Consider the following 141,641-nt stretch of genomic DNA (forward strand, 5'->3'; position numbering starts at 1 on the left):
TGGTACCTGACAATAGCTTCATTCTCTTCCTGGATTTTTATAAGGCTTTTGATACAATTGAACATCAATTTATCTTCCACTGTTTGGAAAAATTTGGCTTTGGCAAGTTTTTCTGTAAAGCTGTCAAAACCTTATACACAAATGGCAATAGTTCTATTAAAATGATTAACGGCTCCACCCCGAGATTTGACCTGAAACGTGCTATTCGCCAAGGATGTCCTATTTCACCATATTTATTTTTACTTTGCACACAAATTCTTGCAACTAATATTACTCTCCTTACATCTGGATAAGAAAATTAGTAAAGATATTGACCGTATGCTCTTTAATTTTATATGGAAAAACCGTACGCATTATATTAGAAAAACTGTTGTGATGAATAAGTACGAATCAGGTGGGCTTAACGTCTTAGACCTTTCTACTTTAAATAACACTTTCAAGATTAATTGGGCTAAACATTTTCTTAAAAACCCTACCTCTATCTGGAACTTTATACCATATTATATTTTCTCTCGTTTTGGTGGCTTTAATTTTGTTTTAAATTGTAATTACAATGTTGAGAAACTCCCTGTAAAGCTTTCATCCTTCCATAAGCAGGTCCTCTTAGCGTGGACCCTCATTTATAAACACAACTTCTCACCTCACAAATACCTTATCTGGAACAACAGAGATATTTTATAGAAAAATAAATCACTTTTCCTGGAAACTTGGGTCCAAAATGGGATCCTATTGGTGGCTCAGCTGGTTAGTAAAGAGGGACAACTACTTACTTACAACGACTTTATTGCACTATATAATTTTCCAATTAGTGTTCAGGAATTCTCAATGGTGCTTGGTGCCATACCCTCAGGGACTTTAATGTTATATAAAAACACTGACAGCTCGATCTCTACCTCAGTCACTCTCCCTGATCCAGCTGAGTCACCAATAGGAAAAATCTGCTTTTCACAGGAACTTGGTAACAGCAATAAGAGAATACGTAGTTTATTCCAAGAAGATAGTCTCTCTCCCATATATAATATCTTATTGGAACCGATTTGTTCCAGATATCAAGTGGAAGACAGTCTGGATGGTCCCCCATAAATATTTGATTGTAAATAAGGTAAAAGAAGTCTCATTTAAAATTCTACATAAATGTTATCCAGCCAGTCACTACATGGTCAAATTTAAAAGGGACATAAATACTAATTGTACTTTCTGTGGGGATCATCCAGAAACTGTGACACATCTTTTTTGGTACTGTTCTTTTACACAGAGATTCTGGAAGGAATTTAGCAGGTTTGTTATTGTCCATATTTTAAGGGAGTTTTCTTTACGATGGGAAAATGTTTTATTCTGTTTCTTTAAGTTCCCCAAGAAGTATGATAAATGTTTTTTATGATAAAGTTGTTAATACTTTTAGCTAAATTTTTTATCCATAAATGTAAGTTTACTAACAAAACACCATATTTCTGTCATTATTTTAAGGATGTGGAAATGTACATACAATCAATATCAGACTCCACCAACAAAAAGGCTTTCAAAACAATATATGTATGTGAATTTTTGTGTGTATTCTTATAATTGTTACCTTTTTCTTTTACTCTTGGCTTTTTGTGTTCATGTTCTGTTGTTTTGTATACTTCATCTGTTCTGTGGAGGTCACGTGCTTCCGGCTACTGTGGAGGTCACGTGTATCCGGTTACTGTGGAGCTCCACAGTGGCTGCAGCCAGATGCTCTTGACACTCCTTAAACCAGGTGTTTCTGTCTGGATTTGATAATAGTTGAGCCAATTATAATCTGCAAATAAATAACAAAGAATTTCAAAACATTACTAAGGCTATCCCTCAAAACATTCTATGTACAGCATATAATCTTTTTCAAAACCCTGACTATAGATCCCCTGACCTCTCTGAACTCTTGGTAAATGGGCATAACATTACAGCTAACAGTCTAAAAACCTCCCAAATTAGGGAATTATTTACTAATGTTTTTTTTCCCTTATAGATCCAATCCAAATTCCATCTCACATCTGTTCTCCGGTGATCAAAAGAAAGAGATCAGAAAAAATTACCTAAAACTTCCCATTCCTCCCAAAGCTAAGGAGGTCCAATACAAAATCCCTTCTGGTATTTACCCTTCCAAAGAATTTCTCAGATGTCGCTTTGCTATTGATAATAATTCTTGCTCTTTTTGTGATGGGGATATTGAATCAACAGAACATTTATTTTATAATTGTATTTTCTGTAAAGCCCTGTGGAACGATGTGCACTACTGGCTCTTTCCAAAGATTCCAAACTTACTTGAATTTTCTAAAAATGATATTATCTTTGGTTCTCTAAGAAAAGAAAAGAAGCTTGAAAATGTTCTAAATGTAATAATTATTATGGGAAAATTCTTCATTCACAAATGTCGTTTTCTGAAAATAAAGCCGTCCTTTTTTACTTTTCACAAAGAACTCTGCCTCTTCCTCTCATCTGTTAAATTTATGGACAACAAGCTCTGGTTCTGAATCATGTGATTATTGAACTAGATCTGCTAGAAATCCCCTAAGGTATAACGTTTTTTGTTTTTTTGTTTATTTGTTTTTTTTGTTTTTTTATTCTGTTTTTATTTATTTATTTATTTGTTGTTGTTTGTACTTCCTGTTCATTATCTATCTTCTATATGTTGGAATTCAGCCTGTTCTGATACTATTTCGTGTTGGGAAAATATAATCTTTGTAGAGATTGCCATAATTGTTGTACATTTCTGTGAAAATAAATAAATAAATTTGATAATAGTTGACCTTTGACCCATTTCAGGATAAACCGGTTTTCCAGACACCTAATTGTACGTAAGAGGTTACACAAACATGGCGATGTCCTATTAATAAAATAATTAATGCAATTAATTAACATTAAATATAGTGGCGTGGTTGTTTGTGTGTCTGAGAGGGGTTACTTGAACCGGAAGTAATAAAAGGACTCTAAAATATAAATAATATATAATAATATAATAATGCATTCATAATATAACATAAGCATATAGAGTTTATGTATGAGATTGTTAAACTTGGAATGAGATTAAATTTAAAATATATATTACGTAATTACGTATTCTGCGCGCTCTGCGCGAGTCCACCGGGCAAGCAGGTGCAACCGACACCTCCGGTGTTCCAGATCTACTGGCGTTTAGATCAACTGGCGTTGGTCGAACAGATGTGTGGCAGTCTTGCGTTTCAGTAGCTCCTACCGACAAACCAGCAAAAAAAACGCCAAATGTGTCATCTGTGACACTTGTGAGGTTGTCTCAAACACACTCCGTCAGTCTTGATGCTGTTGAACAACAAAATGTTTAAAAATGTGGCGAGTTTACCTGGTGATATCCTCGTGCGCGACGCGATCGCGAAAACAGCAAACAAGTAACACCACGCCGTTGTTGTTCACGGGACAGCAAGAGTAAACGATCGGGAGACTGTTGTCGTCGTTATCGTTCCCCTCGCACGGTTTATTTCTCCGAATTCAGCGTTTTTGCTTCACAACTACAGCGTGCAGTTTACTTTGTGCACTAACATGGACTCGAGTCAACCAGCGCCACCTCTGGCCAAGTGCCACAGCCTACAGCCAGATCAACCTGTGACACACATCTGCACCACGTTTGAATTCGTGTCATGCACATTTGTACCTTTCAATTGTGTCTGTTTGTGCGTCATGCAAATAAACCTTTGGAAAGAATGAAATGATATCATATATTCCTTATTGGCCTACATTTGTACAAAATTCCAAATTATATACACAAAGTCATAGAAATCACCACTCCAATTGGTCATCATGATTTTAATATTCTCTTTTTCCATAACAATGAAATACGCCTTGGACAAATATGACACATCAATATTTCATTAGTGTTGTCACATCACATCCTGTAAGCATCGTCTGTCTGTGTCTTTTCCCTGAAAATGAATATTTCCAGCCAATATAGGCAATCCATCAACATGGCTGGAGTTATATATAGTCTGTATAAGTGTGGTTAATCTAATGAAGATTTGTAAGGAGACGGCAGTTACTGTGAATTCACAGCAGTTACACAGTGATTAGTAATAAACAGCCAGTGAGAGTGAGTGGATATGACTGTTCCCACCACTAACACATGACCATAGGCCACTACTAGATTAACTTGTGACACATCTGCACCTGCTGCTATGATCACATTGAGTAGAGGCTGAGTGGCTGCACTTACCCCTGGTACATCCAAATCTACCCACAAACATGTTGAAAGATGCAATGCCAGCAATGTGGATTGTCAACACTGAAAACAATCAGTAAGCAAAGACAACAGGGATCAATTTTTTCTGTTTATTTAGCACCCACAACATTTGTAGTCGCCTTCTGCACAGGGGAAGTCCACACACACCGTGTGGTACCACTTTCCACAGAAGGTGCAATCTGCAAGATTGAATGAGATTGTCAGGGTCATTGTCTGACTGTTTATTACTAATCACTGTGTAACTGCTGTACATTCACAGTAACTGCCATCTCCTTATAAATGTTTATTAGATTGACCACACTTATGCAGACTGTATATCACAACCAACTCTAACATGTTTGTTTGCAGAGGGAAGACACAGGCAGACTATGCTAACGACATGTGATGTTACAACACTGGTGAAATATTAGTGTGTTCACGACATTTTTCGTATGGGCAAAAGTATTGATATCAGGATGGTGATTCTTATGTGTATGTCATTTGGCATTTTGTACAAATGTAGGCTGATAATAAATACATGATATCATTTCATTCTTTCCAAAGGTTTATTTGCATGACGCACAAACAGACACAATTGAAAGGTACAAATGTGCATGACACGAATTCAAACGTGGTGCAGATGTGTGTCACAAGTTGATCTGGCTGTAGGCTGTGGCACTTGGCCAGAGGTGGCGCTGGTTGACTCGAGTCCATGTTAGTGCACAAAGTAAACAGCACGCTGTAGTTGTGAAGCAAAAACGCTGAATTCGGAGAAATAAACCGTGCGAGGGGAACGATAACGACGACAACAGTCTCCCGATCGTTTACTCTTGCTGTCCTGTGAACAACAACGGCGTGGTGTTACTTGTTTGCTGTTTTCGCGATCGCGTCGCGCATGAGGATATCACCAGGTAAACTCGCCACATTTTTAAACATTTTGTTGTTCAACAGCATCAAGACTGACGGAGTGTGTTTGAGACAACCTCACAAGTGTCACAGGTGACACATTTGGCGTTTTTTTGCTGGTTTGTCGGTAGGAGCTACTGAAACGCAAGACTGCCACACATCTGTTCGACCAACGCCAGTTGATCTAAACGCCAGTAGATCTGGAACAGCGGCACACCAACATTGGTTGCAAGAAGCATAGAGGTTCCTCGTGCCCGTTTGGTCTCGAGCCACACGAAGTAAGATGGAGATGTCGGGAGCCGCTGGTTTCTTCCTGTATTTCGCCTTCGGAAGCAACTTATTGAAAGAAAGGCTACAGCTGGCTAACCCGTCGGCGACATTTTATAAGACCGGTCGCCTGAAGGTGTGTACAATAAAAACAGCTTTATTATTATTGTATTTAGTCTTTATTATTGCTTCTGTAAACCACCTATTGGCAATGATGTGCTATCGAGTTTGTGACATTTAGATATTATGAGAGATTCGGGGACCATGAAACGGCTTGTTTGGTTGCATTAAATATAAACATATTTTTAGCTTGGTTGTGCGGTGTGTTAAATTGTTAACGTATTAATCTCTGTCTTAACTGTTCTAGTGGTTAATACGAACACCTCCAAGTTCACAGTGTAGTGATTTTGACATCACCTTCGTTCCCTGGCAACGTGAACGCAGCTGGACCTCGGGTATTTTAGCCAGAGGTGTCGTCCAAAAAGTGATTTGTGCGTCTATAACCTGTCCAAAATGTTTCACGAATGATATCAAATCAGTATTAGGTAGAAGGTACAATCAGGTGTTTTTCCAGTGTGAGGTTAATATAGCCTCAATTTATCAATTTAATCTGTCTTTTTTACATTATTTTTTAAAGAGATATGGACACAAGGGAATCGGAAATTGCAATAATTGTAGTATATGTGTGTATAAAAAAAGAACTAGATTGATTATAATGTAGGACGCAGAGTAGGTACAATAATGCTGAGTCATAAGGGCATTTATCAACATAAGCAAAAATATTACATGTAATAAAGACAAAGAAACATTGGAAATCACTTTTTGGCTCAGCAATAATAAAAAGTAGAAAAAATTAATAAACTTAAGCTTAACTTGGAAAACTAACTAAATAATAATAAGTAATAATACAGAAAGCATAGTGGAAAATATCCCTAGTTTGAGTAGTTTGTAGTTTGGTAAAAATCTATATTCACACCTTGCCCGATGAGACTTCGGATGTCAACAAGACTGTGAGCCAACTGCTTTGAAAAAGTTGTTTTTATTCTGTTTATCCAGCACATGCCCTTCATATGCTGGAGGACTAAAACTGACACTGAAACTAATAAAAAATAATAATAATAAACTGAATAAAAATTCAAATGAATTAGAAAATTCAAAACTATAGGAAATTGATGAGCTCATAATAAAATCTAAAACTATATACACTAGCTGTAAACAGTAGCAGTCCTTCTTCCTTTTTGTTTATATGGAAAATTAAACAGTACAGTTATCGTAAATCATACCAAAATTTTAAATGTGGTTTATATAATTGATTTGACTGGTTGCCGATGAAGCTGAGTTCATCTGAGAGTTGCACCTCCCCTGTTTGTGTCAGATCATTAGCTAGCAAAAACAAATTTAAACATTAACCACGTTTGTACCAAGAGGGAGATATTTACTAGTTATTTTCAACCCTCCTTTGTCAACGAGTGGTTTAAATGACAATTTATTATTTCTCAAAAGTCTTGAAGGAATGAAGGATATGGAAAACAACTGAGTCAGCCCCCTCCTGCATTAGCATCTTAGATTGGCCAAATAAAGGTTGCTGCTCTACCTCCTCTGATGTGCCAGCTGTAATAACAGGACTCGGGTGTACTGCAGTTTGACTCTGGTATAACAGCAAAACAAGCTCACGGGGGGGGGCACTGCTGAAATCACAAACAACACCCTTCTTACATTATAACAGTAAAACAAAGAGACTTGGTTGAAATGCTGTTACTTTGTATCCAGCTGCAGATAATGTTAAAGGTAAGAAAAGTGTTTCCCACTCAGATGAAGAGCATTAGAAGTAGCAAATCTCCACATAATGACTGGCATTGTTCTGTGTGTGTGTGTGTGTGTGTGTGTATAGGACTACAAACTGAACTTTGGCCTGTGGAAAGAACACATAGACAATGCTTGGCACGGTGGCGTGGCAACCATTGAGTCGTATCCAGGCGCAGAAGTGTGGGGGGTCATCTGGACTTTGAACAACGAACACCTCTCAAGCCTTGATGAGTGAGAGCCACACATGAACACGCAGCTATTGGTCCATTTCTGAGTTAATTTGTGTACTTTTAACCAACTGTTTTGTTTTTTAAATTTTTGTTCTTCTTTAGCCAGGAAGCAGTGAAGGCTGGTGTATACTCTCCACTGGAGGTCTCAGTGGAGACTGATAACGGGACCGTGCTCTGCAGGACGTATCAGATGAACAACTTCCACGCCTGTCCTCCCTCGCCACAATACAAACAGGTGCAAGGAAAACACCCTGATTCTTAGAGTATGCAATGAAATAAGATACACTCACCCACCACTTTATTAGGTACACCTTACTAGCGCCAGGTTGGACCATCCTTTTTTTCTTCAGAGCTGCTTTAATTATTCATAGCACAGATTCAACAAGGTGCTGGAAACATTCATCAGAGATTTTACTCTATATTGACAGGACAGCATCACACAGTTGCTGCACATTTGTCAGCTGCACATCCAAAAGGTGCATTACTGGACTGAGATCTGGTGACTGTGGATGTCATTTGAGTGGACATGATTTGAGCTTTGTGACGTGGTGTCTTATCCTACTGGAAGCTGCCATCAGAAGATGGCTGCAGTGTGGTTATAAAGGCGACATACTCAGGCAGCAATATTCAGGTAGGCTGTAGCATTACACAATGCTCAGTAGAGGCCAAAGTGTGCAAAGAAAATAGCCCCCACTCCCTTAGTACCAGCGTGAACTGTTGAAACAAGGCTGGATGGATCCATGCTTTCATGTTGTTTACATTAATTTTTCATCCTACCATCTGAACACTGCAGCAGAACTCCAGACTGATCAGACCAAGCCACAGTTTTCCCAGCCTTCTGTTGTTCAACTCATTAAGTTTAATTTTCCTCATTCTCCTCTGACCTCTACAAGATATTTTCACACAGAGAGTCTCAATTTCTTCTTTTGCAGAATATGCTCTGTAAACTCTAGAGATGCTTGTGTGGGAAAATCGCAGATCAGCAGACCATCTGTCACCAACACGACACGTTCAGAGTCACTTAAATCACCTATATTTCCTGTTCTGATCTTCAACCATGTCTACATCTGTAAAAGCACAGAGTTGCTTCCATGAGATTGGTGGGCGATTAGAGATTGCACTAACTAGCAGCTGAACATGTGTACCTAATAAAGTGGCCAGGGAGTGTTACTGTACATTGCAACACAAATCTCTCTTTTTTTAAAACAAAAAACAAAACGTAATATTTAACATAATATCTGCTCATGTATGCATCACGCTGTGCCTCACGTAAGGTGGTGTGTCTGGGCGCGGAGCAGCACAGACTCCCCGTAGAGTACAAGAAGAGCCTGGAGGCCGTTCAAACCAACAACTACAGCGGCCCCTCGATCCTGGACCAAATCCCAACGATCACGAACCTGAGATTAAACAGTTCAAATTCAGGTTCCTGAACTTGGAAATGAAAGTGAGCAGAAATGCACCAGAATGAGATATAAAGCAGCTAATTGGTGGAGGAACTGTGGTGAGGAAGTTATCGCTTTTTTGTTTTCTTTTTTTGCAGATTATGGACCTTTTAACCTCAAACATGATTATAAATGATTACCATTATATAACAAGATTGAGACTGAGATATAATTAACAGGACAGGGAAAAATGTTTTTTGTTTCACAAATAACTCTCATGTTATGAAAGTGGCACCACTGTGTGGACAGAACTTAATAATGCATGCAATTTAATAACGAGACGTTTGGCTGAGCCCAGCACAAACCACGTCTTAATCACCGCTGAGCAAATAGATTGTGTTGAAAAATGTGTTTCATTTCAAAGACTAAAAATATGCAGCGCAGACACTTGTTACCACAGTGTTCCTCTGAGGTATATTAAACACTGATGACACACCCTTAAGACTCTAAACTTGTCTGCCTTTTATTACACATAATGCACTGCCTGTATTATGACTTTAAACCAGTTTGTTCACTTCTGTGAAAAAAGGAAAAGAAAGAGGGGCCTGCAGTTTGTAATTACACACAGGGGGGAAAAAAGGAAAATAAAAACATACCTTGGGATGCTTTAACACAGCTTAATTAAAAATTACATTTTTATTACAAAATGAAAATAAAAATGGACCATTCGTGTAAAAGGAAACCATGTTATTTTGTTTACACCACAGTGGCTTTGGACAGTGTATTTATTTTAACGCCTCCCAATATTTCAATATATTTATACTCTTGGACTTATAGAAAATACAAGTATATAGAAAACAAAACAGAAAACCGATGCGGGGAACACCCAATAACACGTTCTAGGTTCTGCTGAATCTCCCGAACAATTTCCTCAAATCTGAGGAAATGCGCAGACTTCACAATGGCACAAATTATAATCTAATCTGAAAGTAAAACAAAGGCTCATGCGGGGAACATGGCCAACAGCAAGTTCAGAACTCAAAACACTTATACATTCTTTAAAAGATTAACTTCCACACTGTGAGATGAGCATTCATCTCAGTAGGTCCACATGAGCTGGTGAGCTGGGCGAGAAAAAAAATTGAAAATAAAAAAGATAGTAATCTCCTTAAACTGTATAAATGTTGAGGGACAAGTGGAGTGAGTAATCTTAAAAGATCCAGTGGCAGAAATCAAAAGGCAAAGGTGAGAACCGGTTAAAACAAACAAGCAAACAAAAAAAAATGGAAAGGGAAAACTTGGTTTGATCAGCTTGTTTGTGTTGCGGTGTGCACCAAATACAAATGAACAAAAATAATGATTGCAAAAAGCAGCAAAAAGAGGCAGAAGCACTTAAGTCGAAACCATTGTGGAAAGAGATATCGTATCTAGCTAAATGCAATGTATCAGACAATACACTTGGACCTGCTTTCCCACAAGGCTTTGCATTTCTGTGGAAAAATATGGACCACTGACGAAGTACTGAAGTCAAACGAAGCACTAATAATGAAGGCTACATTAATAAACCACCCTCTGTTACAGGTAAGCTTCTATGTAAGATTATACATCATTCATTTACAATGCTTGATCAACCTCTCAGATGACTGTTAACACAAACGTGGTCATTATTAATGAGCTTATTTTCTTCTTTTAAATGCATTATTTTATTTTTATTTATTTTTTTGCACTTTTTCAGGTTCCACTTTCACGCACTTCTGAGCTCATTCCATCTGCTCCCCACCTGTGACTTTTTCATTTCCACTTTCGTCCATCGGTTCTGGTGCGTCTTCGCCGCTTTCCATCTCCTCTGTCGTGTCAGCTGCTGATTCGGCAGGCTGCTGCTCCGGGATGACCAGGTTGTGCTTGAGTTTGCTCAGTTCGGCCATGTTGAAGCCGAGGAGGATGCCTGCAGTGTTCCTCTTGAGACTCTTCATGCACTTGCTGCGTTTCTTGCTGAAGAGCGCCGCCAGCTCCGCCTTGGTAAGAGACAGCCTCTTGCACAGCTCTTCGGTCTCTGCTTTGGTCGCGTACGGGTTCACGTTGAAGTATTTGGATATGAAGTCTCTACGCTCCTCGCTGCAGCGGCGCTCCGTTGGGGTGGGCTCCAGCAGCAGCTTGACCGCCATGTCGCTCTGAACTTCGGGCTCTGGCGGAGGCAACAACTTCTCCTGCTCTCGCTTCTTGCGCATGGCTGCCCTGTGTTCTCGCTCTCGTTTGTTGGCCTCGAGGACCTCCCGCCACGCAGCTTCCAGTCTCCTCTTCGACTGCAGCTCTGCTTCGGTTTCCGGAGGCTCTGTGGGGCGCACGATAGGAATCAAGCGAGCTGGAGCAACCCGAGCTGGAGCCACACGAGCTGGAGTCACGCGAGCTGGAGTCAATGTCTGTTTCATAGTCAGCCCTTGTGGTACTTGAAGGAAGTAGAGACCGGAAGCCTGATTGACCTGCTGAGCTGGTTTTGGTGGCGGCTGGGGTGCTGCAGCAGGTGTGGGTGGTTGTTGTGGCTTGGGTGAACAACGACATCGCTGAATGTGGAGCATCACAGCCTGCTGGGTGACCTTTCCTGTGTACACGCCGTTGCAGTATATGCACTTGAAAGCCTCCGTCTTGAGAATAGCGTGGATAGTGGGTGCTACAAAGTGCTTCTGTTTCAGGTGCTGCAAGTAGTCTGACTCCTGCTGAAACTTTTCATCACAAAAGGGACAGTAGGAGCTGTTGACTTTGACGGGTACGGAGCAGATTTCCGGGTGGTTGCTGGGCTGCAACTTAAAGAAAATCAGATCTAGGGAACTTGTGACCAAGGCGAGCTTGACCTCTGCGTCACCAAGGATCTCTCTTGGCGCAGAGGTGTGAACGTCAAAATAAGGGAACAGGATCCCTCCAGCACCCTTTGAGTAGACTCTGTACTTCTGCCTCAGGAAATCACAGTATGCCTTGCTTGTAGGATTGTGCTGCTTTACATGTTCGATGAGCTGTTTGATTGAGAAGAACAAGGCTGAGCAGTACAAGCAATTCAAGCCATGCAGCAGGTGCTGGAAGACGCTCTTTTCTGATAGTAGAATTTTGCAGGTTAGACATTTCACAGTTTTGTCAGGCATTTTTTTCAGGAATGCAGCTCGCGCAGCTACACTTTCTGACTTGGACGAGGAAGATTTTGTCTGGTGGGCGACCTCGGTGTGCATGTCAAAGACATTGGAAGGGAAGAGTTCATTGCAGAGGGGACAGGTTATCCATTTCTTAGTTTGTGGCGTGGAATTTATTTGTTCAACTGACTTGAGGGCAGTACTTGTGCTGTGAGAGACTGGCACTGCTACTTGCAGGGGAGCAAAAGTGTACGTGGGCATTCCGTTCACCTTGTTGCCAGTCGGGATCAGGTGACTCAGCAGAGACTGTGAAGTCAACATAGTACCTTGTAGGCCGATTTGGTTTGTTGCTAAACTGTGTGTAACTGCAGCAGGCTTGGGTACAGTCCCAGGTCCAGCTGCTACGTTCGCCTGCAGTCCCGACTGAAGGAGGATCTGCTGCGCTTGTGGGGTCTGTTGTGCAGGAGCAGGAGCTGAAGGAGGCGCTGAAGCGGGAGTTAAGGTCACTGGCGCCTGTTTTAGAGCAAGATTCGAAACTGTGGGAAGGTGGACCATAGGCGGTCCTTGGGGCAAAGCACTTCGGAGGGCTATCGTGGCACCGGGCTGAAGCAAACCTTTAGCCTCAGCACTAGCTAGCTGCACTAGCGCTGAGGCCTGAGGTGGCAGGAAAGCTTGGTTTGTTCCAGGGCCACAGATCAGAGTGGTACTGTTTGCAGTCCCTTGTACTTGCTGTAATGTCACTACAGTCCCAGCAGGTTGGCCGTTACTTGGCAAGACCAAAGATTTACTATTGAGCATTTGAGGTTGCTGTGGTTTGGGAGCAATACTTGGGAATGTCACAAACACACCATTCCCATTAGGAGTCGGTTTAACAATGTAGTTCTTATTCTCATAAATCAGAACCTGCACTTGTGTGCTTACTGTATAATGTGATGGCTCGATGAGCATGTGATGCAACATTTGGTCTAGAGTTCCAGTGTTCACCTTGCACATCTTGCAGCAATACACTTTGACAGATGAATTCCCCTGAAGGTGCAACCTGTAACCGATGTACTGCTCTGCCAAACTCTCCATGTGCTTCAGAATAATGTGCTTCTTCATTGCAAAGATAGAAGATGTGGGAAACGCACATCTTCGACACTGATACCTCTCGTTTCCACGATGGGTGGGTAAAGATGTTTCCCTCTGCAGCGGTATCTGGGTGTTTGACACAGGGAGTTTGGCGTGGAAGAACAGCATGTGCTTCTTCACAACCTTGGGGTGGCCGATGAAGACGCACTGTGAGCAGGGTGTCAGCGCACAGAAGGACTGGACGTAACCGTGGCAGCGGGAGACATGGCTCCTGAAGTTGTAGATGTTTTGTGAAGAGTACTTGCACAGGCTGCAGCACAGAGATCGAGACCGATACGGCCACTGAGGACGGAGAAAAGACAATGAAAGCGTAAGAGGAGGCAAAAAAAAGTGCTTTTAAAGAATCCACAGCATGAGAAAATTTTTTTTTTTTTTTTTTTTAAATATCAGGTTTACCTTCTTTTGCATTCTGCTGTAGTATCCTTCCGCAAAATCCATCCACTCAGTTTCCTGAAAAGCATCATCTTCATCCGAGTTTTTCTCAGAGTTTTCATTTATTTCCTGCACAGAACACACATATTTCAAATAAAAGTAAAAACACTGTGTGAAACTCCAACTTATCAACTTCCATTTACAGCTGTGTTTAGCGAAGGTTAATTCAGTCTAATGCACTTATGCCAATTCATTATTACCCTGCTCACTTACCCAACACCACAGACATCTCTTGACAGTTATCAGGCCACATCACATCACATCACCCAACCCCACCTGTTGCCATGACAACAACAGAATAACCTAGATATGGTGTCCCCAACCACCAACCCTTCACTTCAGCCTGCATCTCATGTAAAACAAAGTAATACAGACTTTAAAGGAATTTAACTGTATTTATTTAAAAAATAAATAAATAAATAAATAAAAATAAAGCAGACAGAACACAGCTATGACAGATTGTAAGCCTCATGTTCTACACATCTTCCTCCCAGCAACAAAGACAATCTTTACAGTCACTCGAGGTTTTAAGGTGATAAAGATCATTGTCACAAACTGAGCATCTGAAGTGGGAAATGTAGGTTCAGGGCCTCTCACTGAGGGGGTTTTGGCCTTCCCTCCAGTGGAAAACCACAAGAACGGTCATATAAATATTTTTTCAACTGACTTTTTAAAATTTTTTAAAGCAGGCTTTTATTACTTAAATATTTTACTCATCAAATTGCTAAAAAAAAACAAACACCAAAATTAAATGATTTGGTTTTAAGGTTAAAACTCAAACTCTTTTTCCTCATCTACAAGCAGACCAATCATGCTCATTTGCATCCTCAAAGACCTTTTTTTTACAAAGTTTGTTCTCGAGTTCAAGCGAATCCTTTCAAGTCATTTTAGAGGCAGTTCCCTCAAGACATGTCTGAGGTATCGTGTTCACAAGAATAGGACCGATGGGCAGACGGAAACCTGAAAACATGACACCTCCAGCCAGGCCACTGCCACCAGCTGCAGCAGTTTCTGAGGCCTAAAAACTCTTTAAGAGCTTCTCTGTCCTAAAGCAGCTGTCATTACTTTTTAATAGTTAAAACCTAATTTATAGAATTACACCAGGAACCAAAAATTATATCAGAGTTTGTGTCAGAAAATTGGGTGGCCCTGAGGTGCCAAACACACTGCAACTTAAAACAAAAAACAAAAAAAACAAAAACCCAGCAAATAGAAAAAACGCTGCAAAAGAACACAAAACATAACAGAAGTGTTTCTGTGGAGCCAAAAAAAAAAAATAAAGATGGAAAAGCTGCAGACTTGGCAAGCTAACAGTAAACGGCTAATAGCTTCTTTTTCTTCCTCCTAGCATTATTCCCGCTCTGCGAGGTCCGCTTTTCTGCAAAGCCACCTCCATCTTCTTCACATAGTCTTTAATTCGGTCCATCCATCACCTTTTTGGTCTGCCCCTTGGTCGCTGAGTCTTAGTGCTGTTCTTGTCAACAAGTTTTTGTCACTTCTGACCACGCGTCCATACCATCGCACTCGTGCTACTTGCTCTTCTCCGTGATTGGTGCGATGCCCAGCCGCTTTCGGATGTTAATGTTCATGAGGTGGTCCCACCGTGTCACGCCCAGGCACCACCAGTAAACGGCTAATAGCAAACATGATTATATGAATCATCCAATTAAAACACACATTACCTGCACCTTTTCACTTCCGTAGATGCTCTGTCAAAGTAAAGCACTTCTTTTGTGTTTTTTGAGATTTTGTTTTATCTAATCCCGTTCTATTTTTTGTGCTTTTGCAGTTTTTTCCCCATTTGCTGTTTTTTTTATAAAGTTGCAGTGCATTGCATCGTCAGAGCAGAGACAAGCAGAGCTACTGAGCTACAAGTGATTCCTTGTGTCAAGGGAGCAGCTGAAGCTAGTTTTGTAAACTGTTACTGCAATAATGGATGCAATTAATAGTTAATACAGTATCTTGATTTTTAACTGTCTAGCCTAGTCAGTGAAAAATGCCCAACTTGTTTAGTATTTAACAAAGCATCATACAGTCTCCCTGTGAGTGCTACTCTTATGTAAATGTGAGATCATGATGATTGGATCCATTTGCACTTTACAGTAGAGCAGGGCGATATGGCCAAAAATATTTATCACGATATATATTTGAAAATTTGCGATAACGATATAATTGACGATATAATTGATGCGAGACAAAATACAACTCCACAACATTACTAGCGCAAAAAGACAACCTTCCATTTATTTTCACTTAAACAGGAAGCTGGTTTTTATGTACATTAAAGCTTTAGAAAAATGTAACAGTGCAAATGCAAATTCCTTGCTGAAAGTTTAACCAAAAGGCATTTCCAGTAGAAATGGGCTGACATATCATGAGCATAACCACGTATAATATGGTTATATGGTTAAAAAGAGGTGCTTTGCAACATTAAACTGCAGTGTGCAGTACGTATTTTTCGGACCATAAGGTGCACGGGATTATAAGGGACATTAAGCGAAACAAAGCAGTCAGATAAATCAAACTTTATTAAACTCATTCTTCTTGCTTCCTCCACTTCTGTACCATTGATTCATTAATGTTGAATTCTCTGGCAGCTGCTCTATTCCCATGTTGTTGCAGTATATTAATGACTAACCTCGTATTGTGGATGGATTATCTCAGTTGTTCTCCTGACTGAAGATTGGTCCTTTTACAGCATCCTGCCATGCGATTGCATTTGTCTCTAACTATCAGGAACTTTAACGTTAACTTTTATAAGTGGGAAAGTGTTAGTGTTCGTCCTCCAGCTTCACTGTTTATGTTATGCTAACATAGCTTTGTCGCTAGCGGTCACGTAGCACATCATTATATACCAGCTAGCCCAACTTCAGTAACCCTACAAACGTCACTGCTGTTTAGTTTCCTGTCTTCATTTATGTTGGAAGTGATAGCAGAGCTGTACGTTTGATTTTTTTCAGAAATCTCTCAGTCAGAACATGCAATATCATGCTTAGGTAACTAGCGAAACTAGCGAGCTAACTTCCGCTAGCTTCCTGCTAACTTCTAACTCCGTTAAATGTAATAACTTTTGTTTTCATGGATGCCTGGAAGTTAAACTTCATAGTTACACCTGGTAAAGCAGCAATGCTGATCGTTTTATTAAAGATGAAAGAATTTAGACAGTTTTTAACTCTCAGTGATGCTGCAGTGTTCGTTTGACCTGAAGCATACGGAGTTTAGGACCCAGATTACTCCCAGATTTAAGAGCATCTTAGTCCGACAAATACGACAATAACGACGGCCGCTTGCATGTTCTGTAAAAAAAATGTGCTTTGTCGTGTATCTGACGGACAAACACCAAACCAGTTCCACATCACTGAAGTTGCACCATTTTTACAAACCAATTCTGGTTCATCTGTTTCACTCAACAATCGGCCATGTGCGCATGAACACAAAGGCACTGCGCATGCGCGTTTTACTCATATTCTATCGCGATATTTCATTTTCCTATCGTTGCCTAACATTATACCGGTATTACCGTGAACGGTATAACATGGCCCAGCCCTACTTTACAGTGTAAAGCTGTAAAGCAGAATCAGTGATGAGTTTGTGTGGATGCAGCAGAATGGGATGAGTGTTTGGGATTAAAAACCCCATTTGCAAAATATTTTGAGAAGTTGGGACTAAACAACACCCTGTAAACATGTGAGAACTTAGGAGGCAAACAGCTTCATATTTTCCTCATTCTTGCTTGATGCAATATTACCACCTCTTTTTCAACGACGAGTACAAGATCTCTGCAGTGGGTGACATTTCTGGAGCGCAGGCAGGCCATTTTAGCTCCTGAACTCATACTGCAGAGTCATGCTGTTGGAATATATACCTAATGTAGGTTGGCATCATCTTAGTGAAATAAGCAAGAACTTCTCTGAAAAATGCTGTAACCCAAACCTTCTGTACTGTCTGCTGTTTGTTTTGGCTCTCTGATAAGCAACAAGGTCAGCCTAGTTGCGTGTTGACAGTACTTCCTTATGTGAAGAGGATATGAAACTATAGCTGTAACGTTTGACGTGTTTTCAGGCGAGAATGTAGCTGTGTAAACCTCAAATATCTGCTCAGTTTATCAAGACACCACATATTTTCAAAAGCGCTCCGACGTTCTCGGAGACGTCTGTTACCCACTAGCTCGATAGCGAGCCGGGGACAAGGATCACTAGAGCCAGTGAGAACACCGGACTCCCGGCAAATCGTTTTCAAACCCACCGCCATCTTTCGCTACTCAGGTTAAACATATATGAGTCACTTAGATAACTTAAAAATATTATTCTTTGGCTTTTTTCAGTATTTTATTTGTTCCTGAGTAAATCGGCTGAGTTTATTAAACTTCACCAAAACAATCTGCACAATTCATTAAAATTTAATAAACTACCATCTTATTTTTAGTTAGCACATACCTTAAACACTTAAAGCTGTAGGCTAATGATAGTTATATAAGAGCAGATGCATGCTGGTGCAATAAGCATCCGTTTTACGTCCAATGGATGCATGATCTGATTAGTCGACTAATCGCAAAAATAATCGGTGACTAGTCGACTATCAAAATAATCGTTTGTGGCAGCCCTAGTTCAGAGACATCAGGACAACATAAGACTGAGATTCAGACACATCGTAGATCTACTCGACTTTAACAGCTGTATTGTTTCAGAGACGTCAGTATATTATGTAAGTATTATCCATCACTGACAGAGAATGAAAATAAACAAAATATGTGAAAGCGGAATTTGACAGCTGTGTGCACCAATCTCTGTGCACAAACTACTGTTTATTATCAGTTTGTGTCCTGTGTGTGTGTCCTGTGTGTGTGTCATGTAATGAGCAACAACAGAGCCTGTCCCACCAACACTCCACCTTAACTTCCATTAAAATATCGACAACAGAAAAATGCAAGATTCAGCTCTCAACATTCAGAGGTGACCAGCTTCACACAGCAGAGGTGGGCAACCCTTACCATCAAAAGAAACATTTTTGACCCTCCCTAAATATAACAGCAATGCTACGTGCTTGTTTGTTTTATTTTTCTTTTTGCTAGTTTGTCATCCAGATCAAGCTCACCGAATCTGCTAATACAGTGTAAGACTCTCCACTTTCCTCTGATTGCACCGTATTTGAATTACTGTGCAGAGGTTTGGGGCAATACTTACAAATGTTCGCTATCATCAATCTTTATATTACAAAAAAGGGCCATAAGGATAATCCATAAAACTGGTTACAGAGATCATACAAATCCACTATTCTTAAAATCAAAAATTCTAAAATTCACAGATCTGGTTCATTTTCTCACAGCACAAATTATATATAAAGCAATAAATAACCTGCTTCCTGACAATATTCTAAAAATGTTTTCTAAAAGGGAACGGGGATACAATTTGAGGGGGGAATTAAATTTAAAACATCCTCGTATCCGTACAACATTAAAAAGTTTTTGCATCTCTGTGTGTGGAGTGAAGCTGTGGAACAGACTAAGTATAGATATGAAGCAATGTCCGAGCATGGCACAGTTTAAAAAGCGGTTTAAGGATATGGTTTTTACAGGGTACAGGTAGAGATTTGATAGGGTGTTCTTGTCTAATATTTTCATGTGTGTGCGCATGCACGGGTTTGTTGGTATGGGTAATATATATATATATATATATATATATATATATATATATATATATATATATATATATATATATATATAAAAATTGTAGGTTGTGTATCCTTGAGGTGTTAATGGGGTTATTGAAAATGTGTATATGTGCGTATGTGCGTATATACGTATGTATGGATAGATAGAAACATATATGTGTATATATTAAAAAAAAATTTTTTACACATAACATATAATGTAATTGCAAGGAGGTATTTCTGTAGTCTATTGATACTAGATAGTGGAAAAGGGGTGGGATTAAATAAGCTTATGCTTCTTCCTGCTCCTTTTTGAACATGGACGTTATTTGGAGTTGTGGTTGCTCGTTTTCCTTTTGTTTGCTTTGTTCATTTGTCTCTTTTAATTCTATTTTTTTATACTTTTTCAACATGTTCAAAATAAAGATTCAATCAATCAATCAATCAATCAATCAAATGTTTCCTCTTTTGGGTTGGAGTCCATAACAAACAGTGGGAAGGGACTTTGAACCCATTTATTTTTCTACATCCATGCCAGGTCCAGCAAAACGTAAGGTGGTGCAGGCTCTGATTTAACTGATTCATTTTTTTGTTTTTTAAAAGGCAGAACATTTTTACAACTGGAAAATGTAAAACATTACTCACAAATACAAGAACTAAAAATGAAAAATAACTACTCCATAATAAAGTCATTTTTTTCCTCCTCTCTCTTTCTTTTGTCTTAGCTGCAGGGAGAGGGAGCCACACGTTTGCCAACCTCGGCTCAAAGCCTAGGCAGGGCACTAACAGCTGTGAGCCAACCCCCTGTGTCTCTGGCATTTCTAATAAATCAATGAGTGAAGAAAATCCACTGAGCACTCCGTCCTCTCTGATCCCGGGCCTCCTTAGGGCAACTATCGCAGCCACAACCAGCGCAAAACCCTTAAGACGCCACATTTTTACGACAATGTAGATGATGAAACACCCAAATGCTGCGGTTTTTACACTGAGGGCCACTATTCTTTTTGAAGAGACTTCTTCTTATACCCAGCCATGTTGCTGAACGGTCACCAATTAAACTAATTAGGTATGTTATGCTTTTATGTTATTTTCAAACAAACATGGGCTAACGCATTTCTGAAAATCAGCATGTTCTGCTTTCTTTCTACTTGAGTTGCTGTTACTAGAGCACAACAGAGTAAACAACACTCAAGCCCAGAGATCTGTCAGATTATTCTCCACGACAGAAACCTACCTTCAGCAGGTTCTGACAGTCTTCCAGGCCGATCTCACTCAAGATGCTCTTCACTGCCTTCCTCGCTTTGCGGATCTTTTCGATATTTCCAACTGGGACCTGATACATGATTCCTCACAAGCCCTTATAAAGGAAAATAAGTTTTCAACTGGTTACAAAGCATTCGCGCTCTTCTATTAATTATAAAATAATTATCAAAATATGCTTTTATTGCATTTATAGTGCAAACATACATCATATTTCTCAGCCTACAAAATTACCATTGTTTTTTAATTGTAGCATCATTAAATTAGTAAAAATATTTTCTGTAGCCCCAAAACAAGTGAATAGTATGGTGAAAAGGTGAACATGGCACACACTGGGCAGAATAACAAAGGTTAGCTGAGGTCAGGTAATGTATGCAGTATTACATCAATAATTTATAACCCTATTATGCCAATAAATAAAACACATAAACAGTAAATGAAGATGGAATAACGGACGGGGTAATAATGATGTAGTTAAATAATCCACTGCAGCATAGTGACAACCTGCCTGTATTTAGTACTGATTGATGAGAATCACAGCATGGCTGAATATGGGTATAATGTCTGCACAGGCTCTGTGGTAACACAAATAAAAGCCGTAACAGTTAGTGTGCATCAGCTGATATCACTCTCAGCATCTGTGCAAAAACACCAGCCGTTCGCCAGTGAGCACTACAAAAAAAGTTATTTTCAGTCAGTTAAAAGTGCGAGATTTAGATCACCTGTAAACTAAAAGCCTGTCCCCCTCACACATGCCATCCATGCTAACACTACAATGTGTCTGCTGGCCGTACTGAAGTCCTAAAAAAGCCCGGGGAGGCACGCTGACAACAAGCCGGTGACTAAGACGGCGAGGGCGCATCCGCCTACACGAGGATGCCCACAGCCTCCTCGCACATATTTACCTCGTCCAATTTTCAGCGTAGATTAACGTTAGTTGTCGCTGTGCCACCACCGACAGAGCTAAGGGTTTTCCCACTTCCACCGGCCCGCAACTGTGTGTATCAGTGAGCTGCGTCTACTGGCGGTGCTGCGCGCAGACGCTCCCCCGAGCGGCATTCGCTGTCCGTGCACACCGCTCTACGAACACCCTGCTTAAATATGAAACGTGATGTTTGCGAAACCACTCCGGAGACAAGTTATCTTTTTTCTTTTTTGGTCCAGCTTTTGTCCCTTTCTTCCCCCCTATTGAGGAAAAAATGGCGCTTAAGTTCAGGATCTGACGTAGCTGCCTCATTTGCATACAGCACAAACTGACCAATGGGAGCGCTCGCCTGCTAAAACCCGAATAACTTTTTATTCTCTCACTGGAACCCTCAGCCCGGCTCCCGGTTGCCCAGGTGACGCACTCTGTGGTTCACTTTCTGAATTTCATGCCACATCTGACCTGGTGAGCCCACATTTACCATTCCCATCTAATAGCTAGGTAGGGGGCGTGGCTCCTGCGACCCCCCCCCCAACAGCAGCAAGTCACGTGATACATGCTCAAGCCCAACCAATGAGGTGTCGAGAAAATGAGCTAAATGGGTGGTCTTTGACGTGTGATGTCATATCATGCTACTTTCCGTACCCAATTACTTTGAGCCACCATTTTGATTGAGGGAGAAAGCGAAATGAGTAGGTTAGATGTCTTTAGGCTAGCAAAAGATTAAGTGTTAGGATTTTTTATTGTGTTTTACAGTTACAACTTGACAAAATGGCTAGTTACCATCATGTGGTAATTTATACCAACTGCGAAATCTTGTTACATATATTTTATAGATAGTTGTAGCTAACTGTAAAAGTTGATTAGAGCAATTTCCAGGTTAACAATTTTACCTTCAGCTTTTCCCGCCTACAGGTAATTCAAGCACAGCTTGAGCGCTGCGTTAACCACCTATCTGACTGTCGCCTGCATGCTAACCTTAACAACCAAGGTCAGTTTAGGCAAAAACTGGATGAAATATAAACATCAATAATCTCTTCAACATGTCTGTGAAGGTTCTCAGTCATCCAGGTCATCGTAGTCAAAGGAGCTTACAAAGAAAAGCATCTGGACTTCTTTAAGTTACTTGAAGACGTTTCACCTCTCATCCGAGAAGCTTCTTCAGTTCTAAGGTCAAATGGTGGAGAGTCCCAGATATAAACCTAGTGGCAGTAACCCCCCACAGAGGGACAAAAGGACTCCCTGATGATCCTCTAATCGCCTGAGCCAAGGTGTGAAACTGGGTGTGGGTCCCAATCAGCCAGAGTTTCGGGTGAGTTCATTGTGAAACCTGGCCCCACCTTATCATGCGAATTCCTGAGATCAGATGGCCCAGGATGTGAGTGGGCGTTAAGGCGTCTGGGAAGGGATCTCAAAACTGGATTATAGATGGCAGACAGTTGGTGTCTTAAACCACCGCCTCTGTTCAAAGATGGTCGCTCACAGTGGACATAGATGGCTTCTTTCACTCCTCTTTCAAACCATCTGTCCTCTCTTTCCAAAATGTGAACATTGGCATCCTCGAAAGAGTGTCCTTTATCCTTAAGATGCAGATGGACTGCTGAGTCTTGTCCTGTGGAGGTGGCTCTTCTGTGTTGTGCCATGCGCTTGTGAAGTGGCTGTTTGGTCTCTCCGATGTAGAGGTCTGGGCATTCCTCGCTGCACTGTACAGCCAAGAAAAGAAGTCCAGACGCTTTTCTTTGCAAGCTCCTTTGAATCTCTTCAACAGTCTCTTCTTTGTAATGGCCTGATAACCAACACTTGCATTGCCTGATTTAGGCTCACACCCAAGTCAGATACTGCAAACAGAATGGACACACGAAGTGCCATACTTACACATATAATGACTGTACTCCAATATGTATCTCTAAGGCTAACAGCTAAGTTAGATTAGCATTGTCTCCAACCCAAAGTTAGCGAAGACAAAGATTTCCATTCTTTTTCTTTGCGATTTCCTTTGCTCATACCAACAAAAGGGTGTTCACTTTAGACCAATTAGCAATGGTCCAATCAGAGTTGCTCTATTTGTGCAGTCAAAGAGTGGATGATGTGAATCGCTCAAGCATATAATTTCAGATCGATCGAGTCTGTGGTAACCTTGAATTTAAGCTATTTTCTCTGCATTGCTGTGTGTATTTTCCCCTTGCAGACCATTTAGGTGCAAGATTTTATTCATTTATTTTTTATTACAATCAGATCCACTGCTGTCAAGCACAATGCCCAATTCATCAATACACACTCCAAACACAATGGAAAGCACTGTGCATGATCCATCTGCTGATCTATTCATCTTTTAAACCAATTAAAATGCAAGCAACACTTCTCTAATGAACACTTGAGGCACATGAGACACTTGATAGGAGCTGTAATGATCCCCGTTAGACAAATACATCCCTCAGATTAACTCGATTCTGACGTGCAACATCGAGGAAATAATTCAGCATCTTTAATTCACTCTGAAGTGTATTTATTCTGAGGAAATAACTTTGCACAAAACACATCAATATTTCCTTCGTGCCCCAGTGCTTCTTATGGTCTGCACTTAAAACATCTTTCTTATAAATATGTAATTATCAAAATTACACCCTGTTTTGTATATTGTCATGGATCTTACTGGAAGCTTCAGAGAACACTAAGAGGTCCGAGCTGGGTGTCTCATTCACTGACAGGGCATGCAAGGTAATTTACAAACAGTGAGGGCAGGGGTTTATCCATTTTATCCAGTGTACTCTCAGCGCAGCTGTGGCCGCACTGGCATTCTGATCTGAAGGATCAGCTCTTAATTTGATCTAAGTGCTGAAAATGAACCACACTGCTTGAACACATACGCAAATGTTGCAATGTATGGTGGAAACACAACACTGTACAGGTTGAACTCAACTGTAATTTTTGTAATGTTTAGGATGAAATCCCGCAAGCGGGTCAGTTTTCATTATAACAGGACCCACAGCAGCAAGTGATTAAAAGCTCCTTTCTGTCTAAAGATGCAATGCAGTGTGATAAACTGCTGGAGTGCTTCTAGTGGACAGCCAGCAAATGGTTATTACCCTTCCCCTCAAATATATTTGCACTGTCAGTTTAGTGCTGAAAAGATAGCATTTCTCCAATGGGAAAGCTAGGATCCATAACTAACTTCAATAGACCTAAATTACTTTACCAGCATACTATTAGGATACGCAGACCACTAAAAAATATGAATAAAACTGTTAATTCTAGTTGGACAAAATCTAACTAGGCATGGTCCATGAGTATTAACAGCCAAAATTTTAGCTTTTTTCCTTTTTGAGAGCCTTTTAATTGATGCGGAGGTCCAATGACATCACCCCATTTTAATTTGGTAAATACTGCAAAACTAATGCCATTTTAACCTAAATTTTAATTAACAAGCAAACAAACTGAAGTAACACCAGGGAAAAAAAAAAACTAACCAAAAAAGTAATAAAGTATTTGATCAACATGAGCAAGGGAAGGCTTGGACTGAGACCCAGGTGACGACGTAGGAATATTTGCAACTTCCCACATCTTGCACTGGACAAATAGTCCACATATTATTTTAGCTTAAAAAAAAACAAAAAAAAAAAACCCACAAACTTTTTTTTTTTAAAAACACCAATAACTAAAAAAATAAATGTAAGAATAATACTGGTTGGTGCAGCACATTCTTGGCCGTTTAACACATCAACTTATTTCAGTTTTTAGTTCAAGTCTACTTTTGTTAACTAGCATTCAATTTTTGTTAACTTTATTAACCACAAGATTCGTGTTAGGTGTTTGTAGTTTTTACAGAGTAAAAATGAGGTGATGTCACTAGATCTGTGAATCACTTAAAGGCCGGGTTTCTCTATAACTAGGCTGTTGTAGTAGTTTTCTTCAGATTTAAAGAGTCTGTATATCCAAGTAAAGTTATTGTCTTCAAAATAACCCTAGCTGTGGGATGCAGCAAATTGCTAAAGCTCCAAATTATGCTGGCTTACAGGAACAATGTTGTATTTCCAGTCCCTCCACCCACCAATGCCAAAAACCACACAAACACCAGATGAAATGATTTCAGTCAGAAATGTATATTAAATTAATCACTTATTACTTTAACGAGCACAATGTACAGTCAAAGAACAGGCTATGGTCCATTAGTGCCTTAGACAAGCAAATTAATACATTAGTCACTCATGACACACAGGGGCGAGAGTTGATTTAAAAAAAACAAAACAAAAACAAAAAAAAAAACCAAAAAAACAAAACCTGATGCTTCAGGTCATCTTTAACATGAGTGAACATGTAGCTGTAGAGGAGACTGTGCAGGAAGTCCCTCGACTTCAGAGGCATGAAAGGTCTGTCCATGTTATTTATCATTTGCACTGCCCCAGAGAGGTCTGTGTACAACTAGCATCTCTCACTTTAAAGATACAGACATGTACATCCATATCTGACACATACAAATCATTTGTGTTTGAGCATGTGTCAAAAGAAGAAAAAAATAAAAAATAAAAATTGAGAGAGAGAGAAACCCCCCTCCTTCCTTTGTTGGTTTTCAGAGCCAGCAAAGGAGCTAGTGAACAAGGTCCAAATCCCCTCGACAAGTGTCACAGTATTTTTCCTTTAACCCACATAAGATTTTGTGCCTTTTAAACCAGATTAACCTCTGAGAGAAAGGAGTGCACTGAATACAGTGTCCCTGTATCCAAGCTACAGCTCAGCACAGAGGGAATCTCCTACAGTAATTCCATCAGGGCTTTCGAGTAAAAGGAAACCACTGAGGTCACAAATGGAAATCACAGCACACGTAATCCATGTATCATTTAGAAAACAAAAAAACAAACAAAAACCCAATAACTTATCACAAAAACACTTAAATGGGCCATTGCAATAATACCTGGGCAATAAACACACAAGGATGGAGCTTTAAATTTGCCCAAATTATATCTGAATCCAATAAATATTAAAAACAAAAACAAGATGCATTGAGTGAATTGCAATACAGAAAAATACATCATTGTCATTATTTCATTTAAGCAGCGCCAAGTGAGGAGTCCGAGGTGCAGAGTCCTCACGTGGCAGTGATTCTTTTAAACACTTCAAAAATTGCCTACAGACCAAATATACTGTTCTCAGACACAGGAGCTACACAACTATTGATAGGTAATCAATACAAAGCATGTGATTCAATGGATCTAAATCAATTGTACATTTTGTAAACTGAATTTTAATTAGGAAACAAAACCACCCCAAACATATGGGGGGGGAGGGGGTCCCATCTCCAAAGAGTCATCCATTTTGTTGCATAATGTCATAAAAGCTTGGGCAAGAGTTCTTTTAGCAAACAGATTAAAGTCGCAAAGAGTCAAAACTAGGGTCATCTTCCAGGAAAAAATTTGAACTGAGGTATCAAATAACCAACCGTGTGTCATTGCTGGAGGTACAAAAGTGAAATTCTGGAAGAAATTACAGGACACTGCTGTTTTCCAAAGCGGCTGGAATGTTGACCACATTTAACCCCTCATCCCAAACACCACACTGACCTCTCCTCTCACACAGTGAAAGCAGAGGTAAGGCAGATCTGTGCAATAAAATATGGGACAGAGGCCGAGGGTACTTAGGGACTGTACGGGAGAAACGAGAAGTTCTTCATGGCGCCACCCAGTGTCACGCCGGCCTCCTGCATTTCGTACCTGAGGACAACAGTGTGACGATCAATTCTCTTAATGTCTTGTTGCTACATTTTCATGAGTGGCAGACACCAACGCACTCACCAGTCAGAGGTGGAGACTGTGTAGTAGATTGGCAGTGGGGGGGCAGTGGAGAGGCAGCTTAGGTCCTCTAGGCCGCACACCCCCATGTTGGAGAACAGAAGCCAGTCTCCCACACTGAGCTCTGGTAGTAGGCAGCGCTCCACCACCTGGTCTAAGGGGTCCAGTGAGGGCCCCCAAAGGCTGCTGGCATACATTGCCTCCTCAGCACACAACACACGCTGGGGGGCAACAAAACCCATCAAAACAGGCAAAAAACAGACAACAGTAACCATGTGCGTGCTATCACATGATCTATTCAGTCATGAATTGAGTTTAGTCTCCTCTACTAACCTTGTGTACTGACGGGGCAGGGATGGAGTTTCCCAGCAGCTTGCGGCCAAATGGACCATAAACACCCTCATTCATGTAGTACAGGAACTCAGTATCCTCATTGTTCTCACCTGAGTGAATACATTAGATAACCATTTTAGAAATCTAAAACAAGAGTTACTTCAACTAGTTTGGTTCTGATTGTATGAAAAGTTAAATAATCACAACCTCAGAGAGTAAAGTAACTCACCTTGAGCTAGGCTGTCCCAGTGGCGAGTCACCACCTTCTTGCCCATAATGTTGACAGCCAGGCTGAAGGCGGAGGCCACGTAGAAGCTGCCCGGCTGGGCCAAGACCTGCACACCAGAAAGCTGGGGGAAGTAGGCATCCAGCAGTGGCCTGACTGCAGTTTCAACCTGCATACAGTGAACAGACAGATCAGATATTTTCAGATTAAAAAACAAAAAGACAAAAATAAAGGACTGGATCATAGGAATAAATGCTTTTGCTTATTAGCTAATAATAAGCTTCTTGCTAATAAAGCAGTTAAAAAGAAGATTGAAGCATTTCTAAATGAGTCACTTCAGTTCACTACTTGCCTGTTTCAGCTGAAACTCTGAGCCAGTAAATCCACCACCAATGTCAAGGATGTTCATGTTAAACCCCACTTCCACCTGAGTAGATACAGACAGTTGTCATATCAGATAAAGTCATTTCAAGACAGAATACTGGGGGGTGGGGAATCAAGTTAATATATGTCTACTACTAGAGTTATGATTTCATAATTAGGACAGCACTCACCCCCATGTCAAACACACAGCGGGCATCTGACAGTGCATGGGTGTAGGCCTGTTGCAGGTCCTGGCAGGAGCTGGGGATGTGGAAGGTTACCCCCACCACCTCGACTCCCAGCTCCTTGGCTGCTTCCAGCAGGTGCCGGCAGCTCTTGAGAGAGGAGCCGAAGGTCATGCTGGTCTCAGCCGCGTGGGCCTCTGTGGTCAACTGCAGCAGCAACCTGGAAGGGGTGGGAGGGGGGGTCAGATGCATTTTAAATTAGACCATGGATCTTCTTTTGGACTTTGCGTTTATTAAAAAAAAAAAAAAAGTTTGCTCATTTACTTTGCATTAGGATGCAGACGGGCAATCTTGGACAACTCTGCCTCATTTTCACACACAAGATGCTGGATGTTGTTCTTGGCAGCATACTTGATGTGTGCCAGTTGCTTGAACACACTTGAGAGGATGATGCTTTCCGGTGGTACACCATGATCCAGCACCAGGCTCATTTCAGCCTGCAGGTAATAGGATGCACAAAAATAATAAATAAAATAAATAATTAAATAATACCACACACTCATTAAAACAATCAAAAGCAGTACTAAATGCGTTGCATAAGTTGAAAGGATAACAGTCATCAGCTGACTACCAATCAATGATGCTTGTAATGTAATTTCCCTTAAAAAAAAAAAATGAAGTGCTTACATAAGAGGATGAAGCACTTTGCAGCTTAAAAATAATTACTGACTGAGTCAAAACTACATGAAAAAGCTTACCTTGTTGGCGCAAATGAAGCCCAGGCCCAAGGATGCCAGCAATTCAATGACTGCAGGGCTGCTGTTGCACTTGACTGGGTAGTAGGGCTGCACATGTGGCACCAGGCTCTGCCAGCACAAATGCTGTCGCATCAGTGCACCGAGATCACCCACCACAAAAGCACTTTTCTCCACCTGAGAAATCAGAAAGAAGGTAGGGTGCAGGTAAACAAATTTATCAAACATGTATAACTACAAATCCCATCAGATTAAGTAACTCACTGATGCAAAATAGAATTCAGGGATAGCCTCAAGAGAGTGTTATAGAAGCTGAACTGACCAGAGCCTGTTCACAGATGTGTGCATCAATGACATCTTCCAGAGTCACTCCTCCCTCCAGTAGTTCAATGATGTAGCTGGGTTGGTCAGTGAGTCCTTTCATCTCAACCGTATTCCGTTAATCCGACAATCATAAAGAGCAGATAAACAAGTCAGGGGGTCACGACTGAGCCAATGGGTCCTGCCGGTATGCAACAAACTGGAGAGAAGAGGGAAGAGACCAAAAAAAACCAAACAAACAAAAAAACAAAAAAAAAAACAAAAAAACCACACACACACAGAAGAAGAAAGGAATATATGACTATGGCCTTTAAAAAAACCCAAACAAAACAGCTTTGTGTGCAGAATTGAGTCCTTCTCCCACACACACCTTCACTATAAAAATGCATGCATCTTTGTGTATAAGACACACATAGCTACTCACATGGACAAGTCAGGAGATGGACCTGTCCCTTTATCAGCTAGGATCCCAAGGTGGCTCAGCGTTGAAGTTAAAGTGCTCCCGGTAAAGAGCCGCCCCTAGGCCCTCTGGGTAGCGTTCATACACCTGTGCAGAGACAGGGGAGCCCTGAAGTACAAGCACTCAGTATTAGATATAGATCCAGAGGAAAGACACTTTCAGGAAACATGTAGCACAGCGTTCTTAAGGAGGCTCAACAATCCTGATTGTTGCTTTTGATGTTTAGGTCTTATCTATTGAATATTTGTCATGGGTCAAAACCTGAATGACACAACACCCCTATCGGTTCAGTTACACCCGACTTAATGCCTGTAACTGAACTACTACCCCTGTCGTTAGTGTTTTTATGGCTGCTGGTACTCCTTACGCGATAGACGTCCAAATAAAACACGCGCATGCGCTGTAGTACTCACAACAGTGTCACAACTTGACAAATTGAGTATTATTTCAATGCGCAGACAAAGCATAACCCCTAACTAGAGCAAACTGATGTAATACGTTACATTTGACTAGTTAAAAGATATTTGTATTGCTCAAAGGAAACGCCATTGTGACAAAACACACTGCTGAAAGGTTCATGGAAACGACAGAACCGCTAACTGACGACGGAAGGAGCTTACGTTAGAGCTGGGTGTCCTTAAAATTTCAATAACAAGCCGCTAAATGACACAATAAACGAATAAAAGCTACATAGTGGTGCCGTGACTGCGTCACAATTTCTTAATACATTGAGTTGAACACGAAAACACCCGGAAAACACATATTTCAATATGTGGCTCGGTCATGTGCAGCAAGAAGGCAGAAAGACGAGCCCGCCATGTTACGTCCGCCCGCTGAACCCAAAGAACTCAATCGAAGTACTTCGCTGTACTTACGTGAGATAACGGCCAGAAGGTTTTGGAAAATCGTCTTCTCTTTTTCGGCGGAATTTTTAAAGAGTAGTGGGCACAATGATATAAGAAAGAAAGACGGCTGTTTTTGCCATATGTCTAGGCGAAGAACGCGCGTCGCTCGAGTAGTGTCTTCTCTGCCTGAGAGTGGGGTGGAGATAGACTGGAAAAGGAGGCTGGGGAAGAGGAAAAGGTAATCAACGGCTCGTGGGCGTGGCTTGAACGTTCAGTTTGACCAATTAACGCTCTGCATTCGTGAGCGCATACCAAATACGCATTTCCGAAAATTATACAGGCTGCAGTACATCTGTGATGTTTTTTCAGGTTGCATAACCATAAACTTTCCAAACAAGGCCACCCAGTAAATGAGCTCAAGAATACAACTGCTCCGTTTGTCAGGGAACAGCTCACACGCACTTTTGTGGTTGCTACAGAGCTATAGCTGCTATATTTTATATTTAGGAAAATATGTATAGGAAAATACTATGTATAGGGCATAAACGCTATGTAAAATAATAAACAGAATGTCAAAACAATATTTTCTAGAAAGCAGTAATTGTTTTTAAATGTCACATTTGTCAAAAGATATCAGCAATCAGCATCTGTCTAATTTCCAGAGATAAATAGTATTGCTCAGGCGTGGCTGAAACTTTGCACCTGCTTTGTGTTTAGTTCAGCAGTTCGCTGTGAATGAACAACGAACACAACAGATTAAAATAACATATTTTCTTGATTTCTGTTGAATGCAGTATTTAAACGCTCTGTGAGTGTGCCAGTAAGGGTCTGCTGTCTGCATCAAACTTGTGAGAAAAAGGAAGAAAATACCTGAACATTACCACAGCAAGTTTTTATCACATTAGTGGAAAAACACACAGACCAGATGAAAATAGCTATCTGTGCGGAGTGTATACTTTTATATCTATGGTTTTCATTTACTGATTATCTTCCAGTATTCTGTTTAGCCAAAGAGAAAACTTCTGGTCTTATTAGCATTACGACTAAACACAAATGCGCTGTAAAATGTAAGCAACCGTCTTTGCATATAAAAATCACATGGACAAGGCAGGAGATGTCCGACTATTAGTTATAGAATTCCAAAATGGAATTATTTCTAAACATATTAATGCAAATATAAATTATACTTATAGCCATGCTGGTCAATTTCCAAAGTACATTAAAAAACAATATGCAATAAATATGCCATCACTGTGGATTCTTTGCACCTGTTGGCAAATACCTTCAGATTATTTGCTATCTTTATGAAAGTCAATGGTGACAAAACAAAGCACATTAAATTTACAATAGTATAATAGTAAAATAGTGTGCTTTGGATTTCTGTTAATTGCAGCATTTCTGCCTGTAACCAATTTCAATTTGTTTGATCTTTTTCTTTGGTGTAGTGGTTTAAATACTTATCTGTAAAGAAAAGAAACTAACAGGCTGAATGGTGAACCACAGCTGAATAATATATTATCAAGTCCAAGTTATGTTTAGTCAGTTTTTTTCAGTATTTTGTATTATTTTGTATTAATTGTTGTCTGTTGTGGCTGTATTGACAGTGTGCATGTAAAGATCTATGCTGTTGCATGCTGGGGGAGCAGGCTGAGGGTCGCAGATGCCAACAGACTTAATAAACTGATCCGTAAGGCCAGCAATGTTGTGGGGATGGAGCTGGACTCCCTCAAGGTGGTGTCGGAGAGGCGGATGCTGTCCAAGATAAAGACAATGTTGGATAACACCTCCCACCCACTCCATGACATGTTGGTCAGTCACAGGAGCTCGTTCAGTGAGAGACTGAGATTACCGAAAAGCACCACTGAACGACACAGGAAATCATTCCTGCCTGTGGCCATCTCCCTGTACAACGCATCCACTTAACACACTGTTTGCTGCTACAACTACACATGTTTCTTTTCCAAATATTTATTTATAAGTGACTTATGTATGTATGTATGTATATATATGTATATATTGTACTATTCTTAGTTAGCGTATTGTCTGTCTTGTCTTAATGTTGGTTTAAAATGGAGCACTGTAACAAAAAATAATTTCCCCCAGGGATCAATAAAGTATTCTGATTCTGATTCTGATTCTGATTCTGAAGATGGATGCATCCCCACTTCAGAATAAATCTAACTATGGGTTACCTGAAGCTGAACGTGAACCTGAGGCCAAACATCAGAGAATGTATGCATGGGAATAAGGCCCGCACTTGTTAAACTTGATTAAAAGGGTATCTAATTAAGTCATACCCACTCAACCTGCCCTGTCTTTAGGTAGCCACCTGAGTCTTTTCCTAAAGCTTTGCTTGGTCACTCACACTTTTATGACACTGAGAACACAAAACATGCAAACAAAACACGCTCCCCGTTTCAGTTGTACACGTTTTGGTATTGGTGCTTTCGTCACGTGATGAAATAAGATGTGAGAGTTCTTCAGAATGTTCTGTTCTTTGATCCTCAAGATCTGTCACGGTCATCATAGCCTTATTTTAGCTGCGATAATTTCAGCTTAAAAGGGATGTAAAATTAATTTCAACAAACACACAGTTCAGTATGACGCTAAAGCACTGGAACACTGCAAAGATAAGTGCGGAAACACAGCCTGCAGGCACTTTAGTCGTATGACTTTCTGTTGCACCCAACCAACGTGTTGCACGTCTTCACCCGTGTGTTTGTAAACAGCGTAGAGGTCCTAGAGCGCTTATCTTTGCTTTATGACACTGCAGTAGACACAATGTTCACAAAACAGCATGACCCAGAAATGCTTAACCAAACAACATGGAAACTGTTTTGCACATATTGCAGAAACAGCTAAACAAATGACTGTACTTCTGAAAAATTACTCTAAAGCTTACTCTAAAACTTCAAAGTCTATTTGGGCAATTTGGACAAGAAAACCATCAACTGAAGTATAAAAGTATGTGCTTCAAGTTTCATATCGGGGCCCATGGGGTCAGGAGTAAATTAGATCTAGTCACTGTTTGTAGCAAATAAATTCAATTTGCCACCATAACTAACAAATATTTTCAAAGTTAACACACTTTCCATTGTGTGAAGACTGCAGTAAGAAATCTGCAGGGATGTTTCATGTGCTCACTGCAGTTTAAGTAGTGTTACTAGAAATATTAAGACAGAAATGGCAGTATCACATTTTAAAGGGCCCGATGACTAAAATGCACTCACTGGCCACTGTGTTAGGTACACTTGCTCAACTGCTCATTAAAACAAATATCTAATCAGCCAGTCACATGGCTGGAAATCAGTGCATTTAGGTCAAGATGACCCACCGAAGTTTAAATTGAGCATCACAATGGTGGGAAGAAAAGGTGATTTAAGTGACTTTGAACGTGGCATTGCTGCGGGTGTAAAATGGGCTGATCTGAGTATTTCAGAAACTCTACTGGGATTTTCCAATGCAACAATCTCTGTAAGTGCAGAACAAAAAAAGAAGCATCAAGCCTGAAAAACACACATTTAGAGCAGAGGAAAAGTATTGAGTCTTTACTGGACTGTGTGCAGAAAAAGAAAAAACAAATTTCAACCTGTTTACCTCGCTTACCTTTTTACGCGGTACCTTTTTATGCCTTAACCTGCATAATTTGTGTCCACTACATTAATGTATTTGTGATTCAAAAGTTCAGTTTCTTCCTTTCTGTACCGACCTCTTGTGGTAAGATGTAATCATGGAACTGCTGTGCTGTCTTACTTGTCAGTTACTGCCTTTAGGTGGCACTGAATGTCTATGAGACAGCAATCCTCAGGTATTGGTAATGTGTCAGCAACCTCTATCTCTATACAGTACACTGCATACTTAACCTTTTTGGACCTTTTTATGTTGCTAGGCATATAGGCAGGATAATGGCATCACATCGAATTTTAAGTGTTAAATATACACAGTGACTGATTTTTATGTAAACAAAAAAAAAATTGTTTATTTGTTTACATGAAAATCTAAATAACCTGCTACTAAATAACCCTTTTGAAGTAACTCTCAGCAGTTATTTGGACATGAAATAGTTGGTAGACATGTTATTAACCCTATGAGAAAACTGTTACTTTTATTCAGGTACAGTGCCATCATAAGGCTACAGGAAACACTTTTATTCAAACACAATTTCTTATCAAAATGGCTTTAAAAGAGATCTGTGGCAGTATGTCATAGCTCAGCTGTACAGACTAAAGATCAAGTGTACAGGTGTAAAGAATAAATAAGACATAGTTATGCTTGATTTAGAGAGACTAGAACAAAGCTGTTGTTTTGTTAGTATATCCCCGTGCAACAGCTTTGTTCTAGCAGACAGTTTCCTGCACAACGTTTATTTGTACAAGCACTTTATACAGCATTTCACTGCAGGCTTTCCAGCCCACTCTCTCGCTCTAGATCTGTGCTGGAATAATTTGCAAGTGCACGTTAGCGAGGCCCCTTCACTGTCCACTTTTAAATCGCGTCTTAAAACCCACTTTTATTCTTTGCCTTTTAACCTCAGCGAGACTTAGTTTCTCTTGTAATGAAATTAGTTATTTAATTAATTATTTTACTTTTTCTTTTATTTGGCTTTTATTTATATCTTATGCATTTTATTATATAGTTCCTATGTACAGCACTTTGTGTCAGCTGTGTTTTTTTAAAAGTACTTTATAAATAAAGGTGATGATGATGATGTGGTTCTTCGCTACATTAGCAGTTGTAGTGAGCAGAACTGGTACAAAGTTTGCAATGTTGTTGAGTAGAACTTTTAAAGGATTTTTCTTTTTGATTTCTGTCAGGATTGTCTGGACCATGTCATCTCTGATGCCACGGGAGAAGATGGCCTGGGTTTCTATTGATGTGATAGTTTTGGAGACTCGATCCAAAGGGATCAAGGAGGGGGAGGAGGGGGAGGAGGACGCTCCCAGAAGCCGTGCAGGATGCAGGGAACTACCCCTATTACCACTTCCTGTGCGGTGAGCAGTTTGGAGCAATGCTCCTGCTTCTTCCCTTTAAGGATTTCAATGTAATTTCTGACCATGTTGAGGAGTTTAGGTGTTCTGTAGAATAAGTTCAAGTTAAAAAGTTAAAAGAATGATCTTTTCAACATATTTAAAGCATCACAGAAATATTGAAACACTGTAGCTGGACCGTTAACAAACGTATGTCAGATGTAACTCACTGAAATTTAGGAGGTATGGCCTCTGGAAATTTAAGGAGCATCCAGGCTTGAAACTCTATGTCCCTCATTTTATTAATAATGCTCACTACCCTGAAACAGGAAACACATTAACAGTGCAGTTTTGTTTAGATATTATGTGAACATAATGAAAAAAACAAATCTCCAAATTACTACAAGTCTTGTGAGTTTTCTCTCACCAGTTTCAGTAGAGTTTTGGCTTCTTTTTAGTCAAAACCCTCAAGTTCAAACTCCCAAAGCCTTAAAAAGAAAACAAAACAGAGGTTTTCTCTCTGCATTTACACTTTAACACAAACAGACTGTCAGGTGTGACGGGGATGGTCTGTAGGTATCAGTGTAACTCACTGCTCTCTGCTCTGCTCTCTTTGCTCTTCTCCACCAACAGATCTCTCAGATTTTCAATAGTGATGTGTGATGGGATTTGATTCCCCTGCTGAAGTCTAAGGAACACCATCATCGTTGGAATCTAAAAATAAAAGGAGCCATTTCATCAACACCACTCTCAGGTCCTCAGATATTACCTGATATTTTATGTCAACTGTGGGTCTTACCTGAGCCCTGTAGTGTGGAAGATGCCAGCAGATCTTCACAGCCATGTTGTAAATGGGTGTATTGAACAACACCTGTCAAAGAAATAAGAAGTTCCTTATTGCTACTTAAGTCGATTCTCAGTTTGTCAGCTTAAAAACCACATCAAATTCTTCAATTTGTTGAAATGCAGTACAAGCAAAAACTGTCAAATACCCTGATGGGTTTGTAGATTCTTCTACTTGCTTCCATTGAAATGTTGTTGTTGTATCACAGTCGGGAATAAAAACTGTCAAATACACTCCAAAAATTGTGTAATGTAAAATGTCTCCGGACTGGTTGTTTGCTGCTCTTTGAGTTCAGCAGGAGGAGGTGAACCCACAGCTGGGAGTGGTTCCATGGTGTCTTGGAGGATCTTACTTCAGGTTCATGATCATAATTATATTCTTTCTGGTCTAAACCTCAGACAAGAGCTGGTCAGATGAATTGAGTCAGCTTTCTGAAGTTCTGCTACAGAAAGGAAACAAGGACAGCAACACCTCCACCTTTATCTGACAACACATCTTTGACGATTTGTCTTCTCAGTATCATAATAATTATATTGTCAGAATATTTTGGGTTGCTAAAAACAACTAAAAGCATAAAATTCCGTTTTCAAAATTCAGTACTGATGTCCCACATTATGAAAAGTTAGCCCAAACGGTGTACAATGGGTTTCTTTTCTGTTGACCAACATAAAAACTTTTCCAAAAAGCAATTAAAGAGATTAAACAAAGATATTTTGAAGGCATTTTGGAATTACCTGATTTAGCAGAGCTACTTACCCACTGTAGCTCAGTTCATGGACTTGAATTAGGAGGGACAAGAAAAGTGAATTCAACTGACTCCAATTTACTGACATCTAATGGTGAGATTTTACATACTGTAACTTTAATGATAGTTGAAAATAGCCCAGGCGCACGGCTGCTAGGTGAGTACACAGTTTGTGTAATATGTGAATAAAAATAAATATAAGCTTTACCCTCTTTTCCAACCAAAAGTTCCCAGTAGAGTTTTTGACCTTCAGCTGTTTTCTTTCCGTTTTTGTTTTTAATATCTTACACACACACACACACACACACGCACACACACACACACACACACACACACACACACACACACACACACACACACACACACACACACACACACACACGAAAAACATTTATGACTCGCACTCTCACCTCTTATTATTTTAAGTAGCTTAGTATAATGTATCTGTTACTTTAGCAATTTTCTCCCACTTCCCCATTAGGTTGATCTCTTTTACTATTTATTTATTACCATCAACTATTTGCTCAGTGTTAGTTTGATAAGTATTTTTTAAATATAAGGTAAATTTTACTTTTAATGAATTATACTTTATGCTTAAGTCTCCTTGTTCCTAGTACAACCTGCTTAAGACACGTGACAGCCGTTTGCGCACGCGCAGATTTCCTCCTCTGATCAGCTGACTTTGAGTGAGATGCTCTGTTGAAGGAGCCCCGTGTGTCTAAAACCCGCTGTTGTCTGCGCTATGTGCAGGAAACTGCGTGTGTTTGGCTGAAATATACCGAGTGGACTGCGCGCTGAAGCCGTTAAACGCGTCGGTGAGTACCGCGGTGCTTCGGTTAGTGACGTCGTGACACCGTGAGGCTACATTGATAAACAAGCTGCTGGTAGCAGCAGTAAGCTAACACTGCATGAAACGGGTTTATTCTGCTGTCACTGATTTTTTCTTCTTTCCTTTCCCTGATACCGAATCAAAGAGCGGCGGTTTCTATTCATGTGGCATTCTGTGTGTTTAATCAAGAGGAGGGTCGCTATTTAGCGGTCTGCATCAACAAGAAGTTGATCATATGACAGTCAGTCAGCAGACATGGAGACTTGTCTGTCTCTCCTGTGTAGCTGTGATGAAATCAGCCACTTCTGTATATCTGTGGGACTCTTTAAAACCAGTGGGAAATAATGAGGAAGTTCAAGATTCAGAACCAAATAAGAATCAAAAGAGGAAGAAAGAGGATTTTTACATGACTCATTCAGTGTTAGTTTGACGTGTGTGTCTGTCTAATGCAAAGTGATCGGAAAGCACTGAGATTTTTCTTAATCAAAAGATGTGAGAACACAGTTTAAAGCAGGGTCTGTTGTGGATAGCCACACCATTGAACTGAACTCAGTTCTGTTCAATATTAATTTGATCTTTTGTATTTGATCTGTATTTCTTAAACTTTGTACCGATAATGTTTGCTCACATCTTCTGAGCGTGCCTCCTTAACTTTTAGAGAAGAATACAAATCTAGCAGTGATACTGACTTAAAGTTCTCTGCCTGTAATGAATCAAGAAGCTAACTGTACGTCCAGAGAAACAGAATCAACTTTTTGGGATTTTCTTATCTGGATTATTGAGAATGCATTTTAACAATCTTAGTTACAACATCAACAACATGGTTCATTTTTAGCAAAGACTGCACAACACTAGGTGGCTGTAGCTCAGGAGGTAGACCAGGTGTTCTAATAATCAGAAAGCTGGATGTTTGAGCTCTGACTGCTCCAGTCTGCATGCCTTAGCAAGATACTGAACCCCAAGCTTCTCTCTGATGCATCCATCAGAGTGTGAATGTCAGATAGGAACCATTTAGGTTGGAAAAAGGGCTTGTGTGAATGAGGCATGTATAGAGCGCTCAAGTAAAGTAGGAAAGCACTATATAAAAGCCAATACATTTACTTTTCATTGAGCACATAGCTGCTAACTCCTTTGTAATCTCAAACCCTTTGGCTATCCTGTGTTGTGGACAAAAAGTTAAAATTGTCCGCTTCGTATTTTTAACTGAGGCTCCAGATTTCCAGCAATATGCTCGAATTATCTTGGTCTGGTTCACCTGGAGAGGGTTATATTCTCAAATCTTTCTTTTTCTCAAGGCACATTAGGTCAGCTGTCTTCCACACACTCTAGTACAGCGGTCCCCAACCCCCGAGCCTCGGACTGGTACCGGTCCGTGAGTCGTTTGGTACCGGGCCACGAGAGTTGAGGCTCAGGTGTGAAATGTATAGTTTTCAGGGTTTTTATTGGTTTTCAGCGTTATTTTGTTATCGTTTTTATCGTTTACTCTGTTTTCCTTGGTCTCTTCACGTGTGTTATGAATAAATTTTCTTTTTTTCATTACCGGTACTAGTTTTATTTTGTTGTATTTATCCGCGACACCTTAAAGGCCGGTCCTTGAAAATATTGTCGGGCATAAACCGGTCCGTGGCGCAAAAAAGGTTGGGGACCGCTGCTCTAGTAAACTCCATCAGAAGCTGGATAACTTGTGTTTTTGCGATTTTTGTGGGAAATCACACAGCTGGTCTTCACTTCCTGGATGAGCTTGGTTAAGAAAGTCCTTGTTGCTTTTGCAGCTTTGTTGGCTAAATGTCAGACGTCCGTCCCTGCTATGCATCAGTCAAGTTCTTGTATTTTTCAGTGTGTTTAGTCTCATAATTGCGATTTAGACTGTAATCCTTAAACAACAATTTGCTCTCCACAAACAAACACACAGCTTTACCTCTGACTTCAGTCCATGTCTTATTAAAAACTCTACACTCATCTTTCAGGACTAGCAAACTCACATTTCTCATAAATGTTGGTTCCAAAGGAACATTTACAGTCATGCTTGCATAAACATACCTATGTACATTAAAAAAGAAAATAAAGACAGCAAATTTGTATTGCGTATCTCCACAAAATCAGAAAAAATTGTAAGCTATTATCTCATTACAGCTTATGGTGAGGAATTTATCAAAGAATGTTTTGAGACTGAAAACAGGACAAGCTGCATGATGTATACTTATTTACATTTTAATTCCAATTTCCCACCAACCTAAAATGGGCCAATCAGGAAAAACCAATGGCTTGGATATGGCCGTACATTGGGCCCAGGTCTGGTCTAAAGGTAAAAGTAAAAGGTAAAAGCCATGCATTCATATGTTAATTAAGTAAAGATGCAAAATGAATAACCTGCCTCCAAAGCATTAGATAAGTATTATTATATTATCAGATTAGGATTTTACTGTAGCATTTCAGGTAGTGCTGCCCATTCACTAAATCGAAAACATAACATGAAAAAATTAAATCTTGTTTTTTCACCTTCAGTAACTTCCTTACATCAGCGGCACGGGGGACAAAATTCCTGCCAGCAGCCATGACAGAATTCTGGTTGATCTCGGCTCCCGGGGAGAAGACCTGCCAGCAGACCTGGGACAAGCTGATGGTGGCCACTACGCGCACCAACAACCTCTCCACTAACAACAAGTTCAACATCCCTGACCTCAAGGTGAAAAAACCCCAAAACACAGCAGTCCTCTGTGGCTAAGGCCTCAGTGATGAATGCATAGGTGGACACCAGCGTGGCCATTATTTGCCTTTTTGCTTATGTTTTCTGGTCTACCTCTAACAGGTTGGGACTCTGGATGTCTTAGTTGGCCTGTCAGATGAGCTGGCTAAACTAGACACTTTTGTGGAAAGGTAAAGTTTACTGAAACATGACAGAGTTTTGTGTAATGTGTTTGTCAGGCAGCGGAAGAGTTGTGAGCTCAGTTTTATAAAGAGTGAAAGAAACCTTTAGATAGAATCATGCTAATTGCTGTTTCGTTTTTCTGTTCTCTCTGCTCGTTTTCTATTCACTACTCATCCTGAAATCGGATGCAGTGTGGTAAAGAAGGTTGCTCAGTACATGGCCGATGTTCTGGAGGACAGCCGAGACAAAGTCCAGGAGAACCTGTTGGCCAATGGAGGTAACCTCTGCTTACGTAATCAGGCAGCTTCTTAGAAAAAACAAGTCTATTTGCTTTACAGCTATTAAAGTATATGGAAATGGAGATTGATGCTGATGTCTTTGATCTTGTTTCTACTTGATACAGTTGACCTGGTCACCTATGTCACCAGATTTCAGTGGGATATGGCGAAATATCCGATCAAACAGTCTCTGAAAAACATCTCGGAGATCATTTCCAAGGTAAAATCAACTCTCTTTGTAAATTAATTATTAATGCATTGTGTTGTATATTGCTGAAGTCCTGGTTGATGAGTTGAGATTTCATCTATTGTATTAAGACATAAATTGTCCCAGAGTACACTGACTATATCAGATTTTTCCAGCTGCACTGATCAGCGATGATGTATTCACCCATACCTGCTTGGTTTTCTAGCAAGTGACTCAGATAGACAACGACCTGAAGGCCAGAGCTTCGGCTTACAACAATCTAAAGGGAAACCTGCAGAATCTGGAGAGGAAGAATGCGTGAGTAAAACAGCCGTCACTAGCACAGACGTTTGTGGACACAGTGGACGAGTAGCTGTTGTTGTTGTACTTGTTTCAAGTCTGCTTGGAGTCCATCTGTGCATGGTTGAAGAGTTGTGTGTGATTACAAGGAATTTAAAGGGCACATAGTCATCTGTGCTGAGCCTCGTAATGAAATGTGTGTCCCTCAGACTACAGCGCACCCTTGCATAAATATGGGCCTATGTTGGCCCAGAGCGCTCATGCAAAAGAAATTATTCATCTCACAAGAGTTACTTTTGGTTAAGTGAAAGTTAACAACAAAAACAAAAACCATGCTTTTTTTTCCATTCATTGTGTTTCATTGATATTGTGGAATTGGGTGCTCTGCATTACAAGCTTTCACACATGGACACTATATATTTATTTTTTAATTTTTAAAAAAAAAGCTGGATTTAGAGTTGCACTGAAAATTTGTATGTTATGTGCATTTTTGTCACATGTATAGGATGTTTTTCTCATCACTGTAGAGTAAAACAATATTTTAGGTTGTTGCCTGAGCATAATGTGAAAACATCTTAGCTTTAATAATGTTAACAATACTGTTAGTATGTAACTTTATTCAACGTCTGTTTTCTTGTGCTCTGTGTATATGCATGTGTCTTTCTTCTAGGGGGAGCTTGATGACCAGAAGTCTGGCTGACATAGTGAAGAAAGAGGACTTTGTGCTGGACTCAGAGTACCTGATTACCATGCTGGTGGTCGTCCCAAAGTAAGTGCACCAGCGTCATTGTATGCAGTGTGTGTGTCTTGTGAATACTTATTTTTTGAGCGCTTCTATTCATGGTGCAATCCCAGTTCCGAAAATGTTGGGACGCTGTGTAAAATGTGAATAAAAACAGAATGCAATGATTTGTAAATCTCATAATTCCCACATTTTATTCACAGTAGAACACAGAAAACATCAAATGTTTAAACTATGAAAATGTACCATTTTAATATAAAATAAGTCATTTTGAATTTGATGCTAACAAGTGTCAAAAACAAGGCCATGTCTAAAAAAACTACTGTGTCGCATGACCTTGACAAGGAGGCATGTCAAAGGATATTGCGTCCATGTTTTGCAAGGCCAATATACCCATAACTCAGAGCAAAAAAAGTTCAAGGTGAACTGAGGCCAAAACAACAAATAAAAACTTTTAAGGAACACTGCTACCTAATCCTTACGTGAAGCAAAACCAAACAAAAAGTGTGCTAAACTCACAAGCCAGAAACGAAGAGGGAGTTCAGCCCTTCTGCTTTAGTGATACACTCACACAGTGAGTGAGTTAAGGTATGTACAAAATATAAACACCAGCTAACAGTCACAGGGTCTAGCAGAACTAATGTGTCTCCACAAAAAACATGCACAAAACTACCAAAGGTTTGGAGGCCGAGGGCAGGACCAGAACGCTGCTGCTGTCATTTCTGTTAGGAAAGTGCTGCTGGGAGTAGGATTTTTATGTTATTTTATTTTTTCAAATACCAGATGTTGATAGGGACCAATCAGCAGCTGGCATGTCACCTGGCCCAGCCATGGATTCAGCCAATCAGACGGAAACCTGCATAGAGAGGCTCAAAGATCCTCAGAGGTTGAGAGGTCACTCTCCTATATATAAAGCAGTGCCGAGAAACAACACTAACCACATTCACGTGTGGAGTCTTTGCATTTGTAGATGGCGCAATAAACTGTTTTCACAGATGGTGATTTCTGGAAGTGTTCCTGAGCCCACGCAGTGATTTTAATGACAGAATCGCATGTTTTTAATGCAGTGCTGCCTGAGACACTGAAGATCACGTGCATCCAATAATGATTTTCAACCTTTTTGCGCACAGAGATTTATCTTCTTTCAGTCATTGTTGATATTATGTATTGCAGGTGATATGTTTAAAGAAAGTCCTCACAATTGTATGTTGAGAAAACAGTTTCTTTTAACCACCACTTACATCTAATTTTCCAGCCGTTTGTTGCCTTTTTTTTTTTTTTTTTTAGATATGCTTTGATGCCATCAACCTGAAAATTAGCTCAGATTTTAATTAAATTGTCCATTTTGTCATTGTAAACATTTGATGTTTTGCATGTCCTACTGTAAATTGTGGGGTTTATGAGATTTGCATAATAATTGCATAAGGTTTTTAATATTTTACACAGGGCTCCAATGTTTTTGGAATCTGAGTTGTAGACAGTGCGAAGACGTTTTGTGATCATTAATTTATGAGCAAGTAATTTCATAATTGTACAGAATTTGGCTGTGGTAAAGGTTAAATTTTTAATTTTGGTCTGAGAATGGTTTTTATCAAAATAAAATAAAAGTCAAAGATGTTATTTTCTAATTTCCACCCTCATCAGGACGAGCTACGCTGACTGGCAGAAGACATACGAAACGCTGGCTGAAATGGTCGTACCACGCTCCACCAAGTAAGTCCTCCCTAGACGCTGCTAAATACAAAAGGTACAAGAAAGGTCTGCTTTTAAATATATTTGTGCATGTCATGAATTGCACATGGCTGTTCCATGTTATTATGATAACAGTTGAGGTAGACCAGAATTTTTACTTCCTGTGTCTTCTTCTGAGTTTAACTTTGCGCTTGACTCTGATTAAAACTGGAACCATCTCACGTGTGAACTGTAAAAAATTATTTGACCCGTATTAGAATAGAAGACGTTACGTGGTTGACCTGTAGAAGGCAATTGACCCTGTGTCAACATGGCCAGGTGATTTAGGACATTGTGTTTAGACTTTCTGGGCAAATGTGACCTCAACATCCTGATGATCCAAATCTGGAGCTGTCTCAGCAGGAAGACACTTTGCATAGTTTGATTAAACAGAGTTTATTCTTAGCTGAAAATATTCTCCAGTGTTGATTTCTATGGTCACCAGTGAGGGATGTTTCACTTTATAGTATAATTATAGTTATAGTAAATCCAACTTAACAGGTATCAACAGTTCTTTTCCTTTTTTTTAAACTCCTCTAAACTGGCATGGTGGTAAGACAAGCCAAAGTGTATCAGTTTTTCCAACCTTCTCAGCGTCTGGTTTAACATGAATTTCTGTATTTTTCTCACTTCAGTCATTTTTATTTTCTGACAAACTGAACTGTTTTTATTAAAGTGTAGTCCAACTTAAGTGAGTGCAAACATGTGTGGACTGTTGTACTATTACTATTACTATTTTAAACAGTCCAATTTGCAACGTTGCAAAGGTCAGCAGCTGAAGAAAGTAAATTACTGTTAAATAAAATAAACGTAAAAATTTTGTTTTATTGAAATTTATTATTTTTATACTAAAAAGTTTGATTTGCATTTGAAATGTATTTTTATTATATTACATAATGTTTATTTTAAACATTAAATTTACATTTAAATATAAATGTATTGCATCTCTGTGTGGTTGCATTGTTGCTCCACAAATACAAATACTCTGCTGTATTGATATATTTTCCCACACCTCTTGTGCATTCTGTCCTCATCTCCAGGCTGCTGTTTGAAGACAGCGACAGCGGTCTGTTCAGTGTCACCCTCTTCAGGAAAGCTGTAGATGACTTCAAACACAAGGCTAGAGAAAACAAGTAAACTCTTCCACTTCTGTTTACTCAAAAGAATATGAGCTTTTCAGAGTTAATGTCTAAAGCTTATGTTGCGTGTTGCACTTGATACACTCCAGCCAATCCAGCTTTGTGTTTTCTCTGAATGACAAATGTTTCCTTTAGTTATAAATGCTCCATAAATAGATAAGTGGCTCATGAGGATTTAAGTAGGGTGTGTGTGTGTGTGTGTGTGTGTGGGGGGTAGGTGCTTGATTATACTCATCTCTGTGAAAGCTGATAGCCATCTCTCTGCTGTGTGTCCTGGCTCAGGTTTACAGTGCGGGACTTCCAGTACAATGAGGAGGAGATGAAGGCAGACAAAGAAGAGATGACACGCTTGTCCACCGACAAGAAGAAACAGTTTGTATGCCTGCTGCTTACTTCAGTAACAATGTGTGTAGTTAGTGGAGCTCGCGCTGTACAGAAAGAATTGCTTTTGTAGTACATCTGTACATCCTTTTGCAGCTGCTGTTTATAGTTAACTAGTAATCAGAAAGTAAGCATGCCGTTTCATTTTCATATTGCTGTGGTATTTATCACCCTTACTTTTAAGAATGGTAAAAATTGATGATATGTTGTTGCATTTAATCTAGGGCCCTTTGGTACGATGGCTGAAGGTGAATTTCAGTGAGGCCTTCATTGCGTGGATTCACATAAAAGCTCTACGCGTGTTTGTGGAGTCGGTGCTCAGGTGAGTTGTCTTGCAGGAGATTATGAATTTATTAATGTACAGATGTGCATCCTTTACCATCAGGCTCTCAAATTCATGGTTACCTTGTATTTCATAGATATGGGCTGCCAGTCAACTTCCAGGCTATGCTGCTTCAGCCCAACAAGAAGAACATGAAGAAACTCAGAGAGGTGCTGTACGACCTGTACAAGCACCTGGACAGCAGTGCTGCAATCATTGACGTGAGTCTCAGCAGCACATTTGTTCATTACTTACCTGTTTGTTTGTTTTTTTTTGGCAGTGTTAAATGAAGTAATCTGAGGACTGTGTTATACAGTAAAGTAAGAATCCACCACAGATTATGACCTCGAGTCTAAATGACCTTTATACTAAAAACACAAACTGGATAAAGGATGAATGCTGGTTTCCAGTTTGCGTCACAGTTGTTTTTGGAGTGGCTACAGGAGGTAGAGCAGGTCAGCTACTAATCTTAAGGTTGGTAGTTTGATCCCGGGCTACTCCAGTCTACATGCCAAAATAACATTGGGTAAGGTACTAAAACTCAATTCATTCATCCCAGAGTGAATGTGTGTGTGAGTAGGTAAATGAGATGTGTTGCGTTGAGTGCTCACGTAGAGTAGAAAAGAGCATCCATGCTTCCATGCTAGCTGCAGGTGACTGCAGCAACCACTTGCCAACTGGTTGGGGAATGCACATTTTTCCCAGCGGCCTTCGGTTGCGTGGTGGAGGAGAGATAACTGACTGATCGCTGACCGGTTTCTAGGCCTGCATGATGCATTCATTAGTACTAGTTAACTGGTTTCAAAGTAAATGCCAGCAACAACTGGCCAAGGGAAAAAGAGTTGCTGATTGGTCTTTATTTAAGTGAGGAAAAAATATTTTTCCAAAGAGAACGATAATGTATTGTCATATTCTCTTGTATAATTACTGTTCTCTGCCTTCAGGCCTCCATGGACATCCCGGGGCTGAACTTGAGCCAGCAAGAGTACTACCCCTATGTTTACTACAAGATCGACTGCAACCTGTTGGATTTCAAGGTCTAGATACATTATCATCACGTGCAGGAGTGTTCTGATGTGACACTTTCACATCCACAAACCTTAAATTATTTTTACTCTAGACTTTTTTTGTGTTCTTCCTTCTTTTCCTGTGTTTTATGTTCCTAGTACATTCCTGGGTCTCCTCCCTTATAAGTTGTTAGGAATCAGAGTGCTGATTAGCGACTGTACTTAGGATCTGTTTTAGAGGTAAACTGGTCTCTAATCACAACTTCTGTTCCAACATACTTAAATGAGAGCTAACTTTTTTGTTGTCTTTTTCTGTTTGTGCCACACTACTTAAGTAAACAGCTTCCTCCATCTCAATAGTTGGTATTCCCTCATTGCTTCAAATGCTATGTAAAATACAGTGTTTTTACTGTCACTACTTCCATACCCTACTTGTTAAAATTAACATGAAAGGTATATGTGGGGTAAGTGGGAATAAAAATAAATAAATAAATCAGTGTGCGTGTTAACTACAGTATTTATTTCAAGCCTCCAAAATCAGTGAATATGTTTGTTCAGTTTTTTAAAAGTGACGTGTTTATAGCTCCCTGTAAGGAATGCCTGTTTGTAAGTAGATGTTGACAGTTGTTTCTGCTTCTCAAGCTAAAACCTGTGAAACACTGAAACTGGTCATTTTACGGTACAAAGAAGCAATATGTTCGCTGATCTTATGCTCCTGTGATTTCTGTATATCAAGCCGTTTGAGAACAATGAATAATGTGTATATGTGCAAATACTGTATTGTCAGTATATCTATAAATTAAAACACATATTTAAATAAATGTGAAATTAAATACTCTATGAAAGATCCTTGACTTTGGCTTTTTATGCTGTGTAAACCTGCTCAATAAAGTAATGGGGGAAAAAAAGATAAAGGCTAAGTTGTTAAGGGGTGTGACGATTTATGAGGAAATAACATCTCTCTGAAATAAAGGTGTGGTTTTAGGTACTACAATGACCATTTTAAGGTTACTGTTGATACAAGATACACTAACAAAAAGCGTATCTTAAAGATAAAACATACACTAATCAGTTAGACAAAAACAACCATGTGCAAAATGACCAGACTCTTCAAAGAGATGCAAAACAAAGATAAATGAATGCAAATTGATTCCAGTGACAATGCTGAGGGATATCAGGAGGGTGTGAGGTTTTGTCTTATATCTTATTCCAAAGTTCATCTTATTTTTCTCTTTGTCCATGTATATGCATGTGTTTTTACACAAAGATGCACATCAAGCTCATAATGATTCACATGTTTGTTTTTTCTCATTATTTGGCTTTTTGTGTCTTTTACAAAATACCTACTCTACATATTCAGTGTTTCTTAATAAGAAGGAGCATATTATTCATTTTCTGTTACCAAACACAGCTATCCATCCACACACGCATTTGTGGGCATGTTTACTCTGATCATAAAGTATTTTAAGCCATTTAAAGCTTCATTATTATCAAATGCAGATCCCCTATAAAAAGTTATTTATTGGCGCCTTATTAAATATGAAAACTGGCATCCACGTTTTGTTGTTGATTGTGAAGATTTAACTCGATAAATTTCATTAAACACAGAAAGAGCAGTTTTGTTTGGCACACACGTTTCCATGTTGATGATGAGGATGCTGGCCGTAGTGATGATGCTGACAATAGCAGCTGTTGATTTCCCTTGTGGCCAATCAGCAGCCACTTTAAGCTCCGCCCTCTCCGGGTGACGCAGGTAGCTCGTGCTGGTCAGCTGGCTCTGCTGTTTGAGGAGAGCAGCAGCTTCAGAGCCTCCGACTGATGATGGAAACACGGATGGAGCTTTAGTAGAGAGCCAGGGAGGAGATGCTGCGGATGCTGTGAGACAAAGCGAGCCGTGTTTAAGCCCGCGTCAGCCTCAGCTACACCTGCCGTGGATGATTATCTCGATGGGTTGTGGAGGGAGTCGGGCGGACGCGATCATCGAGCCGAGGTACCATGAAAGCTGGACAAGAGAAACAGAATCGACATGGCTTACTAACACGGATGTAGAGACCCCTCTTCCAGTAGCAAACAGTAAGAGCCTCGTCATCTCTAAAATAATGAAGAGAAAGATCTTCCATTAAGATGCAAATCCAAATGCATTCTCTTTAGGTGCCATATATGCTGACAGGGTGCAGCCACAAGCTAAACAAACCACTCACACCACAACTTGACCGAGCTGACACAGCCATCGCAGCCATCTCTACTATCTTGTTTTCACGTTTGAAAGAGTGCCACATTTCAAACACTAACCACTGTCCTGTAGGTAAACCTCTGGAAGCCAACATAAGGGAGAAGAGGATGGTGAACACGGGCACCCAGTGTGGGAAGCAGGCCCTCACCACCAGCAGCTCCAACCACCAGAGGAGACCCAGACGCTCTTTTAGTGATGTAGGTGTCACTGGTAGCAGGTACTGGCATGTGTGAGTCCTAAAACATCTTTGCACACATGGTCATGAGCAGGATTTGAGCACCACCAGTAATGCCACACACCAAACCTGCAAAATCACCGTCATCGTCATTAAAGTGTAACTATATTCATCATTAGCTTTTAACATGTTTACATAGAGTGCAGCTAGAGAAGCTTAATCAGCTCGAGCCATCCACATGCCATTTATGCAAGGGCCTCACAGCATTTAAAATGTCATAAAAGCTTTGTTTGCAATTTTACATAACAATAATGTTCATAGATGATTTACAAGACAGCTATAAGAAAATAATTAAACAGTAATACAAAAATGTAAGATATTCCTAATATTTCTGATTTAACTTATTCTAGTGAGATTTTTTGCATTAGTTTATCGTACATACCAGAAACTCTTTGAGCTAATTGTTTTGTTTTTGCTGTGGGAAATTTTGTAAAGACACTTAAATATAGTTCACACATACTGTCTCACTTACTGCTCATTCATTATATTACAAAATGTCAGTTCATCTGACCTTCGTCAGGTATAAAATTAACATCCCTCCATTATCATTTGTACACTCACTGGCCACTTTATTAAGCACACCTGTTCAGCTGCTCATTAATGCAATCAGCCAATCACATGGCAGTAACTTAATGAATTCAGACATGTAGACAGTCAAGGCGGCCTGCTAAAGTTCAAACTGAGCACCAGAATGGAGAAGCAAGGTGATATAGGCGACATCGATTGTGACGTCATTGTTGTCAACATGAAGGTATGGATCCATCTTGCCTTGTATCAAAAGTTTAGGCACCATGGTGTGGGGGATATTTTCTTGGCACACTGTGAACCCACAGTACCAACAGACCATTGTTTAAATGTCATAGCCCACCCAAGTATTGTTGCTGACCATGCCCATCTTTTTATGACCACAGTTTACCCATCTTCTGATGGCTTCTTATAACATATCACGTCACAAAGCTCAGATGATCTCAAACTGGTTTCTTGAAGAAGACAATGAGTTCAGTGTATTCAAATGACCTCCAGAGTCAGCAGATTTTAATCCAATAGAGCACCTTTGGGATGTGGTGGAACTAGATATTCACATCATGGATGTGAAACAGACAAATCTGCAGCAGCTGCGTGATGCTGTCGTGTCAGTATCGACCAAAATCCTCCGAGGAATGTTTTCAGCACCTTGTTGAATCTGTGCCTTGAAGAATTACGACAGTTCTGAACGGGGCACTAGCAAAGTGTACCTAATAAAGTGATTGGTGAGTTTATCTTTTTAAAAAGGAAAAGTAATAACAGAAACTCTCTTTTTTGTGAGGTTTAAATTGAAAATATTTTTGTTGTTCTCAAAACTGAAATAAGCTTTAAAAAAAGATCTGAAAAATTATTTTATCTTACCAATTATATTTCAGTTTTTCTAAATGACAGTTAAAAATATGTATTAATAATTTAACCTTCCACACATGGAAGAACCTCAGTGACTCACCTCTCAATTGGCCATCTTTGCCCACTCGCTGTTTGTCTAGTGCGGTGACATTTAAATGAAGTGGGATTCCAAATCTTTTCACAGCAATCTACTCGTGACTCCAAAAGGAGGTCATCAAAGGAGGCCAGCGCTTTGTCTAAGGATGGGCAGCCGGTAAGCGCCAACAGCAGTGACGATCCAGAACCTGAAAACGCCTCTGACGAAAGATGAACCTCCACGAGGAGGAAGACGGCTGTAGGTGCGAGTGCCTCTCCAGAGAACAAGATGGAGATTTGAAGACGTGCGTGGCTGATTTTATTTATTTATTTTTATTTTCTATTTTTTTGCAAGATCCTGGCTGTTGTTTGCAGTGATTTACGACACAAGCACCTGCAAACGTCTCCATCCAAAGACCTGTGGATGCTGCATCTTCGTTGTGCCATTGCAAATGCATGTGCAAAGAAGAGAGTGGGTAGCGAGCAATGTTCACACTTTACACCATGCTTCTCTCCCATGCTTATGGTGCCAGTCAGGGAATGTGTCACTGTTTTCAGCCAGTGTGAAGAAAAAAAAACAAAACAAAAAAGAAGAAAAGAAAAAAGAGCAGATTGTCCCATATGCACATGATAATTACAAGCAGTGTGTTCTGTGTGAGGCCTTCCTAAGAATTTGCTTCAGTTCTTTGTGCAAGTATACTCCTTTTGTTGTGAATGATTATCAGTAGTATGGGAACTAATACCGATGCTGTTTAACCTCAGTCAATTCTGTAAGTAATTTTAATTTAAAAGAACCAGAAGTGCTGTTTAGAAGCTGAGACTTGGAGGCGTGAAGCTCGAAGGCTAAAGACTGCCTTTTCCAGCCTTTCGCAAGACATACAAACACATCCGCATGTGCCTACAATTAATCTTGATTCAAAGTGCTGTTGTGTTCTCTTTCAGAGTTTGATTTTTAAAGTTTGCTTTATACTGTTGTGTTCAATACTTCTACTTTACTCTCTGTTACGTTGTAAAATGCACACTTTATATTTAGTATTGTAACATGTAAATTTTTTTGGCTTAATACCGGTCTGCATGTATAGATCGGTGCTATGTTAATTTAATCAAAGTCTCTGCCCAAACTTGATCAATAGCAAGCCATTAAAAAATCAATTAAAAAAAGCCTATCCAACATATGTAAATACAAGCATACTCAGGAGGATTTTCAGGATGGGGCATCTGGCAAATTAGATCATATGACCAGCAGATGGCGTAGTTGACCAGCTGAGGTCTTAATATCTAAACACAAAGAGGTTTGAAAGTGGTAACAACCACATTAAGAAAAGCTCTGACTTACCGGAGGCTGTCGGCTTTACATGATTGTATGAAGGACAATCTGTTGGTCATATAAATAAATTTAAGAATCTGAATTAAAATGGTGTGCATGTGATAATGATCGCTTGTCAAGAGTTTTTAATGACTTTACTTAGATGATGTGATGAAATGTGTACAGACCGTGCCATATTTGTGATGGCAAAACAAACCTCAACGTGTATGTTTCAAAATTACTTTTTTCTTCTTTGCATTAAAATATTTGCTGGCTTTGTAATGTATGAAATCCAGGGGGAAAACAAGTGATCTGAGCATTTATTTCTCATTACACGAATTAAAAGAAATCAACCTTTTCTGTTTCCTATTGTGATTAGACTGGAAAAGCATCCGTTTTGCACTGAGCTATAAACTGTTTCAATTATAAGATAAAGTTTCAAAAGCGTTACTGACTACATTTCCCAATGTAAAATTGGCTTAATTGTAATTATGTGTAATGGTCTCTTTACCTTTAAGAGAGTAATTCATTAGTTTTGCCCAAGCATTATGTAGCCAACTCTGACAATCTCTGATGAGTGAGCAAATCATTTTATAAAACAGTTTTCTGTCATGAGTTTCTTTGTACTTTGCTTCCAAGAAAACAGACTTCATTTTAATTTTATTTTTAAAGTGGTCATGAGCAATAGTTCTTCTCTAGGTGATCTGAAGGTCTTTCAAATGTTTTCTTTTGACATTGGGTGCTTATTCGATTATTTTTAATCCAGTCCTTGTACTTGACCATTTTCAGAGGAATGTGGGTTTTTTTTGCTGTTGTTTCTTTTTTTTCTTCTTTTTTTTGGTGGCCTTTTTGTGCCTGTTAAGCAGTCTGTTAGGCCACTAAGGCCACTTGTCAGGTCCTGTGTCAGCTGGTCCATCACTGGTAATGGTAAAGAAATAAGTTCTTCATAAGGAAGGGAAACAGGAACGGAAGGCTGAGGCATGCCAAACTACATAAGAACTGAACTCAAAATCAGTGACAAAAGGTCTTGTGGAGTGATGAATCCAAATTTGAAATTTTGGTTAAGATTGTCAGTATATATGGAGGAGGTCAGGACAGGGGTAAAACACTGAGATTTTGATCTACTTTGCAGTACCAGCTAGAAAGAATCTAATTGACAGTGGCTTCATTTTTCTGCATGACAATGACCCCAAACACATGGATAGAAAAACACACAATAGCACACCATCAGTCAAGTTCAAGCTGTGTTGAAGACTAAAGGCAGCCATACTGAATATTGACTTTGAAGCTGGTTAGAATTGCACAAACTCTGTTTTTGACTGAAATCCTGTACTTCCAAGTATGTTTGCAAATGTTTCAAGAAATATCTGCGCCCAATTCCCATTTCCTTGAAAAATAGTTATAGGAGTAAGTACGGTACAGTCCACCACATGATTTGTTGACCTTTGTGACACACCTTTTTAAAACAAAAGCCCAAATCAGGTGTGTCGACTCATACTGTATGCTTAGTATTTTTTTAATAAAATATATTTGATAGTTTTATTTTATATAATTTAAAATGATAATTTATTGATTTATATTTTTGATCAAAAAAATATGACCCTTGATTACACACCGGAAGTTCTGTGAGTTATAAAAGACAGGAGTTTTGGCATGTTGCTGATGTTGATTGGTAATTAAACGTTCAGGCTTTAGGACCGCGCGGATCACGTTCTCGGTTGGCTGTGGCTCGGTGTGAACCGTTGGTGCTCCACGGCCACGGTACAGATAACACCTGGCTGACGGACGAGGCTACATCTTATCATGTAGCTGGGCAGCTCTGGGACGTTACCCGACAAACCTGTTCGTTTTCCCCTTTACGTTATGCGGACAAAAATGATTTGAGGATGGCCAAACGACCGGGGACTGAGGATGGGATGGTGACTTCGCCCACCGTTCTCCGGAATTTCGCCGCCGATTTGAGCATCGGAGACGTGAACATGGACTGCAGCGACGGAGCCGAGGAGCTCTCTTTAGAAGAAATCCTGGCTTTGTACAGCCAGCCGATAAACGAGGAGCAGGCATGGGCAGTGTGTTACCAGTGTTGTCGGACTTTAGCGCAGAAACACCGGAGGAGAAGCTCCAAGTCTGCTGTTGTCTCATCAGCCGAGCACCCGAGAAGGATTGAGGGACCCGGGAATGTGAGGCTCGGGAGAGACGGGACTGTCAAACTGCACTTTGAAGACAACGCAGGTAACTAAATCAACCAACCAAGACCGGGCAGGTGTCCGCTTTAGCTTTGTGTGCTATGAGTAACTGCACAGGTTAAACGAGGGAGACTGGCTTTGAACAGGCAGCCGTCAACAACGACAACAAAAAGCATTTTCCTCCACATCCCTGACAGGCCAAACGAATGGAGCATCCCTACGAAGAGGCCATGTTGTTGTAGCTGCCTGCTTTTAGCCATGTGGCGATTTTGTTTACAGGCGCCTATTAATAATACATCATAGATCACCGCATAGCTGCTGGGGGGAAGACCACGAAAGCTTGTATGATGAATTATTTACGTTGCGGGTTTGTTCTCATAACAGCGGCTGATATTTACATCACAAACATGATTCATATTAAAGCTCTGTTTAGACTGGTTTGTGAACAGGGCTGCCTCACAGCCACTCTCCCCTGGAGTACAGCGGTCAGTTAGTCAGCAAACACAAATCACGTGACCTGTTCAAATTGCAGAGCACCTTTTTGGGTGCCAGACTGCGGTGAAACAAAACACTCCCTACAAGCACGAGGCCGGAGACAGATGAGTCATAGCTGCTCTTTGTTGTGACATTTTGGGGTGAATTGGGGACAAATTTGGGGCCAGGAGGCAGAATCCATTCAACAGCAAGGTGCCAGGTGTAGGCTGAGAGGTTCCACGCAATTTAAATCTAGCTGGATGGAAGTTTGTGTACGCACGTTGACTGTATACATCCTCTATATCCACTCTGTTTTTGTTTCCGTCATGCGATTTAGAGGATCCTTGAACTCTTTAATACAGGCTCATTTTCTATACAGATATTTTTGGGTAGTAAATAGACTTTTGTTCTGTGCTTGGCTGTACAGATAGGAAAGCAAGTTATGTTTAATTCAATTCAGATTTTTTTATATGGCACCAAATCACAGCAGTAATCGCCTCAAGATGCTTCACATTGTAGGGTGAAGACCTTAAAATAATACAGAGAAAACCCCACCAGTCAGATGACCCCCCACTATGAGCAAGTGCTTGGCAAAAGTGGGGGGGGGGGGAAACACCCAAACGTTTAACAGGAAGAAACCTTTGCGAGAACCAGGCGGGATGGCAGATATCTGCCACGACCGGTTTGGGGTAAAGGGAGGAAGACACTGTAAGAGAGTCAGAGGTTAATAATAAGTAATGCAGAGAGGTGTATAAACATGGTAAAAAAAGAAACACTCAGTGCATCATGGGAAGCCCCCAGCAATCTAGGCCTATTGCAGTGTAACTAAGGGAGGATCGTCAAAATTGTACTTTTAAATATCCTAGGAATAATAAGTAAACCAGCAGTCTGGGAGTGACACGATCTGTTTGGTTGATACGGTACAATGATGTCTTTAAGATAAGCTGGATCTAAAGTGAGAGTAGATGTCTAAGATGAAAACGCTCGACTTCTATAAGACCCACACCAGAAAAACGTATTAGAAGCCAGCAGGTCTCTGTGTACTGAAACTACAGATGAAACTGTAGTGTATCTCTATACACAGGAGAAAGGCTTAGTCTTGTACAACAGCTCAGGTGTGGAGAAAGGTGTGTAATGCCTTTAACTGCATTCCATTAATATTTCAGAGATGAGATTGGGTGTGTCTTTCTGCGCAGCCACATTATGTGGGGAACTGATTTGAACCTTTCTTATTTTTTCCGTCCCCCTGTCTTGAGTTGACCCCTCTGTCCAGCTCTGCCTTGTCTAGACTAACCAGTAATATTGTCTTCCTGTGACTCCGGCTCTCAGAATAAACAGATTCACTTGGTGCTGCTTAGCATCTTTGCACCACCAAAAATGGAACAAATGTGTTGATTAGATGCACTGATTTTCAGAGTGCACATCAGTTCGAGATTATGGGGAGAGTCCTCTGCTGCTCCTCCTCGCTGGTGGCTGGAGTATTTTTGGGACAGCTTGGCCCTGTCCTGATTCCTATTAGGCCTGGTGATGAGAGAGATGTGAGACCTATTAAGCATCCAGCAGCTGAGTGGCTAGTGTACCACACCGGCATAAAATCAGGGCTTATGCAACCTGCATATGGCCTGCATGAGTCAGTGACAAGGTGGCATGATTTGGCCAGCTCCCAGACCACCAACAATAAGCTCCTCAACCCCTCTAGTGATATTGGCCTATATTAAGATTTTGACTGCTGCTGTGGGTGGTTATCAAGAAATCTCAGCAAGCGAAGAAGTGTTTATTTTCGTGACGCACAGCAAACAGAATCGGACTAATAAGCAGCACCAAGTCTTGGCTTATTTTGCGGTGAATCGAGGCGTGATGAACATGCTGCAGTCAGATCGGTTCACATGGAGCATGGGAAAGAATACCTTTGCCTCCTCTCCTGAATGCTGCATCAGACGAGACGTTTACCCTGATTTCAGTGATCCATACCAGCAGGAGCTTCTTTTCCTTCTAAATTTATTTGACTTGCGGGTAGTGATGGTTAAAGACTTAATTATCGTGTCTCTCTGTGAAAGCCGCGAATGCCTTTCAGCAGAACAGAGGCTATTTGAATGGACAGAATAGTCAGGCTGACACTACACTCCTCTAAATATGTCCGCTGAGATTTACTTGGCCTGCAAGGGTCCTGGCTGAGCCACCGCTCCTCTGCTGGGACAAACAGAGGATCCAGTGTTTCCCGAATGAGTATTCATGAGTAATTGTTGGCTGTTATTTAGTGGCCTGCAACAGAGTTGTTGCACACTATGAAACAAATGTTTTTCATGGATGTGTCCTTGAGCAGGAAGTCTAATTTTATTTGAATAGTTTATGAGTTGAAGCCTAAATGGCACCAGTGTTAGTACGCAGAATGATTGCATCTCTGGCCAAAGTTTCTCATTTATATGCGATGACCTAATTTTACAGTCTGGACTGTTGCTCTTTCATTCTGTACTTTAAACTGTTGCCTCATTCTTACCGGTGGTTATAGGTAGCTCAACTCGCTGCCTCAGGTAACTTAATTAGGGCTGAAGTTCATAATTTTAACTTTAACCAATAGTTAAAAATTCCTAGTCCTCCCAGCACCTGGAATTTTAAAAGTTCCTCGTTTTCTTTCTTTCATGTTGTTTATGGGTGAAAAAAAACTTTGTAATGATTTGAAGTCATTTGGAGCAGTAGTACCCTCAACAGAGTTGTTGCACAGGCTGAAAATAACCCCTGTATCAACATCCCTGTGTTGGTGTTGTTCCCAGATCATCATAATTAATGTCACATTATCGTGATGTCATAGTTTTGCGATGTAGAAACACCATCCCGACACACACCGAACCCTGACCCCATAACTGTAACCCAAACCACATCCTAATCCCGAACTCTCCCACATTGGCTGTTATTTTCCACATCGCAAAGCTATGGGAATATGAAATATATGAAATTGTATTGAAAAGGAAAAATTTAGATGTTGGGTCAGGATGTTTTGGAGATATATTTTAATACACTGGATATTTCGAGCATTATTTTTCCATCATGTAAGATGGATATTGTGAACAGACGTGTTTGAACACAAACTGCAGTCTTTTTCTAAACTTAAAGTAATTTTTATGCTGTTGGCATTATTGTTATATTTTTCTTCTGGATACAAAGGAACTGCTTATTTCTATTGATTTTTAGGATGCTTTGTGGACATCTTGCAGCAGTGCTGGGTGGAAAAATAATTGCCTGAAGAGATGTGGAGACCCTGATTTGCTTAGTCTTTTTTTTTTTCTTTTTTTCCCCCAAAACATGAAAGATAATGTGTAGTCATTTTTTTAAAAATTTATTAAAAACAAAACAAAACAATAATTGGTAACATTTCACCTTTTATGCAGGTATTTATTGAAAGGTCATAAACTTTAGGTATTGATTTCTTTTATTTTTCTTTCCATTTTAAGCAATGTATCCATGGAAACAAGAGCGAGAGAATGAGAGCAACGTTTCGATGTTTGAATGAAAATACTACTACAAGCAGCCCCCAGTGGCTGGTTTTGACATCTCTGTCTGCCTCAGGCGATGTGCGAGCAGTGTGCCGTGACTTGAGAGGAAAACATAATAATTTATTAACTTGCTCTTTTTACAATCATCTTCAGTGCCGTTGAGTAATTTTGCTCGCGTCTTCTAACCTCCATTTTGGTTTGTAACACCGTGTGAAGTTTTCCTCGCTTCGAGGCGCCTTTGGATGATTTGTACAGTGCGTTCCCATTAATGATTAAGAGGGTGTGTTTGACTTGGTGATTGTTACAGGCAGCTACTTGCACAATAAGTGACATCCTCATTGTATGAGTGAATAACTCTCCTTTCTGCTGTCATTACAGATAAATACCAGTCGGCCCCTACGTCATTAGAGGTGAGTTCACATTCAATTCAATTTAATTCAATTTATGGGTAAAGCAGCAGCACCGACTCATAACAGCAATCACTTTAAGGCGCTTTATACTGAAAGGTAAAGACCCTACGGTAAACCCCAACAATCACACGACCCCCAGTAAGCAAGGACTTGGCAACAGTGGGAAGGAAAAACTCCCTTTTAGCAGGACGAAACCTCCAGCTGAGCCAGGCTCAGGGAGGCAGGGAGGGTCAGTCATCTGCTTTGACCAGTTGGTGGGGTGAGGAGGGGAAGATGGGACAAAAGACACACTGTGGTAGAGAAAGCCAGTAATCAGTTTTGAACACATTTTTTTTTTTTTTTTTCCTTTCAGTGATCCCAGTAGAACATGTGGACGTTACTTAAACGTTTGAATTAAATGTTTACAGTCTTTTCATTTCACAGGAAGACTAATTTGCTTCAACGCAGACAAAACAATTTCACAATCTGTTGCCATTAGTCTGACCGTCACTGCTCCCATTACCTAGAAGGAACGCTACAAATGGGGTGGCGTGGCAGCTGTGGTGCAGCGTTGTTCACTCTGGCCCTGCAAAAAACATTCCCTCATGTCTTGTGAGTGCAAGCAGATATTAAGCATTAGCCCATTTTCACTTTACAGACTAGGAGAAATATGGGGTGGGGAGCACATCCCAGCCAGACCTGTGATGCGCTTAAACCTGAGCAAGTGGGTAAGAGCGCAATACAAGTAGCGCTCTTCAGTTTGTTCTGCAGTTATTGTTTGTGCTGCACTTAAAAAGAGCAGCTCTGTTGTTGTTCACCGAATGTTGTTGTTCATCGGTTTATTTTTAGCTCTCATCGCGTCAAACCTCATCGCCAAAACCACGTTAAAAGGACATGTGCCCAGTGTGTGTTTGTCCAGCACTATGTGCTGTATAATGTTGGGAGGAGAAGTCTTCATTATGTGTACAGAGAGGATACTTTGTGTAATTGGTCCATCAGGTCTGAGCAGTTTATGTTTGTCTTTGTTCACGTGATCTCAGGCATGCACAGTATGCAGCTGTCCCTGCATGGCTAAGTTTGAAATAGAATTTCTCTTCGTCAGCTGATGGTCAACACTGATTATCTCAGGGCTGAAGCCGACCTGTGGCAGCTTGGTTAGAAGTGAAAATGCTTAACTTGGGTTGGTTTTCTTTGCAAGTTCATGCATCTGCCATTGCATGATTGGTTTCTACAAATAAGCTGGGAAGAGGGTGTGTTTTTTTTTTTTTTTTTTTTTTTTTTTTTTTTTTTTTTTTTTGTCTTTTGTTTTTTTTGGTGGTGATAATATCTTTCATAATGGTTATTGTTATCAAGTTTTTCAAAGCGTGAAAGTTCCACTGAGGGAAGTGTGGTTTAAGGCTTTAAAAACTGTATTTATCAGCTTATGCACAAATGTAACCAAAAGAGCACTCGGAGAGAATCTTCTGCAAATCCCAAAGGCTCTTGTCTGATTTTTTTTAATTTTTTTTAAAAATTTTATTTATTTATTTATTTTTTAAAGAGTGATAGCGATCTCTTTAGGGGGGAAAAAGGAGGGAAAGGTTTCGGCTCGGGTATCACGCAAATTGGTTTTGCTCTTTAAAAAAATTCCCGTCTGCATCTTGCAAGTGGAAATTAATTCTTCTATCCAACCCATCAAGGAAATTGACGCCCAAGTTTCGTTTGTTGTGTCTGTGGATATGCTCCACTTCCCCACCAGGTTTCATGAAACTCCAGTTGTTGGTTTTTGTGTAATCCTGCTGACAGACTGAAAACATGTCTCCACCCTGGGTTTTGCGCTTTGGAGGAATTACCTGTCACCTGGGCAGAGCAGTTTTCCCACGTGATGGTGACAGCGTTGATGTGTTTTATTAGAGCTGGAATTTATTTTTTAAAATCACTGCTTTTATATGGACCAATCATCTGACTTTTCCTTTAGAAGCACTCTGAAGTTTAAATATTTTCAAATCTAAGTTTAGAAATTGTATTTTTGTAATTTCTTTTTAATTGGCGATTTGCATGAGAACCTAGCTCTTGCAGAAATAGCCAATGCCAGACACTAAAAGGGTGAAAACACAAAAGTAAAATAGAGTTAAAGTGAATTGAATTTCATTTTAACTGGGAATGATAATAGTGTTGTCAGAAAACTTTATAAAGACATTTAATTTCAGTATAGCCAATACCTCAGTATAGCCAATACCTCAGTATAGCCAATACCTCAGTATAGCCAATACCTCAGTATAGCCAATACCTCAGTATAGCCAATACCTCAGTATAGCCAATACCTCAGTATAGCCAATACCTCAGTATAGCCAATACCTCAGTATAGCCAATACCTCAGTATAGCCAATACCTCAGTATAGCCAATACCTCAGTATAGCCAATACCTCAGTATAGCCAATACCTCAGTATAGCCAATACCTCAGTATAGCCAATACCTCAGTATAGCCAATACCTCAGTATAGCCAATACCTCAGTATAGCCAATACCTCAGTATAGCCAATACCTCAGTATAGCCAATACCTCAGTATAGCCAATACCTCAGTATAGCCAATACCTCAGTATAGCCAATACCTCAGTATAGCCAATACCTCAGTATAGCCAATACCTCAGTATAGCCAATACCTCAGTATAGCCAATACCTCAGTATAGCCAATACCTCAGTATAGCCAATACCTCAGTATAGCCAATACCTCAGTATAGCCAATACCTCAGTATAGCCAATACCTCAGTATAGCCAATACCTCAGTATAGCCAATACCTCAGTATAGCCAATACCTCAGTATAGCCAATACCTCAGTATAGCCAATACCTCAGTATAGCCAATACCTCAGTATAGCCAATACCTCAGTATAGCCAATACCTCAGTATAGCCAATACCTCAGTATAGCCAATACCTCAGTATAGCCAATACCTCAGTATAGCCAATACCTCAGTATAGCCAATACCTCAGTATAGCCAATACCTCAGTATAGCCAATACCTCAGTATAGCCAATACCTCAGTATAGCCAATACCTCAGTATAGCCAATACCTCAGTATAGCCAATACCTCAGTATAGCCAATACCTCAGTATAGCCAATACCTCAGTATAGCCAATACCTCAGTATAGCCAATACCTCAGTATAGCCAATACCTCAGTATAGCCAATACCTCAGTATAGCCAATACCTCAGTATAGCCAATACCTCAGTATAGCCAATACCTCAGTATAGCCAATACCTCAGTATAGCCAATACCTCAGTATAGCCAATACCTCAGTATAGCCAATACCTCAGTATAGCCAATACCTCAGTATAGCCAATACCTCAGTATAGCCAATACCTCAGTATAGCCAATACCTCAGTATAGCCAATACCTCAGTATAGCCAATACCTCAGTATAGCCAATACCTCAGTATAGCCAATACCTCAGTATAGCCAATACCTCAGTATAGCCAATACCTCAGTATAGCCAATACCTCAGTATAGCCAATACCTCAGTATAGCCAATACCTCAGTATAGCCAATACCTCAGTATAGCCAATACCTCAGTATAGCCAATACCTCAGTATAGCCAATACCTCAGTATAGCCAATACCTCAGTATAGCCAATACCTCAGTATAGCCAATACCTCAGTATAGCCAATACCTCAGTATAGCCAATACCTCAGTATAGCCAATACCTCAGTATAGCCAATACCTCAGTATAGCCAATACCTCAGTATAGCCAATACCTCAGTATAGCCAATACCTCAGTATAGCCAATACCTCAGTATAGCCAATACCTCAGTATAGCCAATACCTCAGTATAGCCAATACCTCAGTATAGCCAATACCTCAGTATAGCCAATACCTCAGTATAGCCAATACCTCAGTATAGCCAATACCTCAGTATAGCCAATACCTCAGTATAGCCAATACCTCAGTATAGCCAATACCTCAGTATAGCCAATACCTCAGTATAGCCAATACCTCAGTATAGCCAATACCTCAGTATAGCCAATACCTCAGTATAGCCAATACCTCAGTATAGCCAATACCTCAGTATAGCCAATACCTCAGTATAGCCAATACCTCAGTATAGCCAATACCTCAGTATAGCCAATACCTCAGTATAGCCAATACCTCAGTATAGCCAATACCTCAGTATAGCCAATACCTCAGTATAGCCAATACCTCAGTATAGCCAATACCTCAGTATAGCCAATACCTCAGTATAGCCAATACCTCAGTATAGCCAATACCTCAGTATAGCCAATACCTCAGTATAGCCAATACCTCAGTATAGCCAATACCTCAGTATAGCCAATACCTCAGTATAGCCAATACCTCAGTATAGCCAATACCTCAGTATAGCCAATACCTCAGTATAGCCAATACCTCAGTATAGCCAATACCTCAGTATAGCCAATACCTCAGTATAGCCAATACCTCAGTATAGCCAATACATGTAAAATGCTTTAAATTAAACCTGCTGAGCATAAGCATGTTAGCATTGTCTGTCTGGACGGGCTGGCATGCTCAACTAGTGATCCGATCACTGCTGTAACTGCCTGCCTCTAAGAGCTGGTAACTGCGTTTCAGCTTAATTTAATAATGTAAAGTCTTCTGACATTAATTAGAACTGTAAATTCATCCCATTGTTTTCTCCTGACCAATCTGCCTTCGGATAATTTGGGAAAATTGATTTATATCCCTTGCACACAAAAGGTGCAAAGGTGTTTATGGCCCAATTCCTGTGCTCCTAATTCTTGACTTTACATGTTTTTGTTGTGTCTTAGTCGCTTGTGGAAGTGAGTCAGCCACTACCCCTCTCTCTTACCTCTGCTTCTAGTTTTTGGAGCAAATCACTAGCTTGTTAACACCTGCTTTACAACCAGTAAAAATGGGTGTAATGGGTAATCAGTAATGCTAGAGAAAAAAAAAAATCTTTTCCTGACATTAAAAACGGTGGCATATTTGGCTTTCTCTTCTAGTGCTCGGTCATCTTTTAGGAAAAAATGTTTGAGTTGTACTGTGCACCTTCTGTTGTAGCCTACAGGACAAGCTTAACCTAGTTTGTCCTCATCTGAAGATTAAGGTGAGATTACTGCTAGTATCCTATTACAAGGTCCAGAGGTTGCCAGATCTGCACTTTGGGGCCAAAATGATTAGTTTTCCAGTATAATGTTTGAAGTAAACCCTTGGAATTAATATAGATTGTAGTGGGCTGAGGTTTAGCTTTAGGGATTCTCAGAAAATTGGAGTTAATGCAACCTGTCTTTAGGTCTGTTTTTCTACTGCTTAAAACATTATACCCTTAAAGATCAGTTTAAAGTCCATGTGGGGACCATCATGTTGTGTTTTGTAGATTAAGCTTCTCAGATTGGGTAGAAATTGCATATATATGCATTTCAGCATCGTGCAGTTGTGACTTCCGCTCTGTAGCGGGTTAAGCAGGTGCTGCTATGAGGGTTCTGTAAGCGCAGGGGCTGGATGTTTCTCCCTTCACCCTTATGTATGTCACTGGAGGTTATAAGCCTTGTCCCTGCAGAGACTGCCCTTCAGTTGTGTCAGCTTTGACGAAAGAGTGCACATTTGTGGAAGAAACAGGGTTTTCTTTATGTAGATCTCAGGCACGGCCGAGGATTGTTCTGATCTGTTTTCTGCATGCTTGTTTGTAGACGCAGCTTTTGAATTCAGTCGCAGTCCCCCGGGGTGAGTCTCAGTTGGATCCCTGTATGCCCAACATGTACCAATGGCCTGTATTTATATAGCACTTTACTAGTCCCTAAGGACCCCAAAGCGCTTTACATATCCAGTCATCCACCCATTCACACACACATTCACACACTGGTGATGGCAAGCTACATTGTAGCCACAGCCACCCTGGGGCGCACTGACAGAGGCGAGGCTGCCGGACACTGGCGCCACCGGGCCCTCTGACCACCACCAGTAGGCAACGGGTGAAGTGTCTTGCCCAAGGACACAACCGAGACTGTCCGAGCCGGGGCTCGAACCGGCAACCTTCCGATTACAAGGCGAACTCCCAACTCTTGAGCCACGATCGCCCATTATGTTGCACCCTGCTTTTATTCAAATTGATCAATTGATTTTTTTGGGGGGATGCTGACTGCTTTTCTTTTAAAGCGGCTGGCATTACAGTCCCTGAGGTTACATTTCTGCCTGTACAAGAAAATTCACACAGAAACTAAACCGCAGGGATCTGTTTAGCATTTAGTGCTATTCTGATCAAGGTTTTCTATTTATATCTAACACTGAAGAAGCTCTTGCTCAGTATTTATTTTTATTGTTTCTTTTTTTATGTGGTCCAGCCAGGCTTGAGAGATTAATATTTTTCTCCTGCTTGGTCTGTCAAGTCTATAAAGTTATCAGATCTTTAGCTCTTTGTGGTTTTTGGAACAAGAGGAGCTGTTTTTCTGCTGTGCCATAGAAGCTGTCTGTCAGATTTGTGGTGTTTAGAGCTACTTTAGGGATTCTGACAGCATTTAGGTCAAACTCAGTGGGAGGACTTTTCCAGCTGGTGATTAGTGTATTTCACTGCAGCCTTTAAACTCTGTAGGTTTGTGCTTTTCAGAGCATGTTTTTTTTAATTTTTTTTTTATTTTTTAATCCACACACTGCCATTGGCTTGAAGCTGTTTGATTAAAAGCTGATTCTTTGTGTGATGTATTCAGTCTCAGCTCATGTGTAGTTTTTATCTGTATGTGCCTTTTTTCTTTCAAAAATGTTATCCTGCATTTTCAGTGTCTGCTTTTATGCCAGTTTCCTATTGAAGTGGAAATGATCATATGTAACATCAGAGCTGACTGTTCTCAGGGCTCAGCGTTTTCCAGTTGACTTCACTGATGAATGCAAACTCAGCTGAGTTTGACCTGAAGACGTAAAGAAGCTCCGTCTTCTGTCCCACTCTGAAGTGGGAAGGTGATGCTTCAGACCGGAGGAGGCTGAGCATCCGCTCCTGCAGTGGAAGACCTCACGGTTTAACTTTGGTTATGTAACTGTCTGTGTTGCGGTGGCTTCACTCTACTGCTGCAGCAAATGCTGAAGGCGGCTTATCTGATGTCTTTGTGAAATCTACAGGCCGCAGTGATACCCAGGGCTGTGCGATTGTGTTACCTCTGCTCCAGGAATCTGTTCGGGTAGTTGGTGTAGTCTGCAAAAGGGAAACTGTCTCCATTTCCGGTTCCACTACAGCTTGGAGAGTAGCTGGACAGTGTTTGTAGACACGTCCATCACTTTCATGCAAATTCCAACTGCATTACTGACTATAGTAGTGACCTAAGCAATCACAAGGAGGGATTTTTCTTTTCTCCAAATCAGTAATGCACGTTCTTCCCTCACGACAGGTGGCTGACAGATGGTCATGAACTGACCTTCATAGGACTGCGTGACTGGTCATTAAAAATCATGCAACTGCTTTCAACTGGTCAGGAAATCCTAATTTCTCTCCTCAAGCCCAGTGGCTGCCAGATGGGACTTTATTTGCCCGATCTTACATTGTCATCGTGATTGTCATTTGTCCGAGATGGTGGACAAGTTAACATCATGTGGTTACGTGTCTGCAAAAACCTCAATAAGCAAATTTCATTTCATTAATGGCCACATCAAGGGCCAGATATGCAGTTTATTGATATGCTTTAATTTTCTTATAAAAAGAAATGTTGGAGGTCACATAGAGGCTTCGTACAGGCAGTTCTGTCCACAGAAAGCTGTTCTCGCACATGCTTCTACAAGTATCACCTAACACGTTTCATAGATCCGAACTTATGGCTGTGTCAAAAAGATCATGTAGTTCACGTGCATCAGAGCCTGGTGCTGAAATTAGCCATGATAAAATCTACATTTTCAGTTTAAAGATGAACCAAAAACCTCAAATTGGCCTCTGTGACTTGGACATTTCCTCTTGTGTGATGTGGAAATGATGACGACAATATTAGACTTGAGCTTTTGCTATAGTTGAAATGTTTTTAAGCTCAGCAAGCTCAGCACCCTCTTAATCACTAGTGAAACTTTGAGTTTACTCACCTGTACCTTGAACCTTACCTTGAGGATTATTTGACTAGTACTATGTTTAATGATCAGACTAGTTGTAAATTCTGCATAAATTGGGTAGAGGTCTCAGCAGCACAGGAGCCTGACTTCTTTCTGCTTTGCTCGTGTGAGGATGTGCTGCTCTTCAGCACAAACGACTCATTCTTTGCACATCTGCGTAAGCGCTGACTCACCGATGGTTTTCCCTCCATCTTGGTTGCTCCTTGTACTGCTTTTCAGCTTATACAACTACAAGAACTACAACTATACAAGAGAATGTAAACAGTTGAGTTTTTTGCGATCTATTTAAAATAGTGAAAATTTGAATTGGCTACACATAAAACATACTGTAGTAGGAAGAGTTCTGTTTCGCTCAAAAACCCACATTGAACTGCACTTTGCAGAATAGGTTTCTGTGCTTTAATGTTGGTAAAACACTGTTTTTCCTCACGCTGTAGACTGCTGGAGCACATTTTCTCACCCTTTGTTTAAAACTCCTTCTTTAACATCCTAAACCTAGTCTGCTTAGCTGGTTCAATGAAAATATGGCAAAGCTGGTTACATAGTCATGGTGTTTCCTGGCTTAAAATAGTCCTTTGGAGGCTCATTATATGCATAAACTCTATTGGTCCACATAAAGTTAAACAAAAAGTCTGTATTTGCTTGCCTAACAATAGGCTGTGTATTTTCCAGGCTAATTTTGGTGAATTTGAGTAAGTAAAAATGACAAAACCTCACCAAAAATGCTTATATTTATATTTGCTCTGTGGTTTATTTAACCATCAGACAACCAAGGTTAGTTGTATGACAGATTAATGACTTTTCCAAGCAAATACATGCACGCACACACTCCTCCCTAGCTGTTGAGACAAAAAAATGTGCTTACTTATGAGTTCTTTATTTTATTGTCAGACAACTACTGTCTGAGTGTGCACCTAGTACAGACCTGTTTTAACTAATTAACTGTGGAAATACTCCCAAATTTGCTGATCTGCTTCTTTGGAAGGGAAAAGGAAAGCTGCATCTAAATCTAACTTTTTTTTTTTTTTTTTTTTTTTAATAGTTTCATACACTAAAAATATATGTTCCAATTATTGTGAATTGTGATCTGCCTTTTTGGTTCAAGAGTGAACATGAAATCTGTGAGGTGGACAAAGGTTATTCATGAATGAGGAATTCTTTTTGTATTTTGTCACAGATTCTTAAGATAATGCCTCTGGCACAGGGAAGTAGATTCTCTATGTAAAATCCCTCATTGTTAAAAACTTTCCCCATGCAGTGATGTAATGCAGCTGGTTATTATCTTTCTTTGTGGAGGTTGAGGGAAAGTGCACTCTATTTTGAGTGGATTGGTGATTCACAATCTTGAGGATGCTTGTAAACTTTCTGAGAAAGCCTGTCACGGAGCTCAAGCTGAATTCATTCTGTGTTACGATTTTCTTTTTCTTTGGCACCCAGATGACTCATCCTGCTGCATTTCCTACTAGGCATTTTTAAACACTGGTCATATCCCGTGTTACCTGCTGTGGCTGCCTGGGGAATTTACTTGGAGCCTTATTCACCTAATAGTTTGCTACCACACTTATCCCGTAGCTTAAACCCCAGCAGTGGTTTTCCTGGCTGCCTTTCACAGCTGTTTACCCACATGCTTCCTCTTCCTCCACCTCACTGCCTCAATCCTCTGAATCACAAGTCTTCAGATGTGACTGTTTTCAGTTACTCACCACAATCTATATTTTCCTTATTTCCTCTCCTGTTTTCTTTTCAATAAGTCTGGCTTTTGATACTTAAGATGCCTCTTCCCCATTCCTTCTGACTTGAACTCAAAGGAACTTTCTCCATATGTCGCTGAACAGAATTATTTAGCTGCTGTGTTGGTTGACCTGTGGCCCGTTCCCACTAAACACTGATTCTTCCATCCTTCAGCTCCCTTTGAGTTAAGGTTACCAGTTGGGGTCTGGTAACCTTAACTCCAGTCGGAGTCTGTGAGCCGTCATAGGGTGAGAGGCGAGATAAATCCTGTTCACCTAACCCTATGGACCATATGTGGCAAAATTCATCCAAATTATCGGGAATATTGTACTTGGTGCTTAATTATTGTATTAAACAGTGATCCTTACTGTGCTAGTTGCTGTTGAACCACTGGACAATCACTGAAACTAATTTTGTGTTTGATTAGAAAATTTGATTCAAACAGTAACTGTTGGCTAAACGTACTCTTGACCCACCACTACAGAAAATGTCCTTAACTGGACATGTAGTATAGTGAGACTGCTTAGCCTGGACATGAAAACACGAGGTTTCTTATGTATACGTGGTGCAGTATAAAGCTGATGATCCTTTTTGCCTGTGAATGAGATCCCCATGTGCAGACGGTCACTCCTGAATTTCCTAGTTTCCCTGCCCACTACAGTGCATGTTGTACTACAGATGGATTAAAAGGTTGCATAATAAGACACTAAGGAATAGGATATTTGTTTTAGCCTGGGAACAGGATTATCAACTGCACACAGAGATGATTGAGGAATGATAACGATGTAACACTATGAAAGCAATCTTTTCCCAGTGAGAATAGGTGGGTTGATTTTTGGAAATTGAGAGAATCTATTCCTGCTTTTTTTTTTTTTTTTTTTTTTTTTTTCTTTCTGGGGGGCATTTTTAAATCTTTTGATGTTTAATAGGCAAACAAATTGTATTATTGGTTATAATCCAATATGCATATCTGTGCACAGACTTTGAAGAGCAGGTGCTCACGTCAGAAAAAGCCATTATAAAATAATAAGAAAATATTGAGTTGCACACAGTAGCAGACGCTTTCCTTGCTTGCGTACTTACCGATTTATTTATATCTATGAAAATATTTTCATAAAGAGTCGGTGATCTTATTCAATTTCATAATGTTCCAAAATATCATACACTTAAGTAATGAAAATGATGAAAAATCGATAAAATTTACAGTGATGTGTTGTGACTCCACAAAGATATGTTGAGGACTAATGCTCATGACATTATGATCACATGGTTCTTTCTGTTGTCACACATGGGGTCCAACAGAGCTCAGGTGATTTTAAAGCAGAATAGCTTGCTTTTTATAAGTGGGCTGTTACTGCTTATGTTCGTCCGGCTGTAATCGTATCTCAACTTCATAATGCTGACAAACGTGGACGAAGCTAGTGCAAACACGGTCGTTAACTGGCTGTCGCTAATAAAAGCAGGTCAGAGCCATGCTGCTGCTCCTCTGGGTGCTGCAACGGCACGCATAGCTGGCTGTGAAGATAAGATGGCTGGGCCGGGCATTGTTGGGCAGAGGTTAGTTTTTGTTTAATAAAATTGGAACTTAATTATATACAGTTTCTAAAATCCCAATGCGTTGAATTAACTGAAACTGATGCCCATTCAGAACTCTATCTTTCACCATGATCATGAGTTCAGAATTTTTTGTCTGACCCTGTGATTCCTCAGATATGTTACCAGACCCGTTTTGGCTTTTGGACTATACAAACAAAACAAACAACACAAAAAAAACCAACATTTAAGCTACAATGTGCTGCACCTTGATGTACCAGGACATCAAATACATTGTCACAACTGTGAAAATGGATCGTACAGTATCCAAGTAAAATCCCACACTCTAGAACTGCGTGGTTTGTGTCAGTTATTTTAGTAGTCAGTCTGATTAAATGAGTTTCTTTTCGCCTTGTTGACCTTAACATACCTAAACGTGTGCACTCCACACCCTTCTCTTCCATGTAGTACACTCCCAGACTCCAAAGACGAGTGCAGTGCTGTTTTTGGCACCAAACCAGCGCATATCCAGCCATGCCCATCAGAACTAGCTTCACTCACAGCAACGGTCTGGTTTGTTTGGGACACCTCCCTCTTTCAACAATACACATCTGGAAATAGAATATGCAGTGCAGTAATGACAGAGCATTTATTTAATGGCTCTGGTGACAAGTGGCAAACAAAATAAACACAGAAGTTATGGCAAAATTTACTGAAGTCAATTTTTGTGTTTGCTGCTGAAACTTCAGGTGAAGTGCTCTGTATCCTTAGCCTTTGAGTATCAAAGGATGTCCACGTGCGGAATAGTATTTTAATTTTTGTGGGTACTTTGCTAAATGTCTTCACTCCCACCGCGCTCTGATTGAAATCATTTGGCCCGGTCATAACGATATCTGACGTTTCCAAGGTTGTTTCAGGTTGACTGGCCAATACTTCCGACACTTGTTGACCTCAGACCGAGGGTTAGATCAGTGAACTAAGTGCGCTGATGTAAAACTAGCAGTTTTGTGTGATCTGATAGTTGTTTGAAACATCAGGAAAGAAAAAAAAAATGAAGGTCATGTCCTACTAATTAATGAGAGAAGGCAGTGATGAAATGAAATCATCTCCTGGATTATGGTAATTATTAAGTTTCTGTCGGATACACTGGCCTTTTTACTCATTCACTTTGAAGACGTGAACTGTCCTCCGTTCAGGTGAACTGAGGTTTGTTGTAGATACGGTTGTTTATCTGAGTAAGGCAAGGGTACTATGAAATGAGGCTTGTTCCATGAGGATGTGCTGGTGTGCTTTTAATTATAGCGGAGCAGGAGGAGACAAAAAGCTGAATGTCGTCTGTCAGCTGGAAAGAACATAATGTTGGCATAGTTAACTTGGAGTAAACAGATTTCAGCAGATGGGAAAGAAATGTTTTTACCCCTCGAGCTAAGAAGAGCCACCGATTTGAACCAATACAGTGAAGACTTACAGCAGAGTATTACTGCATTTGCTTTCTGCAAATACGATACTGAGGACATATGACATTGAATACAGTATAAAGGAAGTTTGTGGAGTGACCGACGTGATTACTCATTAAACGTGGTCTGATTTCATCAAGCTGAAGTTGTCTGGCCATAGTTCGCTCCTGCTTCTGCAGTATTGGTCAGAATTTAACCAAACTTGCAATGATCACCCAAATTGTGATCATAGTCACAGTCAAGGTCATTGTTGTTGGTCTCAGTGGATTTTAATTATTAGTGTGCACAATCCCGCTAACTAGTGACAAGAAAACGTATCCTTTTCTTTCTGTAGTTCACACATTACATGTGAATTGTGATGATTGTGAGACGCATGAGCTGCTATTCACTCACGGCGGCGTAACATCCGATTGAGCCATGTAAGAATAAAGGAGGTGTTTATCCAGAGAATTCGCACAGTGAGCAGAAGTCATGGTTGTTGCCTCCTTGATGCTCTGCAGAACATTTTCTATTGTCAGGAAACATGTCCGACTGAGACTCGCGTGACATTATGAAGCATTCATGTGTGGAAATCCTTTTCATCATAACTATTCAAAACACAATTCGACTTATCGAATGCATAAACGTTGTACTGTTCATGCCTTTAACACAATGAGTAATCACTCACATTGCGTGCTAGAAAAAGTAAGCAAACCTATGTGCTAAAGACTGATATTCTTTTTGGTGTTCCAGTTTAGGAGATGATGAAAGTTGTCAGTGTGTGCACCTTTAGAAGTGATCCTCACAATAATTAAAGTCAACACTTGCAAGTACAACTGTTTGTTTCAGAATTTATCTGTTGTTCAAGCCCCTGAGTGCCTAAAGCTACAAAATGTAAAATCAACTTGGTGGCCTGTACAAAATAATAACCTACAACCTCTTCTTTTTAGGTTATTGACTCACTGGGTGTCATGATCTACAAAGCTCTAGACTATGGCCTCAAAGAAAACGAAGAGCGCGAGCTCAGCCCGCCGCTGGAGCGCCTCATCGACATGATGACCAACACGGAGGAAACGGAGAGTGACCCCTGTCCCGACGAGGGCTACGAGGCCACAGAAGAAGAGGATGAATGCGAAGAAGAGGAGGAAGGGGACCTCGTGTCTGATGGCTCCAGCAGTACAATCAGTAGCATCCGGAGCTATCGAGACATCATCATGGTAGGGTTTAATTTTATTAAGATACACATGTAATCGGTTTGCAATGAGAGCTTAGTTTGTCTGCCAGATTCCTTGAGTACATAAATCTGTTCTCAACACGTGCTGCTTCTATTAACTCTAATAATTAACTACAGTGTTCCTGCTGTAGAGCTTCATCAGTCTGATCACTTGGTCCATAATGGATTGAAATGGCAGAGCAAATTGAAATAAAGCAAAGCTATCGCAGGCATATGAAATGTGTGGCTTTCTGTTTTGTGTGGAATAAACTGCCGTATAGTTTGTGTGCTTGCCGCATTTTTACAGCTGGCTTATTAAGAAAGCAGTGCAGCCGCATGTAATCACCCCAGCACAAACGTTTTCCCCTGATAGAAGCTGTCACACTGTAAATTCCCCAAGTAGCTTCTGAATAAGACGGGTAATTATAGCCCTGTAAACACACTGGTATTAAGGGAATGGGGTTAGAAGGTTTCACAGCCTGTGTTATAAAGCCTTATAAAACTGATGTGGAACACAAATTTCAGGTCTGTTTGCTGCCTGTGTGCATCTTCCCTAAGCTCTTACTCCTCCAGCAATCACTCTGTTCAGTGTAAAGTCATTATGGCATGGCTGCGGACAGATCTGGCACATCTACATCCAGTCTTATTCTCTTCTGACAAACAGAGGTATGTCACTTTGAAGTTCCAGCGAAACGTGAAGCTGGTACAGTATGACAGGACCTGCTAGCTGGCATCCTACTTAGACAGGAATATTTAAATGTTAAAGTGCCGAATGGGTTTGCTCATTGCTCTTGTACAATGGAGTGAACGGAGGCTACATGAGCTGGTATTGTTCTACTGAAAGTGAGTTAGGGGTTTGGATCCAGCCACATTTATGCCAATTATGGCTCATCAAATGAAGCCCTGAGTTTAACATCAAATTTAACTCCATATTCTTATGTTTGCACACTTGATTTCCAGAAGTCGTGCTGTTATTTTGCAGTTTCACTTGGTTTTTCCATATAAACACTTTTTTTGCATGTTTCCACAGAGAATTGTTATCAGTAGAAACAATGGAAACGACAGCTGCTGTGATATTTTAAGAATGTTTTAACTCTCACTTCTCAGGTGTCATATCACCTGTTATTTTCCCATCGTGACAAGAAGGCGTCTGTTTGCAGAGTCAGACATTTTTTCAGCTTGCCAAGCCCTTTACCTGAAAATGAAAATATGCCATCCATCTGGTTCGGTATTGTTTTTTTGGAGATTATTTGACAGCGCATGCATAACTCCTTCAGGTAACTCTTATTGTCACAACAATTGGACTCGGATACCACGCAGGTCGGAGCTTTAAATGGTGCGCAACCAGTGATTGTCAAGCAGTGTTGTTCCAGCTGGACAAGCAGGTTTAGTGTTATTTTTGTCAAGTTCCCCAACATCACACGAGCCTTTAGCCACGCATGAGGCATGACTGAGAATTAAAATGCCCACTTTGGTCCAGATTGGAGTTAAATTAGTCTCAATAGGGTTACAAAAGTGTACAAAGTGTATGATCCACAAGCATAAAGACGATTTACAAATGTACATAAAGGTTTGTGTGTAATTTGGAGTACTGACAAATGTGTGCTTCAATCCACACACAGATATAAAGCAGCTTTATTGATTGTTTATTCCATAAGCACCAGTATATGTAATACATTGCATTCTTTGCCTCTACAGCTATGTTCTTCCCACCTACCCAGTCCATCAGATGCCCCCAACCATTACCAGGCTGTGTGCCGGGCTCTGTACGCCGAGAGCAGAGAACTGCGCACTTTCTTGGAGAAGATCAGGAGTGCCAAGGAGGTATGAACTTTTGATGTGTGACATTATGACGTTATTGCTAATTGAAGTGCAGATGAGTGCGACAGTCTTCTGCACTTACCTATTTTAAATGTTATCGCTACATTTCCAAAGTTGGGTGAACTTTTATGTAAGTCACTCAAGAACTAAGAGGGCACGTCACAAATTTCTCATATTATAAACATGAGTGCTAAGAAAAACTGATGGACAGAACAGACTGTGAGAAAGGACCAAACTCTTTTCTAACGGTTTTACCACTCTGGTTTGGTACATATGTTTGCTTAAACTGCTGGAATAGGGATCTATTCGGCCAACGGACTTATTGCTGGGGAAAGAAAATCCCAGAGTGGTGCCCAGAAGCAGAAACAACAGTCCACGAAGTGATTATAGTACAGATTGACTGAGACGGTGGGTGTCCCTGGATGACCCTCTTGTTAGGCCAGCCATGAGCTCGAGTGCTTGGCATAACTTAATTCTGAATGGGCATGTTCTGGCATCCTCTCTCAAGTAGCTGTGCTCAACCTAACAGGAACGGTTGTGTAAGCGGGATGTTTTTACTGGAGTAGCTGAGAGTTATTAGGGTGGAATACCCACTTGTGCTGTTTTTCCTTTTTTTTTTTTAAATTTATTTTATTTAGAGCAATTTAAATTATTTTTTACAGTCATGAGGGGAAAAACGATTCTCAGTTGAATAACTAAATATGCCCTTACTGCTTCCATATTAAGAGGTTAAGTAGCAGGAGGCAGGTGCTGCTAATCAAATGCTTTTGATTAACTGATCATCAGCAAGTCTTAGCAGCCCTATATATTAAAAAAAAAGAAAAGGGGGGGAAAAAAGAGGTTTTGCCAGTTTCTGGTATGAGTGTTAATACAATGGCATGATCTTCCCAGGAGTGGATGTCTCAACAAATTCACTCCAAGTTCAGAGTGCATTGCTCAGAAAAAATGCAAAAGACCCAAGAGCTATGTCTCAGTTTACAGGCCTCAGGTGGTATGTTCAACCTTAAACCTTAGTGCAGTGCAATTAGAAAAAGACTGAACAAGTATGGCCTGTTTGGAAGGGTTGTCACAGAAAGCCTCTGCGCTCTAAAAAGATCATGTCTGCACAGCTTTTCTCCAAATGTAGACAAACTTACCCACTTTGTCTCATCTGTCCGAAAGTATGTTGTTCAAAAAGTCTTGTGTTTTGTTTAGATGCAGCTTTATAAATATAAAACAGCATATGAGCGCAAACGACTAATACCAACGATAAAGCACTGAAGTGGAAGGGTGACAGTTTGGGCTTGTTTTGCAGCCACCTGGGCACTTTGCAGAGATTGAGTTGACCATGAACTCCTCTGTGTACCAAAGTATTCTGGAGTCAAATGTGAGGCCATCTGCCTGGCAGCTAAAGCTTTGCTGAAACTGGACAGTGATCCCAAGAAAATCAGCAAATCTAAAAAAATAAAATAAAATGGCTGAAAAAGAGTCAAGATGCTGCAGTGGCACAGACCAGATTGAAAGGCCGTGGTGGGATCTTAAGAGAGAAATAAGTTTAAGGAGACCATGTAGCAAAGCCAGAAATGGTAGGTTTGCTGTACAATATGTACTGTAAACACTAGCTTCTGTAGCAGGCATGATTCATGCAAACAGTCTTATGTAAGACGGTGTGGTTATAGAATCAAGTTTAACTTTATTACAGCAATTTAAAGAGCTCACAGGATTGCATCAGACCACTGCTGTATAGGGGACTGGCTGTAGCCTTAAAGGCCTCTGGATGATTGCTAATAAGCAACCATACACTGTACCTCACACATCACACATGCTTCCAAATTAGGAAATGATCAGTTTTTCTTAGTTTCTCTCACCGTTTCGGACTTTTCTCTAACAAGATTGTGAACAGCATTCTTCTCTTGGGAGCCAGCCAGACTAGAAACCAATGTAAATGTATTGAAAACGGCGTCACTGACTCTGTTATCATCGTTCAAAACAGGAATGACCCCAGGGAAGTGAAGGTGGGAGATGCATATGCAACTTTCATATCACTTTCACTGAAAGACAGAGGTCGGAACAGTGGGAGTCGGAAGTTAAAATATTACATAACAATTTTTATTTATTTATTTATTTATTTATTTTTTCCCCTTAGGGACTTCTTTCTTTGATCTAAAACCCTGGTGTTATGGTAATTTGTCATTTTAAAATTGAGATTAACCAGCACAGAAAAAAGATTGAAAGTATTGGACATGTCAGGAATGAGGTTGATCTTGAGCAGTATCACAACTGAAGTAGGTCACCCAGAACAGTTCTGCATAACAGATTCAGCAGTCACATATTAATGGCAGTCATCAGTTGTTCATTGACCTTTTTTTTTTTTTTTTTTTTTTTTCTCCCCCCTCTGGCATAAATTCGATTTCAAGATGAGAAGGATCCACCTGGTCATGTGAATCCACATTTGTTTAATTAAACAGGCTGCCATGACATTATGGGCAATATGCCTGGGACCTTAACCTAATATTTGTCTGGGAGAGAGTTGGGCACAAGTTCACTACCATCACTTTGCTCATTTTCTGCCTCATTTTTTCCTTGCTAACATTCCATGTTATCCCATTTTGCTATCTTGCCTAGAACCTTCGGAAGATGGAAGGGGAGACTCAGGAAGAACCTGTTAAAGACCTCAATGAGCTGCAAAATGCAGACTGGGTAAGAAGATCTACTTGGTACATCAATTATCACTTTAAGGCAGGAATGTCAAACTCATTGTACATCATGAGCCACATGCAGTCTACTTTGATCTTGAGTGGGCCAGACCAGTGAAAGGCATTGCAAATGCATAAGTGCATCACTAACCGTGCCGCTTGTATTCCAATCAGGCACGGTTCTGGGTACAGGTGATGAGAGATCTAAGACACGGTGTAAAGTTGAAGAAGGTCCAGGAGCGCCAGTACAACCCACTACCCATAGAGTACCAGCTCACACCCTACGAGATGTTGATGGACGACATCCGTTCAAAACGTTACAAGCTGCGGAAAGTCATGGTGAGGGTGTTTGGAGTTTTTTTGTTTTCGTCCTCTGTGTAGTTCAAAGACAAGCGATGGTTTTGTTCTGTAGCGTGACCTTCCATTTTTTTTTTTTTTTATCACGTCTTCATGTTACTTTTAATGTCTTCTCCCAGGTGAATGGGGACATTCCTCCACGGTTAAAGAAGAGCGCACATGAGGTCATTCTGGAGTTCATCAGGTCACGACCTCCTCTCAACCCTGTGAGTCGTGCAGAACACGGTGTCAGTAATTAGTATGGAGGCTCAAAATCAATAAAAATACATGAATTTATTAATTTGCAATTACACACAATAATATTGTATTTGATAAATATATATATATATATACACACTTTTAAATGTATTATCTCAAACAAATTTTGGCATTAATCTAAAAATATGTCCTGTTTATTTGTTGCTTGATTAGCTCTCGGTCACACAAAACTTGAAACCAGTCAGTAACCAGGCAACCACTGGTCAACAGGAAAGCAGTTGGTGAGTGGTTGTTCACGGTCGCTAGGGAAAATTGGTTGCAAAGCCATAAAGCTCATTTTTCTGCAGTTTTCCCATTTTAGTGGTCCTGGTTGCCAGGGCGCCCACTGCCTGTCTCTTAAGTTGGATTTGATCTTAGTTCTCTAGTGAACCCTTAATGGGCTTTAGCCATTAGCCAGTCAACCAATAGTACAATAGTACCAATTGTAGTATGCTCAAAACACACTTTAAATTATAGCTCGTTTAAGCTGCATCCGTGATAAAGTAATTTTTTTTTTTTTTTTAATGGATATATAGCTTTGTTTAGGGAAAAAAAACTTTTGTGAGCAAAATAAACAAGTAAATAAATAAAATGACAGAAGCAAAATAAAGCAGACATATAATATTGCATTTATAAAAAAAAAAGCAAACAAATCTTCTGTTATACACTAAATTTGACATTTTAATGACATCAGTTTAATTATTGAATCCTAAATTTACTTTAAAAAAAAAAGCTTGGTCCTTTGTAGCATGTGTCAGTATGGTATAGTATTTAAGTATACCTCATGTACTCCACTTTCAGTACAGTAAAATTGAACTTGGACAGTGACGTGACAATTGTCGTCTATATTCAGCACAGCTGTGAAAACACTGAAGTCCGTGACATCAATATTTAGTTGTCACTTATGATACCAGTACCCTGCCATACACGATGCTGCAGATGCCAGATGGCTGAGTGTGAATGTTGACACATGCAAGTCTATCATTGCTTTTAGCTAAATGATTAATTTTGACTGAGAAAATAGCTGAACGACGTCATCACGCACTCTTTCAGAGCAGAGGTGTGAGAGGAAAATCTTGGTAATCAAGTACGCACTCCTGATTGTCACGACAGGTCTCTGCTCGCAAACTCAAACCACACCCTCCGCGTCCCCGGAGCCTTCACGAGCGACTGCTGGAGGACATAAAAGCAGAAAGGAAGCTGAGGCCGGTTTCACCCGACATGATCCGCAGAAACCGCCTGGGTGAGATGACGATTACACAAACCCACGCTCAGAAATGATTCTACTTATGGCCTGACATATAAGCACGAACTCGCACTGCTCTGACTCACATGCAAATGTATTGATCTTTAGAAGAAATCTCTCTGGGGGAGCGTTGTTCTTAACTTTCTGCATGACAGCTTTCAGTGAACCTAACCCATCCACTCAGGACATAAAACATTATCCATGAATTAATCATTCTTAACTGCAGCCATCACGAGTACTCTAACAGCCTGCTTCCTGCATCGATCTCCTCACTTTATTAAAGGTGTCAGTGTTTAAACAAGGATCATGCTGACTGCAGCTGTGAGCCTTCATGTCTTTAGTATAGCTGTTACTGCAGTTGCCCAAAGATGCCCAGGTCTCTGCGTGTGACCTTAAGTGACATTACTCATTATGTAATGCAGTGCCTTTTGAAGTGAGCAGTACATAGGTCGTAATCCTCTTTTAGTATATAATGGTTATACATGGACTGAACATGGTTTCAATTAAAGCTAAAAAAGCAGCAGTCTTTACCATCCAGTGTTCTGTGCAGTTCATAGACCGATCCCTTTGTAAGTGACTTCAGTAAACTAATGTTCAGTTGTTGCATAATCGTACATATGGGGCAATTCTGTTAAACTGTTTATGAAAATCTGAGATTATGGAGCCGTTGTGAACGCATGGACGTGTTAAACTGGGATGATTCTGACATCATCGTCCATTATAACATAACATTTTCTTTGTTTTCTATTTTGCTTCCTTTCTTTCCTTTTTTTCCTCCCAAATATGGGCATATCTGTCAGTCATGCGACCCCTTAGCATGTCTCACAGCTTTGACTCATCAGGTAAAGTTCATGTCACCTGTTATGTTCTATCCTATTGTTGTGCCCGTGTTTTATTCTAGGCTATTTTTTAGGATTTAGATTCTTGCTTCTCCCTGATTTAAACACACCCCACATACTTCACGCTTGTGTTGTACAAGTGCATTTATGACACACTACTGTCACTTACTGGCTGTTTATTATAAAGACACTTTCTGAAGGTGAGAGGAAAGATGGGTCAGCACAGTGCACCTTAATCTTAGGATGCGTGAAACTGTGTTGGTAATGTTCTGTTGCTGGGGTGATTTTTGGGGCAGCCTGTGGACACAATAAACGTACAAACTCCAGAGAGGGAGGGGATATATTTTAGGGGAGATGCTAGTCACAGAGGCTGTCTGTGGTATAGCTGTTATGAGATGGCAATTGGGCCAGAGCCAGTAAAGTGAGATTACAAATCATCACTCTCTCTACAGCTTGCCTCCCGTGCTGGTCATCCTAATCCTCCCTCTCAATGTGAAAAGTGAAAGAATTATGTAACGCTGCTGTCAGCAGCCTAACCCCTTAGATAAATGGTTGGGAATGGGAGATGACTGTTCGAATGTAGCGTTACAGTTCACGAGGTGACCACAATCCAAATTATGTACGAGAATAACTTTTAGCACTGTGGCTGCACTCATTGTCTTTCCCTGCTTCCTCCCCCGCACTTCCCTTCGTACGCCTCTCCCTCTGTGCTTTCTAGTTTACGCACAATGTGTTTAAGCTTTAATATAGACCACTATCGCACAGCGTCCTGTTAATTCACACCCGGGGTCTGTACTATGAAGCGGGCTACAATTGTGATTGCGCAAAGCGCTGTCAGTCGCAGGTTTTCACATCTCCAAGTCAACCCAGGTTTCCTGATTCCAGCTAGAGGTGGTTTAATTTACATAGAGCTGCATACTTCTCGCAAGGATGGATAGATAGATAGACACATACATGTGGATATATATATATAAATTGTGAATCTCAACCTCCTTATTCTTTATGGCCCACACTCTGAGACCCACTGGATTAATGTGTCCCTGAGATTTACTCTTGGGTAAGGCTGTCTTAAGTTTATTTTTCCAACTGCAACCCAGGTGGTGTTAAAGGCTCAAAACTACAGGGCAGCCTTCCAGATCTTCTCGGACCCCCCCCCCCCAGAGTTACCTCGCTAAGCCCGCAAATGCTGCTTCATTGTACAGGCCCTCTGCTCTGACAGATGCTTGTCGCTGTCGAGTCCTCCCCGTGGTTCTAGTCTGGTGTTTGTTAACGTCTGTGTGAGCTTCGACTGAAGGTTATATTCCCTTAATTCATCTGCAGGTGCAGGGAAAAGCATCAGCACTCCTCAGGACTTGTTCCGCAGCTCAGGTAAAGCACACACGGACCGGCGTGTCGTGGCAACTTTGGAGTCTGTGTGACAAAGCAGGAGTGTCGTGAAAATGAGTGAGGGGAAATTGATGAGAAAATCTGAACCGTTGGCATGTGGCTGAGGTTTATCTTCCTCAATTCTGCCTCTGTGGTGTCCTGTCATAACACTGTAAAGAAGTCTTTAATACCAGCTACTGAAGGAGTTGACTCGTGATGTGTGGTTCATGTGTACATGTGACATCTGTAACAGTGTCTCTGTTTATTATGTTGGACGCTGTATCTTCCCGCTTTAATTGACTGTGTTTGACCCACAGACACTCCTGATGCTCGGAGGAAGTTGACCTGCAGCACCCATTCACTGTCCAGCAGCACAGCAGGACCAAATCAGGGCGGCGGGCAGGCGCTTAGCCAGAGAAAGAGGGTGCTCAAAGCGCCCACGCTGGCGGAACTGGACGGCTCAGATTCCGATGTAAGATGTCTGACTCGTATGATTGATTGCAAATGATCATGTGTGTCATGTGACTTCATCAGAATCTTGGTTATTATGCCAAAAGAGCAACAAAATTATACAGTCCTATTTGGTGCAAAGAAAGAAAACAAACCATCTTAACTTTTTCATGCACAAAATTAAAAAGGAGAATTTCTAATAAGCAGTATAAAACAAATATTTAAAAAAAAAATAGATATGTATGTGATGGCTTCTTGAGCTCAGAGCATCATTATGTCTAAAAGAATCTTATTCCACAACATTGCTATAATATGGTTAAAGTGACGTTCTGATTTAGTAGCTAAGCTCTCACAATTATTAATGACACGTTAATAATAGGCACACAAACTTGATTGTGGTAGTTATGAATTTTCGATGAATTGCTAATATGTCGTTTTCTGGATGACAGGAGGAAACCACACGGAGCAGCTCCAGCATGTCCACGTCTTTGATAGAAGACACGTCTCCTGACTCCGTCGCAGCCACGAAGGGTATTAACTTTTGAACATAGTGTATTACACAAATTAAATGTTCCCTCTCTGGCAGACTTTTTCATGCATATTTGTGTCCCATGTCTCCAGCTCCAAAGTTCCTGCCTGTCTCCGCCACTCCACAGCCAGACAAGCGACAATCTTCACAGAGGCGGCACTCTATCGACAAGGAGTCCCCTACCAGCGTCAGGCCTTTCTTACCACCATCCAGACAGAGCTCAAAGTCTTTGGTACGTTACCTTGTGGAGGCTATTTCTATTGGACTCTGTTTATGACAGATCTTTATCATCTAAATGATTTTTAAAAAAAAAAAGTAAATATAAAAGCAGATACTCGGAAGCATTTCTGAATGCAGTTCATGACCCACCAGTTACATCGATTAACAGCACCAGACGTACAATACGTCTGTTGAATTTACTCCTGTCCTGTGACCGGCCATTGGTTTGCAGTGAGGTCACTGGTTTTCTCTGACTCTGAGCGTGGTCCTATGATTCTAGTGAAGTTGATGGATCTAATTGAAAGCACAGGACAGCGCTGTACGAAAAGGATTTAGGTCAAGTTGGTTTATTCTCACTATTTATGTATTTCTTTTCCTTTTTCTCCCCCCCCCCCAACACTGCCAAACCCAGATCTTCTAATTAAGCCAGACTCAACTTTTAAAAGTCTGCAGTGATGCATGTCAAGAATTAGAAGGCTTTCACAGAGAGAACTTCATATTTTAAATCTTTGATCCCTAATCCTTTCCAGAATCTTTCATAATTAGTGACAAATGTTGCTGATTCTGTTGTTTCCATTAAAATCTGTCCAGTTGACAGTAGAAACAACAAACAGTGACGAGATTAATCTAAGACATCTTTGATGAGTCACTTTTAAAAGTTGGAATAAAAAGTTACTGTTCATTAATACTAGGATGTTAACTCTTTCTCCCTCAGATTCCTGCTACGGGTAACCCTCGTTTCTCTTTCTGAGTTAAGCAGTTTGTCTTATTTCAGACCTGTTTCCAGAACAAAATGATTGAGTGTGCATCAGAAGTTGGTGGGAGGGATTTCTGCCTGTGCAGCTTTTCCCTGGTTTAAAACACCCTCTCAAACTTCATTCATATAAGAAGCTGAAGCTCTTTAGTTAATGTAGAACAGTCAGGTCTTTGTTGCATCCCCTCCCTTTCTCGTACTCCTGTTATATCTCATTTACATGTTTACTCTGATTAGCCATCTTCTTCCAAAGACTCACTTTAAATTATTTCTTATTTTCAAATGCTACAGCTAATGACGGATCCCAGTGGCAAGGTAACTAGGTCAATTTCCTGTTTATAGATTTATTTATTTATTTGCAATGTCCACTAATCCTAACAATTAGTACTAAGGAATGCATGCATGCACGCAAGGGAGAAAGTGATTTAAAGGAATGCCATGCCAAGTATTATGGCAGGAATGCCATAATACTAAGTGCAATAATCCTTTCTGTCATCGTTGTATTTTTACTCAGTTGTATATAGTATTTGTATTCTATTTTTATCTTATTGTATATTTATTTTATTTTATTCTACTGTATATAGTATTTTATTCTATTCTGTACAGTTGTGTACTGTATTTATTCTTATTGTATTCTAATTTTTGCCTCATAACTTTTGCACTGTCCACTTCCTGCTGTGACAAAACAAATTTCCCACGTGTGGGACTAATAAAGGTTATCTTATCTTATCAAGGTTGGAAGATGCAGCCTAAAGCCTATCACTGTATCCGGCTTCTTCAAAGCTGTTTTTTATTGCTAGATGTACTCTGTGTGGTTTAGTTGAGGGAGCTGGCTGTATAGTGTGCGCAAGAGGCAGCACACAAGCTTTGTACTAGGATTTGGTAGAGACCGAGGTCTATGTGAGGACACCTGATTGGGTGAAGTTCAGGTGGGGAGTGGATGTGTGAAAGGATTTTAATGGACTGAAAGGAAAGCTGCAATGTCAGTGAACAGCCTTCCTTTTGAGGGGTACATTGAGATCAAAAATGAAATGTCAAGCCAGATATATTTGTTAAAAATTAAGTAATCCTATGTGCTCATGCATGTTTGAATGTGATGATGTAATCCAGAAGTTTTTTTTGTATATCTTTTTATTAGATTTTATGCTTGGTTACAACGTTGGCTGTAAGCTGATGACAGACCACCTAATGGGTTCATGCAGTTCTTGTATTAAATTTTACTGAGCGTACTGTGTGTGATTAGCTCGTTGGAATATAAGGTCTTGCTTCTGTTTAAATATCCTGTTCCCTCTGTCTGCTGGTCAGGTGGATGCCGGCAGTGGTGCTCAGGGCTCGGTATGTCGCCACTACTGCAAAATATCAAATTGTATCACCTCCAAGCACTGTGTGGGGGAACCATCCTGAATGGCGTCTAATTCAATCGGCTTGTTTTTTAGATGAATGGGACCTTGTGTTGTAACTGCTTGAGTGAATGCAACATCTGTGGCGTACTGAAAATAACTCAGGGAAGATTATATATGAGGCCAGATCTTATACAAGCACTCAATCCCAGTAAATGATGATGATCAGTAGATGTGCTCCCTGAGACATTTTCCCCCCTGTGGACTTCTTTTGTAAAACTCCAGATGAGAGCTCAGCTGGCACCATGATGGGGGATTCTCTTACAGATTGTTTCCTTGGAAACATCTGGTGAATAACAGGAGCTCAAAACGTGTTTTTGACAGAGAATAAAGCAAATCTGGATTAAAGTAAAGAAATCCTAGAGTTGTGGTTCCAGCATGGGAGGTGTTGTGTTGCATCACATGGAGGTTCTGCATTTATTTTCACAGCGGCGGTGTGAAACTGCCATTCTCACATCTCGTTGCATGTTTAGGTGATGTGGTGTGCAGTGGGGCATTTTTGTTTGGGTTTGTCAAACACATCACTGTCTGTGTGTTTGTGAGCATGGTTTGATGATGTGATGCATGTTTCCCCCGCAGGAGGAGTTCTGTTATCCGGCGGAGTGTTTGGCTCTGACGGTGGAAGAGGTGATGCACATCAGGCAGGTCCTCGTCAAGGCCGAGCTGGAGAAGTTTCAGCAATACAAAGAAGTCTACAACGCTCTCAAGAAAGGAAAGGTACAAAACCACCTGTAAACTTATGGTTTTCTCTTAAACTGATAATTTGTCACATTGATTTTGAAACTCTAGTGCACCTTCCTCACCTCAATTTTTGTCCTCCCCTGTCCAGCTTTGCTTTTCTTGCAGGATTAAAAGGTTCTCCATCTTCACCTGGTCCTACACCTGCCAGTTCTGCAAAAGGTAATTTGAATCGCTGTTAAAAGGACAGCTCGACTTAAAGAGGGAGACTCCAACATTTAAACAAAGTCTGTATTTGACACTGATTCCCAAATTTATAGTTTTCCTGTTTACGTACCAAACATACCCAATTGGCCTCATATCAAACAGCCACATGCCCAGCACATCCTGGCTGGTATTTCATTAGTCGATAAATCTACTGGATGCATATGAGTAGTTCTGCATTTTTCATTGTTTTTCTTCAAACGCGTACGTTATTTAAAGTGCTTTCTGCACTGCAGAAGTTTGAGTCGAGACTAAAGAAACCAAACTATCTACTGTAGGAGCTCGTCTCTCTGGCTCTGCTGCATTAGTTTCTGTTTTAAGCTTTAAGTGACAGTTTGACAGGAGTGCAGTACAAAATCAGTGAAGTGGTTTTCACGAATTTCCAGCTTATCAGTTTTTTTAATTTTTTTCAGACCTGTGTGTTCCCAGTGCTCGAAAAAGGTACGAGACTGTCAACTGCTACTTGAAACATCAGTTTAGTATTTGACACTCATTCTTTAAGACCTACATGAGCCTTTTTAGTTCAGTTGTTTTGTATCTCTTTGCCTCAGATGCGGCTGCCGTCTAAGCCCTATTCCACACTGCCTATCTACTCTCTGGGTCCCAGTGCTGTGGTTAAAGAAGACACAGGCACATCTGCCCCAGCTGAGCCAGACAAGCAGCCGTTTGGGTCTGCGCACACCCGGCACAGTCTGCGCAGAAGGTGACTTAATAATCGGCAGCATCATCGTGTTGTGGCTGCGACTGCTTTCCTGTGTGTGCACAGATATTCACTCAGTTGTCTCTGTTTAGGTTGTCCAAGCACAGCATCAGCAAAGACGGGCGGTCGCAGGATGAGCTAGAGCTGCCCAAGGAGCTCACTGAGGACTGGGTCACCATGGAGGTCTGTGTGGACTGCAAGAAGTTCATCACAGAGATCATCACCTCCAGCAGGCGCAGCCTGTGCGTGGCCACCAAGCGGGCCCGCCTCAATCGCAGAACCCAGTCGTTCTACATGTCGTCGTCCAGCTCTGTCAACTTCAGGCCTTCGAAGCGAACCATCAATGAGTTGTAGAACATCGGACTGGTCGGTGCACTTTAAGTTAAGCTTTGTCATTCAATTAAAAAAAACAAACAAATAAAACAACAACAAAAAAACCAACAAAAAACTCCAAAACAAACAAAAACCCCTCCCACAGTGATGTGTGTACATAAAGTGGAGTTTCGCAAAGAAGTAAGAAGTGACCATGTGGCCGGTCCATTCCAAGCTAAAGCTAGTAAAGTTTCTGATACTTCATCCTCCTCTCAGATTGGCTGAGAGGAGGGATGCAATGTGGGTCACAGAGAGCAGCCGAGCTTCTGCATGTGGGTGACGTTATCGAGCTGCTGATGTCACCATCATGAACCGGGGTAAGGATGAGTGGGAGCGAATGACACAGAAAGCCAAAAGGTGCAGTGGTATCGTGTAAATAGTTCAAAGGCCCAATCATAGTAGGTTTTCCAGTTCCTGTTTACGTCTAGCACTCAGGAAGAACAAACGATTGTCTTTTGACAGAAATGCACTGTAGATCTTCCCGTCAGGTCTGCTGGGGTAGATGTCTGCCAGTCCCCTGCCCCTCTGATTCTTCCAGCAACACTTATGCCAAAAGTTACATCTCTTCTTTTTTTTTTTTTTTCTTTTTTTTTTAAAAGCCAGTTTAAATGTATATTTGCTATGATCTCATGTGGCTGATACAGCACGTTGAGGGGTTAAAAATAGCCTGGTTATTTTTCTGGGTGGGTTTTAGTATTTAATTAAATGTATAATCAATTCTGTGCCTGGTGCCAAAATGTAATTTCTTTCTCTGAATGCCTTTTGTAGTTACGGACCTACTGTGCATAAGGTTTGGTTTCTCACCATTCAGGCTGGCAATAGAAGCACAGACGTGTTGGGTTCGTGAGTGTGTACATGTTGTATATCTTAACTGTTCCAAAATTTGATTTAATATAAATCTGTAACAAAGTATAATTTTACCACGTTTTAGGATTTCTGCCTCAAGAGTTTCTTTATTGGAAAAAGTTGTTTATTATTATTATTATTACTATTATTATTAATGTTATTATGTTTCTGTCAATATAATAAAGTTTTATTTCTGTTCTTGTATAGTTTATAAACTTCTCAGTGTTATACCCTTCTAAATCACAAATAGCACTTTTACTGGATCAATTTATTGTTTATTTTTGTTCATTTGTCTTAAATGATTATGATTTATAATGTTTTGTTTCACCTCTTGGGGGTTCATAGTGCCATTTTCCCCACAGTTCATGAATGAAAATGTGTTTGAGCGACTTCTGGCTGCTTCACAGGAAGGACTAATTACTGAATCCACTAGAAACACACCACTGAATTGAATGTAGGCACTTTAAGTATAGGACTGTCATCCTTTACCAATATTTTAGCCTTTTCAAATCACACAGTCTCACACGTGTTCAAAGTGTGTGTTTTGGGGGTAAAAAAAGTTGTTACAAAATGAACACAAATCTTAACCAGGCTGTTCGACGATGATGCCATGTTCCAATGAAATAGTCCATCTGATAAGTTTTATTTTAGAGATCTGTAAAGGAACGTGTGCATGCTGTACTGTGTTTTTTTTTTTTTTTTTTTTTTTTTGGTTTATCAAGGAAATTCTAATAAAATCATCATGATTCTTAAGTCTGACTCTGTTGCCCTGTTACAGAATTCAGCCTTATATGCCTGCAGGCTTACAGAGCACTGTGCAAACCTGTGTTAGGCAGCAGAGGGCGATAGAGACAAAATAAAAATGAAACTGGTTTCCTCTCCATCAGCCTGCAGACACCAGGACATCAGGTGGTAAAGGATCTGTATTGCAGACAGATCCACAAGTTTTTCTGTACCATTTGTATCATCATCCATTTTCAGAAGCTTAAAATTAATTGAACAATTGACCGATAACAAATGTTGAACTCACTTTGAATATTTAACTGAAAAATGAAGTCTAATGAGATGCTGGGACGCATCAAAGTGATGGCAACATTTCTGAATTGGCCAAATAAAAAAGGAATGCATTCAATATTAAAAGACCATGTAAGAACACTGAAGTAGATGATGACAGAATTATTTTCATGGTTAAGAAACGCAAATAACCTCTGACCGAGTCAAGAACACTCTTGAGGAGCAAACCACTGATTACACTCAAGAACAGGAAGTCCAGATTTGCTAGAAAACATCCTGCACAGTCCAAGAAACATTCTTTGTTCCGGTGACACCAAGATGAAGCTGGATAATGGGAAGAGAAAAGTATGGAGAAGGAGAGAAACCGCTCATGCATACTACACCTGGTCGAGGTAATTTTATGGCATGGGCTACCGCTGCGACCGCCACTGTGTATACATAATATGACTGCTGATTGAAGCAGCTGGACGAATTATGAGGTGTACAGATTTAGACAAATGCCGCAAAACTAACTGGACAAAGCTTCACAAATTAATAGCAACCCAAAGTAAATGGCAAACCACAACATGTTCTTCAATGGCCAAATCACTCACCGGAGCTCCTCTCAGGAAAGCAGCTTTTTAGTGACTGAATGCTAAAGTAAAGAGGCAGAGGATGTCAAGGCAAGAAATGCAGCACATCTGGTGGAGTTTACGGATACTAAATATTTAAAACAATCCTTATAATTAAAATTATGTTAGTTTAATCTATTAATTCTGAGACTCTGAAAATGTTAATACAATACATTTGTTAAACCCAATAAACTAAAGCTGAAAGTCTGCACTTCAGTGACTTCAATGATGGATTTTATGAAGCATGTCAGTCATATATATAAATGTATATAATTCTTCTTGCTGCAGTCACTGTGTGTGTTTATGGAGACACACAGAATAGGCAATGATATGCTACCCCTTAATGGGTTAGTAACAGATACTGAAAATAACCTGCCCAGGCCACAGCCTCCCTTAAGGGTGACCCTCACACACTGGTATCTATGGAAAGGTATTGAGCAAACACAGAGTCTGTAAACAATCTGAGAAGGCTGTGTGAGCAGCAGCTCAGTGGAAGGTTTCACTGGGCTTTCTTACATTCTGCTCTGTTTGACTGAGCCGAGCACGTGACTGCCGGTGACATAATCAGAAAAGTCACTGCGTTGGTGGATTCAGCATTTTGAGTTTAGACATTAAGCTCATTTTGCAAGCACGAGTTGTTGAATGCATTCACACAGGGTTACAGAGAGGCATTTAGAGGGACCAGGCTAACAAGGAGCCATTTAACTCAGAGACAGTGATGAAATTTCCATTTGGTTAGTGCTTGTAGGCAAGTTTCAGCATTTCCACTAACACTAATGGACAAGCATTAAAGCGTAAGAGTGAAATCTGATCCCAAATCTCTTCCCCTAAGGTCAGCTTTGCTGGAGGGCTAGTTTTAAGTAGGCCATATACCTTGCAAACAGTGAGCCTCTCAGGGGGGCAGTGGTAACCGGATATGAAGCCTTCATACCAGATGCTCTGCATGAGGAGAATGTGCCCTGAAGGGTCAAGAGGTTGACACTCACATAAAGAAATGCATTCACTACATTCCAGGAACATCCCAATATTTTAATGGGTTTTGCACTGGTGTTAAATGATGTACGGAGAGAAAATGTGTCACCTGACAACCGGAACATGTTTCTGCATTGATGGTGTTCCCTCATGCACGAGGGGGTCGTGACTCAGCTAGTCTGCAGGCAAATTACGAGCCTGCTCAAAATGAAGACCGAGAAGCTGAACTAAGATGCGATTTTGCCACAGCTGATCTGTTTTTATGCGCAGAAAGAATCAATGCAACAAATAAGAAGTTTGACTCTCTCTTTAGTACATAAACACAACATTTATGCACATCGTACAAGTAATACCGCATACAAAAATAAAGAGGAAGTCTCTTAATGTGCAAGTAGCAGCAATGCATTGTTCAGTTGATTCGTGAGAAAGTCTCAAACATTAAGATGTATACCACAAATTGTCCAATAATGGAGCTACCAAGGGCTGGAGCAAAACACTGAATGCATGCTCCATGAGGGACAAGAGGGCTGCAGGACACAGAGGGATGTAATGGCAATCAAAGTCTTGACAGGTAAGGATTTCTTTGTATGACTATGATTTCCCAAATGAATAAAAAAATGAATTCCAGATCAGTTGGTGTGATTGTGCCAGATCACCTTTAGGTTGCCCCTGCAGTCTGATGTAGCCTGTAAACACACAAAAAGTATCTCTAACAACATTTTTTACTCATGGCCGCTCACAGCAGGCCACAGGTTGTCTTTATCTAACGACATTTGCATGCACAGTGAAATATGAATGTAAACCACCATTGAAATATTTGCTCACAGATCTTGGACTGATCCAAAACGTCACATCTTTGCATACTGGTTCTGCCATGTTTTAAGCAGACATCTTAAAAACAGAACAAGCTTTGTTGGGTTTTAACTGAAAATCAACCCCCCAAGACTGGAATAAAGAAAAAAAAGTTCTTCTTTGCAAAACTTCACCAAACATCAGAGCAAGTACAACTTTGCAGTAGCCCTTATTCTCATTAATCAGTTCCCTCTGATACACATCAGGGTCAAGAAGGAATGTATTATTTTTTGACCTATAAAGTGCAAATTATTTAACCAGTTTCAGTTTTGTCAAGAGTTAAGTGCAGCTGCCCTGCAGAGTGACAGGCTGTGTTCAAATATCTTGGAAAATACAGTATTAACACAATTTAGTTTGCTTTATACAAGTGTATCCATCTGCGGAAACAGCTTTTAAAGAGCTGTTTGGATTACATACGTGTCCGAGTAGCTGCCTCTCATCATTTCTGGGGTTCTCGGTTCACTTCCGCCCCAGATGCTTAGAAATGACACCTCTGCATGCCAGCTGAGCTCTTCTTCTCTGATGCAGATGAAAGTCAGCCCGACCTTAAATGCCGCTTTACTGAGCTGCGTGAAAGAATGGTGTCACTCTGACATGGTTTCCCATTTCTGTTAGAAGCCAATAAATAATGGCAAAGGGCAGGTGGAGATTACAATAAAAAGGAGCAAGCCGTGATTAGATGGTGGGTCATGGTGGGTTTGGTCTGTTGGAAACGCAGACTAGTGGGAGAGAGCCGTGGTCGAACAGCTTGTATGGCAGAGAACCTTTAGAGGTCCAAACGTCTGTTTTTGGGTCGTAGCACTCGAAGCAGTCCGAGTCCTCGATGACGTCGTGGCCATTCAGGATGCGTCCACCTGTGACGTAGATCTTGCCGTTGATCACTGTAGCACTGTGATGCATTCGTCGCTCCTTCAGGTTCTCACACTTGAAGAATTTGTTGGCTTTGGTGTCGTAGGCAATCATTCGCGTGGTGTACCCTGGAGATTAGATGGTTGGTAAGTCATAGTAAATTACATATAGTAAACAAATCCCAAAGTCGACCAAGCAGGTCGAAATATGAGTCAAACTATATTATAGGCAATATATTATATATAGTCCATATTTTAGCGTAAAACAGCTGCTGAGAACAACATTTTTTCTCAGTTTCTTAAAAGTAAAAATGCGTCCTTACCTCCTATGATATAGATCTTGTCGTCTATGACGGCGGCGGGAGCACAAACATTTTTCACAGTCCTTGTCTCTAATTTGGACCACAGATTGCGACCGATGTGATACACCTGTGTAACAGCACAAACACCATCAATCAGCCTTTTTGGATTTCCTGAGCATCGCAGGCTGTTCTTCACTGAATGCTAACTTTGACTGAAGCCTTCCTTACCTGAATCAGCCTGACTGGGTTCTGCATGGCGTCCTCCCCTCCAAAAACATAGATCTTCTGATCACTGGCTGCAACAGCTGGATGAAGCACGGCTGTGGGCATGGGTGCCATGGCCTCCCACTGGTTAAACATACTGTTATACCTCTCTACTGACTGAGAGATGCGCTTATCTACACCGATGCCTCCTAACACAAAAATAAAGTGCAGGTATGAGACGCTTTGGTGGGCATATCGTGGCTCCAGCATGGGCTCGGCAGTCCTCCACTGGTTGGTTTTGAGGGAGAGTGTGTAAACTGTAGCGCTGACCGAGCTGTCGCCTGATGCCATGCAGAGGCTGAGCCCGCCGAGGACGTAGAGGATACTGTGAATGCACACATAAGCAGCTTTGTAGAGGCGCAAGGGGAGCTTGGCCAACCACTGCCAACGCTGAGTCCTTTCGTCATAGAGTAACGCTTCCCTTGAAGTCTGTTCGTTGTTTTTGCGTCCTCCAACTACCACCAGCGTTTCTCTGCAGGTATAACGTCTCGGTGTGGTCCACAGAGGCTTCAGCTCACGGCTGCACTTGGCGCTGACTGTAAGCATAAGGCGACGGACTGACTCGATTATCTCAGTGCAAAGGCTGGAGCTCTGCACCAGTGGATCATTGGCAATGAACTGGAAGAGGTAAGTTGGGTGGATGTAGCGCAGACGGACTTTCTTGAAGAGATCGTGGATTGCGCCCCTTCGTGAGAACGGGTCATGGTGGATCCACGCCAGCAGGGTCTCAAACACTTGTTCCTCCTCAGCACAAAGTCGGTCGTCTTCTAGGTAACACATGAGCTCCGGGAGAGACAACTCACAGAAATCTTCTGTAGCGGCCACGTCAGAGAAGGACCTCACAGCCATCTCCTTGGCCCTCTCCTTCAAGCTCTCACAGTGAAGTATCTCAGACAGTCGGATCATGCTCAGGCAGTTTTCCGGGCTCAGCTGCTCCTGGAGGAACACAGAGCAGGCTTCAAAGAGGCTTCCGTAATGAAGCATGGAAGCTGCCTGCATGAGTGGGAGCACAATGTCCATGGTGATGGTGATGCAGCCCGTATAAACATAGTCCACAATGCCAATGAGCACATTTGAAGAGATTCCCTTCAGATTCACGCGGGCCTGGCTGCTCTCCAGAAAGTTACTGCAGAACATGGCGCGGAAGTACGGGCTGCTGGACACCAGGACGTTCCTGTGGCAGGGGATCTCCTGGTGTTCAGTGCAGAGCAGGACGTCCGTCAGGATGCGCTCCTGCCGGAGGACGTTGAGCTTTGCGAGTAGGTGAGAGGGAAGTTCAGCATCTTTGAAAGAGAAAACATCTTGTGGTCTGGTGGCCATTCTGCACAAGGGATGACAAAGCAGGAATCATTTTGTGACTGATGTCGTATTTTTGTTTTCCAATGGGAGAAAGTGGATGACCGGCTATGCTGATGATGTGTGATGTGATGATCTACATAAATATTAGTGACGACCACAGTTTTTAAAATTTGCTTGCATCTTACTCTCTGTGTACCATCCTCCTCTGTCACACTAACCATGTCCTTCACTACATCCATCAAACATTTTTGTTTTTCCTCTTTTCCTCATGTATTCCTAATATATCCAATGTCCCTCCTCTGCACGTGTCCAAACCATCTCAGCCTTGCACCTCTAGCTTTGTCTCTAAACTGCTCTACCTGAGCTGTCCCTCTGATTTCTGGTCAGTCCCAGTGAAAATATTGACATCTTTACCCTGCCACCTTCAGCCCAGCCTCCTGTCTCTTTGTTTGTGCCACCATTTCCACACTAAACATCACAGCAGGTCTCACTACCATCTTGTAAACCTTCACTTCACTCTTCTGTCACAAATCACACCTGACACTCGTCTCCACCCACTCCACCCCGCCTTCACACTCTTCTTCACCTCTCTTGAGCACTGTCTGTTGCTTTGGATGGCTGACCCCGGGTTTTTAAACTCATCCACATTCATGACCTTTTACACAGCTTCACTGTGTAAAAGGTCATGAGGCCACACACATTATTCTGTTTTGCTCCTCCTGACTTTCATTCCTCTTCTCTCCAGTGCATACCTCCACCTCTCCAGGCTCTTTTCCACCTGCTCCCTCCTCTCACTACACATCACAATGTCATCTGGAAACATCATAGCTCATGAACTGACCTCATCTGTCAACCTGTCCAACACCACTGCAAGCGAGAAGGGACACAAAACCAATCCCTCATCCCACCCCCACCTTGAAACCATCATTCACTCCTACCATACATGTCACCGGTGACCTCATACATGTCTGCTGCTCCTTTCATATGCTTTCTTTAGCTCCACAAAGACGCGGTGCAACTCCTTCCGACCTCTACACCTCTGCTTCACATCTGTAGAGCTCTTTCTCAGCATGAAGCCATACTGCTGCTCACTGATCCTCACATCTCTTCTTATCCTAGCTCCAACAAGTCTTTCCTCGATCTTCATAGTCCGTCTCATCAGCTTCATCCCTCTGTAACCCTTGTTCTTGAAAATCAGTACCAGTACACTTCTTCTCCATTGCTCAGTCATCCTCTCACTCTCCAGGACCGTGATAGCTGCCCTCATTTCCTCCTTTCTAATCCTCTCCTTCCTGATTTACTAACCGTTCTCCATCCATCCTCCTCTCTAATATTCTTTATTCATGAGCTCCACAAAGTGCACCAATTAGATTCACAAGTGTGATTTTAATAAATTTGTATTTGCAACAACTTAATCATGCATGCTTCGAAAACCGTGTGATCTGGTTCATAACAAAGCCTTTCACTTATTCGTCTCCTCTCAAACTCTTAAACCTCCCACGTAGCAGCTGTCTTTAATGTGAATGACTGACACAGATTTCTGTTCCAAATCCTGTCTAAATGATCTCACAGGATTCGTGTGCCATTAGGGCTTATTTCAGTAATCAAGCTGCCCATCATCACTAACATAAACAGAACTGTATCAGCGGACCATCTGTGTTTGTCTCTGCAACCCATCTCTCTCTGGACTGGCCTCACAGTCTCTCTTGTTATTTTTTTCTATATGTCATGTTTTCTCTCTTAGTCCCAGTGTGTCTCTCTCTGGCTGGAGGGTTTGTGGTGATCCTATTGTTTAAAGAGCATGAATTTCATTGGGCTATTAGCAACATTAAGTCTTCAAATCATCTCCGTGCCAGCTACCGATTTACTCCCACTTACATGGTCCAGCCTGTCTGATATATTTAGACCACTAATCATTATTGTATATTATTAAATGCCAATAGCTGTGAGTGGCATTTCACGACTGGGAGTTTTAACTCAGACTTCAAACAAGAGCTGCTGGTGGAGCTGCAGAACCTCTCATGATAAACTGCATCTGAATTTAAAAATAATCCATCACTTAGTCAACAGTGGTGATGGTGATGAATTGATCATGTACGCAGCTTAAATTATTACACTTTTAACAGACAGTTTATAGCATGGCATCATATTTTTGAGAAACATTTCCAGTCTAAATAAAGAAATGTCATAAAATGCAATGACTCACTCCTTTAAATGCCCAATAAACAAGAGGAAACGTTTTAACCAGAAAATATAGATTCTTAACTAAGAGTTATGCTAATACAAAAGAAATTTCACATTTGAAGATTTAATAATAAAACTGGAGTTAAACTGAGGAGTTTGAGACAAACATCTGTGTGAACAAGATGATTCCAGTTCATCAGCAGTATCTGTGGTTAGCTCAGCCCTTACCTCCTGTCCTCGGAGGACCAATATTATCCAAAGTCGTCAGTCTTGACAGAAAAAAAGGATTAATTCCAAATGAAAGACAGTTTAAGCATTACTCAGAGAGAAAATGGGTAGTGACTCAGGGAAGGGTTTCCAGTTAGGCGCTGTGGAGATTGCCATGAGGCCACTGTGTACATTCCTACAGCTAAGAATAGTATCCTGGGCCACTGTGACTCCAGCCGGGCCTCTCATGTGACACAGCGCTGTTTGGTACCCAGCTGCCAGCTTAACAACTCAGCCAGGGTCCAGTGGAGGGAGTGTTTACAATAGCCGCAGGAAGGGGAACCATCACAGGGTCCTGACTCAGGCATTGTTCCCACCCAGGCTGGTCTTTCATCAAAGTGTCCCCGAGCTGCTAACCCTTGTCTGTCTTCTAGTGCCGTCCAAGTTCATCCCTCCTCCTCCTCTTCCCCCTTCCTCATGTGTGTAACCCAGGATGTAGTCAAATATAGAACGGTGCTGATGGGCCACTTTGATCAGGAGAAACAGCTGTAAGAACTGGGCTCAGTTTTCAAGGTGTGGTGGTGTTTCTGTTAGTGTCCATGAACGTGCACAACTGGACGTGACCACTGTTGCTATTAATCACCCGTTTGACAGTTAACTCGTTGCACTGTGTGTGTCAAATCATCAAGAAGTATTTGCCATACCTTTAAGAGTTGAGCAACCAAACGTGGAGGTCCACATTTATATCAGATATCATGAGGTCATCATGTTGCCAAGCAACCACTTAGCTTGGCAACATGATGGCTAAAATGACCCATTACTGGCATTTATGCACCTATAACACCTTATAAAAGTGTCATATAATTTTTATTTTGCATCAGTAACATCTAATTTCTATCCAAAAAGGCTGAATTATGTGTAATGATGTCATTATGTTGCCTGACAACCACATAGCAACTGGCCAAAATGACCTATTATTAGCAGTTATGCATCTCTAAGAGCTTTGATTGATTGATTGATTGATTGATTGATTGGTAATTTATTTCAACATGTGAACAATATACAAGTACATTTAGAAAAGAAATGAGAGAAAAAAAAATACTATACAAATTACATACAAAAAAACATTCTGATTAATTTACATGTTGAAAGGGAGTGGGAAGAAGTATACACTTATTTAATCCCACCCCTGTCCCATAAATTATCAGTGAATATTTAGTCAGCTTCCTTACTGATATAATTTGTAATAAAAATAGTGAACAGATTTCTGATATACTATATACTATAATATCACATCATGAATTTTTTGTTTGTTTGTTTTTAAATAGAGACATTCACTTAATTTAAATATTTTCCTTTTCTTTATAGATCGAGAAGATCATATTTTTATAACTCTTTTTGAACAGTTTTATGTTTGGACATTGCTTTAATTCCATATTCAGTTTGTTCCATAGTTTCACTCCTTGAACAGAAACACAAAAGCCTTTTCTTGTAGTACGTACCTTCATTGTTTTGAAGTTACAAAAACCCCTTAAATTATAACTTCCTTCTTTCAAAAAAAACATACTCTGAATATTACCTGGCAGTTCTTTATTTTTTGCTTTGAATAGAATTTGTGCTGTTTGGAATTTCACTATATCGTCAATTTTCAATATTTCAGACTGCAAAAATAGTGAGTTTGTATGTTCCCTATAACCTGCATTGTGGATGATTCGAATTGCTTTCTTTTGAAGAGTAAAAAGTGAATGTATAAGAGCTTATAAAAGTGTCATATAATTTTTTATTTTGCATCAGTAACATCTAATTTCTATTCCCAAAGTTTAATTATGTATAAAATGATGCATACAAAATGCAGGCTACCTGTTTTGTAGCATTTGTGCACCTGTAGCACCTTATGAAACCATTCTTTTTTCTTTTTTATTTCACGACAGTACATCACTTACATCCACAAAAGCTAAACTACATGCCTGGCAATCACCTAGCAACGGGCTACAGTCACTCATTTTTAGTACATAAACATCTGCCAGTCTATTTTTAAAAAAACTTCTCTCTTTGTGATTAAGTACATCACTTTAAAAACAACACAAACGGACCAAAACCTACTAGCATGAGCATGTACTAGTTTCAAAAATACATGCAAATTTAAAAGCACAGAATACATTACAGAGAAATGTTTTGTTGATAGCGATCGGTGACTCTGAAAGTTGAGGCCTGGACCTCAGTGCATTAGCAGGTGGAGAGTTAACTGTGAGGCTCATAAAATTACAAGCAGTTTATTAGTTAATCACTTTTTGTGACTCCCCTGTGTGTACTCAGAGTGTGAATGAGTCTTACAATAATAAGTACTGTCTCTAGAGGAATTACATGATCAGTACATAAAGAATAGCTGTTGTAAGAAATTTTAAAAAATTGATTATTAGACATTACTTAATAAAACAAGCTGCTGCTGCTGTGAGAAGACATCATGTGAGATGGTTTGAAATGTAAATAAAGTTGACAGTTTGTTTCCTTTCTTTTTTATTATTTACATTAAACACAAGCAGAGGAGAAAAGCTCAGGGTTACAGAAGGTCTGATCGCTGTTCACAAAGCAAAAATGTCCTCTGCAGCTCACAGTAGTAATCAGGTTTGGTATTTATTTTAAGGTGAGTCATTGTTTGCTGTTGCATGGCTACAGCAGATCATACTTAGGCTTCCCCTTGCTGTTAAATCCCACTTTAGCCCCTGCACATTAAAGCCTTGAGACTATGAAGAACTTTAACAGTATATTTTAAAAAATTTATATTTAATTCAAAAAAAGAAACACTATTCTTCCATCTCTATGCTTCTAGTTTAGAAACAATGTGTGTTTTCACAGCTTTTATATCATACTGTAGCCTTAGATGAGGTGTTTCACAAGTAGACAACGCTTTATTTTAAGAGATCACACGCCAGAGAAGGCTGGGGAACACTGTTACAGAAATAGGGTGCAAAGATTTCCTTTCCTTCAGAGATCAGATTGAGCCTCTTGTGATATTTTTTCAAATCAGTCTTGTGTGACTTTACAGAGACATTTAAACCTTCTTTTCCTTATATTATCTGTGAGCTATAATGTCATGAGGATTCTCAATCTGCAGCCCCTTTCTGCACTCCATGGAGTTATGCCGGTTGTCTGCCAGGCAGATGAATTACTGTCATGTTTGCTTAGCGGCATATGACAGGGAACTGAAGTTACATGCAGGCAGATTGAATGACATAGCTGCAAGAAAGTGAGCTGTCAGCAAGCCAGATATCATGACCCAAGAGCAGAAGCCACTTTGGTGTTGCAGTGAAATCTTACACTGAGTCACCAGTCACTAAGTGATAGTTTCATGCTTACACGTCGGATTCCTGTAAGAACAAAACTGCAAATCAAACAAAAAACAACTCATAAAAGCTCCAGGTCAGGGTGCAGGGACAGATTTATGATTTTCTATTTTTAGTTAATCATACCGGCTTCAAACCTGAATTTTGCTTTTGTTTCCACTGCTGAACAATGATCACATTAACCACTCACTGAAATATTAAAATATACTGTATATATTTTCTGACCAGAATAAAGACATGATAACAGACCTACTGGGACAGAAGATATATTATCACACTAAAGGATTTTTTTATGGTGTGAAAATGAGAGAAAGACAGATTGGGGGACCTAAATAATGAAGGAATTTCTTTTCCAAAAATTATCTCAGGTGATAGAAGTGTTTTAACAGATCATTTTGGCTTTGCACTTTTATGTCTGACAGGAAAACGATGGCAGCATTTCAAGCTACTTAAGCTAATTATAATGCCCTGTGTTAAAAATGACTGTGTAGTTAAATCCACATCAATCCAGAGTTGTGCAGATGCAAACCTGACAATCATGTAGAACAAGAGATTAGAGGCGATAATTTATGTTTTTAACCAAATTTATCTGCAAGTATTGCACTGTGTTTTATTGTATTGTCTTTCTGTGAAGCTAGAGTTGCTCATAAGTGGGACAATGATACTATGACAACATTTTGCCGACGGTTTGTGGATCTGAATGTTAGATACACAGGGGAGACTTGTAGAAAAAAGTGTTATGAGTACTGAAATTGGTTAGAAATAATATAAACATACATGTACTGGACCATTTATCAACACCAATAGTATCATTATATGCTACATCAAAATATCTAAGTTTGTGTGTATTATCATAAATTTTATATTTCAGTAATGTCTCAGTTAAATAATAACCTCCTTTGACCCCCCCCCCCACCCCCCAGCTAATAAAGTGGAAGCAATAATAAGATACTGCTGTATCAATATTTTGACCCACACTAAATGCAAATACTCACAGTATGAGTGTGAAAAATATGCTCATAGCCTACAGACATATATAATATTTACTCCAGTTTGAGCAGGATTCCAAAAACATGCAGAGCCCTGCAGGTTTAGACTATTCCTTAGACTTTTCCCTCAAACAAAAGAATATCTTTTCTGCATCATCAGTGATATGGACAGGCTTTGGGAGATGGAGGCCCATCCCAAAATGTCATTGGGATGCCCCCCCCCAGTCAAAGTGGCCCATCCAGTCAGTCAGACCGGCCCTGACTTTCTGGCTTCACGTCTTCATTAGGATTAAAACAGGCTGCCGTGGGGGTGGAAAATGCTCCACATGTGCTAAAAATACTAAAAATAATGCAGTAATAATCGCACTTTAAGATAAACCATTGATTTGGACGGCGCTAACATCATCTCTCATTTGAAACTCCGCTCTCTCCTGCTCCATTCAGGTCCACGGTCACTCCTCAACAGGAAGTGACGAAAGTAGCCACGAGCGTGACGAACGGCTCTTTCGAAAATACAACAAGGAAGTTACGGTTTATTGTGAAGGAAAATAACCGCTGGAGAAAAAAATTCTCCTCAAACCGGGGGTCCCTTCGCTCGGTTGCTGGGTGTCCGGGGGGGGCGAGGTCACCGTGGACTTTCCCGAGAGCCCGTTTCCGATCATCTCGAGGAATTCTACTTGTAGCCAGCTAGCTAGCTAGCGATGAACACGGACGTGGAATTTCACATCAGGCAGAATTACCCGTGGAACAAGCTCCCAGCTAACGTCAAACAGGTACCGACTTTTAACGTTTCCTGTGGGCACGGAGAGAGGGGGGACACCGCAAGGGGAACCTGTCAATGTCACCGGGGCTGCTCTCTGTCATACTGGCAGCTGTCAGTGTCGCACTGCTCGCTCCCCGTCCTCTGCAGGGCTTCACCATCCAGCCGGAGCCATAACTGACCATCATTACACTCCAGCTACTGAAGCCACACTGGCATCACATGACAGTTTGTTTGATTGGGTGGGGGTGGGGGCACCACATGATTTTAGAGCGTGTATGTCACCTGCAGATACGGCTTTTACGTATTTGTGCCTGGTGCATTTAATGCTATTGAAATGTGCTGTTACAGTTAGTCAGTCAAATGCACGATCCCCCCTTCTCTTCTTGTGCCACTACGCCAACATGTCTCGGTGAAGAGGAGGTGGGTGGATGAGCAGTTTGAGCTGCTGCATCCTCATACACCCTCTGAAAAGTTGGATTACTCATCAGAAACAGTGAGACTCCAGGGGCCCCTGGTGTACACATCTGGCCTGATGTGCACAATATAACAAGTTTTCTCTCGCTCAAAACAGCTTTAGATACAATATTAAGCTTATGCCCCAATTCCATTGTTAATTTTCCTTTAATTTAAAATATCTCTTCTCATTTTTTGTGTGAGTTATCATGAATCCAGGGGCTACTGTGGCTCTAAAACCTGTGGATTACATCATGACACATAAACTGTCCATTGAGGATCAGACAGGTCATTGCTGATATCTGATCTGCTTAAGGTCATTATTGGTCCAATACCAACCGGTGTATTGGCCTTGTAAGTAACTAGAAGTATGCTGTAGGTATGTGCTACCAAAATCAAGCACAAGACGATGCTTCTTGCTTTATTACCTACCTCTTAGCCTGTGTCAAATTCAAATCCCTCATTGCATCTTTGCAGTTAATATGGTTTCACACGTTTCTCAACACATATGACATCACATCTAATAGCAGGAAATATTCCAGTATGGAAAAATATTTCACAGACAGCTGGAGAACAGGAGGTTTAAAAGAGGCCCTGTTTGGTTTCATCCCCTGACACATTAATGTGGTTGACCTGGGCATTTTCCTTTCTCTGCAGAGTTTGGGGAACTCTCAGCGCGAGTATGAGAAGCAAGTGCTCCTGTACAGCATCCGCAACCAGCTGCGATTCCGCAATAACCTAGGTGAGCAATATTATCCCCCCCCCCCCCCCCCCCCCCCCCCCCCCCCACACACACACACACACACACAGCAGGGGTAAACATACAGGGTGAGCTACATGATGTTTGAGTGTTAGATTAATAGACAGACAGTGGTTTGTAGCAGGATAAATATAACCCCACCAGAGAGTGCTTGATGATGGGCAAAAACTTTCTCACCATATCACCTTGCAGAGAAACATACCCCAGTGCTATTTTATCATTGCAGTAAGACTTCTGATTTTATAAAAGTCTATGGGAAAACAGCACTAAGGTTCATGGCTCTGTGACCTCAGTAAACACTTCTCTGATGGAACTGTAATCCCACTCTCTGCTTTCAAAGCAAATTCAACAAAACACAAAGTTTATTTTGTAAATTATGGTGATAATTAGGAGGATAAACCAGGACACGGCTATTGGATCCTGCTTGTCAGTTAGCGAGTGAGAATGCAGTGTCCTCTGGTTCCCATTTAGAACTAACTTTCACTCATTATGTCAGGTTTCAAAAAAGTTACAGCAAAAACAGGAAGCACACGGGTTAAAAATGGGACTCCACTCACCTGTGGGTGATGTCTTATTAGCTCTGTCCATGTTTTGTTCTGCTTTTGGTGTTGATCATAGGATTATCCTTCATATTTGACCCGAAAAGGTAATATACAACTGAAAATACTTGTACTGTTAATAATCATACAGTGGCTAAACATGTGTATGTATCTGTATAATAAAGTGCATTATGTATTACATCGAATCACTTTAGATGTGATGTTGATGTAGAGAGATCGTTTCTGTATGTACACTCTGACTGCTGTTTGTTTTCTGAGCAGTGCGCCACGTGAGGAAGGATGAGCGCAAATATTATGAGGAGCTTCTGAAGTACAGCCGGGACCACCTGATGCTGTACCCCTACCACCTGTCTGACATCATGGTCAAAGGGCTACGAGTCACCCCGTTCTCGTATTACATAGGAATCATGGAGGTAAGCAACTCATGCTGCGTTGAAGAGTGCAATACCAGAGCATTAACTTTGCTCCCATTATCATAATCTCTGTGAACAGCCTCTCGTATACCTGAACATCTGTCGTTCTGTCAGTTCCCGTTGGTTTTAGAACGATGGGGCAGGTAAACCCAGAGGAACAGAGCAGACATACTTATTGTTCAACGGCAAAGGTTTTCTAATTGACTGGAAACATGCAGTCTCTGTTCATTTAAAATGAACAATGTCTTCAGTTTTTGGCATCCCTGGGAATGAATGCAGGAACTGCAGGGACAAAACAAGGACTCCAAAAGACCAATACAAGTAGAGGGATCTGAGCTTTTCACAGCTCCCAGCTGTTTAGTTCAGTGTGCTTTTGTTGCATGAATAGTACGAGTATACGGCATTGTTTGGTACACCTGAGTAGATGTGCTGGATTATTATGGCCACCCTGCATAAAGGATAAATGGGTGTATTGTCATTGGTTAGAATGATTGTGTGTTGGTTCATTTTTAACCTAAAAGGTAAGATTAAGGACGTCATAAGACATTGTGTAGTTTTAGGGAGGAATATGCTATGTTTCCTATGTTCCCCAGATCTGTCATCAGTCAGGCACTAGGTGTCAGTCAGCGTCTAGTAAAGCCTCATCTACCAGCTCAGGGCCATGCACAGGATTGATCCCAGGGCAAACACACCCGGGAAAAATCTTTGCTGTTTGCTCTGCAGTCAGTCTGAGCTTTGCCTGCACGACAGCTCAAACTCACTGATAAAGCAGAGAGAACCGGTCTGTCAGGGAGAAGGGTTCTCCTTGACTTTTGGCATTTTCATTTAGATTGCAAAGACTGAGCTCTTGTGTTCACGGGACTGGAGATGGAAAATAATGCATTTGTAATTGAATTACTTCAATTTTGTGGCTGACTACATAGTTGGTGTAATTCCTTTATACAGCCTGCTCTCAGATGTATTTCCATTACCACAACTCTGTGTGCAGATACCAACTGTCACATTCGATTGTTCCACATTTAGTGTACTTCCCATTTCATAGGACAGATGTGGCTAATGTTCTTTTACCTAACCTATAAATACACATAAAGGAACAGCATTTATTTTTCAGCTCACTGAGAGGGGTTTCACCCACTTTCTGCTGCACGCTAAACCAAACTTGACTGAGCTTTAATTGTGACCACTAAATTGCCAAAGGCTATGTCATATTCTGATAATCCGTCTTAAGCACTTAATGAAAACTTGGAGTCGAAATTAGCACGGCTGCTCAGATCTGCTAATCCTGTTATTAATCAGAGACAGGGGACATAGAAAGGGGAGAACAAAATTAGTTTAATTCTTCTTTTTTCTCCTTTCTCCTCTTTTTTTCTTTCCACCTCCAGGATATTATGAACAGTGAGAAGAGTTACGACTCTTTGCCCAACTTCACTGCAGCTGACTGTGAGTTATTTTTCTTCTCTTCTACGCTTATAAAATGGCTTGACTGTCTCTGGCTCCCCAACTTTCCCAGTTCTTGTTTAATTTTTTTTCTTGCTGATTGTTTATTTTTGTTATTGAATGGTTAAAGGATCCAGAGTTTAGGAAGATTAGGTGTGAGAACAAGAGTCAGGAGCCCTAAGTAATTTCTTCTGGCAAACATTCATTTGTTTCGGCATTTCAGCATGTCCTGATCCCCCCCCCCCCCCCCCCCCCCCCCCCATTTTTATTAATTAAAAACTGAATACATTTTTATTTTCTATCATTTTTCACACCAAGCAGTTAATCAAGAGAAATAATTGGCAGTTTATTTTACTTAATTTCTACTTCTTTTTTTCTATTTAGGGGAGACAGCTTGTGTAACACATCAGATTTGAAAGATAAATTAAAGCAACGTGTCAAAAATGTTTCTCAGAAAATCTGGCTTTTGAAAAGCTGATGATAAAGATGAAGATTGGCACCCTGGCTTTTAGGCATGAGTAGCACATGTTGTTTGTCTCTGTACAGTTTTCTCGAGTCATTTTTCTAAGTGGTTTTAGTGTTTTTTGGTTCTTGAATATTGGAGGTTTAAGGCTTCTTAGTAAAACTGCTGTTAGTTCTCTCAAAGCCCAAACCCTGCTGTGGTTTTGTTATTTTATTACAGGAATGCTTTTGTAACCCGCTTATTAAATTCAATAACAAACCTAAATAATTGCTTTGTGTTTCCATAACCAAACCAGAGCATTGCCATGGGTTTTAATTGGCTGGTGTAAATGCCATTTAATTATAATGAAAATTGCTTTTCCCCCTAAAAAATGGCCTCATTTCTGAGGACCCGCGTTTCTGGGAAATGACTGTGGAGCCTGATTAAAATTAGTTAAAAGTCACGGGCACTGGTTGTGATCTTTGATTTTTAGTTGTCAGCTGAAATGGGCTTTGGTGTTGACTAGTGAGTGGCTGAGTCCTGGCAGTGCAGGACCTTCATGCCGTGGAAGCAGAAGGCCGCCAGCAGGCGATCGTAGCCGTACTCGGAGGGGCCTCACTCCACTAATCTCTCTGGAGGAAGTCTGGAAGTGTGTCATGCAGAAGTGGGAGGATGGAGAGGCAGTGAGAGTGTGTGAGAGAGAGTTTTACGTGGGTGGATGTTTGTGTGTTGTGTCTGTGTCTCAGTGTAGCAGCAGGGTGCAAGTGTAGGATTCTGCGATCTTACTCGTTCCTGTTTGCGTTGGCACCTGTCCCAGCACGTTTTACTCTGCCCCCCTGCAACCCAGCGCAGCACAGGGGAGGGGACGAGGTGGGAGTTTTAGACAAATTTGAATATTTTAGTGTAACATGAAACTTTTTGCTACATGGCCCAGAATTTCCTCAGATTCAGAAAAAATGTGTTCGTTTGATTAGAAATAAATATGCATGCACACGCTTACTCTTGTTATCTCTGTCTGCCGGTTGGGGGATGGATTGTGTGTGTGTGTGTGTGTGTGTGTGTGTGTGTGTGTGTGTGTGTGTGTGTGCCTGTGTGTGTGTTTGTGTGTGTGTGTGTCAGGCAATTGTATTGGAGAAGGTGTGTGGGACTTGTTTGGGATTTGTTTGGACTTGCACAAACTTTGAACAAACCTCATGAGGGTTTTTTACTGAAATAACTTTTATTGAAAGAAGTTGGAAAAACACTAAAAAGGAACTGATTCTCAAACTTTCCTTCTTGACGAACGTCTTAGGTCTTACGTCTGTAATTACAAGAAGCCAGACTGAATATTGCAGGATCATTGCAGCCAGGTTAGACTGGACAAAAGTACTGAGCCTCCTACACATTACACTGACAGGAGCTGCTCAGCCATGGAGATCCATGCCAGGAAGCTCCTGGTGCACGGTTATTGTGCTGATTTTAATGTCAGAGGAGGTTTAAAACTGCAGTTACTGATTCAGGAGAGCGTTGGTGACTTTTATGCACCATGTGCCTCTGCACTCTTGTTCCTAAAAACGTCCACGTTGCAATAATACCACTTATAACTGACTGTTGAACATTTAGGGGGGAATAAATTTCAGAAAGTGACTTGTTGCAAATCCAATAATAAAAGTACCACATTTAAATTTAGTGAACTCTTTTGGGAAACTCATTCCTTCATAATTTTTGGTAAAGGCAGACTTGATTTTATACACCTGTGATAAGTTGACTGGCTCATGTTTCCAACCATCCCACAGGTCTAAGGCTACTTGGCATTGGGAGAAACCAGTACATCGACCTGATGAACCAGTGCAGGTCCTCCAAAGTAAGATGTCATTAATATGTATTTTAATCTGTTTTATTACACCTGTGCTCTTTTTAGTCTGTTTAAGCTGAACGAAGCCAGGTATACTTTGCAATCTGGGGCCCAACAGTGTACCATAGATGGTTAGTAAAGTCAGTACGGACTAGCAACTTGAATTAAAGTAAATTCTCCTTTATTTACTTTGATTGCTTGTCCATTAGTTTGTCCATCTTTGTAGTTAGAATATTAATATCTTTAACTTTTCTCACTTCACCTGCTAATTGCTGAGCCCTCTTTAATAATCTTTGTCTCCACCTTTAGAAATTTTTCCGCAGGAAAACAGCACGGGACCTACTGCCGGCCAAACCAGTCGAGATCTCCGTTGAGCCGTGGTGGGTGGCACAGACAGGCTACATCACCGAGGACGACATAAGGGTGCGACAGAAATTTGACTCTTTTCTTCTTGATTTGTTTCAGTTAAATAATGTACAATAAGACCCTGTCATTTTTTTTTATAGAAAGCTCAGTGTCAAAAATCACATATTTGTCTCAAGCTCTTTACAGCCGTACAGAATACATACAGCGATGTGGTTTAAGGTACAGACAGGCCAAAGAAACCTGGGTGAACATAGGTAGGGAGGATGAGAAAGCTTGGATCCTCATGTTGGAAGTTTAGCGTAATTCTGTCTGCTTAGATGTTTATGTGCCATAGGAAGGATAACATACACATGAAGAGAAGAAGGAACAACATGAAATGAGTGTAGTGAAGACGGTGAAGAATTACTGGTGTAATGTTTTTGTTTTCAACCTAAAACATAAATGAGCAAATTCTTCTAACAATTCTTTTTTTCCACAAGAAAAATAAAGAAACAGAAAGCAACACATAATATAAAGTTGGATTATCACGGGTCCTTTTTTTAAAAACCCTTTTTTGAAGCATATTTCTGTGGTACAGGTGTGTGCTAATGTCATCTGTTTACTGGATCAACTTGCAGATCTGTTCTCCCGCTGAGAAGAAAGCCATTGATAAGATGATAGATTCTGGTCCTCAGCTGGCAGGATCCATGGAGTACAACGTGGTCTTAAGTGAGCAAAATACTCAGTTCTATTTGCTCGTGCTCAACCATAAATTAGGTGGCAAATATTTAAATCTTGTTAGTTGTTTATAGTAAGAACAGATTCAGTCTTACCTCAGTGTGTTGGACTGATTTTCGGAGGTGAAACACAGGGATGAAGGTTGTGTTCTTGCAACTTAGATGTTAATTAGAGATCAGTTTGAGTGTGATGAACCTCTACACAGGAGTGCTGGTAACTGAGTGGCAACAAATAGAATAAAATGCACTGAGACGCTTTGCAATCTGAATATGTGTAGATATTCTGATGAGATTTTTATTGGGTTGAGGTTATTCTACTCTGATGAAGCAGTAACTGCACAGGTTCTGTCATAATATTAGTTTCCACATGGAAATAGCAACAGCAAATATACAAAGAGAGTATTTTATACTGTTTTTTCTCTGCTGTAGGCTTGTACAACCGGGGATTCATCTACTTAGATGTTCCCATATCTGATGACAGCTGCATCTCAGGTACGTGTGTGTGCGTGTGTATGTGTGTGTGTGTGTTTAAACATCCCTATTCTATTTTTTTTGGCTAAGAAAGTTTGCTGTTGAAATATTGAACATAAATGAAATGCTAAAAGCTAAAAAAGTATTATGGGAATGAATTTGCACTGATCTGAAATCACGTGTTATAAGAGTATTACAGACACAGTAGTGTGCAAACGTTTCAAGCTAACCTGAGTTTCTTTATGTTTTTCTTAAAGAAACCAGATTTTCTTATAATTTTTCAAGTGATTTTTAAGAAACAATTCTCGAGGCTCTCTGGCAAAAGTTTTTCTTTTGGACATTGGCAGCTTTTTCACTTATTTTTACTCCAGTCCTTGTAACTGACCATTTTCAGCAGAATGCATTTGTTTGTTAAGCCACTTAACACCTGATCTGTGAATCATTCAAGCACAAAAAAAGCATCTTACTGAAATATGTGTCTACACGTACCAGGCTGCTGAGCGAAGAGCTAATTTTAAATTGTATCTTTTGTTATTTTGCTACTGTCAGCCTGTCTCAAAAACACTTCTTTTGTTCCCATTTCTATAGTCGAAAAATGAAAAATGTCAAACATGACACAGTTTGACAGACATAATAGTGTTTTTGCACCAACAAGATGATTCCCAAACAACTATTAGCTGAAAACCTGGCATATCCCAGCATGAGACGAACAATATCTTCAAGCCATGTCTTTAAGAAATAGCAAAAATCCAGCAAAGACCTGACACAGGACCTGATAGTTGGCATTTCAGTTGATAAATCTACTGCTCACTGAAGCCTCATCAGAAATGGTCTCAGTGGAAGGATAGCTGTCAAATAGGAGGAAAGGCTGAGGTTTGCCAAATTACACAAGAACTGGACTGAAAATCAGTGGCAACAGGTCTGTGATGCTCAAATCAGCGAGGGCTTAAAACACGGTGGAGGCTCTGTCGTGGTAAATTGATGGAATTATAAATCAGATTTTGATCCACCACGCAATTCCATCTAGAAAACATCTGATTGACAAAAGCTTCATTTTTCAGTATGACAGTGACCCCAAACACACTGTCAGTCAAGTAAATTCATAGCTGCATAGAAAAACACACATTGGGAAACACAATCAGGCATGGATTCGCCTCCCCAGAGCTCGGATCTCAACATTGTTGAAGCAGTGTGGGATCAATGTGGGAAATGAAGAGGTCAGTCCACACGTTTGCACAGTACTGTAGTGTATTTAAAAAGAAGGGAACGGAAACAGTTCTGTGTTTGAAGAGTTGCTGAACAGTTGTTGGTTACTGTTTGTGTCTTTCAGTGCCCCCACTGGAAGGGTTTGTCATGAACCGGGTCCAGGGTGATTACTTTGAAACACTTCTGTACAAAATCTTTGTGTCCATCGATGAGCAAACAAACGTAGCAGAGGTAGGCTTTAGAAATGTGTTTCATTATCCTCTGGCTGCTGCAATCATAGTAAGAGTGTGTGTGTGTTTGTTTATCGATCAACATTTCAACCAAACACTTTTTTTGTGTCTCCTGATCCTGCCTCCCTCTGTGCTTCCCAGCTGGCAAATGTGTTGGAGATCGACTTGGACTTAGTGAAGGTAGGCATCTGTTCATCCTACTGTAACTGAAGTGCAGTTTTTCAGAAGGGAAATGGTAGATCTGAGAAATATGTCTTTCAAAATTTTCACAGAAAAATGCAGAAGTGATTTTCTGCGCTTCCACTGTTGCTTTAGAAGAGATTTGTTAAACGTACTTCTTGCTTCTCTTTGTCTGCAAAGACACATGGCAGAGCAGCGTTTAGATTAAATGAAAGAAAGGGAGCAGCTTGTTTTGAAAAATATGTTTTGCTGCATAGGAATAGGAATTTGCTTTTCAAGGATGTGACGTTGTGGCATTTTGTCTGATAAGCAGCTATCACATCGGATCTTTGTTGTCTTGGAATTTCAGAGACTAACTCTGAGGGGGGGAAAAGCTTTTGATAATATGTAGCCAAGTGAGGAGACATTTCAGCACAATTTGGCCGTTTCGGTTTGGATACACACTCACGCAGACGTGTATTTGAGTACCACGATTAGATCCATCATGACCCATGACTCCACCAGAGGGGCTGAGCGGCATCATTCCTGTTGAATTGCTGCTCCAGATGCACTCCATCATCACTTGGTCCCATCTCATTGGTGCAACTGAAAAGCAGCACTTAGGAGAAGTGGTTGAAGGCAGCGATTTAAAGCGAGTCTCCAGCAGAAGGCCTGTAGCTTCTGAGATGATTGAGATGTCTGAGAGGTCTCCATTGTGCAGAAACTTTTCCCATCCTGACTTGAGTTTGAACTTTCCTCCTGTGCAATAACCACTTCATGGCCTAAGTCATTTGAAAGAAACTTCCTCCCAGGGCCTCTTTTGATATGATAAGAGGATGACTAGTTGACCTCAGCCTGCACCTCTCGGGTGTAAAGGTGTGAAAAGCAATCAAGCTCACTGTGCTCATGTCTGAGTAAAAGACTTAACAGCATGGCGAGTTGATGACTGTAGAAGTGGAGGAAATAATGAAAAGGCCAGACAGCTGTACAGTACAGCTGTACTACCTTTCTTTTTTCTCCAGTTTTTGAGACCAGTTGAGTCAGCAGCCAGTAATTGCTTTCTTTTCTCCCTAAGAGCATCATCCAAAAGACTATTCAGATTGCTTTTAGTCACTTTGAGACTCTCACAAGGTATCTCTGTTTACAGTATAATTTGACAATGTAATTTCAAATCCTCTTAAAGCCATTCAAACTGAGGGGGTTGGTTTTCTTGGGCTACACGTTTGTATGACATTTGTCCATCTTTGCACTGAAACGGTTGACTTTTTTTGACAATACATTTGTTTTTTTCAGGATTTTTAATTTACTGTTGATATTTAGATTAAAATGTTAAATGAGGTCTGAATTAAAATATCTTGCTAATAAACTCTTTAAAAGTTTGTAATTTGTATGGATATAACTGCCTGAACCTAGACAGCGTAGTTTTGAGTTACTCTTACTACTGCAGGGTGGATTTCTGTACTAGAAAAGAAAATTTAGTCAGAAAAATGTCAGCGGTAAAGCTAAGGGCGATGTTGTCATCAGAGATTGCACCATCGCACAATGCGGGAAGAAATGTTTCCCAGAAGAGAGAGATAAAAATACCAAATTTTCTGGTGACGGTCTCAAGACATTTTAGAGCAAAATCTGTAACCCACTTTTCTTCTTTCCTTACCTTATTATTGCATCTCTCTGTTGTATCACTATCACACTCAACAACCACTTCTTTAGATACACTTTCCCAGCACTTGGTTGGACTTCTTTTGCTTTCAGAACAGCCTTAATGGCAGTAAAGGGTTTTGCATGGTTAGCAGCAATAATCAGATGTGTGGTGTTTAAATAAGGCTTAGTGGGTCTAAAGCATCCAAAGTAAGCCACAAAGTCTCCCCTACACAATTACATCATCGCCACCAGCCTGAACCCTTACAAAGCAGGATGGATCCATGCTTTCATGTTGTTTACACCAAATTCTCACCCTACCATCTGAATGTCACAGCAGAAATCGAGGCTCATTAAACCAGGAAACGTTTTTCCATACATGCGTTACGTGTCTGCCATGTGACTGGGAGCAGTTAAACAGGTGTACCTAATAAAGTGGCTGATAAGTGTACATATGGTTTCAGATATGTTATTTGTGGGATCAAGCATCATTTGCGTGTGCTTCTCCTGTGTTTTATCAGAACGCAGTGTCCATGTACTGTCGCCTCGGCTTCGCCGTGAAGAAAGGTCAGGTGTTCAGCTCAGACCAGCTCCACCCCACCTGGAAGAACGCCCCATCTGTTAACAGGCTCAAGTATGTGTTGTCATCGGTCAGTCAGCGAAACACCATCTGAAACCTCAGTGTAGTGCAATTTGTTGAAATACATTTTTACATTTACACAGTTGAGCACACAAAAAACCAACATTTTAATGGAAGCTTCGAGCGTTTGAGACTCCAGAAACCGCCACACACCAACGTTATTCTTATAAAAATTCCATGCCATCAATGTTTAATGAGTTTTAATTTCCCCAGCTTTAGGACATGATGAACTACTAGGGTGTGGTGACAGTGTGTGATGTGGTGACAGTGTGTGGTGTGGTGACAGTGTCCTTTATGTACTGTGTACTGTTATGTACTGTTGTAGGAGCACTATGGACCCCCAGAAGATGCTGCTGTCCTGGGAGCAGGGCAGTCCTGTAATGGAGGGAGGCTCCTCAGCCACAGATACAGACACCACTAGCCTGGAAGACCAAGGTCTGTATACACACACACATGCATATTCTGCAATGTATGCAAATGCTGATGTGCGCACATGGAGCACTTTATGATTTGAGTTTGAAGCAGCAGTGTTAATTAATCCCTAAGAAAGCTCAGTCATGTTTCTGAAACTCATTCTCACATTAATAGGTGTTTCTCTAAAACATTCTCATATTTAAACTGAGTTTAACTTTGTTTTACATGTTAAGGTGGCACTGTTAAATTTGCGTTAGTGGATATTGTCATATAAGTGACTGTTGATCAATCACATCTCCATGTAAATCAGGCCTGTTTGATAGAGAGAGGCTTTAGTTTTCGTCTTCTAAATGCAGTTAATCATAAAAACACTAGTTTTAAAAGAATAACTCGCATGTAGCTGTGCTGTTAGACTTGCTGCAGTATGCATGAGTGGTACAGCATATTTTTATGTCTCTGTAGCAGACACAGGTAGCGTTAGCAGCCTGAGCATCCCAGCTGCACCCACCAAGAGGATCGCCTTCCTTTTTGACTCGACCCTTACAGCCTTCCTGATGATGGGCAACTTATCGCCGGTAAGTGAAAGAGTGTGGACGTGAAGGCTTCGCGTCAGTGAAAGTGGGGTAGGGTGGGGTAACAAGCATAAGATAAAGATAGTGGCTGTGCTGTGATCTCTCAGAGGGAAAATATTCATCAATGCAGTGTTGCTCATGCATGTGAGTTCTGCTGCTCGCTGAATGGTGCAGAGGGATGTTTGCCTCAGTCTGAACTATAATATGAGTGTACTTTTTTTTTTATTTTGGAAAAGTAAAATCTCTGTGTCTAAATTTCTGAGTAGCAAAATCTGGAGCAATTAGGTACCTCAAACTATGTTTGTATCATTATCACTGCTGTTAATCATATAAAAACACAAAAAACAAAACTTATCTTGTAAAAAATTGGATGTTTACTGTTGATCTAATTGTTTTCTGTTGTCATGCTATCAGAACCTGAAGAGTCATGCTGTGACCATGTTTGAAGTGGGCAAACTGTCGGATGAGACTCTCGACAGCTTCCTGGCTGAGCTGGAGAAGGTGAGACCAGAAATCAGAATTTCTTTCTTGTTTGCAGAAAATCTCTCATCAAAAGCTTAGCTTAAATTGAGAGGATGCTAACTAGGTGCAACAAATACACATGTATGTACAGACATCAAACACTACATGCAGACATCTGAATACAGTCACACAAACTCTGAGTTGGAACTTCTCCACTCGTTTCTGTTTCTCTCAGGTGGAGAGCACAGCAGAGGGCGAGGCTCAGCGTTACTTTGACCACGCTCTGACCCTGAAAAACACCATTCTCTTCTTGCGCTACAACAAAGAACTCACTCAGGACCAGGGACCTGATATTCCAAACATAGGTAATTATGCAGTTACACCGCCTTTATTTTCAAATGAGCACTTTGACGAGGACACGGGATCTGTTACCAGTCACCCGTCCATCCCCAGTTTACAAGACTGGCTACCCTTCTTACAGTGTTGGTCAGATTTTAGTAAAAATTGTATACAGTGATCATCCAATGGGTCTTCATCCAGAAGTGTGCTCAAAGGCAAGGTCACTTTTGTTATTTTAAGGACAATTACCTATGAACTGTGGTCGATTGTGAGCTAAATGAGTTACTATCTATAATATAGAGCAGGGCGATATGACCAAAAATATTTATCACGATATACATTTGAAAATTTGCGATAACGATATAACTGACGATATAATTGACGCTTTACTTTACAACTCCTCAACTTTATTAGTGCAAAAAACCCCATCAATGTATTTTCACTTAAACAAGCCGCTGTTTTTTAAGTGCATTAAAGTTATATAAAAAATTAACTGACTCCTCGCTGACAGTTTAACCAAAAGGCATTTCCAGTGGAAATTGGCCGACATATCCTCAGCATAACCATGTATAATATCCACAAAACTTAAAAAGAGGTTATACACACACAATACGGTAATATTATGTTGAAGCACAGTACGTATCACTCCGCGAGACTCCTGCCTACGATAGCTGTAAAGCTCCAACAATCCATCAAGCGGTGCGGCTTCGTAGCTTAGCAAAGTCGTACTGATACATTTGACAGATTTTCGAGCGCCGTGTACCACATAAAGTCGTTTCGAGGTCAGTAAACACAACCACAATTCATACATAAGGCACACGGGATTATAAGGGGCACTGCCGATTTTCAGAAAAATCAAAGGATTGATTTTAAGTGTGCCGTATTTTCCAAAAAACACGGTAGTAACGACGGCCCGCTAGCATGCTCTACCAAAAATAGTGCTTTGTTGTGTATCTGACGGACGAAAGCTAAACCAGTTCCACACCACTGAAGTTGCAGCATTTTTACAAACCAGTTCTGGTCCATCCGTTTCATTCAACGATCCACTTTCGCTCTCCTCATTGCCCAACATTACACCGGTATTACCGTGAGCAGTATGATATGGCCCAGCCCTACTGTAATATATTGATTTTGTTGTTTCAGTATCATGGAGAGAAACCTGTTCAGTATCTTTGCTTTTGGCATGCATGAACTGAAACACCAAAACTCTGATTATTAGATGACCTTATCTACAGCTACAGTTACATCCATATAATTACTGTTATAATTATAGTGGTGGATGCTCATTATCATTGTGAGCCAGAATCTCAGGATTCAGCCTGCTTTAAATATTTGGTTTCACACAGCTTTTGTTTTTTTCTTTACTCTTAAATCATAATAATGGGATAGAAGGGCGAGATGGCCCTAATGTGGTCATCTCAGGGATCAGGTCTCACAGCTCTGGCTGTAATTGGCTAATCCTCTCAAACCTTCTGTTTACAAGTGTCAGCCACAAAGATGGTTTACAGGAAGAAGAGCTAAGCAGTTTTTTTCAGATAAAATGAGCTGAGCTGCACCGAAGTCGGTTATAAAATAAACAATGATTATTTTTAATATCAAATATTAAAGTTACGCTGTCATAATAGGGTCTAAAAACAAAAGCACTGAGCTTGAAGTAATAAGCTCCCTTTTAATGTGACACAGTGTAACTTTGAAGTGCATCAGTGGTTCTGGTGGTCTGTTTTCAGCTGATCAGGAGTTCATGTTTTTATCCTGACTCTGTTACCTAAGAAAGTACTCTGAGCTGCTCTGACTGCAGTTATAGAAAATGGTAAATGTCTTCCATTCAGCAACTTGTTCTGTGATCTCAGGAAATCAATACATGATTACTTTTTTGCTGGTTGTGCTGGTTGTGCTGCTTTTGGCTGGCATCTCTCACTATTGTCTCTTTTGGCCCTCACTGCTGTCTCTTAAATATGCTCACAGAAAATACTGAAGACAACGGCATACTATGTACACAGAGTAAACCTTTATTGTTCAGCTTGTGTCTCTAGAGGGAGCAGAAGAGAGTATGTCCTCCAGCATCGACAAAGCAAGCCTCTGAGTTTCTGCGTAGCTTCCATTGCGCCACCAGATGCTGTTTGTTTGGTTTGGCCGTGTGCCTCCTTTCTGATTGTCTTATCTTTGTGTGCTCCTCATGCTGCGGCTGCTCAGCTGAGGAGTGAGAGCAGTAAGAGCCTGCTGGCTGAAGCTAAACTAATCCCCCAAAGAGTCTAATGATCATTGTTAATTTGGGAAGTGAAGGAAATTTGTCAAGCAAAGAAAAAAAACACATTTGGTAAAGTCAGAGGAGATTTTTTTTTTTTTTTTAATTATTGGACCAGCCATTCATAACTGTATTAGAATGAAGAGAATAGAAAGTTGAAGTGTGCGTGCCATTTTCCATGTTACAGGTGTAGTTAATGATGAGTTATTATGGCGGTAAATCACTTTTTACAACAAAACACTCAGAAACAATTGATACTGTCAGAACGAACATTTGCAAATCTTGTAGATTATTAATCCCCGTTTTGTTAATTAAATATAAGTCACTTTATGTATCTTTGAAATTATTTATCTTTCACCCCTTTTTAAAATCTATTTTGGGGGATTTCTAGCCTTTTTTTTTTTGATCAGACAGTAGAGAGAATGCAGTAAAGCTTGGATAAAGACCAGGGGGAAGGCACGGCAGTAAATGGTGTTTGGACGGATGCAAACCTGGGCTTGTGCATTGGTCTTATGGCACATGGATCGTCTGCTCACCTAGTCAGCTAAACCAGCCCTCCTGTCTTTCACCCTTTAATATCATAGACATCTCTTAGATTCAATAGGTTCCACTGCAAGATACAAGGATTTTAAATCCAAGGATGCCAAAAATATCCTTTGAAAACTTAAGCAAGAAAAAAAACTTTGCTCTGTTCAATCATCACATTATTGCCTAAAGCATCCACACTTAGAAATAACTATTCAAGCCCTTTTTTTTTTTTTTTTTCAAAGGAATAGTTAACATTTTAGGACACATGATTACCAGTTTTTTCACTGAAGATTAGCTAAAAAGATCCTTCAGCCTATGGTTTCTAAGGTATTCCTGGGCCAGATGAGAGATATAATCCCTCGAGGAAGTTCTGAAAAACTCCAGATCTCAGCCCAGCTGGATGCACCTGGAAAATCTCCAAAGAAGAACAGTCAGGAGGCATCCTAATCAGATGGCCTCTGCTCCATGCTTTCCAAGCTCATCACCCTATCTATACAGCTGAGCCCAGCTACCCTACAAGGCCAACTCTTATTTTGCTCATTTATATCTGTAATCCCATTATTTTAGTCACTACCCACAGTGCATGATGACAGAGCATGGTTGGAACAAAGCTCCCAGTTCATCATAACAGTCCGGTGGAGTGCAAATTTTTTGCTGTGGCGTTAAGTCTCTCTATCCTGAGACAACACTACAAATTTAATGCGCATAAACATTTGCATTAGCCTGTTTAGGAAGTAAGTCAGGATTTTCTCATGTTTTTCCTCTCACTAGGTTTCCCCTTGGACATGTTGCGCTGTGAGAGCCTGCTGGGTCTAGACCAGGCCACCTGCAGCCGCGTCCTCAACAAGAACTACAAGCTGCTGGTCTCGATGGCACCGCTCAGCAACGAGATCAGACCCATCAGCAGCTGCACCCCTCAGGTATGATGCCTGGAAGGAAGGAGAGCAGAAGGGCTGCTATTTGGCATGCTGGGATGTTTGGGTACATGTCGAGTGCGTTTATGTGTGTGTGTGTTTGTGTTCTAGCTGACAGTTAATGAGTTTGTCCGTTTGGTTGTGTTTGCCTTCTCTTGTAGTGTACACACTCATGCGCTCGGGATTGATTTGTGATTGTGTGTGTGCTCCGAGTTGCCCCAACAACAAGGCTACACATAGAGAAAAGGGAAGGAAAGGAGGCGAGGCTCACCAGTAATTCCTCTGCCTGGCCACACTCCAGCTTTCTAGCTGAGCTCAGAGAGACAGAGGGAAAGAAGTTAAACTCTTGTTGTGCCGTTCACGCTGCTGCTTATTCTAACACTGCTGCGACTCAGTGAAGTGGAATTTACCAAATTCTTGTCTTTGTTTTCTTCTCACGTCTCTAATAGCAGCTTCAGTTTCCCCTCAGACAGAAGAACAACACGGACGCAATTATTGTCATGCGCCTGTGTTATTTTTTTAGGTTGATGTGAAGTGTGAGTTTATACAAGGAATGAGATGGGAAAACTGCCCAGTGTGCATGCGTTAGTTCTGCTTCTGTAAACTTATGTATGAGTGCGTGTGTGTTTTTGTTTCTCCTTGTAGCACATTGGCCCAGCCATCCCTGAGGTGAGCTCCATCTGGTTCAAGCTGTACCTGTATCATGTGACTGGCCAAGGCCCGCCGTCTTTGCTGCTCTCCAAAGGCTCCAGGCTCCGCAAGCTGCCGGACATTTTCCAGGTTTGTCCAAACTAATGATTAATCAGCTGTGTAAGTCAGAGGCGTAGAGACACGGTCTAGTCAGATTAAAAAACAGCAGTACTGTGTTGGACCAGCAGTTGGCTGAGTCACATTTTCACTCATCTTTTAAAACCTACCCTCTCAAATCTTTGACCTTCAGTGAGTCGGAAGGACGGGTAATCAGAGCGCTGGCTAGCTCTTTTCTAAACAAAGGCTCTCGTGGACCTTGGTCATATCTCACTGTAAACCTGCATTTTTCTCTTCAAAGGCTTCCTACTGGTTGTGGGATTTGTTTTAATAGCTCTGGGATTGTGAGACAAGGACCTAATGATGACTTGATACAGTAGATTCTCAGGGGAAGATGTGTAATGTCATGCAAATGGACCTATTAGACCATAGCTTGCATGCATGTATTTTTGCACCTTTTATCTACATGTCTCTTACTTTGTTGGTGTTTCAATAGGTTCAGAAAACATGCAAAATATTTTTAATGGGTCATTGTAACACTAATGACCTAGTTTTAAGGCAAATGCTAACTAGGAAAGGTAAGAAAGTAGAAATGCTGCAGCTTCATCCATCCAGCCAGCCAGCCAGCCAGCAGGTTGACAGTCTGTTGCAGGGCTAACACTTAACATGTAGTAAGAATCATGTGAAAGCAATTTTTGATTTTTTGGGAATTTCAAATTGACTGTGGAAAGACAGAGAGTTTCCATAGGAGAACCAGGTTATCTCACGCTGGGATAACATATGGAGTAGAGGCTTGTGGGGGTAAATAAGAAAACTTTTTAAGGGATTTTTGCCTTAAAACGATCTCACAGTCCTGTTAAAAACTGAGTACACTCTTACTGCTTTCACAGGTGATAAGAGTGTAAGTTGTAGCCAGGTGCTTCTAATCAAATGCACTTGATTAACTGATCATCAGCAAGTGTGAGTGTATTCATAAAAGCTGAAGTTTTGGCAGCTTGCTGGTCTGAAGCATTCTGGAGTGCGTTAACCTGAATCCTCCAGTGCCACAGCCCTTCGGGGAGAGTACAGTATTTAAACTCCTCTGTAGCAAACTATTCCAGAGTCAGATGCGAGACTATCTGTCTGACAGCTAAAGCTTGGCTGAAATTGGGTCATGTAACAGGACAATGTTCCAAAGCGCAGCAGGAAATCTACAACAAAATGACTGAAAAAGAAAATAACCAATGTGCTGCAATGACCCAGTCAAAGTCCAGACCTCAAGCTGATTGAAATTTAGGACCTTAAAAGAGCTGTGCATAAATAAATATCCATAAATCTCAATGAACTGAAACAACGTTGTAAAGAAGAGTCGGGCAAAATTCCTCCGTAATGAAAAGAGAAGCTGATGAAGTGACACAGCCTGCAAAGTCTGAAGTGCCGTTTGGTGTTGAGCCCTGTGTGTGAGTCTGTTGATCAAAGGAGAGACTGGGCCAGCTTGAGATTGTCACTGAAGAGCGAAGGGTGGAGGAACTGAGTTGGTTGTTTGTTTGCTCTGCCTTCTCATGGCAGTGCAGGAAGTTACACATTTAAACAATTTTAAATGTGTAACTTCCTGTCCATAAGTCACTTATGGACTGAAAATAATTAACCAGAGACATGAGAATAACACCTTAATTTCATCTAAAAGCTCTCTCTCAGTTTGAGAGAGCCAAACAAAATCCTTGGCATGTGAAATCAGCAGCAGGGTGGAACCTTGATTAATTTAACCGGCTAATATTGACCTAGTGGGAGGTTGACAAGATGGCATGACAGTTGAACTAGAAGAAAATCGTGTTTCCTCTTATTCTTTTTTGTTTTTCGATCTTCTAAATTAAACAAAAACTGGTAGATGGTTCAACTGAGATGCTGTCCTACATGTAGAAACCTGTATTTACATTTACATAAACAATAAAGCTATTTTGGGGCAAAAAGAAGTGTAAAATTGCAAACCTATCTCCACTTTTACACATCTACTATCATTTATTAGAATTTATTATGATTTATAAAGCTTTATGTTAAATAAAATGTGTTTTTCTTCATATTATTATTTTTTGTCCAGTTTGTTGAAAGCTGCTTTGGAAAGATCTGATGATGAGTGAAGTTATTCATTTCTGAATCCCTTGAACCTATTCTCTCTCTTCAGGTCTATGACAGGTTATTGATAACTTCCTGGGGTCACGACCCTGGAGTGGTCCCTACATCCAACGTGCTGACAATGCTTAACGATGCCCTTACACACTCTGCTGTTCTCATCCAGGTAAACTCACTCAGATGAGGCTGATTTTTCTATGTCATTGTCTTAAACCTCATTTAAGTTGAGAGGATAAAATATCGCCTTTAATACCAGATTATTTAACGTAATATTAATTTAATGCTGTCTGATGACATTTTTGTACGTTTTCTACCAACTCTTGCTGTGTTTGTGTATAAATGTGCACTGATTGTAATTTAAACTACATGTGCATGTAATCCACAGGGTCATGGTATGCATGGGCATGGAGAAACGGTGCACATCCCATTCCCTTTTGATGAGGAGGATCTGAAGGGAGGTAAGAACCTGTCTGTGCATAAACTATTGTTTTGATATAGCAGCTTTCAAATAGCCAACCTGCATTTAACCATAATGAAGAGTCCTGTTTTACTGAGTCAGACAAAATGTTAAAAAATGACATTTTCTTGGCTCAAAATGGACCTTTGGAGACTGACTTTGCACAGAGGCGCGACTGTCTCACATGCTGAATCTGTGTTGTGTTATTTTACAGAAATCAAAGCATTTTCTTTTCTATTTTTGATTTAAAGATTTAAAGTTTTTGAATAAATCAAACTGTTTTAAAAACACTGCTAAACATCGGCGAACCATAAGTGTACCTATGCAGAGAAAGCTGTGGCTGTCAAAGAATGAGAGGTGATAGTGAAATAACAGGAGAAAGGGGTTTTTCTCATAAGAAAATATGAAACCATGAATTTGCTTCACAATAGTATTCTTGACACGCTACTGTTCTCTCCAGAAACGGAAAACTCAAACCCACAGATTGGAGATTAGGAGGCCTCGCAGACTCTTTATTTGATTTCCTATGGCTATTCATGGTGCAGAATAGAACCCCGTCCTACAATTCAGCATATTTCAATAAGATATAAACATTTCAAAAATAGATTTTAACACAATAAAAACCTCAGATATCAGGCCATTTTAAGTTTTTATTGATGTTGTGAAATATGGCTTTTTCCATCTGCTCATTTTTCGTGCTCCTAATCTGACCTTGGGTTCATGTGTTCCAAAGGAAGAGGAAATGTACAAAGTCTTCAGTTTGCTTTTGGTGGACTCGGTGACTCATAGCCAGAAAACCTGTGGTGTAAGATGCATAGAGGGAATCTGAATCAGATATCAGAACAACCCTGAAAGGCTACTCTTAAATGTAAAGGATGGTCTCTCTACTACTGATGTCCTCTTTAAAGGTGACTCTGAATGTAGCTTAAAAGGGCTGTCAATGAACATTAAATTATTATATAAAAATAAAACGGATTCACGTCTTTCTATTTGCATGTTCGTACTTCCTAACATTACAGAGAGATTAGGTAAAGTGTAGCAATGTGTCCTTGGTTTACAGCCTTAAATTGCTAACTGATAATACTGTTATACTGTATTATACACTAATGATATATCAGCATTGGTATACTTTCACTGGCAGGGTGTGCATAAATTACAAGCATACCTTCAAACTGTGATCTTTTCTCTGCTGACTCAAACATTCACTGTTTTCAGCTTTGAGGGTTTTAACTCATCAAACACTGTTAGATTTTGAATCCTGTAAAATCCCTCTCTTTGTGCATTTGCTTAAAAGTACCATTTAAGTCTCATCTTCCTAATGTGCTTACTGAACAAATGTAACAGGCCAAATGAATAAACACAGTCCATAACAGCCTCATGCAGCAGATAAATTGTGGCCATATCTTTGCATCGTGTCATTTTGAGTGTTAGCTTTGCCCCGTTTGGTGTTTAACATGATCCCACTGTGTGTGTTGTGTGCCTCCTGTGCAGAGTTCTCCTACTCCAACATGTGCGTGCACAAGGCACTGCAGAAGCTGAAGGAGCATGTGGATCTGGAGCACCAGTGTGGCTACATCACCATGCTCAACTCCAACAACAGGCACCGCCGCAGGCCCAGCGACAGCACTGAGTGCAGAGGTAACAAGAGCTCGCACGTGCACTTTTTTTTTTACGGCTGTGCATGTGAGGGTGCTGGATGGAAAGCGTGCCGAATTGAACTAGCAGTGGTGCATTTACCTGCGATGGCCATAATAGCACTAATGGTGCAGATTGGATAAATATCGCTCACAGTCCAGTTTAATTATGCCGTTTGTCTGCAGAATAGTTTCTTTTATTGTGATTGCCTTTGCTAATGCATACGGATCGAACACTTTTAGCCTTTACCTTCAGATCAGCTGATTGAATCTTGATGTAAATGATCACAAATCTCATTTAACGCGCCAAGTGAAAGATACAACACTGCAGGTCTGATTTTTAACAGATGAATTTCCAATGTAAATCCCGCAAATGGCAAGAAATTATTTTAAAAAAGCTTCTCAGTTGAAGGTCTTATAGGCTTTATTCTAGCTCTCACCATTTACCCACAAACAACACTCAAAAGCCTTAACTGTGACTTAGATTTTGTCACTTCTCTTCCAGGAGACACCCATCTAGGTGGAGGCTTGGACACTAATGGCAGCACTGAGTCCTTTGAGCTTGTGACAGAGGAGAACAACGGTGAAGGCAAAGGAAAGACAGACAGTAAGTGTGTGTTAATTTAATTAGGATATCTCCAGTAGTATTTAATCAGATGTTTGTTAGTTGAAAGTGTTTGGGAAGAATCTAAGAGCTAAAGCTAAAGTGTGACAGAGGCTCCATGCTAAATTCAACACCAAAATGCTCTTGTCAGTGTCTTATGTTGTAATTTGTGTCCATCTTTCCCTTGCCAATCTCTTTCCCCCCCCTCAGCCCTTTCATCTGAAAACGAGTGGGTCCCTCTTGAACTGTGCTTTGGCATGCCCCTCTTCAGCTCTGAGCTCAACCGCAAAGTGTGTCGAAAGATTGCTTCACACAAGCTCTGCAGCAACGAGAGGTAAAAACCAAAATCAGGCAGCATCCTCTAAAGCTTAACTTTTACATAAAAACTGTGGCAGGAGCTTTGACGTGTGTTGATGCTTGACTAAAGATTTGTTGTTGTTTCAGCCTTCAAGAGCTACTCCACTCGAGCCGAAAACTGTCACTCAAGGTGTTGAGCTTCGTTCAGTCATTCCAGGTAAAATCACTTTGCAGTTTCTTCAGGTGTCCGCTTAAGAAATCCTGCTCAAAAGTAAAAGTCTTGGCCAGTGAAAAGAGCAAATGTCAGGTTGACAATAATTTTTCCATTTATTTTGATAAACTGTTTAAACTAATTCAGATCGCCACAATTTGTATCTAAAAAGCGTCCCAGACTGATAATCCATTCAAATGTCCAGTCAAGACACGAGCCACGTGGGCCTTATGAGACAGAAAGAAATATCATAGTAATAACAGGAAAGTACAATGTGGTAAAAATATAAATATGTTGTTTTAGCATAATTAATGTTACTATTTAAGCATTGTTCATTTTCAATTTATTTATATATCGTCAATTCAGAACAGCCTCCTCAAGTTGCTTTAAATTGTGTGGTAAGACCCTACAACATTAAACCCCAAACAATCAGGTGATGGGCAGCACTTGGCAGCAGTAGAAAGGAAGTACTCTCTTTAACAGGAAGAGACCTCCAGCATAACCAAGCTCCAGGAGTGGCAATCATCTTCTGTGATTGGTTGGAGGGTCAGAGGGGAAAGAAAAGAGAAAGAACAGAGCTTAGAGAGGAGGACAAAACAAACACGATAAAAGAGGAGATAAAAGTTAATGACATATAAAAATGGCATCCAAATGCACAGGGAGTGAAGAAGAAACTGAATGCAGACTGATTGCAGTGCAACTAAGGAAGGGTTCAGTTTTATGCATAATTAACAACTGTTATTACTTTTAACCTCAGTGCTTTAAAGTGATTCTTATTCACCACTTTAAACACACGTTCACACTCTTCATGAACACTGTTGTGACCCACAGCTAGTTTAGGGAAAAACCTTCAAACAGACCTGTTGTGCTGATTTTCATTCACATTTTAATAGCAATTTCTATTTATTTCTATTTGGCCTTGATATGGCCCCTTAGTCTCATTAAGGCATCTTTCTTCTGATTGGTTGCCCTTGGATGACTATATTAATGGCATCTGTTCTCTTTGTAATCATAAAGAGACAAAAGTAGAAAAAAATGGTCTCAATCAGAGTGTTTTAAGCAGTCTCTAAGCTCGGCTTTCAGCCTTCTGTGATTACTTACACATGCGCTGACCTCATTAGTTGAAGCTTTTGCCAAGTGTAATAGGAGCATCCAACATCGTAATAGTACATATGTGACAGAAAATAAGGAACTGCATAATGGGTCCACTTTAAGTTGGTGTTTATTTAATTTTAGTGATCAATTAAAGACATGAACATTACAATGCAAAACAGGAAGTGGAGCTGGGTGAACATTTAGTGCAAGAAAGAAAGAAAAGACAGAAATTGGAGACAAAGGAAAAAATAAGTGAAGTAATCAGAGCTGAATCAGGGTGTTGCAGCACGAAGGTAACATGATTAAGCGAAAGGACGTGGCAGCAGTATTTACTGGTTGAAATGGTGGGCTGTTTCATGAATCACACAGGAACCCTTCTGCTGGCTTTTCCTCCTATAAAAATATATCCCTGCCCTTCATATCGCTGCCTGGTGTTCTGATCTGTCACCTTTGACCCCGTGTTGGCAGGATGGCAGCCAGCCCTCTGACCTGGACAGCGGCGTGTCCAACCCTCTCAGCCAGCCCCCGCCAGAGTCCGGTGTCCCCCTGCCCGCCCTCAACCTCCTCTTCAAGGACGGGCAGCTGAAGGAATGGAGCGGGCGCGCCCCTCCTCCTCTAGACATCTCAGCCCTGCAGAAAGACCAACTGACATAAAGCATCAGCAAAACTTCCAGATTTAGGAACGAGGAAGCAGCGTCCCAACAAAGGGGGCTAATGTCTTTTCGCAGCGTCACGTCTCACTGTGGAAATTCCTGTTCGTGGTTCCAGCCCTGCATCTTTAAATCCAGTCACAAGGAAACTCCCTTATTCGTAAGCCCCGCCTTCTTGTCCATCAGTATCCAGTCATAGGATAATTGGCCCCATCAGAACTTTGTCATTCACCTACTGTATGAGGAATCATCGACACTAGTACCAACCCTCTTTGCTGTCCTCCTTCCCTCCCCTCTGTGATTCCTCGTATTCGTAGCAAGGCAGTGTTATCTGTTGGAGTGGTGCTATTATCACACTATATCACAGCGATGCAGGTAAACATCATTTAACCTGGAAGACCATCTAACTGGAAACAAATGCGCTGTTTTCCCACTGACTCCACCCCACCCCCACCCCTTCAGTCGATGGATGTTTTGTGACCCTTGAGAGCAGAGTGTAAAATGGTTAATATTGCATAGATGTTCTAAAAAAAAAAAAGAAAAAAAGACCTATAAAATAAACATTAAAGTGTTGAACAGACTTCTTCAGGAATCATTTGACAATATGCATATTCTAGGACCAATTCTTTGGACTTTAACCAGGTTGATAAGACCCCGCTGCCTCCCTGTATTGTCTCATGTTAAGTGATCTAATGCATGATACTATTGCACAAAAAAATCTTTCCTCTTTACTTGTAATCAATATTTGGGGCATTTATTATTTGCACTGTGCAGGATTTCTTCAAACCTGTGGATGAAGTAACATCATGTAATTATTTTTTTTTTTTAAAAATGTTGGCTCATTTGTAGTGTGCACGTGATTTTAGAGCTCACCAAAAGGAAAGTGTCATACGAGGCATCTGAGAAACTGCGTTTTTTTTTTTTTTTTTAATCCATTAGAGAACACCAAAGACCTTATTTCTTTATAATGATTTATTTTCTTTTTACTCCTTTCTCTGTTCTTTTATTTTGGTGTTGCCTTATTATTTTCAGCCAATCAAAAACTACCAGGTCTGGGATCATATCTCCTGATTTTTTTTATTTCCTTTTTTGGGGGGTTGTTTTTTTTAAATCTCACAAGTTTCTTTCTTTTTTTAAAATTGTTAATATGCATTCGATGTAGTGTGTCTAACTAATAAAAATTACCAACGTCGGATCAAAAAACCTGCCAGCCATTATCAAGAATTTGACAAAATGAATCAAACTGAACCAAACTGAAAAGAATGGGAACAGTTAGCTCTGCGTGTTTGACCCAGGGCTGTTGCCACTGTCGCTTGCCAGCTATCTCTCTCTGCCTCTCTGTGGATCAGCTTTTGTGCGGTGCACTCTTGGCCAGCCTTGCTCACTCTCCAGGGGATTCTGTTTACACCATGTTTTGAAAAAAAATAAGGGGGTTTGTAGTCTAGAGAGAAGGCAACTTTGTTGTGAAGGCTGTTGCAGACCCAGGGGATGGAAATGCTAATGCTTTGCCCAGCATCTCAGAGATGTGATGGCCCAAAAAGTGTCTGAAGCCTATCGTGAATTTTTTCAGTGTTGCTCTGAGAATATAGAGTACTTTTTTTTTATTGCGTTTAAATGGAAACCCAGTTTGTTGAGCTCTCTCTCCATTTTTTTTTTTTTTTAAAGGAATCTACATTCTGTTTTTGACCCACTTGTGGTAGTTTCTGATACGTGATGCTAAAATAGGGGAAAAAACAACTGTCACAAGGACCTTTTGAAGCATGATGACTGTAGAAACCATTGTGAGTATGTTGCGTGAGTATTGTACACGTCACGGGTGTGTTTTAATACACGCCTACCTTTCACAGTAAGTCTCCTCCCAGTCCTGCCTGTTTGTTATCTACTTGCAGTTACTCAGTCGTCCCAGATACACCCCCCTACCCCCTTCCTCCCCTAGATATACATCCACCGCAGTGTTTAAAATGCTAGTTTTATATGTCAGCAGGTATTTTAGGAACTCTTTGTTGTAGCTTGTTTAATGGGACTGTGGATATTTGACAGATTTAAACATGATCTTGTAATTACATTGGTTACAAAAAAAGAAGAAGAAAGTGACATTCCTTCACCATGCCCTTCCTTTATCCTTTTCTCCATCTTGCCTCGTCTCCGGTTACATACTATTACAGATAAATATGTAAAAAGTATATGAAAATATAAATAAATATGTAATAAGATCAAACTCTCTCCTCCCCCCTCTCCATTATAATATCCTGCAGTGGTGTATTTTATTTCTTGTACACTTTTGAAGGTTTTGAATCACTGATTCCACCGCCCACAGCCTCTGACTTGTGGCCAATCACATTACACCATAGTAGGCCATTAGATGTTTTCCAAGCCAGGTGGAACAGATGGTGTGCAAGACGCAGCGGTCCGGATGCTCTGTCCATCTGCCTCAAGTATACACATATTCAACTATCCTCATAGATTTTAACGGACACTGAGCTGAAAAACGCATTGTTGAATACCTGCTTGTGCAGCCTTTGAAAAAGCTATGAAAAGCCTGCAATTTTGGGATGGGGGGTGGGGGGAGATTAAGGTGTCAGTCTGAGGCTGGCTGTGTCCCCATCGGACAGGTGGAACCCTGTCTAATTGAGTGTGTCTCCCAGGCCTCCCTGCTCCAGTAATTTCCCAGCACCACAAATTACAGAGTGTTACCAGGGGGCACCGGGGGCGTAAACTGGGTCATGCCACCGGAGGATAAGAAGCACCAAGAAGCGGTCAAATAGGCTGCATGTCACCACTCTAACAGTCTATTTCTTTCCCAACACCTTCAGCCTGCGTTGATATAAAACCTCATCCTCTAAAGGTGTAATACATCTGCTGAATTCATTCTGCATGTTATTTTTGACTCCTATCATATGCAGCGTCAGACTGAGGCTGCTGCAGGGCATCAGAGTGAAATAAGAGGAAAGTAAAACACGCGCGCACACAGCCGCACACAAAAGCCCAGAAAAAAATTGTGCTTATTCACACAATGAGCACAAACTTGAGCCGAAGTGGATGAAACGCTTGTGAATGGTGAAATTACACCAGCCTCTTACACACAGTCTGCTGCTTTGTCATTTTTATGTCATTTCAAGAGAAATCAGAAGTAGATGATCTTTGAATGAAGCTGCATCAGTATCGGGTCAAACAATGACACACATGCACACCCTCATACTCCAGTAGAGCATCTGGGGGCCACAAATGTCACAAGTCTACAAACTCTTGTGCCTGATTAGATTAATTACATTCGTTCAACTAGGAAAAAATGTGCTGATGTAACTCTAAAAGTGGAATTACAGTTACATACAGTGCTGTATCCATATCTGGAGTGCTAACGCTCAGTGGCACTGTTGTGACCTGGAAATCTGCATTACAGATGCACTTTGTGACCCTGCCACAGTCTTACTAACCTGGAAAAACATTCATCCTGGACTACTCGGGGGTTATGGGGAAATAACTTAATGTGATCCTCTGCAGCTCTACCACAGGTCAGTCTCTTAATTAACCTGATAGTCTGGAGGAGTGCTGCCAAAAGGTCTCCTTCCTAATCTGTTGAGTTCTTAAATGAGACCTTTCTACCTGCTTAAACTGCAGAAATCTGTAATAGGTGATTCTGCATTTCACCAAGGACAGAATGACACTGAAACTATACTGAGGTCACACTCAGGGTCATTCACCCTGCAAAGTTTGTCTCTCTCTCTCTTGTCTTCATAATGTAACATTTGTTTCCTTTAAACTGCAAGTTTGCTCGGAGCCCTCAGCACCTGTCCTGTTCCTCAAGCCGTTTCACATACAGGTGTTGTCACACAGAGGTTGCTGCAGCAGCAGTAGCAGTGTGTGCCATTTCGGGGAGCATATTCCCTTTGACGGAGGGATACAGTGGTGAGAAAATAGTCCATAACCGAGCACCTCCAGGCATTCTACGAGCCAGTACAAACATAATGGAAATATTATGGTCCCTCCAGGAGATAGCAGGCAAAGTACTTGGCAGCTTCAGCTCATTCAAGGACAGAGAGGTGGTCAAAACTGTAAAAATATCTCCAGATGTTAGAACCCCGCCCCCACACCCCACTCCACTGTCCCCTTATAGGACAGTGGTAATTTGTACCAAGGCATCAGTCACTTATCTATAGATTCATCATTCCAGGATCTAGTTTGATTGACTAACTGATTTTCTTTCCAATACACACCACAAATCAAAGAACATCACAAACACTTACATACATGTTAAGACCATGACAGTGTGCCTGCAGTAATTACCAGAGCACTAAAAAGTAATCATAAAATTAGTCTGTTTGTTCTCACAAATATACATATATCCTCAGTTCCAAAACTATATTTACAATTAAAATAACCAACAGACTCAAAGTAGATCCATATGACTGCAAACAACTAACACAATAAAATGTTTGTGTATATTGTTTTACAGTTTAATGAGTCAGTCTGAGCATGAACTGAGAATCCGAGTGAACGAAACGGCTCATTAGAGAGCAGGAGCGGATATTAAAGATGCGGTGGAGAAAATTACGCGCACTTCCGCTTTAAAAGCGGCGCTGCGTGTAGCTGGAGAGAGTCCCTGCTGATGCCGAGTCACCCGGTGTGGCACGCTGCTCAGTTCCTGAGCTGCTTATATCTGCGTATGTAGGCAAACACGTCGCTCTGTCGTTGTGTCTGTGGAGGATTTTGCTTTCATCGTTTCTTTTCCGACAGAGGGCGGACGTAACTTTACGCAGGGAAACAGGAGGTGAGGCTACACCTGAGGGATATTTGTCCTCGCCGAATCTGTAAGCAGTTTGTCTTTTCCTCCCAACTCCACTTGTTGATGGGGCACCGAGTGGTTATCGGCGCATTCGGTAAACGGAGTTACTCTTATGCGTAATTTGGACAAAACCCTGTCTGAGGGCAGGGCGAAGGAAGTTTTTTTAGCCTTTTTGTGGCAGATGGTTGGGATGTTTGGCGACCGGTAACAGCCTTCGGCATCAGATCACATTACACAAGCTGCTACCAGGTGAGCAGCGGCATGGGGAACCAGATGGACAGGCTGTCGCATTTAAGTTACGCAGAAGTTCCCACAGTGGACCCCAACGGCGTGGACGCCGAGGACGGTCCGCGGATCGGCGTCTCTTACATATTTTCCAACGACGACGACGAGCTGGAGGACGGCTGCGCGGTAGACGGCTCCGATAAAGACCCGAATCAGGAAGAGAAACAGTACGACCAGCGCGACGAGGTGGAATGCGCCGTCTACAACAGAGACGAATGCATTTACGAGAAGAGCGCAAAGTCGGTGAACCTGGAAGTTTACTCCCCAGAGAATCTGCTAAACAAATGCAAACCAGGTGATCTGGTGGAGTTTGTGGCTACGGGTCAGTACCCGCACTGGGCGGTGTATGTGGGAGACTTCCAGGTGGTGCACCTGCACAGAGCCGAGGTAAAGAACCGCTTTCTGACCGATGCGAGTCAAGGGAGGAGGTGTCGGATTGTTAACGAGCTGTACAAATTCAAAGCTCTGGGTCAGGACATGGTGGTGCAGAACGCGATGGAGCAGGTGGGATTAAAGGACCGGGAGCTGAGCTGGAGAAACTCTGAGTGTTTTGCAGCCTGGTGCAGGTTCGGCAAGAGGGAGTTCAAAATGGGTGGGGAGATACGCATAGGCAAGCAGCCCTACAGGTTGAAAATATTCATGACGGGCAAACAGCCGCACGTGCTGGAGTTTCAGAGTTTGGAGGACATGATCATGGAGAAGAGGAGGAACGATCACCTGGGCAGGACAGCCGTGCTTCGGGAGCTGGCCGCTCATTACAGCAGGATGGAGGAGATCAAAAGCGAGCCGGGAGCTGAATGATGTCCGCTTTTTCGTGCTCTTCAAAATAGGCTAATTGCGTTGCAACTTAAGTGTAGAGTAGCCTTTACCGAACACAATCTGTTACACTGTCCTCCTCCAGCCTGTAGCAAACATCCATATCTTTGTTTTCTGTTAAGCACAGATGTCATAATTCCTACCTGAATATTGTCAGTCCAGCTGTGGATTTTTGGTCCATCATGTTTTTATTAGTTACATCGACGCTACTGCCTTAACGCCACAATCTTCAACATCCTCTGTTGCCATATGGCCTTAGCAAACATGAATTCAGCTATCTAAGATAAATTGAATAGCCTGATTTTCATCCCCTCCCAAAAGCCTCTCCAATCACAGAATGTATAGTTTTATAAAAAGCTTTACACATCTGACTTAAACTGTCATGACTCTGTAAGTAGAGCAGATTTTTTTTTCTCTATTTATAGCGTGTCTTGTTACTCGATCCTTGTGTGGTTCAACTTCATCTCATTTCACCCAGACAGCAGTGTCAGAGCTGCTCGCTGAATACAAGCAGTGTTCGTTTTGCCCTTAAGGGTAATCCTCACTCCAGCACATCTGAAGAAAATGTTGTGGAGCTTGTCTTTGTTATCTGTACCTGAAGTTTAAGTAAACCATGAATCTTTGTCTCTTTTTGAAATGAGTCTTGTTGTCTGTGCTCTTATGTTTGATTATTAGAGTAAGAAAAACACAATATGGATTCAGTGCATCATTGCATATGATACATTTTCTTAATTGTTGACTGTCCATAAAAGATGGATGTAGATGCTGGGTCTCAAAAGTAAAGTCCACGTAGAAGTGCCTGAAACTTGTGGGTTTTTTAAAAAAAAAAAAAAGGCCAGCAGGGGGTGATTACTCTGGCTCATAGACAGTATTAAAAATCAAACATGGATGCACATACCCCAGAAGGACTTCACTGGTTAATGAGGTCCTGCTGTGAAGCATTGGAGAAGAGTTTTGTCATCAACACCTTTTGTGTTCTGAAGGTTGATGTTAAGAGCGAGGGACAGGTCTGAGTATGAACACTTACTGGCTAATCACTTGTCAATTACAAGTCATTAACCAATGAGCATATTCTGGCTAATCCTCTCTTCTTGTTCTCAGAATCACCAGAGGTATAAGATAAAGGAAGTTGTACACAGCCAGGCTTTCTTTACCTTAGCTGGTTTGACAAAATCTGTGGTTCTTAACTTTCTCTCTTAAGTTAGGCTTTCGGTTTCAGGCTGTGACGCTGTGATCACATAAAAAGGGGAATGCAACACTGCTGCAAAAAATACAGGAAACTAAAGCCACATCAATCTAGTGATCTAGCACACAGAGTGGAAATATATGTTTAAAATGAAGTTGATTACTTTTATTAGTGCTGCATGACAAAAATATAACAGGATACCACCTGTGCAACAAGTGCAGTTTTAACTACACACTTGCTACTACAATAAGTGGTATTACAACAAAGGCGAAGCGATTGGAAACGACAGCAACTCAGCCACAAGTGGTAGTTAATGTAAAATTACAGACTGGGGTCAGTGGATGCTAAGGTGCATAGCGGGCAGAGGTCACCAACCTTCTGCAGAATCATTTACTACAGGCCTCCAAAATCCATGTGGTTTTCAGATTAGCTCAACAACAGTGTGTAGAGAGCTTCATGGAATGTGTTCTTATGACCGAGCCGCTGCATCCAAGCCTTACGTTACCAAGCGTGACGCAAAGCCAGTGCAGTGGTATAAAGCACATTGCTACTGGACTCTAGAGCGGTGGAGACGTGTTCTCTGGAGTGATGAATCATGCTTCTCCTCCTGGCAATCTGATGGACGAGTCTGAGTTTGACAGTTGCCATGAGAACGATATTTGTCTGATGGCATTCTGCCAAGTGTAAAGTTTGGTGGAGGGGGCATCCTGTTGGTGTGGGGTTCCTGTTCCAGCATAACTGTACCCCAGTGCACAAAGCAATGTCCATAAAGACATGGATGATTGAATTTGATATAGAAGAACCTGTCTGGCCTGCACAGAGTCCTGACCTCAACCCCACAGAACACCTTTGGGATGAATTAGACCAGAGACTGTAAGCCAGGCCTTTTTGTCCAATATCACTGTCACACCACCAGTGACCAGGTTGGGTTTTGGCCAGTAAAAAACATATCTTGCAACCCATTAATGGACTCAAAGTTCTATTTTGTATGTCTCAAAATGAGTGACTCAATTGCAGGAGGGCTCAGCCGGACAACGTTTTCCTACAGGAACAGAAGTTTTTTAAAAAAACAAACAAAAAAACAGATGAAACATCCCTGTTGACTAAAATTGATGAAGGTTTTTGGCACTTTTGGCTTCATTTTTCAGACCTGGATGCTATGTTCATCTTTTACACTGATGGTCTATGGTCTGACTGTAAAAATAAACCCAGCTATATAGAAGTCGAAGGGGAAAACAAATGTACTGCCTACTTGATTTGTGATTTTGGGAAACAGTTCCCTGATGGGTTTATAGGTCAAATTGCTGGTTTAAAGTGGCATTCAGTACAACATGAAGTTCCAACTTTGATTTGACCACACGGTTTTAAAGGCACAAGCTGAAATCTGTGCTCTTTAGTGGAAATGTGCATGATTTACCGGTTATTATGAGGTAGCTTTGCATTTCATCTGGGCTCACCTTTATTAGAGCTGTCACCATAGTAACCTAAGCTGCTTGGATAATCTGCTCTCTCCTGGTTTAGACTATCAGAAAGTAAAATGCCTGCATTAATGAACTCTGAAAAAACACAGAGCCACAATCTGAGATGATTCCAGGAGCCAGAGAAAGGGAGCCGGAAGTAGATCAGAATTAATAATTAACAAAAAGCGCCTTAAGCAATATTTGTTCTGGGGACCCTAACGTCATGCCTGTGTTCCTGCTTGCAGAAGTGAGATATGCACTGTATTCAGCCAGAAGCAACAGGTCATAAGGTGAAGATTTGGCCCAGTGAACAAACTGGAGGAAAGTTTGGATGAAAAACTTCTCACAGAATGAAGAATCCCTCCTCCTCAAACTACAACGAGTGTTTACAGTGTTTTTTAGACCATCTGTCCACTTTGCTATTTAACTAGCACTCCAAACAAATAGCAGGTGGCAAAAGGACCATCATACAAAAAGCTGCATTGGTTTTTGCATATAAACCCACTTTTCAGTTTTGCAGTGTTCCAGACAGTAAACCGTTTCCACTGAAGCTCTTAAGAACACGATGGAACATGGTTATTGAGTTTTTAAAGGCCCCAGTGGGATGATACAGCTTTACATCGGCAGAAAGACTGCACATTGTTCCTCACTGATGGCAGTGATAAGCGTAAGTAGTTAGAATTTTAGTAGTCTGCATTGTGCAGTGTTCTCTTGAAGCCCGTGCATAACAAACAATTACTCCAAACTATTTTGAACATATTAATTTATTTGTGCAGTTTATTATTCGTGAAAGAACTCAGATGTTGCTGCAAGGCAAATATTCATCAGAGTGTCTTATATATAGGTTGCAATCTGAGCACTAAAAAGAAAGGCGTCGCATAAATAGATTTTTACTTCACCCACAAAAATTAAGAATACTGGGGGACTTCTAACAAATACCTACACCTCATGTCCTTCACAATTTCATTTATTTCAACTGAAATGCAAAATGACTGCAGGTTGCATTGACATGTCAAGTATACAGTAAAACTGAAACCACGGCTTTCTGATGTTTTTAACTTGTACTTAAATGTGACATCCTGTCAAACCTATCAGAGGAACTAACATGCTAAAATAGTTTGGTTCACGTGGTTCACCACTGTGAGAGATATCTGGGCTCTTAAAGCTACTTTGTGTTTCCTTTTCCCAGAGGTTGCTTTCACATTCTTTGCAGCACTCTAATCAAATTATGACACGGTAAACCATCCTTGGAGTCTTGTTGAGCTCAGTCTTTCCAGAGTATATTAGACACTTTTGTAGTGAGCCAGGAGTCGTTTAAAAAGACAGGAGTGCATCTGCGCAGATGTTACTGCCGTGGCTGCAAAGAGCTAATATCCTCTCATGTGAAAATGATGGAACAGCCTCCATGTGAGTGGCACTGCAGACAGATTAGGTCAATATTACAGGGCATGAACTCAAAAATGACTGAGAGACAGTTGAGACCCTGTTTTTATCTATCTGTACTTTTAGCTTGTTTCCTCACTGAGGTTTGAAGATGGTTCGTTTAGAGTCGGCTGAGGTTTTTAGCTCGTGACCCCTGAAAAGGAGAAAATTCCTAGATTGTGGCCTCACTGTGGACACGAAAAATCCTGAAAAACCTAAATAAATAGCAGAACACAAACTCAGATATGCAAATGAATATCTAATTAATAAAAAAATTGTCAAAAAGTTATATAAAGATTCCATTTTCAAAAAATTCTGTTCTTAAGCAACATGTGAGCCAGTATATTGTAAACTAGTTACTCCGGTGTTCCTGTGATGTTCCTGGTAGCCAATGTGGAACCTTTACTTTTATCACCAAGTGTGCGTTATTTTCATCTGGCTTCTTCTTTTTATGGTAGATGAAAGGACAGTCTGACTGCTCTTACTGGGAGGCAGAAGTCATCCAGAGTTAACGGTCTCCTCCGTCCTTTCACCTGATGGGATGTGAAAGTTCGGATATTGCCAAGGCAACCCAATTAGAACTGTCAGCGCTAGCAGCTCTGCCTGCTTCCACTGCTGTGTAGGCTTTGTTTCCACAGGATGCTGATGAGTTGTCGAGATTAGTTGAACTCACATAAACACGTTAACAGCCCAAAAGACAAATCTTATACTTATTCCCAGCTCCATATGTTATTCTTGAACTCTTTTAGAGTTGCTTTGCATGAGTCACAGGGGATGGTTAACTTTGATTTAAAGACACTTAAAGAGTTACTAACAAGATTATTTTCCTCATAAATAGACCAAGAAAGCTTTGAACTCAAGGATGACCACTGTGCAACAACATATATGCTTCGGAAAGCATGAATTACCACCTGGATACTGAAAAAGCATCTATCAGTAAAATGCTCATCGTAAAATATTTCACATTTCCCACAAAAAATATCTCATTTTGCAATGCAACTGCTGCTCGTTACTTTTATGGCGATGTTAGACACTCGCAGCACTTGTTTAATGTTATGGCTGGTAAGATCATTGTCCTTGGTTTTGGATTATGAGGCACTGCAATGTACTCCTTTAAAGTCTATAACCAAAGGCCCGAGGGCAAATATTCATTACGCTCACTGTTTTCAGGCAAAACATCTCATTTAAAGGAGTAGACTGACATCTGGGGTCTGGGAAGAACCAATCTAACCCCCCATCCACACCCCCGTGTCTTTTTTTAATGTAGCTTAATGTAGCATAAGTAAGAATCTTTTCATCCAAGTCTTTATAAGAAAGTGACGCTCAACTACTTCTATGATGATAACACTAGAGTACAATAACAAAATTATCATCTACAGCACATAATAGCTTTTTGAATTCCTGTGTTTTTTTGTTCTTATCAAGCAACAAAAAAGTAACAAGTCCACTTGATTCCATTAAAATGTATCTTTTTACAGCAGTGAAAATATCTGCAGATCAGTGCCCTCAAATAAACAACCTTGTTTAATCCACTTCAGGACAGCAACATACAGATTTACAAGGGCGCACGAACACACAGCTTTTACTAGAAATGAGAAAATAAACTAAAAAGATCAACAAACTGCCCCCACACTGAGGGCCGCCACGGTTTCATTTACCCCCCAAAAAGTTGATTAAAACGTTTGTGAGCACTAAAGGAATGTGAACGTTTTAATATTCGAGCCCTGTTGTTTTTGTGGCGTGACCTGTCTAGACAAACGGGAGGGGATGCTGGGAAAGGCTTTTGTTCATTACGCCTGCCTTTTTTTGATAGTGAATAACACAGCCACGGGTGCAACGCAGCCACCACTCTCTGTGTCTTTTGAGTCATTCCAGGAAAATTTCCCAGTGCCTCCAGGACAAGGATTACACCGTGATGTCATAGTTGAAAGACGGCCGAAATGAGAAATGACTAATCAGGGTAAAATCAACTAGAACGCAATGCAGCAAATCACAATGACTGATTACTGGTGTGTTGAATAATGAGGATTTTATGAGGCGGTCATTCTGAGATGGATCCAACGTTCATTTGAAAGCAAGACTGTGTGACCTTTGCTGAAGAGCAGCCAATATGGAGCAGCAATTAGTGGATAATAGCAAAAGCTAACATAGAGAGTGACAGTAGCATAAATGTAGAAGAAAGCAGGGTGAGCATCAGTGGTTTGACTTGTTGTGTTGTCTAGCCTGATGCGTTCCTATTTATCAGCGATATTTGATATATTTTATTTTGAAAGGGTTTTAGGATACTTTTTGCTTACTTTCCTGTTTTAATTTGTTCCTTATTCCTGTCCACCTGTCTGCTTTTAAACATCTGCCCTGCACTTATTAGTATCACCTGTGTTTAAACTGTTATACCTGTTCCCGTTAGCCAATCAGATTTGAAGTCTCCTGTTTTGTGCCTGCCCATTGCTAGGCTGTCTTTGAACCACTATCATGTGGTTTTTCTTGTTTTCCCAAAAGATCTGTTGGACTGTTTCTGTCGCGTGGCGAGAGGCAGAGTAGACTCAGTCTGCCATGGGATGGGGCTCTTTCCAGTTGTTAAAATACCAATTTTCACAGCAAAGAAGAAAGAAATATGCTTATAGAATGGTATAAAAAACATTTAGGTCCATTTTTCCAGAACTTAATTGCAAATTATGCATTATTTAGGGCATGGCCAGACTAATTAGCAGACAGCTGCCTGTCTGCAATGACTGACAGGGGGCATAAAACAGAGGCTGGCTCTCACATCACCTTAAAGTGGAATTTATGGGAAATTTTCACAACAGCAAGTGTAACTGCTAAAGTCAGCTAACTTTTCTAGCCTTAACCACCCAGCCACAATAATTTCCTACTGGCCTTTCAAGATTACTGCTGAGTCGTGAGACTTCTAGAGGGCTAAGCAAACTAATCAGCACATGACATAACAATGACAGCGTCTGTTATCTAGACAGTTTATGGTCGGATGAGACCAAGAAAGTCACGTAGAAGCAGCAAAACTACACAGAGTTCTGTATTTTTCATGGATCATGATTTCATTCCAAGAATTGTTCTGTTTAAAATTGAAAGTCTTGCAATCATGGCATGACAGAATACGCTTTGTTGGACTCACTTTGTGCTTATCTCACTAAGTTTGCACGCATCCCTTTACCGGGAAGGCTACCAGAGCATTTCTCCCAAAGCGTTGCCTGAAGCGGAAGTCTTTTGCTTGAGATCCACACATGAGAGGCTCAGCCGAGCGGGCTAAGATGCAGAAGAGACAGGTGGCTTCATTGTCTGTGTGTGCTTTGTTTATAGCCGCCGTTATACTGGTCTTTCCCATGGCAACGCTTGCTGGCAGTGGCTCTTTGAACTGGTCATTTTGGGAGGAGAGGGCCTTGTGTTTACTGGGGGTACTGAAGTCAAATTAATTGTGTTGTTTTTAATGTCCCCCAACTGGAGCCAGGACAATTTGCATCAGCTAAGTAAACACAATTATTAAACTCTTGTTCACAGAAAGCTTTCGGCGAACAGGTTCGTTAAAGCTTGACTCCTTTGAGTAAAACGATCCGTGGTGTTTAACAGCCTGACGTGTCGCATGTCGTGTCTCACTACAGTTTACTGTACACCAGAAGACTAGCTCACCTTGCAGAACAATACTTTGTTCTCAAAGTCACTTCACTGTGAGATGTGAGGTTTGGAAATCCAAACGCAAATTTGCACACTGTAACCAAACAGTCCTTTCTCTGTGGTGTTAACGCACCATTAAGCCGCTAAATTGGAGGACACAAGGGCGGGCTCTGTGAGTCAAAGGACGTGGTAGCCTAACATTTCTTCTTTATTGCTCCTTTATCTGTTTAAACAGCTGCATATACAGGCAGCTTTCAAAGGGAGGAACAAACATACCTCAACAAATTACACAAATGAATACTTTATGCTTTTATTTCATCTACGAATGATGACAAAGTTTAATTAGAAGGCATATCTAAACATCTGGATGCTAACTTTATTTAATCTGGCACTAGTTCCATATTTAAGGTTGAACTGCTTTGCAGTTGCTGTTGTCACCATTCAGTATCCATTAACTAGAAAAATCAAGTCATTAAAAATAATTCTGCCATTAGCTAGCAGTTTTTTTTTTCATAGTTAAACATGTATTCATTTTCCGTCTTGCTTTTTCCAACTATCCAAATGGGGCTGTGGGAGTAGTGGGTACTGGAGCCTATCCCAGTGGACACGGGGCAGATCATTGATCCATCACAGGGCTAACAAGGCAGATAACCAAACAGCTAACATGCATGCATGTGGAAAGAAACTGGAGGAAGCATGAAGAGAAGATTCAAACTCCACATTGCTTTAAACAGCCCAGAGAGTGGACTATATTTATCAAAGATCTAATACGAACATGGAATGTGTGCTGATCAGGCGCGAGGAAGACAGGCACTGTACAAAAATGGCAGATTATAAGACGTGAAATAAACAGAAGCTGCATCACGCTGGATGATAAAGTAATGCACAAACGCAACACAGCAAATCTTTAAACAAGACCAAATTAAAGTGCCAGAAAATGGAATAAACAAACAGAGCACAAAGAGGAACTGGAACACGGGACCAGCAAACAGACAAAATAACTAACTATGCAGAAACAAAGCATTTTATTTAACACTTGCTTGAACTTAACATCATCCAACCACCCAGCTCAGGGTTGTTGGAGGGATGGAGCCTGTCTGAGCTGTCACACCATCCAAAATAACTCAAATCAAATGAATCAAACTGAAATAACAACTCAAATTCAGAGTAAATATTTCCTGTCATCACACCATGAAATGATGAAACTTCAGCAGTTGACAGACGCTCCGCCAGCACCAGCAAAACAAGAGAAACACAACATTAGATAAACTAATGTAAGGGTCTAATGCATTTTCAACAAATGCTAAACAAAGATGAGCACGTTACATAGAATCAAAGATTAGGTGTTATCATGAAATGCTCTGCAAACACTGAAAAGATTGTGTTGCCATCGGTGTGCATGTGTCTAACAGGTCTGCTCCCCTGCCTGCATCCCGACATTTGCGCCCTCATTATGTGACAGTCTCCATGAAGACCGCATCGGGCTGGATCCCTCCAGGCCACAGGAGTGCCACTGTCTAAAATAATTAGTCTGTTTTAAAGTCTTGAGAGGCTGTTTAAAGCACAAGAAGGCAGTAAAGCGGTACTCCAAAACTGGTTTGAATTCTGTCTCTCCTCCTCGTGTGTCTGCAGCTTTCGCTCAACAAACAAATTAACAGCAACTTTCACGAAGCTGGCTGAGTAATTACTTGTTCAAAGTGCGATGCTCTTGAAAGCACAGAAAATTGCACTGCACCAAAATGCCAATTTTCACATTAATTATGAATGTATGGGCGTCTTGACTGTCATCTGCTTGCACTTATTTTCAAGCAAAAAGAAAAAAAAAAGTAATTTTCCGACTTTGCTCAATCTTTTCGGTTCCATCAGCTGATTTTCGGCCCTTCTCAGAGATGCAAGTTTGCATGAAAGGATTAAATTATGAATATGAAGGAAAATACACGCTCTTAATGAGTCTGTTCCACTTCGATCTGGTGTTTTTTTTAAGGTTTATGGCCTAAATAAACTCAAAACATTCACACTTTCTGTTATATTGGATGGAGCACATCATGTAAACGGGCCATAATGGCATGTTCTCCTGAGCCTCCGCTGAAAGGGAGCATATTGGTCATATAATTTTGATGGCCGACGGAGTGTAGGGGACGAGTAGATGGTTGAGCGACAGCCTCTCTCTGCTGGGCAGCTGCACGCAGCTGAGGACATGCTCTAACTGCCACATGCCATCTGTCTGGAGATCTGGGGACCAAGGTGTTGCTCCAAGTGCGTGTCATTATCATTTTCATTGTGAAATGGGAGCGGAATAGCAATTGATCACTCTCAGAATCTGATCTTAGGTTGTTGTTCATTTTTCACTTCAACAGCTGAGGGCAGGGGTTCAGGGAAACCGAGGAGAAAACTGAAGAAAGTA

The 141,641-nt window shown here is 40.7% G+C and overlaps 9 protein-coding genes and 2 long non-coding RNA genes across 29 annotated transcripts; 7 read left to right on the forward strand and 4 right to left on the reverse strand.

Moving 5' to 3' along the window:
* Positions 1–4,896: 4,896 nt before the first annotated feature.
* On the forward strand, positions 4,897–9,300 carry ggcta (gamma-glutamylcyclotransferase a). 3 transcript variants are annotated; one of them, XM_004548101.4, is made up of 6 exons: positions 4,897–5,118; positions 5,245–5,516; positions 7,272–7,417; positions 7,519–7,651; positions 8,691–8,860; positions 8,957–9,300. In XM_004548101.4, exons 2-5 carry the CDS (start codon positions 5,397–5,399, stop codon positions 8,844–8,846), a joined length of 555 nt encoding a protein of 184 aa, XP_004548158.2. In that variant the 5' UTR covers positions 4,897–5,118; positions 5,245–5,396; the 3' UTR covers positions 8,847–8,860; positions 8,957–9,300. The 3 variants fall into 3 exon arrangements, with proteins under 3 accessions (XP_004548158.2, XP_076735526.1, XP_004548157.2); XM_076879411.1 differs by having other exon boundaries at positions 8,691–9,300; XM_004548100.4 differs by having other exon boundaries at positions 4,897–5,516; positions 8,691–9,300.
* adnp2b (ADNP homeobox 2b) lies at positions 9,297–21,624 on the reverse strand. Its single transcript, XM_004548103.4, has 4 exons — positions 21,295–21,624; positions 20,364–20,486; positions 13,445–13,549; positions 9,297–13,330 (listed from the first exon to the last, which is right to left on the reverse strand). The coding sequence occupies exons 2-4, from the start codon at positions 20,469–20,471 to the stop codon at positions 10,559–10,561; spliced, it is 2,985 nt and encodes a 994-aa protein (XP_004548160.3). The 5' UTR covers positions 20,472–20,486; positions 21,295–21,624; the 3' UTR covers positions 9,297–10,558.
* Positions 21,625–21,718: 94 nt separating this feature from the next.
* LOC143414633 (uncharacterized) lies at positions 21,719–36,648 on the forward strand. Of its 3 annotated transcripts, none has more exons than XR_013095291.1 (3): positions 21,719–21,779; positions 35,400–35,576; positions 36,186–36,648. It is a non-coding gene; the product is annotated as an uncharacterized LOC143414633 (long non-coding RNA). The 3 variants fall into 3 exon arrangements; XR_013095289.1 differs by lacking the exon at positions 21,719–21,779 and adding an exon at positions 22,168–22,305 and having other exon boundaries at positions 36,186–36,647; XR_013095290.1 differs by lacking the exon at positions 21,719–21,779 and adding an exon at positions 30,724–30,823.
* Positions 25,396–30,783, reverse strand: azin1b (antizyme inhibitor 1b). 2 transcript variants are annotated; one of them, XM_004548099.4, is made up of 11 exons: positions 30,616–30,783; positions 29,705–29,827; positions 29,282–29,479; positions 28,963–29,136; positions 28,529–28,701; positions 28,211–28,424; positions 28,009–28,083; positions 27,660–27,825; positions 27,431–27,540; positions 27,101–27,318; positions 25,396–27,019 (listed from the first exon to the last, which is right to left on the reverse strand). In XM_004548099.4, exons 3-11 carry the CDS (start codon positions 29,381–29,383, stop codon positions 26,944–26,946), a joined length of 1,308 nt encoding a protein of 435 aa, XP_004548156.2. In that variant the 5' UTR covers positions 29,384–29,479; positions 29,705–29,827; positions 30,616–30,783; the 3' UTR covers positions 25,396–26,943. The 2 variants fall into 2 exon arrangements, with proteins under 2 accessions (XP_004548156.2, XP_004548155.2); XM_004548098.4 differs by having other exon boundaries at positions 29,705–29,848.
* On the reverse strand, positions 35,521–36,628 carry LOC143414632 (uncharacterized). The gene is made up of 6 exons (XR_013095288.1): positions 36,545–36,628; positions 36,352–36,423; positions 36,146–36,266; positions 35,980–36,040; positions 35,783–35,872; positions 35,521–35,660 (listed from the first exon to the last, which is right to left on the reverse strand). It is a non-coding gene; the product is annotated as an uncharacterized LOC143414632 (long non-coding RNA).
* Positions 36,649–37,787: 1,139 nt separating the features above from the next.
* On the forward strand, positions 37,788–47,773 carry atp6v1c1b (ATPase H+ transporting V1 subunit C1b). The gene is made up of 13 exons (XM_014410729.4): positions 37,788–37,956; positions 40,476–40,656; positions 40,780–40,847; positions 41,031–41,116; positions 41,243–41,337; positions 41,531–41,622; positions 42,275–42,373; positions 43,991–44,059; positions 45,118–45,210; positions 45,499–45,592; positions 45,822–45,919; positions 46,017–46,140; positions 46,864–47,773. Exons 2-13 carry the CDS (start codon positions 40,525–40,527, stop codon positions 46,960–46,962), a joined length of 1,149 nt encoding a protein of 382 aa, XP_014266215.1. The 5' UTR covers positions 37,788–37,956; positions 40,476–40,524; the 3' UTR covers positions 46,963–47,773.
* Positions 47,774–48,702: 929 nt separating this feature from the next.
* si:ch211-215i13.3 (uncharacterized) lies at positions 48,703–52,606 on the forward strand. Of its 5 annotated transcripts, none has more exons than XR_013095376.1 (4): positions 48,703–48,999; positions 49,232–49,388; positions 50,953–51,106; positions 51,199–52,606. XR_013095376.1 is itself a non-coding variant. In XM_004548097.4 (4 exons), the coding sequence occupies exons 1-3, from the start codon at positions 48,861–48,863 to the stop codon at positions 51,076–51,078; spliced, it is 390 nt and encodes a 129-aa protein (XP_004548154.1). In that variant the 5' UTR covers positions 48,703–48,860; the 3' UTR covers positions 51,079–51,106; positions 51,199–52,604. The 5 variants fall into 5 exon arrangements, 4 of the variants coding, with proteins under 4 accessions (XP_004548154.1, XP_012773695.1, XP_076735636.1 ...); XM_004548097.4 differs by having other exon boundaries at positions 49,232–49,356; positions 51,199–52,604; XM_012918241.4 differs by having other exon boundaries at positions 50,953–52,606.
* A 1,224-nt stretch (positions 52,607–53,830) lies between these two features.
* On the forward strand, positions 53,831–86,654 carry spire1a (spire-type actin nucleation factor 1a). Of its 8 annotated transcripts, XM_004548088.3 has the most exons (20): positions 53,831–54,381; positions 58,679–58,710; positions 72,392–72,658; positions 74,353–74,478; positions 77,080–77,154; positions 77,325–77,489; positions 77,627–77,713; positions 78,858–78,987; positions 79,791–79,832; positions 81,150–81,197; positions 81,512–81,666; positions 82,094–82,175; positions 82,266–82,405; positions 83,438–83,461; positions 84,452–84,481; positions 85,126–85,263; positions 85,376–85,446; positions 85,902–85,929; positions 86,040–86,191; positions 86,281–86,654. In XM_004548088.3, exons 1-20 carry the CDS (start codon positions 54,036–54,038, stop codon positions 86,540–86,542), a joined length of 2,400 nt encoding a protein of 799 aa, XP_004548145.2. In that variant the 5' UTR covers positions 53,831–54,035; the 3' UTR covers positions 86,543–86,654. The 8 variants fall into 8 exon arrangements, with proteins under 8 accessions (XP_004548145.2, XP_004548147.2, XP_004548146.2 ...); XM_004548090.3 differs by lacking the exon at positions 84,452–84,481; XM_004548089.3 differs by lacking the exon at positions 83,438–83,461.
* Positions 86,655–90,295: 3,641 nt separating this feature from the next.
* Positions 90,296–96,411, reverse strand: klhl38a (kelch-like family member 38a). Its single transcript, XM_004548087.4, has 4 exons — positions 95,981–96,411; positions 92,234–93,590; positions 92,027–92,132; positions 90,296–91,832 (listed from the first exon to the last, which is right to left on the reverse strand). Exons 2-4 carry the CDS (start codon positions 93,587–93,589, stop codon positions 91,543–91,545), a joined length of 1,752 nt encoding a protein of 583 aa, XP_004548144.2. The 5' UTR covers position 93,590; positions 95,981–96,411; the 3' UTR covers positions 90,296–91,542.
* A 4,342-nt stretch (positions 96,412–100,753) lies between these two features.
* Positions 100,754–126,480, forward strand: fam91a1 (family with sequence similarity 91 member A1). 3 transcript variants are annotated; one of them, XM_004548086.4, is made up of 24 exons: positions 100,754–101,065; positions 102,166–102,250; positions 103,090–103,241; positions 104,624–104,681; positions 106,896–106,963; positions 107,264–107,377; positions 107,938–108,028; positions 108,466–108,528; positions 109,838–109,944; positions 110,085–110,123; positions 112,262–112,374; positions 112,706–112,815; positions 113,257–113,369; positions 113,781–113,867; positions 114,064–114,193; positions 117,712–117,860; positions 118,500–118,634; positions 120,763–120,876; positions 121,096–121,168; positions 122,659–122,805; positions 123,307–123,408; positions 123,616–123,739; positions 123,850–123,919; positions 125,477–126,480. In XM_004548086.4, exons 1-24 carry the CDS (start codon positions 100,994–100,996, stop codon positions 125,660–125,662), a joined length of 2,502 nt encoding a protein of 833 aa, XP_004548143.1. In that variant the 5' UTR covers positions 100,754–100,993; the 3' UTR covers positions 125,663–126,480. The 3 variants fall into 3 exon arrangements, with proteins under 3 accessions (XP_004548143.1, XP_012773771.1, XP_076735251.1); XM_012918317.3 differs by having other exon boundaries at positions 113,260–113,369; XM_076879136.1 differs by lacking the exons at positions 100,754–101,065; positions 102,166–102,250 and adding an exon at positions 102,809–102,914.
* A 3,751-nt stretch (positions 126,481–130,231) lies between these two features.
* lratd2a (LRAT domain containing 2a) lies at positions 130,232–132,208 on the forward strand. Its single transcript, XM_076879338.1, has one exon. It carries the CDS (start codon positions 130,703–130,705, stop codon positions 131,525–131,527), a length of 825 nt encoding a protein of 274 aa, XP_076735453.1. The 5' UTR covers positions 130,232–130,702; the 3' UTR covers positions 131,528–132,208.
* Positions 132,209–141,641: the final 9,433 nt, after the last annotated feature.

Source organism: Maylandia zebra, linkage group LG22, assembly GCF_041146795.1.
Source record: "Maylandia zebra isolate NMK-2024a linkage group LG22, Mzebra_GT3a, whole genome shotgun sequence".
In the NCBI taxonomy this organism is placed as follows: Eukaryota; Metazoa; Chordata; class Actinopteri; order Cichliformes; family Cichlidae; genus Maylandia; species Maylandia zebra.

Coding starts and splice junctions, on each gene's coding strand:
- ggcta (XM_004548100.4), top strand. CDS start 5,397: ATGGAGATGTCGGGAGCCGCTGGTTTCTTCCTGTATTTCGCCTTCGGA. Junction 5,517..7,271: donor ATAAGACCGGTCGCCTGAAG/GTGTGTACAATA, acceptor GTGTGTGTATAG/GACTACAAACTGAACTTTGG. Junction 7,418..7,518: donor CACCTCTCAAGCCTTGATGA/GTGAGAGCCACA, acceptor GTTCTTCTTTAG/CCAGGAAGCAGTGAAGGCTG.
- adnp2b (XM_004548103.4), bottom strand. CDS start 20,471: ATGTATCAGGTCCCAGTTGGAAATATCGAAAAGATCCGCAAAGCGAGG. Junction 13,550..20,363: donor ACTGTCAGAACCTGCTGAAG/GTAGGTTTCTGT, acceptor TGTTCTGTGCAG/GAAATAAATGAAAACTCTGA. Junction 13,331..13,444: donor ACAGCAGAATGCAAAAGAAG/GTAAACCTGATA, acceptor CTCCGTCCTCAG/TGGCCGTATCGGTCTCGATC.
- fam91a1 (XM_004548086.4), top strand. CDS start 100,994: ATGAACACGGACGTGGAATTTCACATCAGGCAGAATTACCCGTGGAAC. Junction 102,251..103,089: donor GCGATTCCGCAATAACCTAG/GTGAGCAATATT, acceptor TTTTCTGAGCAG/TGCGCCACGTGAGGAAGGAT. Junction 104,682..106,895: donor CAACTTCACTGCAGCTGACT/GTGAGTTATTTT, acceptor ACCATCCCACAG/GTCTAAGGCTACTTGGCATT.
- lratd2a (XM_076879338.1), top strand. CDS start 130,703: ATGGGGAACCAGATGGACAGGCTGTCGCATTTAAGTTACGCAGAAGTT.
- atp6v1c1b (XM_014410729.4), top strand. CDS start 40,525: ATGACAGAATTCTGGTTGATCTCGGCTCCCGGGGAGAAGACCTGCCAG. Junction 42,374..43,990: donor ATGCTGGTGGTCGTCCCAAA/GTAAGTGCACCA, acceptor CACCCTCATCAG/GACGAGCTACGCTGACTGGC. Junction 45,211..45,498: donor CACAAGGCTAGAGAAAACAA/GTAAACTCTTCC, acceptor GTCCTGGCTCAG/GTTTACAGTGCGGGACTTCC.
- azin1b (XM_004548099.4), bottom strand. CDS start 29,383: ATGAAAGGACTCACTGACCAACCCAGCTACATCATTGAACTACTGGAG. Junction 28,702..28,962: donor GCTTCATTTGCGCCAACAAG/GTAAGCTTTTTC, acceptor TATTACCTGCAG/GCTGAAATGAGCCTGGTGCT. Junction 28,425..28,528: donor CGTCTGCATCCTAATGCAAA/GTAAATGAGCAA, acceptor CACCCCTTCCAG/GTTGCTGCTGCAGTTGACCA.
- spire1a (XM_004548088.3), top strand. CDS start 54,036: ATGGCCAAACGACCGGGGACTGAGGATGGGATGGTGACTTCGCCCACC. Junction 58,711..72,391: donor CGGCCCCTACGTCATTAGAG/GTGAGTTCACAT, acceptor TCTTCTTTTTAG/GTTATTGACTCACTGGGTGT. Junction 81,198..81,511: donor GGACTTGTTCCGCAGCTCAG/GTAAAGCACACA, acceptor TTTGACCCACAG/ACACTCCTGATGCTCGGAGG.
- si:ch211-215i13.3 (XM_004548096.4), top strand. CDS start 48,861: ATGATTATCTCGATGGGTTGTGGAGGGAGTCGGGCGGACGCGATCATC. Junction 49,000..49,231: donor CCCTCTTCCAGTAGCAAACA/GTAAGAGCCTCG, acceptor ACTGTCCTGTAG/GTAAACCTCTGGAAGCCAAC. Junction 49,357..50,952: donor CCAGACGCTCTTTTAGTGAT/GTAGGTGTCACT, acceptor ATCTTTTCACAG/CAATCTACTCGTGACTCCAA.
- klhl38a (XM_004548087.4), bottom strand. CDS start 93,589: ATGGCCACCAGACCACAAGATGTTTTCTCTTTCAAAGATGCTGAACTT. Junction 92,133..92,233: donor ACCCAGTCAGGCTGATTCAG/GTAAGGAAGGCT, acceptor GCTGTTACACAG/GTGTATCACATCGGTCGCAA. Junction 91,833..92,026: donor CAAGATCTATATCATAGGAG/GTAAGGACGCAT, acceptor TCTAATCTCCAG/GGTACACCACGCGAATGATT.